Source organism: Perognathus longimembris, chromosome 24 (genome assembly GCF_023159225.1).
Source record: "Perognathus longimembris pacificus isolate PPM17 chromosome 24, ASM2315922v1, whole genome shotgun sequence".
In the NCBI taxonomy this organism is placed as follows: domain Eukaryota; kingdom Metazoa; phylum Chordata; class Mammalia; order Rodentia; family Heteromyidae; genus Perognathus; species Perognathus longimembris.
The window spans coordinates 3,529,632-3,673,810 of record NC_063184.1 but is presented as its reverse complement, the minus strand read 5'-3'; the positions used below and the strand labels follow the sequence as shown (position 1 = coordinate 3,673,810).

The 144,179-nt window shown below is 40.7% G+C and overlaps 1 pseudogene; it reads right to left on the bottom strand.

Annotated features, from left to right (window-relative positions):
• Positions 1–75,543: 75,543 nt before the first annotated feature.
• Positions 75,544–132,266, bottom strand: LOC125341322 (annotated as a pseudogene).
• Positions 132,267–144,179: the final 11,913 nt, after the last annotated feature.

The following is a 144,179-nucleotide window of genomic DNA, read 5'->3' as shown; positions in this document are numbered from 1 at the left end:
TTGTTCATGTTAGCAAAAATGCTATCTATATAATAGCAGAAAGGAGTATTCCCTAATACTTTATGAAGTAAAACACAAACCAAAGAAAATTAGGGTTCAAATTTAATAAATAAACTGAAAAGAGGCAAATTAGTTAGATAACTGGCTTGTCTGAAAGGAACTTGATTTTCTTCATTTGTTTGTTCTTATATACTAAAGTGCCAATAGTATCAAACTAATGAACCCCTTTATGGTGACAAATTCCTTTGAAAGCATACCCTTAAATTTGCTTTATTTCTAATCCATTCAAAAATGTGCTAGTGTGTCTCGCTAAGTTTTTAAAAATAAACTTTGTTACATTTTCCAATGGAGTTCTGGCAGCCCAGCCAACACATTGCTGATATGTAGTGTATATTTTGGAATTTGAAGCATGAAGTCAGCAAAAACTTGCTGTGGGGTTAAAGAAAATAAGTTATTTCAGATTAAGAATCTAATTAGATAAAAATCACTAAGCAAATAAGTAATTTGGTAATGTCAGCTAAACTTACAAAAGCTCATATTCATCTTTAAGTCAGAGGTGGTGTGTATAATGGCAAGCAAAGATGAAAAATTAAGTCAATTACTTAGATAATTCAAGTATAAAATTGCTTCTATTTAGAAAGAGAATATTTAGTTAATGGGGTCATGATTTATATAAATAAACAATCAGCATCTATGAATTAGCTACCTTTTCCATTTGACTGGAAATACATAGCACTTGCTTAATGACTTTTTATTGGAATGTGCTTTAAAAAGTGCTTTAGGTTTAATAGAGAAATGTATATATGTGTTTTATAAATCAAGCAAAATAAAATTAAGTGACTTAGTCTTTGTCCCTAATCAGGTAAAAATAAATAGGACCCTATATAAATAGAATTAGATGAAATACTGGACATGTAATTTTTTCCTATAAGTTCTTTTTCAGTCTGAAGAGGATTTGTTTGTCATTACTCTCCACATTACTTAGAGTAGTATAGAAAGCTTTTTAAGTTTGATGGGTCTTCTGACGGCAGTTTTTTAGCAAGGAATCAAAAAACTGAAATCAAGCTAAAGCAAATATTAATGTATTTTACTCATTTTATTCTCTTCAACATTGAGATCTTTGATTACTTCCATTTAAAGTTAAGATATGTGCCCACTGAACTTCTCCAAAATTGACCCTATTCTATCACATAGAAAATCTTAGCAAATATAAGAAAATTGAAATCGCCTCCATCTGCCCATATTGTATCAGACCATAATGAAATAAAATTAGAGCTCACCAGCTAAAGAAACTGCAAATAATGCAAGCACATGGAGATTGAACAATATACTGCTGGGTGATGAAAGAGGAAAGAAAACCTGCCAGAACCTGCAGAACACAAGAAAGTAAGATGGAGGGAGAAAGGTTTATAGCCATGAGCATCTACATAAAATTTTAAAAAAATACAAAACCTAATTAAAAGAAAACACCAGAGATTTCAAATAAATACCCTAATTATGCACCTCAGGCTCTGAGAAAAGCAAGAACTATCCAAAATCAAACCTAGAACAAGCCCAATCCCCAGCCACAAAGTAACTATATGATGGAATATTCCCCTTAGACAACAGCAAGACACTAATGACTGACTTATGCAGCAACATAAATAAATTCCAAAAATCTATGTAAGCAAAAGAATCCATATAGACTGTATGATTTCATTTGTAAGAAGCCCTACAGGCAAAACAGTAGAGATAGTAGAGAGATGGGTGGTCCCTGTGTGGGAAAACTTGGTGAACACTGTATAGGAGCTTTAAGGGTTACAAAAATGTTCTCTCCCTCGGTTGTGGCATCACTGCATGGGTATGTACACTTGTAGTAAGGCTGAAATTATTGGTTAAATTGGGAGTATAAACTGGTTAAACCCTTATCAAATCTGACTAATAGGAGGAAGAAAATAGCCCAAATTATTAATAAAATTAGAAAAACAGATACAAATACCAGGAAAATTCAGATGATAACAGAATACTTTAAAAAAATACATTCAAGTGAACTAAGAAATCTCTAAGAGATGAATACGTATCCACATAACCTCAATACCAAAATTGCACAAAGAAGAATAATGCACTTAAGTAGAACTATAGTAAGAAATGACATTGCACAATAGCAAGGCTCTGCCTTCCAAGGCAAGCCCAAGGGCATATGGGTTCACAGCTGGATTCTGCAAAAACTTTCAAGAATCACCAACACTGGGGTGCCACATGCTTTCTTATGAAATAGACCAGAAGGATTGTTGCTGATCTCATTCTGTATTCTGTGAAGCCAGCATTCATTCCAAAATCAGATTGGGCCCAGGGGCGGGGGGACAGGAAGTAAAAGAAAGGGAGAGGGAGGGGACAGAAAGGTGGGAGAGAAGGAGGGAGAGGGAGAGGGGAAGAAGGAGAGACTGAGAGAAAGATTAAGAGCGGAGAAACAGAGAGCTATAGACCAATCACTTTGATGAAATAGTCACAAAAATTCTCAGTTCTCAATAAAATACTTGCAGGTGGAATTCATAAATATATCAAAAATACCACACACCATAATCACGTCAGTTTTATTCCAGGTACAAAAAGTTGGTTCCACATATGCAAACAGGATATGATAACATATGATAACATGGCATATAAACAAGATTAAAGGCAAGAAGTATGTTAAAAATAAAATAAAATGCAGCATTCTTTTCATCATAAAATTTTCCAAAGAATTTGAAAATTCTTATGGAGTTACAAAAGGAGTGATATGGGCAAAGCGCTTTGGGGCAAAATAATCTGTTCTGGAATCATCATAACACAGGACTTTAAATTATACTAGAGTCAGAGTAACCAAAGCAGCATAGTGCTGACACAAAAACTGCTGCACAAGACACCAACAGATATGTGCTTGTGAGCACACATTTCTGTGTGCATACGTGGTCATCTGTGGGCAATGGCGCGTATGCAGAGTCACATGGACATGTGTGCATGTCTTCATGTGTGTACTTACGTGTGTATCCATGTGTATGAGAGTTCAGATGTATGTATTCATTCACGTATGTGTGCATCTGTGTGTCTATGTGCACATGTGAGTGTTCACATGTATGCATGTGTATACGTGCGCATGTGTAACAGGAGGGCAGCTAGCCAAATCTTGAACTTACATGAAGTTATTGGCTTTGAGCTGAGATTCAGTTATCAACACGATTTGGGGTCTGCGGATCACAAGCAACTTCCCCAAGAACCTCCTAGATGTTTCAATAAAATGCCATAGTCTGGAAAAAGTAAATTGACTTTCAAACCACTTTTCATTATTTATTTATTGTTATTGTGAAGTTGAGGCACACAGGGGTTATAGTACATAGGTCATTAATGAGCACATTTCTTTGTTAAACAGCTCAAACTACTTTTTTATGCTTTTTAATATAAATTTTATTGTACAGGTGATGAACAGAGGGGCTCAGGAGCACTGTCCCTGGCTTCCTTTTGCCCAAGTCTAGCACTCTGCCACTTGAGCCACGGAGCCACCTCTGGCTGTTTTCTATATATGTGGTGCTGTGGAATCAAGCACTTTGCCACTAGGGCCTTTTCTATATATGTGGTGCTGAGGAATCGAACCCAGGGCTTCATGCATACTAGGCAGGCACTCTACTACTAAGTCATGTTCCCAGCCCAGTACATTTCCTTTTGAACAGTGTCACCCCTCCCTCGTTGTCTTGCAGTTTTTAAGGACCTAAGGATTAATATTACCTACTGGAGGACTCGAGATGTGTGCAATTTCACCGTTCCTTCACCAGCCTCATCAGTTTTGCTTTTCTTTTAAGTAGATCTCAATCCTCCTTCCCGGAGGGAATCTGGTGCTCTCACCTGACTCCATCTTCTCACTGATCGCCTGTTTCTTTTCCCCTTCTTTCCCCTGTCTGTCCTCTCTTTTCGGTTCCCTCCTTCCCTTCTTCTACCTCTCCTCCAGTCCCCTCCCTTCCCCTCTCCTCCCCTCCTTTCTCTTCTCCCTTCCTCTTCTGTCCCCTCTCCTCTCCTTCCCTCCTTGCTCCACCCCTCTCTTCTCCCCTTCCCTTCCCCCCTTCCCCTTTTCCTCCCAGTCCTCTCTCCTCCCCCTCCCTCCCTCTCCTCTCTTCCCTCCCCTCTTCCCTCCTCTCTCCTCTCCAGTCCTCTTTCTTCCTCTCCTCTCCCCCCTCTCTTTCTTCCCCCCTCCTCTCCTTTGCCCTCTATTCTCCTCTCCTCCGTGTGTTTTTGCACTTGTTCCCATTCTCCGGATCTTTACCACTCCCCACCAGCTCTGCCCTTTTCTATCCCCTCATATTGCCCCATTCTTCCTCCCTCTTCTTTCCCTTTTTACTCATCTTTTTCTAACTCAAACTCATCATCCTCCCTTTGCTCCCTTCTGTTTTTGCTCCAGAACATTCCAACTTTTTGTGAGTAATGAAATTCTCAGTGAACAATAATTATTTTAGCTTGGCACCACAGCGACTCATCCTTGTAATCCTAGCTACTCAGGAGGCTGAAATATGAGGACCACAGTTGGATGCCAGTCTGGGCATAATAGACTCTCCAACTCACCAGCAAAAATCCAGAAGTGGAGCTGTGGCTCAAATGATACCAGTCTGGAGTGAAAATGTTGAGAGGGAGGGAGAGAGAGGGGGCGGGGCACAAGTGCCCTGTTCAAACCCTAGTACTGGCACAAAACCAACAAACAAAAGAGTAATGTTGACTTTTCTCATATTGTTTTCTGAAAAGATGGGGAGATTTTCTCTGGGCTGTATATGATATGATCTGTGAGTACAAGTAAGTTATGATGGTGACTTACACTTTGTAGGATACAAAGATAGAAGACATAAATGTATCTCTTGCATGCCGTTAGCATAGGAGATGCTTCTTCTTTGTTCTCACAGGCTTTCTTTCCCGGCTGGCTTCGGGCTGCCTTCTCAGACCTCAGCCTCTCAAGTAGCTTGGATTTCAGGCCGGTGTGAGGCACCAGCGCGGCTTCCCCGTTGTTTTTACACCGAGCCACCACTCTGCCCACGTAGCTCAAGCTTGGTTGCGTATTCTGGGGTGCAGGTCTGGGATAATGGCACAGGAGACATTGTTGGGATCATTTCCCCCGCTGGTCACAGGATGTTGTATCTGAACCAGCAGGGAAGTAGCAACTTGTCCCTGCACACCCATTAACCTATTTTCCCAGGGATATTGTCAAGGCACTCCCATCATTTCGGTGGTCCTTCCCATGCTCTTCAGTGCCAGCTCCACTCCCACCGCCATCTGAATCCTCTTTCCCAAAGTCTGTGTGGCGGCCACTGAGGTTCGGTCTGGCACCGCAGCAGCGTGGGAATCTGAAGAATTTGGGTCTACTTCACTAGGGTTGACGAACCAAATGGCTTATGGCACGGGGTGATGAGAACACAGTCTTCTGCTCTCCTTCAGGAGATGTTGCATGCTACGTGGTGGTTATTTGATGTCCTGAAGAGATTACATTGTGAATGTCCACCTAGGAAAGGGTAGGGTATTTTGTAAAACTGGCCATTTCCTTTGTTCCTTCCTTCCTTCCTTCTTTCCTTCCTTCCTTCCTTCCTCCTTCCTTCCTTTCTTCCTTCCTTCCTTCTTCTCTTCCTCTTTCATCCTTTTCATGCTTTACCCATTCTTTTCTTCTTTCTTTCTCCCTCCTTCTTTTCCTTTCTCTTTTCATTCCTTTCTTTTTCTTTCCTTCCCTTTCTCCCTCCTTTCTGCTCTCCCTTCTGTCTTTCTTTCCTTTCCTTCCTCTTTTTATTCTTTTCTTCCCTCCCTCCTTTCATTCTTTCTCCTTCCCTCCTTTTCTTCCTTCCTCTTCCTTCTCCTCTCCCTTTCTCCCTTTTTGCTCACATTTTCTCCTTCTTTCCCCTTCTCTCTCTCTCCCTTCCTTCCTTCCTTCCTTCCTTCCTTCCTTCCTTCCTTCCTTCCTTCCTTCCTTCCTTCCTTCCCTCCTTCCTGTTTCTAGGTATAGGTGTTTTCTCTAGAAGTACTCATGTCGTTGTGTCTCTGTGTCTATGTCCATGTGCACATGGCTGTAATCAAGAAATTAATTTTTAGTTGCAAATCTCCCAACCCTAATTCTAATTGCTTGCAAAGAAAGACAATCACACCCACATAATTTGTTCTTCTGAGGCGTATCACATGGAGACAGCACAGATCAGGAGAAAAATATTACCTTATAGCAAATATTTAAACATTTTGAGAGCTTTCTTTATATTTTTTTCTGCCTGAAATCTGGTCAATCCTAATTCTTCTAAAAAAAGTTTTAATCATTCAAATAATAAGAACATATGTACTAAATAAGCAGAAAGGAAATTTTTGAAAAGCAAATGCATAATGAAAAGCATTACACTGCTCTGTTGCTGCCTTAATAAGTACGCACACATGCACTCTCTCTCTCTCTCTCTCTCTCTCTCTCTCAAAGCACTGGCTGAACAGAGTTAACAGTTTCTCAATAGAGAACAGATGGGAATAAATGTCATTTTGTGTAAGTTTATGTAGTTTCACATTTTATTTGCATAGTTTTAAGCATTTCACTTTTCTCTTAGTCTTTGGTTTTTAATAAGATACCCAGGGTAGGCAAAGGCCATTTGTACTTTGCATGTACTTTGCATGAACCTGAAATGTCACTTTCTTCCAGAAGTTAATTGCTAAGCTTGCTTCTCAAAGACAGCCAATCAAATCAGTACTGGTCATCTATCTGCACATCTAGCTCTTTATTCTGATCATCTTTGCTTTGTTTCATCCTTATCTAGTAACTTACTATTGTTGAACTTTTTAAGTTTGATATCTTATAAATTTCCAGATGTTAATTTTATGTTGAAATGCTGTTCCTAGCTCACCTACATTTCAGCATTTCAGTACCAGCAATGTAGTCAGCATGTACATTTCTAAAATCTTGTTAATTGTACATTGTTCTGTTCAAATATCACTCCAGTTAATTAGATTCCATCGGGTTTAATTAACTGCAGCACATTCAATTAAGCAAGCATGCACTGAATGTGCAAAGGGCTCCAGTCTTGGCTAAGAGAACAGAATGGTCTTCTCAGAGAAATGGGGACTTTGCCTCTGAAAACCAGCAAAGTCATGTGAAAGTCAACTGATTTAAAATGTCACAAGAACTGGGCCCTTGTGGCTCACACCTGCAATCCTAACTACTCCAGAAGGCTGAGATCTGAGAATTGAGGCCCCAAACCAGCCCAAGTAGGGCTCCAAGTAAAAGAACAAAGACCCAGAAATGAGGGTATGGCTCAAGTATTAGAGCACCAAGCCCAGCAAGCAAGCAAGCCCATCAAGTGTGAAACTCTGATTGTAAGGAGGAGGAGGAGGAGGAGGAGGGGGGAGGAGGAGGAGGAGGAGGAGGAGGAGGAGGAGGAGGAGGAGGAGGAGGAGGAGGAGGAGGAGGAGGAGGAGGAGGAGGAGGAGGAGGAGGAGGAGGAGGAGGAGGAGGAGGAGAGGAGGAGGAGGAGATGATAAAGCACATTTGAATTTTCAACTTCACAGTGATTTGTATCAAGTTTAAGTAACCTCCTCCAAGGTACAGCGTGCATCCTGCGCTTTAGTGACGTCTACAAAGACATGTGGAAAAAGGAAAAACACCACGAATTCTGAGTATCTGCTTGGGAAAAAAGAGATACTAAGTAGCCCAAGTGATGGGTATGTGAATTAGTTCAATTATGTCCACTTAGTATGCAGCACCTCTGGATTATACCTTGACAAAACTGGGGGAACTAAATACGATATAATGGCCAAAGGATAACAAAAGAGCTGGCCAAACAGGTGTGGGAAGCACGGCACAGGTGGCTCATATCTGTAATCCGGCCACTTATGATGCTGAGATATGATGGTTGAGGTTGAAACAAAGCCAGCTGGTTCCATGAGACTCTTATCTCCAGCAAAACAACAGAAGTGGAGCTATGGATCTAGTGGTAGAGAACTAACTTTGAGTGAAAATGCTGAGACAGTTCCAAGGCTCTGAGTTCAAATCTCAGAGCTGGCATAAACAATAACAAAGGAAGGACATTTATTGGCAAATAAATGCTAAGACTGTGCTAATATTTAGCAGACCGGTAACATAATTAGATCTAGGCTGTATATGTCTACTCTGTGATAATTAGCAATGAGGCTCTGAGAGAGGGATTATGACTGGATATGTTTTGAAAATACAGGTAGGAGACTAGCTGATGGATTACATCTGGGTAATGAAGAAAAGAAAGAAGGCATAGACCACACAAATATTTTGTATGTGATCACCTCAGTGGAGAAGATGGTGGAAAGAATAGCAGTAAAACTGGGAATTCTGTTAGGGTCATACTTATTTTGAAATAATTATTAAATATCCTGATGGTTTAAACTTCAAACATTATTTACTTTTTGTCTCTGATATTGTAGAGTTTCTACATCTTCATTATTCCTTCTATCTCTTTGAATATATGAAGCACCCTTGTCATTATTTTAATGCATTTGTCAACTAATTGTATTGATTATGTAATTTGGGGTCCATTTCTGCTATGGCTTAAATGTTTGTCCCTTCTAAAATTCAAATTGAAATTTAGGGCCTTTAAGAGCTGATTAATGCAACATAGAAGGCTGAGATCAATCTCTCCCATTTACCTTTCACCTTATGTTTATTTGGCAAGACTCAATGGCCAAATGTGACTTCATAATTATGACCCAATAAAGTTCTGCTCATTAGAAATTACCAGGCCAGTGGAATTCTAAGAGCATAAAACAGATCAACAGTTTAGTTTCAGTGCACCAACTTCCATGCTCATTAATGTTGTTTTCCCTCTTGGGATGATTGTAAGTGATTCCATGTCAGACTTCTGAGTTTCTTATTGGATGCTGTCCATATTACTGCATTTCCACAAATACTGGGCACTGTGCTTGGGTGTTAGAACATTCTGAAAGAATTTGGTTATCTTGGGTCTTATTTAGTTTGGTCACTATCTGAAAATATTTAGTGTCAGCTACCACTTTTCTCCATAACTAAAGCAAAATGATTTTTTGCCAGTCCTGCAGCTTGAACTCAGGGCCTGTGCACTGTCCCTGAGCTTCTTCTCCTCAAGGCTACTAGCACTCTAACCCACATGAGCCACAGAGCCACTTCTGGCATTTTCTATTTATGTAGTACTAAGGACTCAAAGGGTTTCATGCATGTTAGGCAAGCAGTCTACCATGAAGCCACATTCCCAGCCCCACAAGATGAATCTTTTAGCACTCAACCAGATTCTTTTGGAGTTGTGAAGTTTTCTCTTGCATTCTGGTGTCCAGCTTTCTTCACATACATAAACCTCAGAGCTGCCTGAGTGCTGAGGGGCTTCTCTGTACCTCCTATGTGATCACTTCAATCACATGGGCCTCCTTGCCTTCCAGATGCTTCTCCTCAAATAGAAAGAGCAGGAAGACTCCCTGCAAGAGTCCTCTCACCTAACATATTCCTCAAGGGTCATTGTCTTTGCCACCTGGTATACAACAACATGAGAGGCCCTGTCTCTGTATTTTGCCAGTTTTCTTAGTTATTTTTGGCAAGAGACTGCCTATGTTACTTACATTTTGATTTGGAAGTCTCTTCTACAATTCTTTATTCTTGTCTTTAAAAATAAACACTATCAGGACAAAAATAAATAAATGACAAAATATATTTTATATTTATAATTTAGTAACTTTTGACATATATATGTACACACACATACAAAGATAACACCACCAATATTGACATACAATTGTCCATTAGACAAAAGTTTGCTCATTATTTATTGTAAGTAACCAGCTGTTACAGTCAGCAGTCTCTGCTATAATGAAGTAAAAAAGATAAGATGGCCTATTAGCAAGAGAAAGGTATTTCTTAGCCAGGTACTTTGGTTTATGCCTGGAATCCTTGCTCAGGAGGCTGAGGTCTAAGGATTATGGTTTAAAGCCAGCCTAGGCAACCATGTCCATAAGACTCTTATTTCTAATTAGCTATTAAAAAGCTGAAAGTGGAGCTGTGGCTCAAATGGTAGAACACTATCTTTGAGCAAAAAAAATGCCCAAGGACAGCACCTAGTCCTTGAATTCAAGCCCCAAGATTAGCACATACCACCGCCTCCCCCCCCCAAGTGATCGGTCATCCATGGCTCCCATCTGTAATTCCAGATACTCAGGGTGAAATCTGAGAATCTGATTTAAAACCAACCCAGGCAGAAAAGGCCATGAGACTATCTCCAATAAATCACCAAAGGACTAGATCCAGAAGTGGAGCTTTGGCTTTTGTGGTAGAGCATTCGCTTTATGCAAAAGAAGCTCAGTGACATTGCCCAGGCCCTGAGTTCAAGCCCCAGGACAGGCAAAATAAAAAAAAAAAATTAAAGAAAAGAAAGAAAAAGAGAAAAGCATTTGTTTCATATTATTGAACTCTGTGTGATATAGTTATCAATTTGTACTCTTAAGCAGTTACATACACTAAAAAGATCTCTATTTGATGTCACAACAGGAGTTCCAACTTAATTTTATTGGAAAAATATACATGATACCTAAGGTAGACTGTCTTTCTGTGAAACATAAAGTCCTATTTTATCATCTAGTGGGAAAATACATTTAAAATACACTGTTAGGTTTTCAGCCATGATCAAAGTTAAAATAAATAAATGTATCTCTACAGGCATTAAACTATGTCTTCAAGCTGCATGCAAATTGAGGTCAACCTCTGGGAATTTTGTTCAGTGAAAAAGACTCCAATAATAGGATAAATGGAAATGAGGTTTATGTATATTTCCCAAGGCCTATTCTTGATAAGTTTTTATAAGGAACTTAGTAAGATGAAATAAAATGGTAACATCAAAGCCTATGCAGAGATGAATTTCTTTCTGCAAAGCATGTATATTGAAATGAAGTAGCTAATAAATAGCTTTATTCCTGACATTTCTTTATTCTTGATATTCCTGCAAGGAAAAAATTATGTGGTTTATACAGTCCCATACTTCAAAACTTTTCTTTAAACTTAGAATGAACCTATTATATTTACTTAATTTTATTATTATTGTAACAGTTCTGGAGCTTGAACTCAGAGACTTGAGCTCCCTTAGTTTTTTTAATTAAGTCTAGCACTCTATCATTTGAGCCACACCATCTCTTCCAGTGTTTGGCTGTTTAATTGGAATTAAGAGTCTAACAGACTTTTCTGCTACGCTGGATTCAAACTGCAGTCTCAGATCTCAGCTTCCTGAGTTTCAGACATGAACCACAGGTGCCCAGAGATCAGTTCCATTTTCAGTCATTTGTTTCTTTGCATATTTTCATGGTTTATTTTTAGTATGACTTCTTACAACTTTTTTATTTAAAAATTTAACACAGTCTTACTGGGGTGAGGTGGAATCTCAATATTGTTTTGATTTGCATTTATTTTATGGCCAGTGGTGTAGAGCACTTCTTCAGGTGTCTCTTGGGCGTTCTCATTTCCTCTTTAGAGAAGTCTCTTTTTAGGTCTTTAACCCATTTGTTGAGGGGGCAGTTGGTTTTTTGAGGATTTGAGTTCTATGTATATTTTAGAAATGAGGCCTTTGTCCATTGTATGGCCTGTAAAGATCTTCTCCCAATCTGTGGGCTTTCTGTTTATCTTGCAAGCTATGTCCTTTGCCCTGCAGAAGCTCTACAGTTTGATGCAGTCCCATTTGTACAACTTCTCTTGGATTAGTTGCATTTCTGGCCCTTTATTAAGGAAGTTTTGTCCTGTGCCAAGGAGCCCAAGTGTTTCTCCTATCCCTTCTTGTAGTGCTTTCAGGGTATCTGATTTTACTTCAAGGTCTTTGATCCACTTGGAATTGATTTTGGTGCAAGGTGATACATAAGGCTTAAGTTTTAGTGTGCTATAGGTGTTGATCCAGTTTTGCCAGCACCATTTGTTGAAGAAGCTGTCTTTCTTCCATCCTATTTTCCATTATCAGGAAAACTAATAATAACAAATGTTGGAGGGGATATGGCCAAAAGGGAACCCTACTACATTGTTGGTGAGAAAGTAAACTTGTTCAACCACTCTGGGAAGCAGTGTGGAGGTTCCTTAGAAGGCTAGACATAAAGCTCCCCTATGACCCAGCACCCCCACTTTGGGGCATCTACCCAAAAGATTGCAAGCAAGACCACACTAAAGCTTCCAGCACAACTATGTTCATCACAGCACAATTTGTCATTGCTAAAAGATGAAACCAACCCAGATGCTCCCCAGTAGATGAATGGATCAGGAAAATGGGGTACATATACACAATGGAATTTTATGCCTCTATCAGAAAGAATGACATTGCCCCATTGATAAGGAAATGGAAGGACTTGGAAAAAGTCATACTAAGTTAAGTGAGCCAGACCCAAAGAAACATGGACTCTGTGGTCTCCCTCATAGGGAATAATTAGCACAGGTTTAGGTTAATCATAGCAGAAGATCACAATAGCCTAATAGCTATGCCAGTATGAACACATAAGATGCTGCTAAGTGAAATGAACTCCACATTATGGAAACAAATGGTGTATCATTGTTGTAATTATTTTCAACATGCCATGTGAAACAGTACCTTTTTTTTTCTTTTTTTGTTCCTCTCATATTCCCTTCCTGTGGTTTTACCCCTGCAATTATTATATCTGATTGTAGTACCCTGGATACTGTATATACATATATAAGATCTAGGGAGGGGAAAGGGAATACCAAAATTGAGAGACACAGGATACAAAGACAAACCATTCCAAAAGCAATACTTACAAAACCATTTGGTGTATACAACTGTACAACTCATGGGGGGAGAGGGAAAGGGGAAGAGGGGAAGTGGGGAAAAATGAGGGAGGAGGTAACGAGTTGAACAAGAAATGTACTCACTGCCTTACATATGAAACTGTAACCCCTCTGTACTTCACTTTGATAATAAAGAAAAACCTTAAAAAATTTTAACACAGTTATTATACATATTGGTGTGACACACATTGTATATTCATCATATCATTGTTTTATTATTTGTTTGTGTCTTCTTTTTTTGTCTGGATGCTGTTACTGGGGCTTGCACCTAAGACCTTGTGCCCTTCTCAGTCAAGGCTGGCACCCTATCATCGGGTTATATTTCTCCTATACCTTTTTACTGATTAGAAGTAAAATTCCCACTGACAGGGACTTTCATGGCCAGACTTACTTTGCACTATATTTCTCTGGCCTCAGTCTCCTAAATAGCTGAGATTACAGGCATGAGCCCAGCCACTTGTTTTGTTTTCTGTTTTTCTTTTTTATGTCCGCACCTGGGCTACATACTTCTGTTCACTAGTCCTTTCACATTAGTGACTCAAAAAGTGTATTGAACCATTTCAAAGTTAATAGCTCATCAGTTGTTGTACTATGAATAAGACTCAATAGTCATCTCATGTTTAATGTATGTCTTGTTTACCTGATTAGCTTCTAAAAAGTTAGTTATTTCTCTTTAATAGCTCATGAGAAGGATTTATGTTTTAAAAAGTAAATCAAATGAAAAATATTTTATTTGCAACAGAGTCTAAAGGTTAATATTAGTGTATTTTAACAAAACAACCTAGGAAATATTCACTGATATAAACATAAATTGCATAAAAATGATTATAGCACCTATATGATCAAAGCCTTGCTGAAAATAAAAGTACAATTCCAAACTTAAATGTTCTATTTTTCTTTTTTTTATTTTACTTTTATCTTTGAGTAGTTTTACAAAAGAGTTGCCATTCAACAAAGTAGTATATGAATGCAATGATTTGGTTGATGTCACCCCTATCATTCTCCCAGCCCTGCCAGCCCTACCCTTCCCTCAAGCTCCTTAATTTTGTAGAATATGCATTGGATTTTATGACTGTATCTCTCCTTCCATCTTTTAATTAAACTACCCCTCTAAAGTGTTCTATTTTTCAATATGCATTATAAGTGACACACTTTTAGGATTTAGAGACAAGACATCCTAACAAAAGCATGGAAAATAATTTACAAGACATTTTTAAAGTCTTCACCCCAAAATTAAACTGAGTCATTCTTCGTTAAATAGGCTGTAACTAAAATTTCTTGAGTTAACTAAGTTACTCCATTACATAAATTGGTGATATGGCTTCATGTAGGCAGGAATATTAAGCCATCCCCCAGTTGTTTTTTCTATCTATTCTCTTGAATCCATGCAGTGATTTCTTGGCACCGCAGTCAGCATGTTACAACTGGTCAGATCCTGACTCTATTTATGATGATGAATCTTATGTGTCAAGTGGACTGAGGAGTGGCGGTGCCTCGTTATTTATCTGAATGTTATTCTCACTGTTTCTGAATGAGTATTTACTGCTGAGAATTCCATGAAAGAGAATGGAGGAATGAGTCAGCTGCTCTTGACTTGAATGCCCTTTCACTCTCTGGCACCCACAGAATGAACAGCAGGGGAGGATCTGCTCATTCTACAAGACCGCTCTCCAGAGAGGATTTCCTCACTCTACTATACCAGAGAGGATTCATACGCCATACATGACGGCTGTCCAGAGAGGATCCGTGCACTCCACCTGACCACTATCCAGAGAAGATTTCCTCGCTCTACTAGACCACTCTCCAGAGAGGATCTGTTCACTCTACATGACCACTATCCAGAGAAGATTCACTCACTGAACTAGACTACTTTCCAGGGAGGATCTGCTCACTCTACCTGACCACTCTCCAGAGAGGTATCTGCTCACTCTACATGACAACTATACAGAGAGGATCCATTCACTCTACATGACGATTCTTCAGAGAGAACCTGCTCCTCTAAATGATGATTTTCCAGAAAGGATTCGCTCATACTCCATGACCACTCTTCAGATAGGATCCAATCTCTACATGACCACTCTCCAGAGAAGATTCACTCACTCTACATGGCCACTCTCCAGAGAAGACTGATGTCCTCTCTTGAGCTCAGACTAGAAATTAGGCCTTTGACTCTCTTGTTCCTCAGAGATTTAGCCTTAACCTGGAATTACATTCTAAGCTCTCTTGATTCTACAGGTAACAGGTGGGGGTTTATATACTGACATACTGAGTAACAATGCTAGGACCATACACTTCAGTAGTCTCAGCATTGAGGGCACAGTGATACCGTTCACGTGATTTCCATCCACCAAGGCAAGTATTAAAGTCCTCTAATGAATGCTGTCAGACACTTTTCTGCTCTCATGTTTTCTGCTTTCTCTTTTTTAGAGTTGACTTTGGGCCCATTTTCTTTCTTGAATTTAACCCACTTTTTTTCCTGGTAACTTATTTCCATGCCTTTTCTGTCATTCCTACAGCTTCTCACCTTTTGGGGAATCTTAGAATGACTGATTCTCCAACATTTTTGTCTCATATTTTTCTTATTGGAAATTTTGCATGGATAGGTCTACCACTTCTCATAACAAATCATTACTAAATCAAATCAGTTCCCCAAAATCTATCTCTTTATCTGGCTAAATATTTCTCTTTCTCTCTCTTTCTCATATGTCTCTCTAATCTCAGTCTGTGTCTCTTCTTTCTCTTTCTCTCAGAGATAATATGATATACAGATTGGATATTGACATGTATATACATATAAAGATGTAGATATATAAATATAGTCATTATGAAGTACTTGCTCATGGGACTATAGACGTTGGAAAATTCCAGCATATACCACTTAAAAAGGGCTAACTTAGGATGGTGTTATTATAGTTGTAATTTAAGCTCAAAGTCTGAAGAACCTTGATGCTGAAAGGCAGGAGAAGGAGCACAAATAAAATCAGATATAGAGTATTTTTGCATATCAATAAATTTTCTGTCCAGTTTACTTTCCTACATAATTCTGAGTGAATTTAAACAGGGCTTGGAAGGGGTGTTTGCTAAAAGTTATTGAAAGCCAAAGAAATAATATTACCTGGTAATTTTTAAATGAAATAAATTGCTATCTTCCTTACACACAAAAACAACCCAAAATAATTAGTTTCAGGTTTTTACAAATCCAAAAATTTGGTGGGAGAGCCAAAGAAACCAATTCTTTCTAGAGAAAGGGTCCAAAAAATGACTGCAAATATCACACTGCAGTACTAAGTCATCATGAGATTGGCTTAATTCTCCCACAATCTCAGGATATAAATATAACTTTAGTTTTGTTGGCCATGCAAGATTTTCCCCACTCTATTCCATGAAACTTGAGGTCTCATATTCTGCCTTGCTCTCCCAATAATTTCTTTCCAAATCAAGGTTTCAGATGATTAGCTCATACCAACTCCCATGTCTATGAGGATTTCTGGGGATCACATTTTCAATGTTGCACTCTCTGAAGATAACGCCAAAAGTATTTTTGAGTATGCGGCAAACTACCCCACAACATCCATTATCACATTTTCCCCCACTTCCCTCACCCACAATAAAAATAGTCCTTGTGTGATTCTGGAAGGGACTGTGACAGGACAAGTGTCACAGAGCAAGTGCTAAGATTCTTTTGTGCTTTAGTGTGGAGAGAAGGAGGGGGACACATGGCACGGGGCATTGAACAATCAACCCTGGATGCACAGGAATTCGCAAACATTACCAAAAGCTGTGGGGAGCTAAAGATCATGAGACTACCTCCACCAACCATCAAAGCATGGTAGAGAAAGACAGAAGGTATATTTATATGGTCTCCTCTAGCAAATAACTCATCAACTAATTGAGAATACAATAGCTTCCTTTTGAGTAGATGGAAGGTAACAAATGGAGATATTTATAATAAAGAATAAGAAGAAAGAGAGAGAAAGACACTACAATATATAGGAAGCCACACAGAAATTCTGTTTGTTACTATGATCGGGTTCGCCAGCCCCATCTCCTTCTTTAATAAACTATTCATATATATCATGATTTATTATGGACTTACTATTTATTAAGGACTTCGGAACATTTTAGGGTTCCACCAAAAAGCAGGAGAAATTCACTAACAGTGACAGAAGAGAAAACAAACTGTTCAATTCCAAATAATTATTTTATTTTATTTTATTTTATTTTTGTGTCCATCCTGGGGATTGATCTCAGGGCCTAGGCTCAGTCCCTGAGCTTTGTTGTTCAAGGCTAGTGCTCTACCACTTGACCTCCACTTCTGCTTTTTGGTGATTAATTGGGGATAAGAGTCTCACAAACTTTCCTGCCCAGGCTAGCATCAAATGTTGACCCTTATATCTCAGCTTCCTTGTTAGCTAGGATTACAGGTGTGAGCCACTTGTGTGTAGATTCTTCTAAACAATTATTATACATTATAACTCAAATTCTTGCTTATACTCTCGATTTTTGGGTTTCTTAGCTGTTTATTCATTTTTTGTTAAAATCATTTCTTACCTTTCAGTACTGTTTACAGGGGTTTCAGTTTAATATGTCAGTTTATAAGGATGATGCATCATGCTCGATGTTACTCCTACCTGTGTCTTCTCCTGTCTCTCCCAACCCCGCCCATCCCTTTATGGTACCTGGTTCTAGTCTCACATAGGTACACTAAGGACAATGATTGTATCTACCCACTGCTCATAATTCAGCTCATCTTTAACTTTTGATTTAAATATTGCAAATTATGAAATGTACTTACCTTTTGTATTTTTGTATTTTATATAGTATTTTATACTGCCTAGATAACAGAAATTTGATGGTTTAGCAAAAGAAAAATTTGTGACAGTTTGAGTTGAAGGTGAGTTGGAGAACTTATAAAAACAGGTGATCAGAATTTGCTAAATGCCTTGATGACAAAGCCTGGCTAGAAAAACTTAGCATCTAACAGACAGTTTTTCATCTCAAGGATCTATTGATCAGAACTTGCACAATAGTCATCTTAGTTTTAAAAAGAAAGATCTTTGGAAAAATCTCTGGAAATATTTTCGAAAACCCATGTTGCAGTGGAAATGTGAAGCTGTTTCTAGGGCTCTTTAGGCTTGAGACAGAGGAAAACCATCCAAATCTTTAAGTATTCTTAATTGCTACCTGAAAGAAACAGAGATGAAAAGTTGGGTTATGTCCCATTCCATTCATTCCTTCCACTTCAGTGCAGAGAAAGAACTTGACTTGAGCAAGATTTGTATGCATATACTGGTCCTTACCCAAATGTCATTTTCTGAACTTTCCTGAAAGGAAGTCTGGCATTTCTGTAAAAAGTCATGTATCCTGCCATTAGAAGGAAAGCAATGAGTATTTAGGTGACTTCTCACAAGATGTGAGAAGTGGGGAGGTATTGTTTGTTTTGTTTAGCAGACATTACAAACACAGCAAGAATTATCTCATCACAGCTGAAATTTAACTCTGTGATGTAAGCATAAATTTGACTGAAATTTAAGATTTGCAGAGAAAAATGAAACACAGTTTTACCTCAAAGACATATATATTTATTTTTTATTTACAATAACCCATTTTAATTCCTGTATATCCCATGAAGAACTACATGGGCATGTATTTTTAAAGACATTTCTTGCTGGTGATCAAACTCAGGGCCTTGAACCTGCTGAGCAAGTGTGTTATACTCTAACCAGGAGTTTGTAATGAATTCTTCATGCAAAATCTGCCATTATCCTTTGGACATCATTTATTGTGGAAATATTGCTTTCAGCATCTAGTGAAATATGCGTCTTGTCTGTGCTGCTTCTTCAAATTGACGTTTGTTTCATTCAAATTGGCATTTGTTTAGGTAATATTGTATTTTTCAATACAAAAATATCTTGCAAGGCAAACTTTTCATAATCCAGTTCAAATTTTATTTAAATCTAACAAAATCTTTAGAAAATTAAATCTCATTTTGACATGAATTGCTTCTTTAGCCAACTGTATCACTTGCCTTAAAATTTGTGCAGTTGATGTAAAGGCAATACACCAAATGCATTTTTCAAAACAGTTTAAAAATGAATTTCTTTTTCTGACAGATCCACTGAAGTTTCATTCTCTGAAATGAGGCATATCACATTCCACAGAGCAAACCACATTATTACCATTTGTGTGCAGTAGCACCTACCTGTAGTCCCAGATACTTAAGAAAATGAAATATGAGGACTGTGGTTCAGAGTCATTCAAGGCAGAAAAAGATTTTAATTTCCAATTCACCACTAAAAAGCCAGAATAAACAAAAAGGTGAATAAATGGATTTGAATACATTAAAATACACTAAAAATGATCGTATTCAGAAAAACACAATGCCACTGCCCTGTTAGATTTTAAAATCTATAATTTACTGATCAAGCTAATTGAAACTGATGCTACACATCTATACAATGGCAGAAAAAAAGGCCTCTTTTATGTAACACCTGCTAATGGAACACTAATAGTATATTAATTTGAAAGTGGTCTAGGTGCTAATGGTTCCTGCCTGCAATCCTAGCTAATCAGGTAGCTGAGACATGAAGACTGAGGTTCAAAACGAACCTGAGCAGAAACATCTGTGAGACTCTTACATCCAAGTAACCAGAAAAAATGTCAGACATATAGAGTGCCAGCATTGAGCCAAAAGAAACCAAGTGAGAGCATAAGACTCTGAGTTCAAATCTCAGTTCCAGCATACATACTAAATAAATAAAGTTGTAAACATTACTACAAAAACATTTCATTTTTAAACTCAAGCTGAATGGCAAGTTTTTTATACATGGTCAATACAATAAATATACTGTTGTAGAGATACACTTTTATGTTCCAAACTTTATTTTTTGATATGTAAGACACAGAGCTTAAGCAAACACAACTTAGCGATTCAGTACCCTATTTCTGTTAATGAGAAAGGGATGTCACAAAGATAAACACTCTAGGTTCTTTTATTAAAGATGTATACAAAAAAGATCTATTGATGATAGTAGATAGATTGAATATAGATTGATGACAGATACATAGATAGATGATAGATAGTCAATAGAGAGATGATAGATAGATAGATAGATAGATAGATAGATAGATAGATAGATAGATAGACAGACAGATAGATGATAGAACTTCCAAGTGTGAAAATAGCCCCAAGTTCAATAAAAGCACACATGTTATTTTTTATCTACAAAATTACAAACAGGAGTTCCACTAGACTTAGAAATTATGTTTGAAATGCCAATTATTGCCTAAGATTTCAGTAGGATTAAAAACGAAAACAAAATAGCCTAGACGAGAAAGGAAGTGGGTTGTCTGAAATGACAAAGTTGTCTGCACAGAAGTTGCAAGCTTTTCATTATTGCCAAAACAAGTGTCTCAACATGAAATGACATCCCCCCCCAATACATGAGGAGAAACCAGTTCCTGTTCTGAACAGGTGCCCCTGAAAAGATACCTAGAGCCCCTGAGTTCCAGGAAACATTTTGGAAAAGCAGAGGTTCTCCGCCTTGGCAATTTCTTTCTCTTGCCAACATCAGATGTTTTGAGAATGGATTAAACATGAGTAATGGAATAGTGAAACTCTAAATGAGTTTCAAGTGTATTCTACCCAGTGAACACCAACACACTACAGAATGCTCCATGCTCTTAATTTTTCTCCATTAACTAACTCAATGAAGGCAAAAGACACACATTCTCAGTAAGAAAAGTTTTCTCCACACTGCATTTGTAAGGGTTTTCTGGAGGAATTAAAGGTGCTCCCTAACACTGCCCCCATGTGTGACATGCACACACATAGACACACACGCACATATAAAGGGACCTAAGGATTTATTAGGTGGGATCACATGACAAGCTGGATATTGGTACAATGGCCTTCTGTAGGTCGGAGAGTCTGAGAAGCCAGAGGTGTGCGAAAAAAAGGGACAAGGGTGCAGCCCCTGAACACTGCCACACAGTGGCTGATGGGAGTGTACATGGAGAGAAGTAACAGCTAGAGCCTGATGTCTAAAGAGAGGGAGAAGAGCAATAGATTACTGCTCAGGAAATGCCTGGGTTCCACCTTCTGGTGAGCATCTTCCTTCTGTGTTGGCTCCACCCAGGCCCCAGCCTTTGGTGGTGACCCCACATCCAGGGCAAAAGTCTTCACCCCCCAGCCTCATACCCAAGTGCCAAACCTCTCTGGAAATGTGCTCATAGACACACCCATCCGCCAATCCAATCCAGCTAACAATTAAACATAATCATCACCAGTCCACTCCTTATGAAATTGACACCAAAATTCATCTTCCTAAACCATGTTTCTCCAATGAAGACCTAACTCCATGACACATGACCTTACTATCCTGCCTACAACTAAAAAACACACTATTGTCTTCTCTGGAAAAGGAGGCAAAATTCTTTTCACTGATGTTTACTTTTATCCTAATATCCCATAAATAAAATATAATTTTGTATACTTAGCCACCTTGATATTAAAGTCAGTGAATATTATTTGCAATGATAAATGAATGAACTAAAAGTCTTCCAACTTTGTATCTGTGCCCTTAAGTCTGAGCCATTCTCCCCTGTACTTAACTTGGCAATTACCCTGGGCTCCAGGAAGAAAGAGGAAAGTCCCAGGTAAGCAATCTCGTGTGGAAGCCATGATGTTTCCTGAGCATCCTAAAGCAAACAGCCAGAATTTGAAGAGATCTCGTTCCTGTTCTGCTCCATTAACAGTGGTTACAATTCTCCAGCATTCCTACAAGGATGAAGACTAAGCGATCGGTCAGCTAGGCCGCACCTGTTCCAACCGCACCCCTTCCTCCCCCGTCCCTCCCCCGACCCCGCCTCAGTTCCCTGGACGAGGGCTGAAGAGGCGCTGTGTTGTCAGGGCCACCATGGGTGCCCTCTCCTTGGTCTGCCCTGGGACTAGTGGCCCCCATAGGGGAACTCTTGGATTTGAGGTGTAAGGTCTACAAACACAATTTCACAATTACAGTCACCATTTCCATAAGCTTACAATTTGCATCCCAATCTTGAGGCGCCTCCTGACTTCTGCAGAGGCCGGATGGGAGACTGCCCTGCGAGCGGGGAACCACGCCTCAACCCACCGCATCTTCCAAGCTCCTAAGACGGCCCTTGCCTCTGTCAGCCCTCCAGAGATGCAACGCTGGTTTGGATGTCCTATTTTCTGAGGCAGAAGCAGCTTTAGCAACGTTTATTTGGCTTTTCCCACCCCCCATTGGGAAACTAATACTGAGACAGAGCTTTGCAAACCCAGGCCCTAAAGTTAGGTCCAGGCTGCATGGAGCCTCTGATGGGGCTGGCTTGGCCAGGCCATCCAGTTCTTTTGAGAGTCACCTCACTCTCTCCTGGAGACACATAATTAACCCCCCATAACTCAGCCCAGCTCTGCTGCCTTGGGTCCCCTCCTGTCTGGCGGGAACTCTGCTTATCCCTTTCTTCAGTAAACCTTTGCTGTTTTAAGTCTCCCTCTGTGTCTATGGATTCACTGACTGAGACCACAGAGTGACAAAGGATCTGATTCGGGGGGTTCCGTTTTTCAGTATCAATATTTCAGCTACCACCCAAATAAAATATGAGCTTCTTCTGATCTCAGTTAGTTGCGTCATGAAATTCAGAATTCCTGTCTAATGGGCACATGTCAGTAAATTTCATGTCATTGAATTTTATGTTTATTATACTTTTTAAATCAATTAAGCTCTACCAGGTTTTCCTGCCATCATGACTTGTTCAAAAATTCAACATCTTGGCCACTTGGGGTCTTCTTGTGACCCCCCTCCTCATTTCCCGCTTTCTAGCAAGTGTTCAAAGGTCCATTCTGCATGCTAATATGCCTTGCTAACGAAGTTGCCATTGCCACTTTTTTTTCCTAGGTCCTGGAAACCGAAGCCTGCCCATCTATGCCCGTCTAACATGCTTTGCTAGCAGAGATGTCTAAACACATTCTGTCATTAGCTATCAACATCTTGGTTATCTGTAATAGATTGTTTGTTGTTGGTAAAAGTTTTGTTGTCTTGAGTTTCACCTTGTATTTTGTTTGGTGTTGTCTGTTTTCCTAGCATTGACCACCTGGTTTTATCATGCAATGGACAAAAATGTCTTTTGCCACTGGAATTCCAGAAAGCATACGGCCAATTTTCTTTCTTTTTAAACCTAAGTGTGTGTGTGTGTGTGTGTGTGTGTGTGTGTGTGTGTGTGTGTGTGTATGGGCAAAACAACCTCATTTTAAAAACTGTCATCGTGGTGTGAGAATAAAAATGGTCTTCTTAATCACATTGAAGTGCTTCTGTCTTGCATATTGATATTTTTTGATATTGATATTTCCTGAAATTATTTGCTTTTTTACTTCAATTATAACTAGTACCTGAGCTGCTTGTGACCAGCAGCCAGGGTTAAGTGGTGTTACACTCAAACTACAAAGAAAGTTATCAGATTTGGATGCTACCAAATGTTTCAAAGGATTATTACATTGCATTAAAGAGCAAGGTGTGGGAGAGCTGTTCTCCTGGGCAGACCGAACAGAAACTTTAGGTATGATCCTGCCACAGAAGAGCAAACGGGGTGGAAACAATCAAAAGTCCTCTTCTAAAATTCAGCCAATCTCAAAGGCTCACAAATTCAAATTACTCAGTGAAAGTGATGTAAGTTAAGCAATATCAAGGAAGAGAATGTGAGTCTCTTATATCATGACCACTTAGGAATTGAGGGAGATATTTCCACACAGTAAGTATAAAATTCTAAGTTGTCTCTGAGAGTGTGCCTACCACCAGACAGACATCGAGACTAGCAATACTGCCATTGAAGTCTCAGTTTTGCTGCACTTCTTGTTTTCAAGTTCATACTTTGGACTAGAAAAACTGAGGAAGTGCTTTTAGGGATGCTTCATACCTGACTCCTTACAGCTCACATCTGGGAGCCTACAGAGACAAAATTGGGTAAAGGGGGTGGGTCTGGAGACAGAGCAGCCTTGCCCTGGCTTGTCAGCTGTCTAGAGGAAGTTCATGACCCTTTCCACAGACAAAGCAGGGTGACCTCCCTCAAGCAGAGCCACAGGCCAGTTACCCCCAGGGCTGCCTGCCATCAAGTGTGCTGAGATCAGTTCCTTGGGCAAAAAGAAATGGAAGAGAATTTAGGAGCTCAGTGTTCCAGTCCTTATTAGGGTCTTTCCACAAATCTCTATCCCATTTCCATGGTTCTGGTCTTTAGCAATCCGTGTCTTTACTTTAACTGTAGAAACCCTCCCTTCTAGGCTGAGTGAAACTTACCTTGTCACTCATCCAACCCTGTTTGGTTTCTGGAAAATTCACTCACATGGCTAGAGGGGAGAAGGCTCTTCTTCAGGGCACACTTAGAAGCCATTTGACTGTATATGCACATCTGCAGCTGGGAAATTGAGTCTCTGAGCTCATTCTTTTCCTTCATTATTTTATCCAGGGGTGCCAGGAGTAGTCAAGCAACAGCATATATGCCTTCATTTTCCAGAAATGTGCAAAAGTTTCATGAATAGAGTCATTACATTCCTTCCCTCCCAAGTGTGGTGGGTCAGCAGTGTTAAATGAATTAACAGTGTATGTCTTCAAACAGTTGTCATGATGGCTTATTGGTGCTCTTTCTAACACCGGGAGAGTGATTAGTGACTTCGCTCCACGTCTAATCAAATGAGAGACAGAAAGAAAGACAGAGAGAGAGAGAGAGAGAGAGAGAGAGAGAGAGAGAGAGATATCAAACTTCAGAAATCAAAGATCCAACTAAAGAAATTCATCCCTACAATTCTGTTTCTTAAATGACTATTGCTTTATTGGAATAAATAGACTCTCTCTCTCTCTCTTTCTCTCTCTGTGCATGTATACATATATTGAAAACAAGTTAAAGTAATATTTTGCATTAAGCCAGGTGCTGGTGTCTCATGCCTGTAATTCTAGCTACCCAGGAGGCTGAGATCTGACAATTGAAGTTCAAAGCCAGCTTGAGCATGAAAGCCCTTAAGACTCTTATTTACAACTAAATACCAAAAAGCCAGAAGAAGACGTGTGTCTCAAAGTGGAACAGCACTAGTCTTGAGCAAGAAAGCCCAGAGACAACATCCAGGCCCTGAGTACAAGCCCTAGGACCAGCACAGACATACACACACACTCTGTTTCTCATATACACAAAGAAGTATTATGACTAAATTAAGTCAACTATGGTAGCAGTACTGTGGCATAATTAAACTTTGCTCTCTATATTTATTTATTTTAGTGCTAGTCCTGAGGCTTGAACTCAGGGTCTGCATTCTGCCCATGTGCTGGTGCTCTACCACTTGAACCACAATGAGTTCCACTTCCTGCTTTTTGGTGGTTAATTGGTGATAAGAGTCTGATGGGCTTTCCTGTCATGTTGGCTTTGAATGGTGATCCTCAGATTTCAGTCTCCTGAGTACCTAGGATTACAGGTGTGAGCCACTGGTGCCCAGCTGCTATGTGTATGTGTACTTTAGTAGTTTTCCTCATTGTATAAGATTTCCTTTTTTTTTTTTTTTTGCTTTTTGCTTTAGGCAGTACTGGGCATTTGAATTCACAGCATTTACACTTCCTAAGCTGGTAGTAAGAGCATGGTCTCATACTTTGTTTCCTTAGTTTTCAAGTAGGTCTTACTTTAGCCTAGGTCAGTGTAGAGCATGATCTTATTATACTTCCTGAATAGGGGGACATGTGGTATAGACCACTGTATCCAGCTATTTGTTGGTTATAATAAGAGTCCTGTGAACATCCCATCCAGGCAAAAAATTTGTCTGGAGTCACCACAGCAACCTGTCTAGTATATTTTCAAAGATCAAAGTTGCAATATCTAATAAGTACAGAAATTAATAAGTACTTGTAAAGCCAGCTATTGTGGCAAAAGCCTATAATATCAGCTATTCAAAAGGCTGAGAAAGGATAATCCATTTGGAGCCATATTGACAAAAAAACTAAGAGGTGTATCTTTTCTGTAGGAAAAAAGTAACAATAATAACAATGGACTGTGGGTATGGCTCAAGTCTGTCAAGTGTTACTCATCGAGCAGGAGGCTATGAGTTCAAGTCCAGAACAGCCAAAACAAGCAGCATGACTCAGTAAATAAAAGTTGGATACTGGTGAGTCACCTCTGTAATCCTAGTCAGGAGGCTGAGATCTGAGGATCACAGTTCAAAGCCAGCCCAAGAAGAAACGTCTGAGGCTTTTATCACCAATTAATCCCCAGAAAATGGAAGTAGAGCTGTGGCTCAAAGAGGTATAATGCTAGCCTTGAGCAAAATTGCACTGCACAGGGAGAGAACCTGTTGTACAGGAGCTCAGTTGCAAGAAAACAGAGAGGCCACATTTTGAGAGTTCTAATTGGAGAGCTGGTGTCTGCAGATGCACCTCTGTCTCAAAGTCTTATAGCCCAGAACACAGCTTTAACAAGCCTTTAAGACAGAAACCATGTTTCAGTGGGGCATAAAAAGCAGACCATCTAAGGCAGCCACTCAGGGGCCAAGTTAAACTTTCCACATAGAGGGGATAAACCTTGAATTTTCCACTTAGGGAGATAACCACCGGCAGGCAAATCAAACCATTTAGGGAGATAATCAAGGAGAAGCATGTTCTGTAGCAAAAGCTCTCCTGATGCTAACCAGCATGACAGCTGCAATTCAACCAATGGCCTCTCTCACCTCCAGGCTTTTCAGGGCTGGGCGGAAAGCCCTCCTCCACCCAGCAAGGCACCGGCATGGCTATGAGAACAAGGCCATGTTACTTGGTCTCATTCTTCTTACTTCATACCTGGGCTGTGAGTTCAAGCCCCATGACCAACAAAAATACAATTAAAGAAACAAATTACATTTAAAAATAAAACAAGGAAAGATAAAAAAGGAAACAATCTGTCTTATCATTAATATAGGGTGCTAAGTGACTACTTCTAGATTTTTCTGTTTCCTTCCACAGGATGATATGAAAAACTAGAGGAGAAATTGTATATAACCCCAATGAAATATCATTGTGGAAAACACATCCTATGAAGTTCAGTTTATGTCATCGGGCAGGTGACACAGGACAGTCATACAGTAGAAAACAGAAGGCCCCATCTGTGCAGAGGTACAATTCTCCTAAATATGACCCTGTTTACCTGGAGCCAGGCTGAAGCAGGAAAACACCAGCCCTGAAGAGAAAAAGCAAAATGAGAATGCAAAGCCCAGGATTCAGTCCTGGTACTGGCACAACACAAAAAGGCCACTCTATTACCCAACAAACAGAATACTCACCTCGTCGGTGACTGTTCTCAAATTCACAAAATTGGGATTTGTTTTAGTATTGTTCATTAATTTCACAAGTTTTCTTTTCAACGTGGACATATAAATACACAACAAATAAAAGAGGACCTTAAGTGATTTCATCTCTTTAGTTGTGGGATATCTGATGTATTCTCCACAAAATTTTATAAATAAATGTTCGGGGAAAAGGTAGAACTACGCACACATTCCTGAAAGCAAAGTAAGAGATGCAGTCTCAGCAGCCATGCAAAGAGACAGAGCTCCGTTGACCTGCAGGACTATTCAGGAGGCTGAGATCTGAGGATGGAAGTTCAAATCATCCAGGACAGAAAAGTCCACAAGGCTCCTAACTCTAACTAGCCACCAAAAAACTCAGAAGTGAAGCCATGGCTCAAGTGGTAGAGCACTAGCCTTGATTAAGCACAAAAGCTCAGGGACAGTGTCCAGGCCCTGAGTTCAAGCCCCAGTACTGGCACTAAAAGGGAAAAGAAAAAAGAATAGATAGTAGGAACCTGAGCCTAACTTGGATTCTCCCATTACCCCCCCCCCCAAAAAAAAATGCATGTACTGAACATGGAGGCACACTGTGTTAGGGAAATAAATAGAAGCTTTAATTTTAATTATAATTCCCTCAACTTATTTTTCCCCAATATAATACACTTATACTAAAAAAAAGAAATAAACCAGTGTGAAAGGTTACATGTCTCTCCCTTTGATGCCAGTGTTTTCTTGCTATTGGGGGGCTGTGTAGAGATGGACATTAGTGCTTGATTAATCCAGGATAGCTGTGCTGCTAGGCAGTCGAGCATGTGTGCTCATATCCCTGTGAAAATGCTCTCCAACGCTCATGCTTAGGATTCATACCTGTCATCCTAGATATGCAGGATCCTGAGATCTAAGGATCTTGGTCTAAAACAAGGCCCTATAGAAAAGTCCACGAGATTCTTTTACTCCAATTAACCAACAAAAATCCAGAAGTAGAAGTGGGGCTCAAGTGGTAGAGGGCCAGCCTTGAGTAAAAATGCCAAGAAAAAGCAGAAGGTCCTGAATTCAAGCCCCAACACCACACTGTACACACAGACATATGCTCTGCATTAAAACCACACTCCCGGGTCAGTCACATCTAAGCAAAACCACACGTTTCTGCTGGGATTAGCTGGATTCTGCCTCTGAAGCAAGGAGTAGAGAGTAAAAATGACAAAATCACAGCCTAAAAAACAACCATTAAAAAAAGGTCAAAGCTCTCATGGCTGACTGAGATTTGGCCAGTGACACCAATGGTGCAATGAGCCCAGGAGATGAAAATAACCAGACAATGGCTATGTGGTGACAAAGCTGACAGGCCACTTCCTGCGGTGGCTCCGGAAGGTCTGGAATCATTTCCAATGGCTTACGAATTGGGTGAGGGATATCTTGTAGCCCTCAAGTTAATCAGGGCATCAGGGCTAAATGAATGAATGCTAAAATACACTTGAATTCTTTGTTCTTTCTGTACAAAACTTGGTAACTTCTCAGAATGAATGGAAAAATAAATGCTATCACCTGTGGTCAGAAATAATCAGGGATTTAAAGCACATTTATGTATGTACCCTGGGTAACTCAAGGGAATCTGTGGGGATGGGAAAGACAGAAGAGAATGACAGAAGGGGTTACACTGATCAAGATGCATTGTATCCGTAAATTGACATGTTCAATTGAAGCCCCTTGTGCAACTACTGAAAGATAATAGTAAGAAATAGAAAAATAGAACAAGGTATTCTTTTTAAAGTAAACAATTGGAGCATAGTAATCATAACACTGGAATCACAAATGCTGGAAACCGGCAGAAGTTTCAAGGAGAAAATTATAGGGCTTCACATGTAAAATGAATTTGTTGTTTTTCAATAATATAAAGGACATTTAGTTAAAGTGGGTTGCGCAAGTGCAAGAATACAGCAGAACGAAATAAAAGAGGAAAAAGTAGAGGCCTGACATATTGTGGGCTCTTTGTTTGCCATCCTGAAATCTTTGGAGTTCCTCATAGGAAGTGGAAAGAATTTTGCAGAGAGGAAATGCTATTATCTGAACTACATTTCATGATAGTCCTTTCTCTTTTAAGAAAAACATTGGCAATATTTTAGTAAAATTGGACTCCTATATTTGTGAACAGCACTATAAATTCCCAGTGTGGTCCAGCTTGCTAGAACTCAATGCTACCTACAGAAAAAAACAAAGAAAGTTCTGTGTTTATGTGGTTTGAAAAAATGATTAGACTATCAAAAGAAAAGGCTCGTAAAGCTTTGATCTGAAGAATAAGTGTAAATTGTGCTAACTCACAATACCCCAGACATATGTGCAACTCCCACAAGGCACTTTTACCCAATGGGAACAGAAACTTCTATGAAGACGTCTCCGTGAGCTGTTGAATCTACCCATACACGTGGACATCAAGCATGCAAAAATTCCCAAATCATTCTGACAGTAGGTTTTAACAGCTAGCAAACAACTACTAGTGAAAATACAGTTTAAAGGAAATGACGCTTCAAAGTGGCATTTCATTGTTCCACACTTGAGCAGAGCCAGGAGTGAAGAGCCCAGCTGGAGATTTTATAAGGTGAAGCATTGCTTCCTTACTGAGGACATTTGTGCTTCTGCCTCACAGGGCAAACACTGTCTGACTGGCAGTCTATGAGTTTCACAGTATATAAGTTTGGCTTACTGATACACACTGTAGGACTTCAGAATCATCTCAGAGATGTTCATGAATCTGAAAACATCCATCTTAATAGAGCATACAAGTGATAGGATTTGGGGGATTAAATGCATTCCCTGGGCCATTTTAGTTTTGTATGTTCCAGCAATGGGGCTTAAACCCAAGGCCACACACTCTTGCTTTCTTTTTTCACTCGAGGCTGGGGCTCTACCACTTGACCCATACACCCCCACTCAACATTTTGCTGGTTAATTGAAGATTAATTGGAGTCTTGCAGATTTTTCTGCCTAAGCTGACTTTGATCCTTGACGCTCTTAAGTAGCTAAGGTTACAAGTATGAACTTCCATGGCCTGTCTGATCTGGCCATTTTAAATTGTAAATAAAAAATAGAAACTCATATAAAAAGCAACTCCCTTATAAGCTAAATGAACAATGACCTGGGAACAAATAGTTCCAAGAATTTAAATGTTATTAACACTTTAGAGAAAAATAAAAAATTCAAAATAAAACAGAATTATGAATGTTTTTGTCCCAAATAAAGTTTTAAAGCACCGTTGATTCTCATAAGAAATGGTATAATTTAAAACAAAAAGTAAGAAACAAAATGGATAATTGTAGATATTTAAAAATTTTAAACTCCAGCTATTAGCACTGGTCATGGGTGCCATTAAATCTCAGAGTAATTTTAGTGCTTCCTTTTAAACTTTCAAAATGCCCAGAAAGGAGGATAAATTAAATGAGCAACACAACTTCAAGGCACTCCTGAAAATTACCTTCCTTCTTCAGGAAGAGAAGTTGAATTTAGGAAATAGAATTGGAAATATAAATTGCTGAAAAGCTGATGAGAAAATAAGCCAGATTTCCTTGTTATTAAGTCACATTAATGTGGAAAATCCTTTCAAAGTTTTACTTCTCCTAAAGCTAGTTGCATGTTTCAAACATCACCTTTTTTGTTTCAAATTAATGTCTAAATGGTAGAATTTTAATTGATTGGCAAATGTCAAGGGAAAAATACAGGGAAGGAAAAGAAGGGAAAGGAACAGAGGAGAAAGAAATGGGCAGGGAGAAAATTGGAGGGAAGGAAGGAAGGAAGGAAGGAAGGAAGGAAGGAAGGAAGGAAGGAAGGAAGGAAGGAAGGAAGGAAGGAAGGATATGGAATGATATGATATGATATAATGATATGATATGGTATGGTATGATATGGTATGGTATGGTGTGATATGGTATGGTATGATTTGAATTGTAGTTATCAAAGAATAGATATTTTAGCAAAAGAAATTTTAGGAAAATTTTAGAATTTTCTGGGGCTGGGGATATGTCCTAGTGGCAAGAGTGCTTGCCTCCCATACATGAAGCCCTAGGTTCGATTCCCCAGCACCACGTATACAGAAAATGGCCAGAAGTGGCGCTGTGGCTCAAGTGGCAGAGTGCTAGCCTTGAGCAAAAAAGCCAGGGACAGTGTTCAGGCCCTGAGTCCAAGGCCCAGGACCAGCCCCCCTCCCCCCACAAAAAAAAAATTGGGGGCTGGGGATATAGCCTAGTGGCAAGAGTGCCTGCCTCAGATACACGAGGCCCTAGGTTCGATTCCCCAGCACCACATATACAGAAAACCGCCAGAAGCGGCGCTGTGGCTCAAGTGGCGAAGTGCTAGCCTTGAGCGGGAAGAAGCCAGGGACAGTGCTCAGGCCCTGAGTCCAAGGCCCAGGACTGGCCAAAAAAAAAAAAAAATTTAGAATTTTCTGAGAAAATTCTAGTCCGTAGTTTGTTGATGAAAAAATAGGATTTGGCGAGGTTTGTCACCTCTCCCCTTCTGTGGGCTGAGGGTGACATGTCTGGATGAATCCAGGAGTCTTTCCTCATCTCCCACTTTTGGCTTAATTGACCTCTAACAGGAGCACCTTGCTGTCTTCTACCTTAAAATAGTTTAGTGTTCTCTTGGGTTTCCCAGCAATTTACACCCTAAACTTTACCACAGCCTTGTAAACTTGCGAGCTGTGAGATTCCACCCCCTTCTCTTCCTGTGTGATTAGAGCTTTGTGGGGGAAAGGCCACTGGTAAGTTCTAGGATTTACAAGTATGCTGCAGTTTGTAAGGTGTCAATTGCAAAGCCTCTCCAGACTACAAGGAAACATTCCACTGTGGAGCGTGCCTGGCCTCTGGGCTTAGCCCAGGCCACTCAGGAGGAAGGCCAGAAAAATGGGTGCAGAGTAAGCATCCCAAAAAATCAGCCAAGTGGGGCCACAATATTAGATTCTCATGGATTCAAACGAATGAGACATGTAATTTGTTTTCAAACTGCACATGGAAATTTTAACAAAATAGATTTTTTTTCTTTTTCCTGTTGTTTGTTTGTTTGTTGGTGCCAATACTAGGACTTGAACCTAGGGCCTTCACTCTTGCTTACCTACCTTTTTGGCTCAAAGCTAGCACCCTAACAAATAAACGGCATGCGCTTTTGGCTTTTTTTAAACCATTACATAACATAAATTATTATTAGATACGCAAAGGACACATATCAGTAAGAAAAAGTCACATCATTAATTTATCTAAACAATTTTAACTTGTCATTATTAAGGTGATGTACAGAAGTGTTACCATTTTACAAGTCAGATAATGTGTACATTTCTTTTGTGGCTATTCTTTATTTATTTTTATTTATTTTATTTTTTCCTGAATTTTCACTGTTTTATAGTAGGGAGATGCTGAAATCGGATGGATGGCTTTAGCTACCTATGGGGAAGGTGAGTAATTCAGCTTTGGGAGACAGCACCAAGAGCCCTTACAACTACAGAAATTAGCACATCTAAATGTTCTAGTAACAATGGCATAAGCATTACTAATTTTGGAGCTCATTTCAAATAGTTATTTTGTGTGATCAGCCACTCAAAAGCATCGTGGCCTTTCTGTCATTGGATCTCCAGCAACACTTCTTTTCCAGAATTCTTTTTATTTTTTTCTTTCTCATGCTGTTTGTTGTTTTTTTTAATTTTTGTTGTCAAACTGATGTACAGAGAGGTTGCAGTTTCATACATTAGGCAATGGATACATTTCTTGTACTGTTTGTTACCTCCTCCCTCATCCCCGCCTCCCCCACCAACTTTTGGCTTTTTGATGGTTAACTGCAGGCACGATTTCACAGGCTTTCCTGGCTGGGCTGGCTTGGAACTGCAATCCTCAGATCTCAGCCTACTGAAGAGTTAGGAGTACAGATGTGAGCTACCAAACATCAGATTCCTAATGTAGCCCATGTAAGCTTGATTATTAAATATTTGGAACAAGTGTAGCCTCTAAAAATTGCAGTGGAAATCCTGTTTTAGACCCCAGGGGAAAAGTCAGGGAGTTCCAAGTTAGAACCAGCCCTCCATCCCTGTGACAAACAAAGAGACATGATAAAGGCCAGAGAAAGGAGACTGATTCTAGTGCAGCCATTTCTGTACTGCAGGAGAATCTGACCCCAGCAGAGTGGGCTTTATGCAGCTCTTATATGAGCAGCAAGTGTATATTGTCTAGAATGAGGATTTCTGATGGCTGATTTTCTCAAAGGATCACCTGCATTGGAATTTCTGGCTTTACTTACAAATACAGATATCTCAATTCTAGTCCAGAATTATCTGATTTGATAGTTCTCCAAGATAAATATCCAAGGCTTTGAAATGCTATCCCAGGAAAAGCCAAAATGTTATTTCCTGGTTCCTGATACGTGGCAATCATATATCCAATACAATTTATTAGGAATAAGTATTTTGGTATTATCCAAAGTGTGATTTCATGACTGGGAATCGCCTGAACTGAGAATATATTTATTGCATGGGGGAAAATATCACTACCATCTCACACCTGTAACTGAGGTCAAAGCTAGCACCCTACCAAATGGGGTCAAGTGGTTGAGTGCCACCTTTGAGCCAAAAAGTCACATGAGAGTACTATACCATGTGATAGCACAAAAAACCAATCTCTATGTCTATAGACATCGATAGATATTTGTGTATATGTGTGTATACATATATATTCTAAAGACATATTGTGTCATATGTGTATGTGATATGCACACATACACACATGCACGTACACACACACTCACACATACCACTTAAACCACACCTCAGTTACAGCTGTGAGACAGACGGTAGCAACATTTGCTCCCAAGCAATACATGCTAGCTTCAGGCAATTCCTAGTCATGAAATCACCCTTTGGATAATATCAAAACACTTGTTCCTAATAGATTGTATTGGATAAATGATGGCTACACATGTATGTATACATGTTTGTATATGTATGTGTATATATTCATGTATATGTGTATACATATACACATACATATATACACACACATATGTATATTGTCTTTAGGATATATATCTTCCCCAAAATATACAGGCAGCTAGATCAGAAAACTCTGTTTAATACCAATGGGGAAAACAATTCAAACCAAGTTCCATATCATAGAAGTTATACATGAAATACATTTATATTTTAAATAATTATTTCCCATCTTCTTTCCTTGGTTGTTGCATGTAAGCATCTCTTTAATCCATGGCTATAACCTCAGGGTACAAATCTAAACCTGTGCACACATGCTGTTGTGTATCTCCTTACCATGTGAATCCATGTATCAACGTAAAACTGTATGTGGCTTCCTGCCCAGACAATCCCATAGATCTCCTCAAAGTCAGCCAAAGTCAGATTCAGAAAGCACGGGGAGTCTCTGGCAAATCTAACTGAACTTGAGAGTTTGTCACAAGACCTTGGCCTGAATGAATGGGTCTCACATCAACTGGCCACATTTTGTTTTGTTCTGGTTTTTGACAGTCTTGGGCCTTGAACTCAGGGCCTGAGCACTGTCCCTGGCTTCTTTTTGCTCAAGGCTAGCACTCTACTACTTGAGCCACAGTGCCACTTCCGGCCTTTTCTATATATGTGGTGCTGAGGAATCGAACCCAGGGCTTCATGTATATGAGGCGAGCACTCTACCACTAGACCATATTCCCAACCCGGCCACATTTTGAAGCACTCCATCTCCCAGCACAGCTTTCCAGGTGAGAGAAGACAAACCTTAGAGTCTGGGGAGGAAATGTTTTTCCGTTTGCAAGTGTGGAACTCAACTTTCCTTGCCTTCCATGTCAAGTGCTTTTCTAATCATGACAGGTGTTAATTCACACCACACTCAAGCTTATTATTTTTGAAAATGCTACATTCCAGGTGACAAAGAAATGTTCCCGGGGGTCTCCTGAAGTACAAAATCAAAATCAAAGTTGTGTTCTATAGTACAGAGAGGTTCTCTCCCATGCAGAGAAATGTAAACAGAAACTAATTTTACCTATTAAAATTTCAATGGATTTTTAAAGGTGATTAATGTATAAATATATGTCTAACTAATGTATGTTTAACTAATACATTTAATTAATACAATTTATTCTGCAGGAAGATAATTAAATATTCCCTTTGCCTTCTCTATGTTTGGAGTGGCTCAGTTCCTCTGATAACATACATATTGAGAATCCAAGCAGATTATTGAGACTTGGTCCTTGGATTGACCAGCTCTCAATTCCTATTTCCATTCTGATAAGAAAGGTGTCAAAAAAGCAAATTCCACGTTATGGAAATAAGTGGCTTATCATTGTCGCTGTCATTTTCAACTTACTATGTGAAATTATGCCTTTTTCTTTTGTTTTTCTTCCCTATGGCTTTACTCCTGTTGCCGCTGTATTTGATTGTATATACATTTATCTGAACTAGGGAAGGGAAAGAGAGCGTCAAAATGGTGAGACAAGGGGTAAAAGGTGAACCAAGGTAACAGCAATACTTACAAAGCAATGTCCTGTGACCAACTGTACACCTGGGAGGGGGTGGGGGGTGCAGAGGGAAGGTGGGAGAAAACTGAGGGAGGACATAACAAATTTGACAAGAAATGTACTCACTACCTTACCTATGTAACTGTAACTCCTCTGTATATCACCTTGACATAAAAAAATTATGAGACAAAAAAGCAAATTCCATATTGAAGACACATGTCAAAATCACCAAATAGACCAACTATATAGAAAAAGAAAGTCTATGACACACTTTGTTCTTATAATTCTAACTATGTTAAAAAAGAAGAAAATCTTCTTGGCTGGTGTATAGACATAGAATAAGAAAGCTCTAGAGAGTCACACATTTAAAACATTCGAGAAACATGCTTTCTCAGGGTCAGGCTAATTAGTGGCACAAGTCCAAGTCTCCTTTCTTTAATCAAAGACATTGGCAGCTCCTGGAGTATGAAATTAGACCGAGGAAGACCTCATTAGACCTAGGAACTTCAGGCTCTGTAAATTCTTTTTGCCTGTTTAGGTCATCTGTCCACTCTATTACTTGAGGAATGCACTTGTCATTTCCCTATTGCCCCAAGTCAGGATTATAAATCAGGATCCCCATAAGTCAGATAGTTAATTGTAAGTCAGAATTGTTCTAAGTCAGAATTTTCCTAAGTCAAGATTGTCATAATTCAGGATTCTTCTAAGCCAAGATGGTCATAAGTCAGGATTGTTTTAAGTCAGGAAAGTTGTAAACTAGAATGCCTTGTTTTTGCTTTTGATGTATTTCTCTTCCCAGTTTTCACCACCAGAATTAAGGTTCATAATTTATTTTTGTTTCACATACACACTTTTTCTTGCCCATTAAAGCTGATAACTAAATTGTATTAGCCATGCCTTCTGCTTGTCTTTTGAGAAAATTAATTTTACATCAATAACCTAAAAAATGAATTATCTTTCCCTCTCTTTCTTATTACAGTATACATCTCTTATAGATTGGGAGACAGTTACAAACTACATCTTGAAGATTTATTTAGGGATGAAACTGCTTAAATACAATTTACTCTTCAGAATAGCTACATATTTGACAGGATAGGCCCTATAGTAAGTTTCGAGGAGTGACAGACCTCTGCTAATACTTTTTCTCCCCTCCATATTAAAAATATCTGGAGGAGTACTAGTGGCTTGCACCTGTTATCCTAGCTAATCAGGAGGCTGGGATCTGAGGATCACAGTTTGAAGCCTGATCATGGAGGAAAGTTTATGAGACTCTTATCTCCAATTAACTATGGGAGGAAAAAAAGCCAGAAGTGTGGCTCAAGTGTGGCTTGAGTGGGAAAAGCCAAGAGGGAGTGAGAGGCCATGAGTTCAAGCAGCAGTACTGGCATAAAAAATAACTAACTAAATAAATAAAAGAAATTTTCTGTATGGAGAACAATGAATGGTAAGGGAGGGGAAGGAGAGAAGTTTGGAAGTGGTAGAGCTGGAAAGGAGTGGTTAGGGCTTCCACAGATCTTCTCATCTACCTGGAATGACTGTGGTAAAGAGAGGGAGATGTGTACTGGGATGGCACTGGTAAAAATGTGTTGGATACAGCTTTATTGTGAATGACTTGACAGAGCTCACTCATGTCCAGAGATCCCAGACCAGAAATGGAGAAGAACAGAGTAGAAAGGCGACCCAGGAGATGGAAAGGAGGCAGAAAACACCACCTGCGTCCCTGGACCACCTGGCGCCCATGCATAATTGCACCCAAACAGAACTGCTTTTAGGGCTTGAGTACTCACAGAATCCTGATCCTAAAATATCTGAAAATTTACTCTGTGTGTGTGTGGTGTGTGTGTGTGTGTGTGTGTGTGTGTGTGTGTAGAAATAAAAATCCTTTTCTTCCCCAAAGCTGTGAAGAGATCTTTGGTTTTATTTGCTGAGGGAGACTTGCCCTGACGCTTTCAGCGAATCATTCCTTTGTGAAAAGCCAATTAGGGTACTTGTTAGCATTTCCCCTGCCTCAGGTCCTCAGCTCCTCCCATTAGCCCCCAGATCCACCCATACCTAGTGAGCCACTCCTACTCACCATTAAGACCTACCTACTTCCCCTTTGCCCCCAGAGAGAAGCTGCCACCTGGATAAGATGCAGACGCCATGTTGCTCCCTCTCCCGTGGGATCTATGGCCCCACTAATAAACCCCCTTATGAACCTTCTTCTCCTGTCTGTGATTATCTCCGCATGGTCCCCTGGGATGGCAGGGACATATCCTTTCATCAGTGCCAAAACCTGGGATAGATTCCCTGGGTGGATTTGCTCCCCCATTTCTGGGGGGGGGGGTCCAAGCTGCCCCCTGGGACCTATTCTGTTGTCCTAAGCCCACCCAGAGGACCACCGAGGTAACTTCTCCTGACCAAGAGCTCTACTTCCATCTACCACAATGACGACAGATTTGAACCTCCAACCAGGGTGAGCCATCATTTAACCAGGGGCTTGGATCCGATTTACCGTAGGTCACAGGGCCAGGGCTTCAGAGCCACACAAAGAGAAAAAATAAGAAAAAAAATCCTGGCGCCAAGTTCTGAGCCCACTCCCAGGGACCATAAGTCACAGGGCTAGGTCAAGGGAATCAGCAATTGTGGGTGACGACTCCAATTAGCTGTGTATTCCCTCACAGTCCACTCCATTTCAGAGTCACCTGAACAGAGCCCCACTGGGACGCTGGGGGTAGCTCTAGTTCAGCTCCGCTGGTCACTCATCAAGTGGGGGACAGTCTAAAATGCTTCAGGAAAGCTGCTCAAGTTTGAGCCCAATCTTAAGCCTCATACAATCAAATTTGACGCCAAATTTGGAACTCCATGTGGCTCCTTCATGGGACATAGGACCTCTGATATTTTACAGGACTTACATAACTTCTATGAGCGCTCGGGGAGATGGAATTTCTCTCTCTCTCTCTCTCTCTGCCTCTCTAAACTCTACCTGCCTGCCTTCCTACCTGTGGTACAAGATGGGCTGGTACTAACTTCCAAAGGTACCAATGTTTGTTTAACATTTGTTTGAAAGACACAAAGGAAGGTTTTCTATTCTTGTTATTGATGTTTGTTAAGCTTGGAGATTCGGTTAAATTTTGCTTGTTGTTGGCTAAATCCTAAGTTTTCTCTAGCACTGACTGAAGTAGAGTGGGAGTTCGCTACAATGAAACAGGGTCCCCCCCAAGGGAGGGGATTCCTGGTTCCCCCAAGAGTCCACCACACAGTCTCCAGCTACAAGATGCCAAAAAGACAGATTTATTGGGGAAGTAAAAAAGTGAACAAAAAGTGAACTGACCAGCCTTGGTCGCAGCCCAGACTCGGGAGCCAAAACTGCCAACCACGTGTGCAGGATCAGGGCCCAGACCCGGGAGCTGGGACTGCCAGCACGTGTGGCCTTCCAGCCTGGTTATAAGGCAAACATCACAGACAAACTTGCCACATGCAGGTGACCAATGAAGATACAACACTTACAGAGCATGCTAGGCCGCACGCAGGTGGCCAATAGAGTTATAGTCTGTCTCATAGTATCTGTTTGAACCAATCTATCGTTCTAGTTAGAATTAGCGAATGGATTTGGCTGGGCTCACATGATGCAGGTGGATATGCCTACTCATAGGAGGGCACAGGTTCCCTTGAAGCTCACAGGCCTCAAGTAGTCAATCTACATAACTTCTCATAATAAAGGGGAGCTTCCCTGAATAGGGTTGGGGGAGGACTTAGTGGAGATGGAGTTGGCTTCTGCTCTAATCTGAACTAGAGTCAACCTGAAGTTCTTCCACAGCTAATGATGGCACTGGCCAGATCTCACCTCCCTATTACATTCCCCCATTTTTTTCTTGTACATAAAAATCAAATCATTGATTTCTCTTGGAGAGCTTAATCTTGCCTGTACTGTAACATGACTCCACCCAAAGGTTTCTGGGGAGAGCAAGGATGATACAAGAGCCAGTCTGATGTGAATGCTGCTCTTAAGCTTGTACCCAGAAAGAACCTGGTAATCTATGAGGTCCATCCCCAGGAGAGTTGCAGGTGTTCTCACCTGTTTTAAATCTCCATCCAGTTACCTAGGTAACTGGCACACCTCCTCTGAGGTCACACCGTAGTTCATCTGGACACTCTAGTACACTTGGACACATCTTCCACTCCAAGCATTTCCTGGAAGTGACTCTGTAGCATGCCACGCATGTTTTTCTTAATAGAGCTCCTCAACTCCAGTTAACTTAGAGGAGTGGGAAGGTTACCACAGGAAGAATGTCTCCCCAATATCTTAGCTTTACTACCCACTATCACAGATGACTGGCAAGTTCCTGCCCAGTAGATACACATGGGCATTTAGAAAGGCATGCTTACAAACTATTCTTTTAGGACCTCCCGGCTCCAGTTAACTTTTGAAAGGCCAAACGCAGGTGACTCTGAGATCTGACACTGTCTCTGCCATCCAAGCAGTGGCTTGCTGCCTCTGGATGCTCCATTTGTCCCAGGAGTGACTTTTCCACTCTGATGTAAATGCACCTTTGGCATTTCTCTTGGTCCGTCGCTGGACTTGGACTCAGGGCTTGAGTGCTGTCCCTCAGCTCTCTAGCTCAAGACTAGCAATCTACCACTTTGAGCCTCAAAGCAACTCACAACTCTGTTCCCAGCACTTCTGCTGGCCAACTAGAGATGAAGACTCTCACAGGGACCTTTCTCTGCCCAGGCTGGCTTCAAACCGCAGATTTCAGATCAGTGAGTCTTACAACAGGCCACTTTACACCAATTAAGGCAACAAGGTGGTCCATACAGAAATAGTTTTTAAGTATGCTCTTACCTGGAACTTGTTAGGAATCAACTGTCCTCTGTGGGTCTGTTGAAAACTGTTACAAAATGCCTATAGACAGACTGGAAATGCATTTTTGATTTTAAAGCCTTTTCCTCAGTTCCTCTTTTGACAATGCAATAAACCTCCAAAAATTTTGGTAATGCTCAAACTCCGAGTTTAAACTTAAACTTGCCCATTCTTACTCTTTATCAAAGTCACAAGAACATTACTAGCTCAAATGTTTCACAAATGTCCATTTTAGTGGGTCATCACCAGATTGCACCACCTTCCACTTGTCCTCCTTGGTCAGATTAGCTTCATTGATGTGGGAAGCGTGAATCCAAGTCCTTAGGCCGTCTACCTTGACAGCAGTAGGAGTGGTCAGGACTACAGTGTAGGGGCCTTTCCAGCAGGGCTCCAAGGACTCAGTCTTATGTCGCCTTACCCACACCACCTGTCCTGGCACAAAAGGGTATAAGGCTAGGGCATCTTTAGGCACCTTCTCATGAGTGACCTTGATCTGGGAGTAAAGTTCATTTTGGACTCTCTTCAGGGCCTGTAAGGACTGAGAGATGAAAGCAGGGCCATTGTCTGAGCCTATGGCCACTGGGAGTCCAAGCCTGGGAATTATCTCCTCTAGCAGCTTCTTCGTTACAGTCTGTGCTGTTTCCCACTTGGTTGGGAAAGCTTCTGTCCATCCGAAAAAGGTGTCTACAAAAACTAGCAGGTAATTATATCCATACTTGCCTGTTTTTACTTCAGTAAAGTCTACCTCCCAATAGGCTCCTGGCACTGTTCCTCTTTCCCTCCTTCCTTTGACGGCTACTCCACCAGCAGCATTTGTCCTCTGGCACACACTGGCTGGTAATATCCTCTAGCATTTTGTCCATTTCAGGTATATAGTAGAACTGGCGGATTAATTCTGCTAGCTTGCTCTTTCCTAGATGGGTTCCCTGGTGTATTTGCTTAATGAGAGTCCGTCCTAATGCTTGTGGAAGAATAATTCTTCTGCTGTGAGTCTGTTTTCAGTTTCCCTTTTCACTTACATTGTGAAGAGACTGGAGAACCTTTTGATCTTCAGAAGAATACTGGGGCTCCTCTGGGAGGGCTGGTGTCAGGAGAAGGGCTAATGCCATCAGGCCCCTATCTCTTTTAGCCACTTCCTGTGTGGCCTCGTCAGCTCTCTGGTTCCCTTTTGCCTCCTCTGAGTTCCCCTTCTGATGTCCTTGGCAGTGCATTACAGCGACTGCCTTTGGTAACCATATGACCTGAAATAGGCCTAATATCTGTTCTTTGTTTTTGATGGTTTTGCCTTCTGCTGTCAGCAGCCCGCGTTCCTTATAAATGGCCCTGTGTACATGTACAGTGGCAAATGCATACCTGCTGTCCATATAGATGTTGACCTTCTTGTCCTTTCCCAGTGTCAAAGCTTGGGTTAGGGCAATGAGCTCAGCCTTTTGTGCTGAGGTGCTCACTGGTAATGGTTCAGCCCAGATGACCTGGTCCCCTTCCACGACTGCTGCTCGCGCTAGCCTCACTCTGTCCATCACGTAGCTGCTCCCGTCGGTGAACATGGTCTTTTCCACATCTGGTAGTGGGACGTCTGTGAGGTCTGGTCAAATGCTGTGGACATGGGCCACAACCTCCGCACAGTCGTACAGCACTGTCTGATCAGTGTCTGGCAGCAGGGTGGCAGGGTTGAGGGCTGTGGAAGCTCGGAAAGTCACTTTAGGTTGGTTGAGCAACAGGGCCTGGTACTGTGTTAGCCTGGCATTGGACATCCATCGGTCCGGGGGGGCTTCACAACAAGTTCTCAACCGCATGGGGAGTACTTACCACTAGGTCCTGCCCCAATGTTAGCTTGTTAGAGTCTTTGACTAGCTGAGCTGTTGCTGCAATCACCCTAAGGAAGGTAGGCCATCCTGATGCAACAGGGTCCAATTTTTTAGATAAGTAAGCCACTGGCTAATACCAGGGTCCTAACTTCTGAGTTAGCACGCCTTTTCCCACTCCAGCCTTTTTGTCCACAAATAGGTGGAAAAGTTTGTGGATTTCCTGAATGGCCAGGGTTGGAGCTGAGACTAGCTGCTTTTTAAGGGTCTGGAATGCCCATTCCTCTTCTTCTGTCCACCTAATATTTTCTCCTGGCCCTTTGGTAATCTCATATAAGGGCCGTGCTACTTCAGCAAACCCCCAAATCCAGAGTCTACAGTACCCTACAGTTCCCAAGAATTCCCTTACTTGTCTCTTAGTCTTGGGAGTGGGGATCTGCATGACTGCTGTTTCCTGGAGCTCTACCAGGTCCTGAGTCCCCCTTCGAGATCATACCCAAGATATGTGGCTCTCTTGGTGCACATCTGGGCCTTCTGATGGCCTGCCATTGTTTCCTGGGACTAGCTTCTTGGCTTTCCTGAGAATCCTGTCTTTCTCCTCAGTGGTGAAGAGGACTTCCAGGAGTTGTTGAATATCAGCCCAGGTGGGTTGATGAATCACAAAGAGAGTTTCTAACAAAGAGGTTAGTGCCTGAGGCTTCTTTGAGAAGGGAGGGTTCTGCTGTTTCCACTTTAATAGATCATTAGAAGTGAAGGAGACATGAACCTCATAAGGGTGAGCCTGACCCTCTTCAGTGGGTCCCATATTTTCCTGTAAAACACATCTGATAACAACAATAAGCAAAAGCAAAAGCAAGAACAGACACAGGTCGAGGAGCAGTTCCTTGGTGGATTTTGCTCATGCCATGCTTCCCTGTAGAGAAAAATCAATTACAGCACTAGCAAGCAGGAGTAGAAGTGTGAACAGACACAGACAGACAAGACCACGTGCAGAACAAGGTCAGAATTGCTGATCTTTTGACAAAATTTATACATGTCCTTCCCAATGAGGACCTCCAGAAGGGAGTCAAAGCGTCTCTCGACTGCCCCGGCCTTAGAGAGCTCTGCTGCATCCATCTTCTCTCTGTTTTAGGCCTACAGATGGTGCACCTTCAGATTCAGATGGGCCCACTCAGCAGCCCCACAGACGGCCTTTATGGCCAGTGCACTCTCCAGTGCACTCTTACAGACGGGCCCACTCGGCAGCCCTACAGATGGCCTTTACAGCCAGTGCACTTTCCAGTGCACTCTTACAGATGGCCTTTACGGCCAGTGCACTTTCCAGTGCACTCTTACAGACGGGCCCACTCGGCAGCCCTACAGACGGCCTTTATGGCCAATGCACTTTCCAGTGCACTCTTACAGATGGGCCCATTCAGCAGCCCCTTTACAAATGGGCCCACTTCAGGGGCTCTAAAGACCGGCCCGCTCAGGCGGCCCTAGACATACCTCATACCTCCGGAGGTTCCTTTTCTTTACCTGGGCGTCTTCCCCAACAAAATATTGTGGTTAAGGACTTTTCCTGTCAATGCACCAGTATGAAGTAGAGTGGGGGTTTGCTACAATGAAACAGGGTCCCCCCCAAGGGAGGGGATTCCTGGTTCCCCCAAGAGTCCACCACACAATCTCCAGCTACAAGATGCCAAAAAGACAGATTTATTGGGGAAGTAAAAAAGTGAACAAAAAGTGAACTGACCAGCCTTGGTCGCAGCCTAGACTCAGGAGCCAAAACTGAGGACCACGTGTGCAGGATCAGGGCCCAGACTCGGGAGCTGGGACCGCCCGCATGTGTGCAGCCCAGACTTGGGAGCTGGAACCGCGCACGTGTGGCCTTCCAGCCTGGTTATAAGGCAAACATCACAGACAAACTTGCCACACGCAGGTGACCAATGAAGATACAACACTTAGAGCATGCTAGGCCGCACACAGGTGGCCAATAGAGTTATAGTCTGTCTAATAGTATCTGTTTGAACCAACCTATCATTCTAGTTAGAATTGGCGAATGGATTTGGCTGGGCTCACATGATGCAGGTGGATATGCCTACTCATAGGAGGGCACAGGTTCCCTTGAAGCTCACAGGCCTCAGGTGGTCAATCTACATAACTTCTCATAATAAAGGGGAGCTTCCCTGAATAGGTTGGGGGAGGACTTAGTGGAGATGGAGTTGGCTTCTGCTCTAATCTGAGCTGGAGTCAACCTGAAGTTCCTCCACAGCTAATGATGGCACTGGCCAGATCTCACCTCCCTATTACACTGACCACGTGGTCAATTGGTTTTAACAAGTGTCATCTTGGTTCCATCAGGGTTCAAAATAAAAACCCCGAAACTCTGGGTAACCCCCCCCCAAAAAAAAACCAGGTAATGGGTGTACGGAATTTCGTGAGGCAAGGAAGGGTTGTTGAGACTCAAGCTCCCTGTAACCCTGCCCCTACCCTGAACTCAGTATCTGCCACCATGCAATTCAAATATTCATAGGTGAAGGTGTCTTGCTGTGGCCCTGTTAAGGCTCTGACCAGCTCCGCCGCCATTATGCCGTGCCACCTAAGTGTATTCTCTTCCTGTCCTGTCTCCCATCTCCTGGATCTTCTCTGGTCATAGCATCCCACTTCAGCTCCCCATTGGAGCTGAACTGGTTTCTCAAAATGTGGCTTCTCCGTTTCCTTACTGTATAATCTGTGAAAATTTTTGTTTGCTGGAAAAGTTTTTGTTTTCTAACTGACCACATGGTTCTAAAATATGGGCAAAATAATGTCATTTTGCCACTAGAATTCCAGAAAACTTACATGGCCAATTAAAAAGAAATTCTAAGCACACCCCAAAGCTTGTGCACAAGTGTCTGTCTGCTTGTCTGTCCATCAGTAAAACATGTAAAAATTGGCATCATGGTTTCAAAATTACTTGCTTTTGGCTACTATTTTAACTTACTTTAAGTCTTGTGTTAAACTGATCCTTGTAGCCTGTGGATGGAGTCACAGTGAACAGCCTGGAGGCAATCCTGACTCCAATCACCAGACTCTGAGCCAAAAGAAAAAAAAAACACAACAGCTTTAAACCCAAACTGATCAAGTTTAGGTGCAAGCAAATGTGTCTAAGAAAAACTCCAAAAGGTTCAAATATGCAGTATGTGATATAAGTACACTGATGTAAAATCAGTGTTATTCTTTATGTCTATCTATGCTAAAAGTCAAGTGTACATCTGATCCTGACAGTTCTTTGGTATACACTAAGATTTGGCTTCTCAATTTTTCTCTCCTGTGTGCTCATTAACTCTTTAAGATCAAAGGACCAGAACGAGTGTGCAAAGATGGCTGCTGACCTCGATTTTCCTGACCCAGGATTGATATTTTGCTTTACAGGATGCAGGATTGTCAGGGTTTTTAACCCCCCACACGCTCCCCTAACCGGTCGAGCCAAGAAAGGAAAAGGTCCACAGGCCGTCCGCACCCAGCCCTCTCTCACCAGAGGACAATCAGATGGCCTGGGAGTCAAGTCGGCGCAAGATCTCGTTTATTGGGGAAGTACGTGCCACTAATATAAGGCACAGGAGTCAATCAGGTCTAAGATCAGCAGGAAGGGGAGGGATGAGCTGTCCATTAAGGGAGGAAGGCCGGGGCATCACAGCCCACAGAACCGCCTCCGGATTATAACCAAAGACACTTGTAGCAGCTGTGCATTGTTGTTAGGCGCTGCCATCTTAGCCACACATGGCGACTGAGAAACAGGCGGGGCCAGTTGGTTGACTTCCAGGTGTGCCCCACAGCTCTCCCTTTTTGTTTTACTGGGGGTGGGGAGAGATTGACACTCAAGAGGGAGTCCTGTTACTGTGCAGGGCAGCTGTCCTCAATGGAGCTCCTCAGCGCCCAGCAGCAGGTTGCGTCCTCAGCATTCTCCAGGCTGCCATTTCCATGCCATGCACTCCTGCCAGGGCCCCACAGCCGGTTGACGAGCGCCAATATCCACAGCGCCCTTGCGCGCCATGTGCTCCCTCGCAGGCACGCTGGTCCCCAGTGGCACCGCCAGTCACCACTCACCTGCTGCCAGCACATGGGAGGCCGTGTCCCACACCAGGCTGCTCTTGTTCCAGGGGCAGATGCCCTTGAGGCGCGCGAACTCCCTGCGCTTGCTCCCGGGCCCGGCCGGCCCCCTTTCTTCTTGCCCTTCTGGCTGCTGCTTCTCCTCTTGGCGGCCTCCTCCTGCATATGCTTGTTGGTGGCTCTGGTGCTGCTCAGGACACGCAGCAGCTTCAGCTGGCTCTGCTTCTCGGCAGTGTCCAGGCTCCGGGGGCTTGGCCGGCGGTGCTGGGTGTGATGACAGAGGTGGTGGTGGCTGAGAGCTGGTCGCTTCCACTGAGTCCCTGCTCCACTACTCCCCTCTCCTCAGGCTGGGTCGGTTCTCCTCTCCATCTCGTTCCTCTGGCCAGTCCGCTGGGCTCTGCACCACTCCTCCAGGCAGCCGGGTTCAGCTTTCCACTCTGTTCCTCCAGTCCATCTGGTTTCACTCCACTCCACTTCTTGTTCATTTTCCTGTCATCTAAAGCTTAGTGTGAGATTGCCCCATCTTTTCGGGGATACCCTTACCTCGGGTCTAAAGCTTAAACCTACGCTTCCTCGTGCCCCACTTGGGCGCCAGTTGCCGGGGTCTTTAGCCCCCCATGCTCCCTCGACCCACGGGAGAGACGGGGGAAGGCACGCCCCGACCGGATGAGCCAAGAAAGGAGAAGATTCGGCAGACCGCCCACACCCAGCCCTCCCTTACCAGAGGACAATCAGACAGCCTGGGAGTCAAGTTGGTGCAAGATCTCATTTATTGGGGAAGTACATGCCACTAATATAAGGCACAGGAGACAATCAGGCTAAGATCGTCGGGAAGGGGAGGGATGAGCTGTCCATCTAGGGCGGAAGAGCCAGGGGCGTCACAGCCCACACACCGCCTCCGGGTTATAACAAAGACACTTGTAGCAGCTGCGCATTGTTGTTATGTGCCGCCATCTTAGCCACATGTGACCCCAAAACTGAGAAACAGGCAGGGACAGCTAGTTGACTTCCAGGTTTGCCCCACACAGGTTGACATGTGTGCTAGCTGGATGGACTGTGGCAGTCCGTGGCTACAGGAAGCTACCTCTCAAACTGCCTGGTTTCACTACTAGTGATTCCTTATTCTCTCTCTCTCTCTTGCATGGGAAACTGCTCAGGAAATCTAGGAATCACTGGTGGTGTTCCTGTGAAGATTTTGACAAGCCCAGAGTGCTCCTGCCCTGGCTCTGCCTGACCCAAGATTGAGTTGGGTTTATAGCAGGCGTATCTTGACAGACTTGCAACCAAGAGCTCAACTGTGCAGTAAGTTAAGACACAAGTCTGTGACTCTTACTCCAAGGTTAAAAGCATCAGAATTGTGTTTGGTGGCCAGAGGTTTGCATTCGGGTAGCATTGGTGTCTTCCCCCTCCATGTCTCAGAAATTGTTGTGGCTCCTGTGAAGAGCAGACTTGGTTGGCCTTTGGTTTGTGTGGATTTTATGACTAGGAAGATGGTTAAAGACCCAAGCCTTCTAAAATCTTTTTAAAGTTGCCACCCTGCTTAAACCAGTAGGGCACCAGCCTACAAAAGCCAGAGTACTCAGAGTAAGCAACCAGGGAATACTGGGAAATTTCAAATGTCTTTAACCAGCCTGTGTAGAAATTTTCAGGCAACCCAGCAGGAGGTGTGACAATCTATCCAGGGGACTCTGAGAGATGCCACTACAGCCTCGCCCAGATCCAACCCATATGTCCTGCCTGCCTCCATTACTCATGCCTAAGCCTGCTGATTCGGGATGGAAAACAGCCACTTCAGATCCACTGAAGCTGAGACTTTTACATTGTCCTGACCTATTGCCCTCTTGATTATTATTCATTTGTGTTCTCTTCTACCTGCTGGTAATGCTAAATGATATGTTTTTTTTTATGCTATTTTGCAGTTAGATGCATTTTGGTAAATAGCAAAAAGGTGCCAACTTTGGATTCTTGCATAATGCTAGTGGATAAAGAGCCCAATAAACTCTAAAGTACTATCAGTTGTTGTTTGAAGACTCCTAACACATCTACTGAGTTTTGTCACTGCAGAACTCTGGCAAGTATTTGTTGGTCAATTCTCAGCAAGTTACAGGTAAGCTTTACTCCTACTGTTCTCCTGTTGCTTTAATCGGAAATAAAAAGGGCTTTTATGGCTAAGAATCCTTTGATTTCCATTCAAAGCCAGCCCAGGCAAAAAAAATCCCTCTAAAACTCCATCTCCCAACTAACCAGCAATGAGCCAGACTGGAAGCTTGGCTCAAGAGACTCATATCATAGTAACTAGCCAAATACTGGAAATGGCACTGTGGCTCAAGTGGTAGAGCACTAGCCTCGAGCAGAAGTGCTCAGGAACAGTGTCCAGGTCTTGAGTTCAAACCCCATGAATGCCAACTGGGACAAGCTCTTCAAGCAATGAGCACCTAGACCTTCAGGACAAAGTCAATCCTGACAACCAGGAACCATGGAGAGTAGTAAGATGAAGTCCCATCTTAAAATATCCATACCTGTCTACTTTCCATCTGGACAGAAACTTGCATTCTTGCCTTTGTTACTTGCTGTGTGTGTGTGTGTGTGTGTGTGTGTGTGTGTGTGTGTGTGTGTGTATGCTTCTGACTGGTTACTCAACCAGTCCACTATCCTTAAACACTTCCTTCCTGCCCCCAGTCCAGTTATTCCTCTTCCTTGTAATGGGCCACAATTGGGTTTATGTTCCAAATGGAACTTTTCTGGCTTGTGGCCAGGGTGTGTTCTCCTTTCATGCTAACTGGTCCTGTAATCTTGCCAGCCTGTTGCCTGACCTTTTCAAAAGTCTCTTTTAACAGGATAACATCCCTCACCCAGGACACCACCTGGAAACTTGCAGTTCAAGGCCATCCTGTTACTACAGGCAACTGGAGGCTTCACTTACACTGCCCTGCCCAGCACAGATCTGGACCCTGAAGACCCCAGCCCCAGTGACTCCTTGATGTACCCAAGCTGCAGGAGGTAGCCAGAGGAGACCATGACACCCTTTGGCTCTGATAACCATTCTCATGGAAATGATAAGAACTTTTACCAAGCAAATTGTCACTTCTTGGATAGTACCGGGCCAAACGACGAATCAGGAACCCCTGACTAGTTCCTGACTACTTCACCACTTTACAGAAGGAAGTAGCTCCAGAAGAAACAACCTCTGCCCATACTCCTGGCCTGGTAACCCTCCCAAGTTATTAATAAACAACAAATGGGGGAATGTTAGGATTTCCCCTGCCTCAGGTCCTCAGCTCTTCCCATTAGCCCCCAGCTCCACCCATACCTAATGAGCCACTCCTAATCACTATTAAAACCTATGTACTTCCCCTTTAGCCCCAGAGAGAAGCTGCCACCTGGATAAGGTGCAGATACCATGTAGCTCCCTCTCCCATGGGAACTATGGCCCCACTAATAAACCTCCTACGAACCTTCTTCTCCTGCCTGTGATTATCTCCACATGGTCCCCTGGGATAGCCAGGACATATCCTTTCAGTATGCCTTCTGCAAAGACCACAACTAAAATGCATTATTAGAGACTGTATTGATCAAAGAACAATTTTAAAGGAAACTATAAGGGGTCATCTCTATATGTGGAAGCAAGAGATTTCCGAGATATTTCTAAGTAGAGGGTAATGAAAATCTATAATGTGTCTTTGTTTTTGTAAGTACTAATTTCACTCCAGAACTTTCTTTTTTGTATAGCTGAAATTAATTCAAGGATCATAACTCCCAGAAAGTTGGCTAGGAAGCCGAATTTTAGTGTTCTGGCTGAGATTCCGGCCACTTCTATTTCTATGCTCAGAATCTCCATCAGTGCTAATTTCGGAAGTCTCAGGAACCTACCGTTGGAAGTGCATCTCTGGTCTTTTGGTCATTTTAAGTTTTAAGCACTGCTACCCTTCATGCAGATCACCTTCAGATATGGTGCTCTTGATGCTACAAGGTCACCTTGGAGATCTAAAGTCTTCTTTTTCAGCTCCTTTTTATTTTTGTGCTAGTATTGGGGCTTGAACTCAAAGCCAGGGAGCTCTTCATTAGCTTTGACACTCAAGGCTGGAGCTCTCCCATTTGTTCAAAACCACAATTTCAGCTTTTCACTAATTAACTGGAGATAAGAGTCTCTCCCATTTATTTGTCGGAGCTGGCGTCAACAGCAATCCTTAGAGCTCAGCCTCCTTACTAACCAGATTATAGATGGGAGCCACTGGTGACTAGCCCTGTTTTTTAGGATATATTTTCCTGGTTTTTGTGCGTGTGTGTCTGTGTTGTTTGTTTGGTGTTCTGTTGTTTGGTTTTACTGATACTCGGGTTTGCACACAGGACTTGGTGTTGGCCTGGCTCATTTGCTCAGCTGGCTCTCCACTGCTGCTAGGCTTCAGCACCTCTTTATGGCAGCGTCATAAACGCCTTGTTTCCCAGGGTCTTCTGTCTCCATGGAGATCACTTTGTCACATTCTATGACATAGACATGCTCTATCCAGCTGCACCATAAAACCACTGATTCCTGAGATGACACTGCCTTATCTGTGAGTAGACAGTCCCACTTTATGATACAGATGACTTTTCTGTAACTGGGCCATGAATCCTTTATCATGGAGTGCTGGGAACCCTTTGGTGAATGGCTTGGAATGCAGCTTGGGTTTTTGTGCTTCCCAAGTCACTTCTCAGGACCTGTGCACTCTCTCCTTGGTAAGCTGCCTTGTTTGGTTAGGTGGGGAGCTCACTAGCCACCACACCTCAGCTTTTGGGGGAAACTCTAACCATTCAGTCCTTGGGTTTTCTTCTCTCAGGAGCCTCTACAATGGGAATGTTTTATTTTAGAATTTATAGCTCACCATATACCCTCTCTTGGGTAAGGAAGTAGCCCATTTTTTTCCCCTCTAGTTCAATGAGGATGAAAGATAGGAAGAAACACCTGGAACAGTAGGCCATGAATAAAAAATTTTAAATATTACTTTAACAATTTATTAAAATCCATGCTTTCTTAAAATAAACATGGTATTTTTTTTCTCCCACCAACAGCTCTGAATTGGAAAAACAACTTCTATTTCATAATCAAATCATATTTTAGGGAGATAAATACTACAGGTACAGCTGAAAAATTGAGGCTGGTTATGGAGTAAATTATTCCACCAATCCCTAGAAGGAGGAATAGGGATATAATACTACAATGTTACTGCATTGGCTGATTATAAGATTTTTTGTGTGTGTGCCAGTCCTGGGGCACTGTCCCTCAGCTTTTATACTCAAGGCTCCCGCTCTACCACTTGAGCCACAGCTCCACTTTCGTTAACTGTGATTAACTGGAGATAAGAATCTTACAGACTTTCCTGCCTTGGCTGGTTTTGAACCTCAATCATTAGTTCTGAGCCTCCTGAGTAGCTAGAATTATAGGCTTGAGCCACAGCACCTGGCCTCTATTTCATACAGAAATGTCATCTCCATAGTGTTCCAAGTTCAACTTCTTTGTAAACTTATGTCCTTGAAATCAACAATGACTAGTCATAATAAGTCTACAAAAATTCTAATCATATTCATTTCTAAGTTGGGAAGCTTTGACTCTGAGAATTCATTCATTCTCAGTTCAAAAATGCTTGTGTTGAAAAGACTTGGTAAGCCAGGCACCGGTGGCTCGCGCCTATAATCCTGCTTACTCAGGAAGCTGAGATCAAGGATCTCAATTCAAAGCCAGCCCAAGCAGGAAAGTCTGTGAGACTCTTATCTCCAATTCTCCACCAGAAAACCAGAAGTGGTGCTGTGGCTCAAGTAGTAGAGCATGAGCCTTGAGCTGAAGAGCTCAGGGACAGTGCTTAGGACCAGAGTTCAAGCTCCATGACCATCAAAAGAAAGGAAAAAGAAGACTCTAATTTTTTTAACTGTGTGTGTGACTGTGTGTGTGCTGGTCATGGGGAATGAACTTAGGACCTGGGCACTTTACCTGAGCTTATCTGGATTTTTCGTATTGGTTAATTGGAGATGAGTCCCATGGACTTTCTTGCCAAGGCTATCTTTGAACAATGATTCTCAGATCTCAGCCTCTTAAGTAGCTAGGATTATAGGTATAAACCATGGGTGGCCTGATTTTAAGTTAAATTTTAAAATTACATATAGTAGTTGTACAAAGGGGGTTCAGTTTGATATATGTTTATAAATTCAGTGTCAGTACTGTGTTGTGTTTCTGTTCTCCCATTCTCTGTGTACAGTCTTAACCTACAGACTGTCTCACACATGGTGTTTATACTTCTCATAAGGTCAATGAAAAAATATACAGTTTAAGAAAAGTTTCCACTTAAGCAGCCCAGTGCAATGAACTACCTTATTTTTTCCTAGAGCCATAGTGTGTCCTTCAGTTGATTGCTGGAGCCAGTCCCGCAAACAACTGTTAGAAAACCATTTTGAGTCTCATTTGTCTGAAAGAGTTCTGCAGATGGCTCTTTTCCTACAATAGGAAAACTTAATTTCCCATGTCATGTCAGAAAGCTTCTCTCATTACGTGTGTGTGTGTGTGTGTGTGTGTGTGTGTGTAAATGCCAATATGGGGACTTGAACTCGGCACCTCATGTTCTCACTTAGCTTTTTTCCATCAAGGCTGGTGTTCTACCAATTGAATACCTCCTTCTGTTTTTTTGCTGACTAATTGGAGAAAAAGGTCTCCTGGACTTTTCTGCCTGGGCTGGCTTCAAACCTCTGTGCTCAGATCTTAACTTCCTGAGCAGGTAGGATTGCAGGAGGAGCCAGCTGTGCCTGCCTGCTGCCGTGTCTCATTTCTGCATTTGAACCACACCATTTAAATTTTCTTTACTGAATGCTTAAAGCCTTAGTGATCCCAAAACTGTTTCTTGTTCCTCCTTCCTTTCTATTCAGCCAGAGTTTTCAGAGTGAGGGAGCCATGGCTTGCTGCGCAGTAGACAAGAAGGTCCCTCTGTGAGAGATGAAGTTTTTGTTAATAGGAGTAGGTCAGTTAGGTATGTCCAAGGGTCATGGAGTTACTGTACTATTAGGATTACAGAGTACAAAAGCAAAACAAGAATGCATCGAGTAAAGCTGCAGCCACGCCTGGTAGCTCTTACCTGTAATCCCAGCAGAGATCTGAGAGTCACAATTCAAAGTCAACCTTGGCAGGAAAGTTCCAGAGACTCTTGTCTCCAATTGGCTACCAAAAAGCCAAGGTGGAGCTGTGGCTCAAGTAGTAGAGCACCATTCTCAAACAGCCTAAGTTCAAGTCCTAGTACTAGAACACACACGCAAAATAAAAAGTGGAACTTTTGTTGAACCTAGAAATGGAACAAATGTAGAATTAAGAAACATTACAGGCAAACAACTGCACAGAGCTTTATAAACAAGCCAGGAATACATTCCCAAGGCCAGAAATAGTCACACAAGTTGTGGGGTATTGACTCACTTTGGCATTACTTAATGTCACGTGTGGAAAAAAAATAATCACGTGTCATTATTAGACCTCTGCAAATGGAAAGAAATGTTTTTCTTTCTTTCTTGGAACTTTTGAATGAAGGGTCCTCTTATATTCTTATTATCTAATATGCTCAGGAGAGTAGAGCCAGTTATTTCAATGTTCTAGCTGCCAACATGAACATTTAGTATGGATTTGTTTAAATCCAAGTCTATGTGCCCTGTTAGCAGAAATCATTTCCACTAGCTCAGCCTAGAATAATTGACTCCATTTATCCTCGACAGTCTACTGGCAGGCAAGCTGGGTGCGTGCGGGGAAGACACCGTGTGATGTGGGCTGTGTCCCAGTGTCTGTAGTTCCTGGCAACTTTTCCCCGTTGTTACAGCTTGGAACCTCATAACCCATGGAGAAGGCTTTTCTTCCTTGGTTCAGCCTGGGCACAGGGAACTTGGAAAGGAGTTGGAAAATCTGCCTGTCCTTTGCTGAGTACTTTTCCTATCTTTCCCTGCTTTGGTCTCTGAATTCACTCGTTGTCATGGTGCTGAGCTCTTCGGTCTCCTCACAGATGGCTCCATCTGGGATCCTCTGTGCAAGCTGTGTGCTAAATCCAGATCTTTCTGAGTACACTAGAATAATTTTGTTAGCAATTCCGGTGTCTCAAAACATAAAATATGCTCATTTAGAGGAGGCTGGAAATGAGGGAAAGATTAATGATGAAGTAATAGTGCAATAACTCAAAAATGTAATCATTACACATTATTAAACTCAGTGATTTGACCCCACATAAAATTTTAGACCCTTACTATATAACTAATTGACTGACTGATTGGTATTTTATGCTTGTACTGGGGCTTGAATTCAGGGCCTCATGCTCTTGCTCAGCTTTTTCTACTCAAGACTGTTCCTCTAGCATTTGAGCCCCACCTCTACTTCTGGATTTTTGCTAGTTAATTGGATATAAGACTTTTCTGCTTGAGCAGGCTTCAACCCACAATTCTCAGATCTCAGCCTTCTGAGTAGCTACAATGGCAGGCATGAGCCACCAGTGCCAGGCAATTTATTTTTTTCTTTTAAAGATGAAAGTAACGTTTACTAGGAGAGAAACATGGCAGCAGAAGGCAGCATGTGGCATTGCTCACACCCTGGCTGTCTCTTGCAGTTGTCTTGTCTAGAGAGCCTGCCCTTGGGTTGAATAGTGAGAAATGGAGGAGTGATCTCCAACCAGAAAGCATGTGATACCAGAGATTTTCAACTTCCATGATTTAATAAAAATTTAATATTTAATGAGCATGATGGTTTCCTTATCTTACAAGAAGAGGAGTTTATAATATTCTGTAGATTATATTCCCTCAACAAGGGAGCCTGGTTGGAATATATAACCTAATGAAAATGGAGAAAGGCACACAGGCACTAATATATACATCAGTACCAGACGTAACTCATTTACACTGTCTGAAAGCCACAATCTCTCTCACTCCAGCCGAGCCAGATGGTTCTTCTGCTCTACGATTCAATCGAAGTTGTTACAGAGGTCAGTAATGTAACTGCCGTAGGACTATCACTATGTTTTTTTTTAAAGAAAATGTATGTACTTTAAACACCACATGTTTCAGTATATAAAAAGGATAGCAAGAATTTAAATTTATAACAATAAGGAATAGCTCAAGACATTTCTTACAGGGGTTTGCATCTCTTGTGATGAATTATTTCTTCAGTGTTTAATTAAATCAGAAGCTCACATTAGCTCCTAAAACATTTGCTTTGGTCTAATTTTGAAAAGCAACTACTGATTTCATGTCATCATTTGGAAAGTGGGACTTCGCCTGTTAGTATGTTTATATCCTCTAAGAGTTAAGATTTTGAACAAAATACAGTGAAATTTCTTAAAACTTCATCATGACTAGTGAGGCCCTGATGGCTTACGACTCTTATCTCCAATTATTTGCAATGATGCAAGTGGAGCTTTGGCTCAAGTGGCAGAGCATTAGACTTGAGCACAAAAGCATAGAGACTGAACCTAGACCTAGCATCCAAGCCCCAAAATAAGAATAAATAAATAAAAGTCAGAAGTGGAAATGTAGGTCACATGGTAGAAAATCAGCTTTGAGCACAAATGCCAGGCAAGAGCAAGAGACAGTGTGTTCAAGACTTATTGCCAGGGAAATAAATAGATACATAAGTTAGTAAATAAGAAGAAGTCTTCATGACCAAAATAATTTTAGTTTGAATTTTGTATTCTCATAAAAGATTACCACTTATACTAAACTTGGAAAGAATAGAATGTGCAAAGAATATTTCTTTGTATGTGTCAGTGCTGGGGCTTGAACTCAGTGCCTGGGCAGGGTTTCTCATCTTTCTTGCTCGATGTGAGTGCTCTACCATTTGAACCACAGCTCTACTTCTGGATGTTTGGTCATTACTTGGAGGTAAGAATCTCATGGCATTTCCCGCCCTGTCTATCTTGGAACTGTGATCATCCGATCTCAAATTCCTGAGGAGTTAGGATTATAGGAGTTAGCCACTGGCTCCCAGTTCCGCCAAATTTTTGAGATTCTTTTTCCTGCCTGATATTCCAGTACTTCGAATATTTGAGTGTGTTATTTCCGCCAAGCAAGGCCATTGCCAAATATCCACAACATATATCACCACATCAGGAACAAATGGGGATGTATCATTGCCACGCAGATGCCATTTAAATGTAACGGTCCCTACAAGGACTTTATAGCACAGTTATCTACTTCACAATCACAGGTTGCAATTTTCCTAGTAGTAATATTTCCATACTCTTCCCTTTCCTTTGATAACCTTTGACTATTTTTGTACTAGTCTCGGGTCTTGAACCCAGGGTTTTAAATGCACTCTGGAGGTTTGGCTTCACTGTAGAAAACATTTTTTATTACATTTATTTATCATATCAGGTGCATTTAAATGCACTTTCTTGGCTTTTTTTTTTACCTTAGACTGGTGTTCTACCACTTGAGTCATGCCTTCACTTTGGCATTTTCCTGGTTAATTGGAGAGAAGAGTCTCATGGACTTTTCTTCTCAGGCTAAATTTGAACCTTGATTGTCAGATCTCAGAACCCTGGAGAGCTAAGATTAGAGTGTGAGACATGGGCAAACCAGCACATGGTATAGAGTGTGTGTGTGTGTGTGTGTGTGTGTGTGTGTGTGTGTGTGTGTACATATATTGCATTTCTTTTTATAATTTAACTCAAGTGCTGACACTTGTTGGAATGGGTGCTCTACCATTTGATCCATGACCCTAGGCCTTTTTGCATTTGTTGTTTTTCCCTATTATCCTTGGACCCTGACAGCCTCTCAAACCATTGAAATCTCAGGCTGAACCTGCACTGTTGTGTCTGCTGCTGATTTCACATGAGCACTCAATATGGTTTTGCCCAGGCTGGCTTCAGAATGACATCCTTCTGCTCTCCACACGAGGCCAGCTGGAATACAGGTGTTTGTCAATGGCCTGACCCCATCATTTGCTCTTTAATCAAGGCATCAAACCAATGTCTATCTTACCAATTTGATAAGCGAGTTACTCCTTATTTTGGTCAATGGGACACTATTCAATGTAGCTTCTTGGACTTTCCCCTTATTTTTAGAGCCCTTTGGACACCACAAATAATCCAGAGTTAGTTTTTACTGTCTTAGCTAAAGTCTCCCTTTGAATCCAGGGCAGTTCTTGTTTTGATAAATAAATGAAATAAAAAAATGTTTTCCTCAGTGAAGCCAAACCTCCAGAGTGCATCTTCTCCTTTGATATAACACAGTTTTATTTAATAAATGACAGTGCACATTTAACTCCTCTATTAGTTAATCAAAAGACCATGACTACTGTTATCAAGAGCACACTTGGAATTATTCATGAAGGAAGCAGACACACAAAGTAAACAATAATCAACAGCCTTTTCTCAGCTCAAGTTATTCTTAATTTTGTTACAGGACAATAGATTAAAGATTACATCACAGAATATTTAATTTAAAATTTTTATACTGATGATTCTTCTAATATTGTTTTTATTAATATTTTCATACTTTATCATTTTCATATTAATAGTACTTAATGACTATTTGTTATCAGGGTTCCTATTAGGATCATTTTTCCATTACAAAGCATTGATCATTGACAGCAACCAATTTACCTGCTATCATTGTCATAGAATAGTTTCACAGAGTTGGGACAATGTAATAAAGGGAGAGAATTTTGCAAATGTCTTTATTTGTGCTACAATTATAAGGCTTAAGTGGCCATCAAGCGCTCATTTAGTTTGTGTTTCTCTCTCCTCAACAAGTCAGGAACTGGTGTCTCACACCTGTAATCCCAGCTACTCGGAAGGATGAGATCTGAGAATTGCAGTTTGAAGCTAGCCCAGGCATTAGGTCCATGAGACTTCTTTCTCCAATCAACCACCAAAAAAGCCAAAGGTGGAGCTGTGGCTCAAGTGGTACAATGCCTTTTGAACAAAGAAAGCCCAAGGACAGTGCCCAGTGCCCCAGGACGAGGCATCCAAAACAAAACAAACAAATAAAAACTAACACAAAAATAAATGAAAACTTTTGAACAACAGAAAGGCCAGATCTGGAAAATCTGCACTCTGCTGACCTCTTACAGGATGGATACACTGGGGAGACTCTGAGGGGTCTGGAGCCCAAGCCTGAGAGCAGGTCAAAGGGCCACCAGGGCTGTAGGAACAGCAGGAGTCATTTTGCAGCCGTTAGACTTTACAAAACAGTAGATACACACAGCCCAAGAAGCAGCCCAAGTGGGCTTTGCAGTCTTCTCTTTACAGTAGTGGCTAAAATCCGCCCCAAGACCACTGGAGTTTGTAACACCCCTTGCCAATAACAGAGGCCAGACGGTCACTAAATTGGTTATAAACAAGACAGGAATTAAGGCCAGGGAATGGGCCATGGCAGCATCCCGTGAGACCTTGTGGAGAAAATCCAGATCCCTGCAATGTAATCAGGAGCCACCAGGTTCAGCTTACGACTGTGCCATGTAGTAAATGGAGGGAAGTTTGTTTTCAGTGATGGTGATGACTGAATGTGACAGAAAAATAAAAGTTCCCAGCACTGAGAAAATATGATAGATACATGTCCATTAAATTATCCCAGACTCATGGAATATATAAATTATTTGTTCACTTGTCTGACATTGTAGGACAGAGCTGTAAATCCATGTGGAAATTGACTATTGCACTGCATTGATGATCCATATATCCTTATTAAATAACTAGATTATTTTGTGCAAAAAATGTAATAAAACCTGTACTTTAAAATGGAACCATCCTGGACACTGGTGGATCACAGCTGTAATCCTAGCTACTCAGGAAGCTGATACCTGAAGATCAAGGTTCAAAGGCAGCCAGGGCAAAAAAAAGTCCATGAGATTCCTATGTTCAATTAACCAGCAAAAAGCCAGAAGTGGATATGTGGGCCAAGAGGCAGAGCACCAGCCTTGAGTGAAAAAGTCAAGTAAGGATTTGAGATCCTGAGTTCAAGACCCAGTACTGTGCCAAAACAAAACAAAAATCATTACGCAGGGTGATCTCTGCATCCCACACTCTGGAAGATTCAGTCTATTAAAAGGCAGTGTGCTGACGGAACACGTGCTGAAGTTTGGGCTGTGCTTTGACTAATTTATCCTGTCTCTGGGGCTACAGCATAATGGGCACACAGGCAGGACATATTTGATAATGGAACATCATTTAAACACAAGAGATAAGTTACACGATTCCAATGTCACATTGCATTTAGCAGGCCCAATGGCCTCAATCAAGCTGTGGGAAGTCACAAAATAGCCACCCAAATTCAGCTGTTGTTTCAGAGTAAAGGAACATGGGTTTTGTCTTGACTGGGAGATGCCTGCAGGGTTGTATGAAATGTTTGCTCTAGCATATGTTTTCCTTTCAAATTTTGATTGAGTTCTTAAATTCAATTGAAAAACACAAATCTCTCCTAAAACCAGCTATGTCCTACTACATAAGCAAAACAAACTCCCTGCTGATATTAAGAATGAATTAAAGCCAGGCACTGGTTGCTAACATTTGTAATCCTAGCACTCAGAAGGATGAGATCTGAGGATCATGGTGGTTCAAAGCCAGGACAGACAAGAAAAGCTGTGGGATTCCTAATCTCCAATTAGCCACCCAAAAGCCAGAAGAAGAGCTGTGGCTCAAGTTGTAGAGCCCCAACAATTGAGAAAAAAATTTCAGTAGTAGTAGCAGGGCCCTGAGTTCAAGCCCTAAGATAAGAACCACCCCCCAACCCCCCCCCCCACAATCATAATAACAAATTAAGTTCAAAACAAATTCAGCACAGGTGAATAAGAACTGAGGAACAAGGTTCAAAGCCAGCCTGAGCAGAAAAGTCTATGAGTCCTCTCCAGTTAACCAGCAAAAAAAAAAAAACAGAAATAGAGATGTATCTTAAATAGTAGAGCACCAGCATTGAGCAGCAACTTAGAGGGTGGGGCCCTGAGTTCAAGGTCCAGTACTGGCATAAAAAATAAAAGTAAATCCAGTGAATGTAGCTAATTCCTCAACATCCTTATTTCATTGTGCTATTTGAAGTTTTGTTACTAAGTAGTTATACAAAGAGGAGACAATTCTTTAATTCAGGTTACAAAATTCAGGTTACAAATACAGTACATCTTGATCAGTCACTCCATCTATCACTCCGCCCTTCTCATCCCTACCCTCAAGTTTTGTAGTTGAGTTTTTACATAATATACCTTGAAAATAACTACATTTGCTTTTAAAACAAATTACTGCTTTCTCACTTTTTACCTCTCACCCATCATGTCTCCTGAGCCCAGAATTATGACCTTAGCTAATTATATTTATTCAGACATATATAATCAGTGTCTAAATTCTGGAAGGAAATGGGCTAAGTCTGAAAGCTGCTGGAGAGGTCTTTCAAGTTTGACAGAGTTCCTGTCTAGCAAGCTCCAGGGCCTGAGTTCAATCCCCAGTGCCACCCAACTAAGCATGTAATCAAATCAAACCATTACACCAAATGAAGTCATGATGGGCTCTTCACCAGGGCCAGCAGAGACTCTTCATTTAAGCTCTTATGAGAGACCACCTGTCCTTTACATCACCAAAATGAGTATAGCCACAGAATTAGTAGATGTATAAAAAGACGTTTTGTTCCATTTGTTTAATTTTATTTGCCAGTCCTTGAGCTTGAACTCATGGCCTTGGCGCTGTCCCTGAACATTTTTGCGCAAGGCTAGCACTCTATCACTTGAGCTATGGCTTCATTTCGCATAATTTGGTGGTCAGTCAGAGATAAGAAGAGTCTCAGGAACTTCATGCCCAGGATGATTTTAAATCATGATCCTCAGACCTCAGCCTCCTGAGGAGCTAGGATTACAGGTGTGAGCTACCTGCAGGGCCCAGATCCACGGAATTATTTGTAACTAACAGCACTGACACTAACTGGCCTGGCACAAGTCACCAGCTCCATTGCTCCAGGCAGCTCACACCAGCTCCATGTGCAATAATTTGGAAGCCACATAACTGGACTGTAGAATCTATCTCATCAGCTGAAGAGCTGAATAAAATTGTGGAGAGATCTACACCAGGAGCAACATAGAACAGACCTTTTGCTTTAACAACTATGAGAGGATTTTCCCTCCTCCACCTCTCCAAGAGGCATATAGCAACAGAATTCATATGCAATATTAAGGTGATTTTTAAAAAGATGACATGTGAGTACATAGGTATGATAGTAAAACATTTTACTCTATGCGTTTAAATTAGCAGCTTTCATTTTCCCAGACAACTGTTCAGTTTTCTCAGCCCTGACAACATCCAAGTGTAGAAAGGAAGCATAAAAGAACAAAATCAAGTGAGCAGATTATGATTGTGTAGGCACGTTTGTGCAGCACATGTCTCGGGCTCCACACAGGGCTGTGCCAGCCACCCACCCTCCGTGAATGGCGCCGATGGCCTCCCTCCCTCCCACCCACCAGCTGCTCTGTGCATGTGCCTCCATTCCTTATTGGGAAAAGAAGACTTTGTACTTCAAATGTCAAGAAACAATATGAAGTAGCTTCTTTTGAGACCCCTTGGGGATAGCTGGCTTGCAGCGTCTTTATGAATGAGAACACACATGGCACTTATCGTCCTGGGATTCTCCCAGAGCCCGATGAAGGCTGCGGCTCCCTTCTCCTCCCTTTCCCTGCTTCCTCTTCCCTTTACCACAGATCTTTCTCTCCACAGAAACTCAAGGACATGACTCTAACTTACTGTGCAATTCTGGTATGATTCATCCCATAGAATTTGGAAATCTGAGATGGGTGTTAGTAGCTCATGCCTGTAATACTTGCTTTTCGGGAGGCTGAGATCTGAGGATTGTGGGTTAAAGCTAGCCCAAGCAGAAAAATCCATGAGTCTTATCTCCAGTTAACCACCTCAAAGCCAATAGTGAGTGTGTGGCTCAAGTAGTAGAGCACCAATCTGGAGATGAAAAAGCCAAGCAAAAATATGAGGCCCTGAGCTCAAGCCCCTGTACCACCTCCTCAAAAGAATTTGAAAAAAAGCCACACTAATTTGATACTGTTACTTTATCACTATTTTATATTGTTCAGTTGTTAGCTAAGATTTAGAAATTCTGAATAATCAAATTTCATCAAATGAATCTTACAGTTTTCATTTACAATAGGAAGAGTTGAAGTGTATTTCAAGATCCTTTTGTTTAATTGGCTGGTGTAGGTGGTTGGTTATTGATACTACTGGTTGGTTATTGGTACTGGTGGTTGGCTGTTGGTACTGGTAGTTGTTTGTTGGTGCTGTTGGTTATTGGTACTGTTGGTTGTTTGTTGGTACTGGTGGTTGGTTGAACTCAGTACTTCATAGGTACTTCATAGTACTTCATAGGTACTTCATTGTACTTCATAGTACTTTATACTTCTTAGGCTGGATCTATCAGCTACTTGGTATTCTTTTGTTCTGTTTATTCTTCAGACAGGATCTCACATTTTGCTTAGGATAACCTGAGCCAAGAGCTTTTTATTTACAAAGAGTAGTCATTTCTTGTGGACAAGCATTCTTTGACTAGCTGTGATTTTTCTTTTTCTCTGGTACCAGGATTTGAAATTGAGGTCTCAGTACTGTTCTACTGACACTCTCCCACCTGAACCATATCTCCATTTTGTTTCACTGGTAGATGAGAATCTCGTGAACACTGCACAGGTTGGACTGGCTCCAGGTTATTTTCTATATTTTGCTTAAACTGAAGGCCTTAGCACTGTCCCTGAGCTTTTGTGCTCAAGGCTAGTACTCTAGCCCTTCAGGTACAGCTCCATTTCCAGGTTTTTAGTGTTAGATTGGTGTTCAGAATATAATGGACTTTCCTGCCGAGGCTGACTTTGAACCACAATCCTCACATCTCAGCCTCCTGAATAGCTAGGATTATAAGCATGAGCCACCAGCACTCATCTTATTTTTTAAATCATTTTAAAATAGTGACACAAAGAGGTTTTAACTCAACATATCAGTTTGTGAGTGCAAATGCATTGTGTTCAGTGTCACTGTTGTAAGCTAAATTAATTTGAAAGATTGAATCTTGGAGTCTCTATTCGAATGCTAGCAGTCTGTAGGCAGCCAGTTGTTACCAAGGCCTGCAGCCCACAAATATACTTCACACTGTTAGGAAACAGGCAAGAGAGTAGAGAAAGAACAAAAACAATACCAACAAACCAATTCAGGTCCAAGGGAGAGCTGACTTGGGACGCCATGGTGACCTGAGATGAGCCAGGAGACAGGACATAGGATACATGGAGCTATGTGACAAGGCGTAATGGAGCCTGGGCTGGTCTGGGGGCAGAGTCCCAGGAAACTCCCAGTCCCAAGCACTTGACTGACAGGTTGAGTAACCTATAGGCCAAGTGCCCACCTGTCTCTAGGGATTCTGGAACACCCATCACCTGAGAGTAGGACTTTCCTTCCTCTAGGAATTCAGGCACACCCATGAAGACAAGCATGCAGATAAAATGCCAGATCCTACAATTCATATGGCCAAGATGGTACTGGCTGGGTCTGACCTTCTTACTTCATCACCCTTCCATCCTTCTCCCCCATCTCTCCCAACACCATCTATCTTCCCATCGTCTGGTTCCATTTTCCTAGCAGAACATTTTGAGTATTATGCCTATTCAGAGTGGGCTGCTTTTGAAGTGGTTCATAATCCCTCTGAGGCCTAAAACATAATTCCTGCATAAATCATTACCTTGAGATTTATTCAGAGATGTTGAGATGGTAAAAAATGTGAGGATTAGAAGCTGAGCACCAGTGGCTCATGCCTGTAATCCTAGCCACTCAGGAGGCTGAGATCTGAGGAAAGCAGTTTAAAATCAGCCTGCACAGGAAAGTCCATGAGACTTTTATCTCCAATTATTCACCCAAAAGGCAAAACTGGAGCTGTTGCTCAAGAAGTACAGCGTTGGTCTTGAGCAGAAAAACTCAGCAACAAGCCCCAGTTCCTGAGTTCAAGCCCCAGGAAAATAAAAAAAAGTCTGAGTGTTAGCAATCAATCAATCAATCACATAAGTATGTACTGTACTCACAAAACATAAAACATTTTTTACAAGTATAGAGCAGCCTTTACTCAAACTTTTTCAGTTTTAAACTATGAATATGGATATTTTAATATATTTAATAACACATCAGTTTCAGCAGAATTCTAAATACTTTAAATTACCTTCCTAAGAATGTCCTTAGTTAAAACTGGCCTTCACCAATAATTATAAGTTTCAGAAGCCTAAAAATTGTATATTTTGAGTTCCATCTGCAACACAGAGACGTGTATATCGTAGACACATAGTGACTTTTTAGATGAAAGGGTTTTCTGATACAAAAAGAATTTTTTTACAATTTATTTGGAATTTAGCATTCATAGCAAAAAAAAAACATTATGAAGAATTACTCTGCCAAAAAACACTAAAACTTAAATTGATCATAGTGTTCTAATAGAGTTCTTATCAGCTATTTAAGAGAAATCAGGTGATTATAGTCTGAGATCTTGTATCACTGAGAATAAATAAAATAATTTAAAAAAAAAAAAGAGGGCTTAAAGTTAATCACCGGTGACTCATGTCTTTAATCCTATCTACTCAGGAGGCTGAGATCTGAGGATTGTACTTTGAAGCCTACCAGGGCAGGACAGTCCATGACACACATCTCCAATTAACCAGCACAAAGCTGGAAGTGGAGCTATGACTCGGATGGTAAAGCACTAGCCTTAAGCACAACAGCTTAGTGACAGCATCTAGGTCCTGAGTTTCATCCCCAGGATGAGAACAAACAATAAAAATTAATTTTTTTTAAAAAAAGAGCTTAAATATGTGAAGCCAAATTCTGGTAAGCTTAAGTCTATTTTCTCCCAGTACCTACTTCAGAAACACATTTTCCTCAAGTTTAAGCTGTTTCTCTTCTGGAAATGTAAACAGCAAGGCTTCACCTAGTAGAACTCACCTGTCAATGCATGAACGTGGCAGAGCTGGTCCTCACCTGCAGGAAGTGGGCTGTGAGCAGTCACCATGAACTTTACCACTCAGGGCATCATCTGGAGACACTGTTGTCAGGGAAGACAACCAGAAGCCTGCTAGGACACAAGGAATCATTGTTCTGTCATCAGGGCCAAGCAAACATGCAGCTCACAATTAAGGTTGTATAAACAGGCTCAGGATGAATGGCTCACATGGTGTTTTCCTTTCCTGCCTCTTCTGGCAGGTCAGGTGACCCCTGGACCACCTACCTTCATGCCCACTACACACACACACACACACACACACACACACACACACACACACACACACACACACACACACACACAGCTTTAATGGCATTCTACCTTGTAGTTTCCCCAACTTTAAGACCTTATTTTTTTTCAATCACTGAAAGTTAGAGCAAAGCAGGTTGATGAACTGTATTTACAAACTCACATGTGGAATTGAAACCCTCTTGTACAATTACTTAAAGATAATAAAAAATTAAAACAAGTATAAAATAAAACAATAAAAATCTGTTTAAGAAAAAACCAAAACAATTTTACTACAATACCTAAATCCGTAGAATATCTAGAACAGTCATATATATATATATATATGAGAAATGACCAATCATTTTAGTCACTAAAACTCCTGGTGTAATTAAACACACACGCGCATATAAACACACACAAGTAAAATATTCCTTTGGAAGGATGGGTGCAAACGAAAAGGTTGGGAAAAAGGAAAAATGAAAGAAAGTGGATAGGATCAAAGATTATTTACATTTAGGAAAATAGAACAATGAAAACTCCAAGTGCTGGTGGCACATACCTGTAATGCCAACTATTTAAGTGGCTGAGAATTAAGTATTGTGGTTCAAAGCCAGCCTGAGCAGAAAAGTCTGTGGGACTCTTATCCCTAATTAATCATCATAAAAGCCAGAAGTGGAGCTGTAGCTCAATTGGTAGAATGCTACCTTTGAGTGAAAAAGCTAAGGGATAGCCTTGAGTTTACAACAAAAAGGCAACAAAAAGGGGGGCAAAATCAAAGATCATTTGCAAACAGGAAAAACAATAATGAAAGCCACCAATATTCTTTTAAGAAGACAAGAATGGGGCTACATAAAAGCGCTAGTGGGCTGAGTGTGATTGGAGCACATGATGAGCATGTACACAAGTGCCACAGGAAGCTTCCCTGCACAACCAACAAATGGCCATAAAAACTGGTAATAAAAGATAGAAAAAAGTCAAGAAAAATGCAGTGGAATTGGTTGCATGTTACCTGAATCAGGGTATTTCTGAGGACTAAAAGGATCCCAAATACCACTGGAAAATGAGACAGAGAGATGGAAACTGCAAGGGGTGCCTGGACGCCTCACAGCACTTCTGTACACGTCCGCCCTACATGCCTTGATTCTCTCTGTGCATGTCAACCTGCTACAGAACGCACAAAAGAGAGTCCACACAAGCCAGCTTAATCACAACTGTAAAAACATGATGTCTATTGACAGCCAACTTTATTTTATATTTTTATTTTGTTTTGTTTTGTTTTTTGCCAGTCCTGGGGCTTGAACCCAGGACTTAAGCACTGTCCCTGGCTTCTTTTTGCTCCAGGCTAGCACTCTACCCCTTGAGCCACAGCACCACTTCTGGCCTTTTCTATATATGTGGTACTGAGGAATTGAACCCAGGGCTTCATGTATACAAGGCGAGCACTTTACCACGAGGCCATATTCCCAGCCCTTATTCTATATTTTTAGAATTTTAAAAATTAACTACTTTTAATAGACAAATAATTACATGTACACATGGGGTATATAATGTGCTGCTCTGATCTACAAAAAATTATAGAACAATTTAAATGAATTAATTAACCTGCCAACCACTTCATCAACTTGCCACTTTGGGTACAACTTTAGGTAAAATTTTAGCCATTTAAAATATACAATGCATTATAATTAACTAGCATTGGCACATGTGCAATAGATGACTAAAACTTGCTCTACAAGTCTCAGTGACTAAAACTTGCTCTACAAGTCTCAGTGAACCGTCAGGCCGTGTGATGAACTTCTTCTCTAGCCCCACAATTTCTCTCCCCCTTACCCTTCGGCCTTTGAATTCTGTGATCCTGGGGAACTTACTCTTTTAGAGTCCACATAGAAGTCAGGTCAGATTGTATTTGTCTCTTCAAACCTGGCTTATTTCCCTCGTCAGGATGCTCCTGAGGCCCCACCTAGATTGGATAAATAAAATGTAGTCTACATACAGAGCAGACAGCAGATTGTATAATGACAGCTCTGTCAAATAAGAAGCAAGGAAACATAACCAAAATCATTCATCTACAGAACTTTAATATGAGGGGAAAAGTAACTGGTCTTAAAGCAACATGAAGAAGATGGGAGAGCGAGGGGCACACAGCAAAGCACCTGCTCGCTCAGCCACTCACTCACTATCTGTGTCCTCAGATGACCAAACAAACTTGGTTCTAAAATCAGTAGTCAGCAACTAAAGAAAAAGACATCACTCCAATCCCACTGCTTTCTCGGGTAGTAATTTTCCTTGTACTTTAAACCTTTGTGCCAAATAAACTACAGTAACAATTGCTACTATGGGGTGCTATCTGTGATATTTCCCAGCCCATCAAGAGCAGCACATTCACCTCATTTCAGTTACATTGTCTGAGGAGTGAAGCTGAGTCTTGGAGATGGAAATGGTTGTACGCATCAGTGATCACCCCGCTTTGTTTCCTAGACACCTTCTCTCCCTCAAGCCCACCGTCCTCCCTTTTCTATAAAACTGTTTTAACTCCAGCTTTAATTTGCATTTTTCAACACTGAAAATTAAAAGTAGAGCAATTTTACTTAAACAACATGGATTCAAAAGTTTCAAAAGCATGCACTGGTCTATCTGCATGGATCGAATGTGGAGAAGGATTATATTCCATCTTATCAGCGTTTCAGGCTGGTTGTGCAGTACTGAGTGAAGGCGTTTGTGATGTGGGTTTATTTAAAGCATGGGCTGGATCTGCATAGTACCTTAGCATGTACTATCTCTCTTTTACAGACATCAGGTTAATCTTCTTATGAAAGCTTTTATAAGATAACGTTTCCTGAGCAATTGTTCTCTGTGGAGAACTGGAAGCTTGGTAAGTATTTCACAGAGTTCTCTTCAAAGGAAGATAAACCCTAAAGGTGATAATAGTATACATCCATTCAGGAAGATCTGTCAAACGTTAAAAAAAAATGTATAATAACCTACCTTTGTGCCCAGAGATACTTCCTGCTTTCTATCTGAGATGTGCTCCAATTTTATAGCAAATTTCCTTCTAAATAGTTTAATGGGATATTTCTCCCTCAACCTGTAGGTTATAAAAAACAAAACAAACAAAAAATAAAACAACCCAGACACTGTGAACTGCACAAACTGAAATGACTTTTCCAGACAATGAACAAAGTTTTGTTTTCTTTCACAGGGGAAGACAGGGCTTTATAAAGAACCCTGGAAAAAGACATGTTTTACAAAATGGCCAATCCAAAGAAGATGAAAATAAGTTGTGTTGAGAGAAACCATCCAGACCACCGATCTGGGTCAGCAGACTTGACTCATCCCGAATAGACATCGCTGGGCAGAAACAGGGATGCTGAGTGGAGAGCAACAAAATCCGCTGGCAGCAGAGGAAGGAAAGGGACGCCAAGCACATTGGGCCACTCAGTTAAGAGGAGACCAAAATCAGTACAGACACACAGATCACTTATTTCATAGCAACATAAATGGTGGAAACTTCTTTTCTTCCCATTCATATTTTATTTCATGGAAGAAAAACAAGAAGATGAGGGAATGGACCATTTAAGATTGGAGATCATCTGTTTAATTCCACTGTAAAAATAAAATAACATACCAGAAACTGATTTAAAGAAAGAAAAGGGGAGATGATGGTTCTCTGAGTCTCCCATATGTATCTTTCCTAAACAGATATACAATACCTAGATATAAGTCAGTAAAGTAAACAAATATTTAAATAAATATTTCTATTTACTATGAACATTTATTGCAACACTTGTAAAGAATTCTTAATTTTAGCCACATGGCAATACAGAGACAAATTAACATACATGTATCACCTTAAAACTGTGTTTTACTTAGCAATAGTACCTAAGGCAGTCGACAAATTCAATGCAATACCCATCAAAATAGGATTCTTCACTGAGACAGAAAAAACAATCCAAAAATGCACGTTGAACCAAAAAGGCCCCTAGCAGGAGCTTATGTACCATAGACTCAATCCTGGGTAAGCCTGGAGTATTAAAGGACAGAGCAATAAGTCAGAATAAGAGGTTACCCAAGACTCAGTTGTAGATATGCTCTTAATTCTCATAAAAAAATTAATTTGGAAGTAATCATTTTCCTCTTCAAGCTTGAAAAATGCTGAGATAGTTTAAGCAAAATACAATTACAACTTCTCTTTTGTGCCAAGTGTTAATATTTATTTTATGCAAGGGATTTTTCTTAGCCAATATTTCAATAACACATATGGTTCTTTTTCTGTAGAAAATGCTTAATATATGTTTTTAGATATTTGAAAATAATAACAACAAAAGCAATGTATCAACTGTGTGTTTCCATATGCTCAAAAGGACACAAATAGTTTTCTTAAATTTTGTACAGCTGTTTTAAAATTCCAGATTTCATTTAGTGTTGGCAGTGTTACATTTTGATTCATTGATTTTATTAGTCTTTTTATTTGTTTACACCATTTTTTTTCATTTTTCTGTTTTGTTTTTGTATGTGTATGTGGTGATCTTGGGTCTTCAACTCAGCCTTGGCACTGTCCCTGAGCTTTTGTGCTCAGGTCTAGTAGTCTTCCACTTAAGCCATGCCTCCATGTCCAGCTTTTCTGCTGGTTAGAGGTAATAGTCTCGTGGACTTCCCTGCTCAGAGTGGCTTCAAGCCATGATCCTCAGGTCTCAGCCTCAACAGTAGTTAGGATTAGAGGTGTGAGGCATTGGTGCCAATGTTGCCTCATTTCCTTATTCAAAAAATAAATGTTGAGCTGAACATGTGTCTTGATGGTAGGATGCCTGCCTAGCAAGCTCAAGACCCAGAGTGAAACTCCCAATAAACGTCCAAATAAAAGATGAGAGGGCACAAACATAAGAAAATCATCCTCTACTTTTAAAAACACTTAAATGAGTAAATACAAAAGTACACGTGTTCATTATAGTTTACAGGTGGTGTATCTTATTATAAGACTAAATATTTCTACTTATCAAAGTTAAACAAAATAAGGTACAATAGGACCATAATAATTTTTAACTTTTGAACAAATATAACAGAGAATTTCACCCAGAAAAAGGTTTTATAGAAGAGTAGTACCTGGGCCCCAAACTCAAGCCCCAAAAGCAATAGAATATAAAAGCCAATAATTTTAAACATATGAAAACAAAATATTATATAATTGTATGTAACAAGGGATTCCTCAAACAAAATTCCTTTACAATATTCCTTTACAAATGTGAGTTGTGACAGGCACCAATGACTCATGCCTATCTACCCAGGAAGCTGAGATCCAAGGATTAGGGTTTCAAGACACATGGTCAGATGAATGCAAGAGATTCTCCAAGTATTTATCAAAAACCCCACAGAAAACCTAGAAGCGAGGGGTGGCTCAAGTGGCAGAACATCAGCTTTGAGCAGAAAAGCCAAGGGAGAGCACAAAGCCCTGAGTTCAAGCTCCACAATCAGCAGAAAAGAAGGAAACAAACACGCATCCAGCATTCACAATAATTATGTATCAGTGGCTAATTTGAATAATATACTACAATGTACTGTTATTTTGAGTCAAAACATAACAGAGTGTGTGGGTGTCTGGGTATGTCTATAGTTTGAACAAAGGACTTTTGGCTCTCCCTTGGATTTTTGCTCAGGCTGTCTTGAGCTACCACCTCCATTTCTATCTTCTTGCAGGTTAGTTGGAATTAAGTGTCTCATAGAGTTTTTTTCTCATGCAGCTGGATTTGAGGCCTGACCCTCAGATTCCAGTTTCCAGAGCAGCTCGGATATAAGCTGCCAGTGCCAGTATTTTGCAGTTTAATCCAATATTCTTTTTATTTCCAAAAGCAACTTAAGAACCATCCTTCTTTAATCGTTATAAACTACATAGGAAGCTGAGTGCTGGTAGCCGGCTCACACCTGTAAGTTCATTTGAGCACTGAATTCTTAAGCAGTTGTCCTCCTATCATAAGTATATTTCATTTTAATGCAAGATATATCAATAGGTTACAAAGTAAAAGAAGAAGTTTGAAAAGATGTGAAGTTAGGTGCTTCAGACTCAGGGGGAAAAGGAGCATAAAAGAAAGGAAGAACAGAGAAGGCAGGAGAGGAGGAAGAAAGGAAGGAGAAGAAGAAAAAGGGGGAAGAGGGAAGGAGGAAGAAAGGGAGAACGGAGAAAGGGAAGGAAGAAGGGAGGGAGGGAAAGAATTATAGGCTCACACCTGTAATCCTAGCTACTCAGGAGGCTGAGAACTGGGGATCAGGGTTTAAAGCCAGCCCAAGCAGGAAGTCTATGCGATTATCTCCAACTGACTAGCAAACTGTTGGACATGGAGGCACAGTTGAAGTGGTAGAGTGTAGTCTTTAGCAAGCATGGGGCTTGAATGCCTAGCAATTTACTTGTTGCTGAACGAAGGGCCCAGGTGCTGCCCATGAGCTAGTTTTTGCTCAAGTCTTGTGTTCTCCCATTTGAGCCACAGCCCTGCTCTTCCGGCTTTGTTGTAGTTTGTTTGTTTGGATAGTTAATTGGAGATAAGCATTTCTCAGATTTTCTTGCCAGGCTGGTTTCAAACTCAGGTGTGGGCCACCGGTGCCTGGCTTGGAGGCCTAGAAACATTGGAAGTCACTTTTTAAAGCTGCTTTTTTGGCATTTGACTCAATCCACACTCCAGGAGAGGGAAGCGCATGGGGGAGCTGCGGGCAGGGCCAGGTCCTGGGCACTCGGGCCAGGCCTCGGGATGTTCTGCTGGAGCTGTGGTCCTGGCCACACCGGCAAAGAAAGGGCTTGGAGACCCTGGCCGGTAGGAAATGCACGAGGCGCACGATAATTGGCCTCCAGAACGAATGCTTAGGAATGATTGCTCCAGGCTGCTTGGAGTTTGCACAAGGCAGGAGCCCCACCCAGCAGAGCTGGGCCGGGCCTGGCCAGGCGTCCAGAGGAGGGAAAGGGGAACAGGGAGCTTCCTCCTGAAGGGTCCCGCAGTTCAAGCCGCTCCCTGCCCTCCACCCCCACCAGCCATGAAGGTTACCTTGGAGACAGTCCTGCCTGCCGACAGCTAGAGAAAGGTTCGGATGGACTGCGAAGCGGGACGGGTTTTATTAAGTTTGAAACCAAACTAGATGACACATAGATTTTGGGGGGGGGCTGGGGGGGGGGGGAAGTTGGGGCGAGTCCTGGGGATGGAACTCAGAGCTGGAGTGTTGTCCCTTAGCTTTTCAGCCCCAGTCTGGTGCTCCACCACCTGAGTCACAGCTCTGCTTCTGCTTCTTGGTGAGCTGAGCTGAGAGGTGCACTGACTTTCCTGTAAGTCACTTGCTACATATCGTTGGTTGCTTTGTAATCTAAAATATGGAGGGGAGTGGGTAATGTGTGTCACTATTCATACCTTTAATATGGCATCCATCCAAGAATGATTGTAAGAGTTATAAGTACTAGTTATAAGGAGCTCTATTTATAATCATTGTAATAATGGGAAATTGTATAGCTGCTACACTTTTGAGAGCAAATGCACATAGTTATGTGCTAATTATTTACATTTGTGGAAATAGGATCAAATACGTGGGCATATTTTCAAGCAGGTAAAAGTGAAGTGATTCAGGCAGCAATTGATGCTTTTCTGGAAAAAGTGAATACAAAGGGAAAAAATGAACAACCTCAACTATTGTTGCTGTTCTATGTAAAAAGGTAAATTGCGAACATAAACTAATAAGATTTGTCTTATTATAAAAGTCAGCATAAAACAGTATTGAAAATTCTGGAAGTTAGGACTTTGAAGAGTGAAGCAGTCAGAAAAGAAAAATACACTATACAAACACCCATTTATGAGTGTTTAGAAAAATAAATAAATGAGATAATAATTAGATAAAAATACCCAGTACTGTGCCAGATGCCAGTGGCTCACCCCAGTAACGCCAGCTTCTCAGGAGGCTGAGAGCTGAGGATCCCAGTTCAAAGCCAGCCTGGGCAGAAAAGTCAGTGAGATTCTTTTCTCCAATAAACTACTCATAAAAGCCAGAAGTGGAGCTGTGGCTCAAGTTGAAGAGTGCTAGCCTTGAGCAAAAGAAGACAGGGACAGGACCCAGGCCGAGTTCAAGTCCAGGACCTGCACACACAAACCCACATGCACTTGCACATACAAAACATACACATACATAAATAACAATGTTGTCAATTAAGTAGTTTTCTATGCTAAGAAAATGACCTTAGTTTACAAAGATCATTTCCAATGTTAGGTGTGTTTAACTTTACATTCTTTTGAGAGATTGAACATTTAAGTTTGGAACTGAGGGCTCACACTTGTTATCCTAGCTACTCAGGAGGCTGGGATCTGATGATCAGGGATAGAAGCCAGCCTGGGCGAAGTAATTTGAGAAGAACTTACCTCCATTCAACCAGCAAAAAAGCAGAAGTAGAGGCATGGCTCAAGTGGTAGAGCACCAGCCTTGAGCAAAATGCTAAGTTCAAGCCCCAGTACTGGCACACAGAAGAAAAATTAGAGGAACACTTAATTCAAAATGAAAAAGAGTATGTGAGAAACTATGGATCCTATTTTAGTTTAAACTATAATGTAAGTAGAATGTCAGGTGTTAAAATCTTTTACGTTCAGACTAGACACTGAGTTTGATCTTGTTTATATCAGAGTTCTCTTAAATAATGGTAAAATTTCTACTTCAGGCTCATCAAAAAAATGATATTTATTCACCTACACATTCACTTTTGCAAAACTGTTTAATTAGATAATTGCAAAAAATCTATCCTATTAGATGTTTATGACCCTAGAATATCAAAAGTTTTGGAAAAAATTGAAAACTTTGGCTCAAATAGTTTAACAGGAAAAGCACTGTGTAATGTAAAGCAAGTCTTTTTTCACTTATATTTGGCAAGGGTAAATCATCAACAATTTGAATTAATTTTCTCAGAAAAATATAGGAAATAAAATGTCAAATAATCTTACTATTTTGTGTACTAGAATTCCATCCAAACACATTTTACTACAACTCAATTCCCTGGTGTATAGAGAGATGTAAATGAGAACTAAGACAGGTCTTCCCTAATATTTTCTTTTATTTGTTTCTTAAAATATTTTTATTGTCTTTAATGTCATTTTTTGTTTTATTATGTTGTGAATTTCATCAAATATAACCATTTAGGACTTTTTTTTTAACCATATCAGGTAAGATTACCATAAACAAGTAAGTTTACATAGACATTATTTTCAGTGTTCTCTGACTACCATAATTTCAAGTTAGGTTCTGTATATCATCAGTGCTGATATGTTCAGGATATATAGTATAGTTTATGAGACAAGTTTAGGCCCAAACGTCTTACTTTGAGTCCTATGTCTATAGACAAACCAGCCTATCAAAACCTTGAGTCTATAACCATGAAGGACTATTATACAACATACCCTGCCTATTTCACAGGGATGCCTTGTGAATCAAGTCAATATATGTAAAATTCTTTTGAAGTCTATAAAGTACTTAGAATGACAACTACAGATCAACCAGTAAAGTTAGCCACCAGAATCATATTCATGCCTGCTGTAACCAGAAGCTTTTAAATGATCAAGCTTAGCCATGGTCAGGTAAGTAAATGAAGGCTATAGGACACAGTATCTTTCTAACCAACTCTACTGAGTCTAATCATTAAGAAGACTTAATTTATTTTAAGGGAAAAAACCTGTTAATATATCTGTTAGTGTCTATACAAACAAGATGCAACCACTAATTCAAAAGTAGGAGGGTTTCCCCCCCCCTGAAAAGAGTGCATTCTTTAATAGAACTATATTTGAGGAAGAACTCCATACAAATAACATACCTTAACACAGGAGAGTAAGAAAGGACTATATTACATTACAGTGAACATTCAGGTGATTTGCAAGTTATCCCTCCCTCCAACCAAATACTTGTGTTTTTTTTAAATATATATTACAGATGTTGCATTCCGTTCTGTATATGCCATCAATCAGTTTTTACATGTAGTCATGTGAAGCACACCTGTCGATGTTGTCTTTGTTTCAGAGAAGTTGGAGTGACTGAATTACTGCCTGTGTTTCAATGTTTCCACCAGCCATTTCATTGCCTCATCAGGTCCAGTGCCTTTGGTTGCTGATGTTTTGAATATCTGCCATTTCCAATCCTTCAAGGCAGGCAGCCCAAGTGAATTCGCCATCTCTGAGGGCATCATGGCCTGCTCCATGTCCTGCTTATTTGCAAACACCACTAAAATGGCTTTTCTCAGCTCTTCTTCCTCCAACATAGCAGCTAATTCTGACTTGGAAATGCCAGTTCTGTCTCAGTCACAACTGTCTACCACATAAATGACTGCATCTGTGTGTGAATAATAACACCTCCAATATGGCCTGATACTTGTCTGTCCTTCTAGGTCCCAAACTTGGAATTTAAGGTTTTTGTATGTCACTGTCTCTACATTAAATCTGGTAGTAGGAATAGTAATAATGACTTCTCCAACCTGTAAAGGGTAGAAAATTGTGGTTTTTCCTGCCTAATCCCAATATCAAAATCCTCATTTCCTGGGTTCCAAAGAGACTGGAAAAAATACTTGAGAAAAAGCCCCCTTGGTGAACCGCCTGTCCACCCTCGCTGATCCTCACAGACCGGCCTGGGCTCGGCAGCAACTCAATTCCAGCCCGGACGCCAACACCTGCGCTTGCCTCAGTCTCCTCCAGCCCAGCCCGCCTGCAACTTCCACGTTGGACTCTCGGACCTAATATTTTCTTAAGACATAATTTAATATTTTGATTTTTACTGTTCTTAAAATTTTAAATCATCTTTAGTTAGTTGAACAAAGGAGTTTGAATTTAATGTATCAACTTACAGATAGTCTCCCAACCCCACTCTCTCCTCAAGTTGCCTGGTTCCATTTTTCACATTGTCACCTTGAATCTAATAACTGTATTCATCCATCCATCCTCTCTCTCTTCGTTTGCCACTCTCATCCGGACCCCATCCCCATGACAAAACACGTTTCAGTTTCTTGGCATTTATTTTGTTAAACTATGAGTTAGTTAGTTGAGAAGTTACGTCTTAATCCAGCATACACAATATGTATGTTGAATCATAGTTCATATTCAAATGGAAGTATGTAGTGCTCAAACTGAAGGTAGTCTGAAGAAACAGTCTCTAGAATAGGCCTTCTCACATACGTGTTTCCATGTGCTTGAGTTCTTCTCATGTGCTTCTCACCAATTTGCCCAAATACTAGGAATCATTCTATTCATTACCCCAGAAAGTGACAGACAATAGAAATAAATCTGATTGTGTTTGTTCTCTTACTATTCCATCAGGCAAAACAAAATGATTAGGTTCCATGAAAGACTCTTTAATGAAGTTTGGAGAAATTGCTCTGGTTGTTCCTCTCATGTACCGTGTTATGGAAAAAGCAAAAGTTGGAAATGGTGTCTTCTATCAAAGAATTTACCATCTAGTGGAAGAGACACACATATAAACAAAAAGAAAAATAACATATAACAGAAGTGACTCAGATGCAAATGAAGGAAATTTGAATTCCATTAATATAGTCAGAAAAAAATAGCAAATTTAGAGTTTCACCAATTCAAAACATCCAGGACTGGCCTGACTTTAGGTCTGACTTATTCAAGGCTCAGCAATGGGCTATGGACTGGAGATGTTTTGTTTCTTGGCTCCACTTTCTAAAATGCTGGGTCTGGCTTATATCATCATTACTACAAAATAGTTTAATTTGAATGTTCCCATTCTGTCTCAGTCACTGGATCTAGTAAGTTCTACCCCATTCAAATGGTTAAATATAAGAGGCAGAGAGTGGGGGCAGGGAAACAGAGAGAAGAGACAGAAAGACAGAAAGACCGACAGGCAGAGTAATAGAAATACATATAATCACAGAGAAAGACAGAGAGAAAAAGAGAAACACATACACAGAATCAAAGACACACACACAGACAGATAAAAACCAGGACAGAGGTAGATACAGAGATAAAGAAATGAAAAGAGACAGAAATAGAAACACAATCTCAGAGACAGAGACAGAGACAGAATCAAAGAAATAGAAACATTTGATCACAGAGTAAGAGAAAGAAACACAATCAGAGAGAGAGTATTCTAAATGAAACTCTTGGAATTGTATTGATGGAGGAATTGATTGAGTGACATAAATAACTAACTACATAAATAAATAAGAGTGCTAGGCAAATGCCCCAATTTAAAGGACAGAATGATTGTTCAAGTGGATTAAATCCCAAATGCTTGTTTAAACTAAGAGAATGCTCAATCCTTATGAACCTACTGCTCTCATGAGTGGAATTGTAATGACAGCTGGATTGGCTGGCATAATCTCTGTGAAGAGCTAACACTGGTGTCGACAGTACCCATCCTGGTTCACAAACATACATTCACTGAAGCTCTTGTTCATTAGGTTTCTTCCTCCTTTTATGTTTCATTAATTCTGCTTCTATTGTTTCCAAAGATCATTCAAATGCAACCAATTTTAATTCCTTCAAGATTTTCCTTTTGTCAGAAACCCTTACTACCTAAGCAGGCACTAGTGGCTCATGACTATGACCCTGGCTACTCAAGAAGCTGAGATCTGAGGATCACAGTTCAAAGACACCCTGGAGAGGGGAGTCTCTGAGACTCCTATCTCCAGTTAACCAACAGAAAGCCAGAAGTAGAGAAATAGCTCAAGTGGTAGAGTGCTAGCCTTGAACAAAAAAAACTAAAGAGGGCTGGGGATATGGCCTAGTGGCAAGAGTGCCTGCCTCGGATACACGAGGCCCTAGGTTCGATTCCCCAGCACCACATATACAGAAAACGGCCAGAAGTGGCGCTGTGGCTCAAGTGGCAGAGTGCTAGCCTTGAGCGGGAAGAAGCCAGGGACAGTGCTCAGGCCCTGAGTCCAAGGCCCAGGACTGGCAAAAAAAAAAACAAAAAACTAAAGAAACAGTACATAGGACCTGAGTTCAAGCCCCAGTACCAGTACAAATTTTAAAATTATTAAAAAAATGAAAAGAAAGAAAAAAATGCAGAAATGAATTTAGATGATGGTGTTCTGACTTCGGTGTGTTCCTAGGGCTGCTCTTCCTGGCCATGCTGCTGCTCACATGCTTCTGTGTATTCTAGAACTAGTTTCCCAGCATTTAAACACTGATTGCTCAGCCCAGTAGCTCTGTCTGTTGAACTCAAGTGCAGTTTGAGCCATAAGCCAATTTTGGAAACTTTAGAAGAACATGTCACTCCTGGGTGTTGTATTTCCTGCCTGTGGTCTCTGAGCTTCTTGATTATTTAACCCCAGGAGGAAATAAAAGTAGTATTATACATCGTTAAATTAGTCAATTTGAGATAAAGATGAGAGTCCCTTAGAGCCTTCCTTATATACCTAACATGATCGATTTAATAAGTATTCAAGCCAGGCTCATCAAGGTAACCCTAGCCACTCAGGAGGCTGATATCTGGGGATCTTGGTTCAAAGCCAGCCTCAGCAAGAAAGACTGTGAGACTCTTATCTCCATTTAACCAGCAAAAAGCCCAAAGTGGAGTTGTAGTAAAGTGCTACCCTTGAACACTAAAGCCCAAGGAAAGCACCCATGTTCTGAGTTCAAGCCCCAGAACTGACACACATACACACACACACACACACACACACACACACACACACGTACAGAGGGAGACAGAGACAGAGAGACAGACAGAGACAGAGACACAGAGAGAGAATATTCCTTAAATCTTAATTTCATTAAATTGAGGGAACTGAATCTGAATGAAATGTAATAATTACAGTGGGATTAAAATCTAACTGAAACAAATAGAGCTGATTTGAATAAAGGTGAATAGAATTAAGTGGAATTGAATGAACTGAATTGAACTACAGGAGCCATCCACACTCGTCGTGGTGGTTATTCTGTGGGACCACTAGGAGGAGATGCAACTCAGAACATTGAATTATTGCTGGCAAATCACCAAGCAGCCTCGCCCTGAGCCTTACTTAGCCAGGACATCTAAACCAAGATCTTGACATCCCAGAAGATGAGAATAGAAGGTGTTGTTTCTTTGAATAACAGGACTCTATGCCGAGACACCATTGTAGGGAGATAAATGTTCTGGGAAAGACCTAGAAAATGGACCTACCACCCAAGAAAGAGAATGGTGGCCTCTCTTCTGATGGTATTTTGAAAGGATGGGAAAATCCCACCCTGGTCTCAATTCCCCATAAACAAAGAAACAGGCAAAATCCTGCCTGATTATGAATCATAAAATGATATATACAATACAGACGAGGGTAAGGAAAGATGCAGCTGAATGGTTCTCCATTATGGCAAAGTTTAAAAATGTGTAATTGCTGCACTATTTTATCTCATTCCCTTCTGTCATTTCCATAATATGTCTAAGACAAACAAAGAAATGCCTATAATAAATTACTCTAAGAGTCTACTTAGTTTTCTCAAGCATAAATCGGATGAGAATGGAGCTTTAATGATCCTGACTGTCTATTCAGTCCTCATGGAACCATTAGATCAACAAAGCCAGCTGTTTCTAAGTTCCATTAGGAGTCAGTATTAAAATCAAAGTAAATATTAAGTCTGATCCTAATTCTATTCTATAAATATTGTCATTAATTTAAAAAGAAATACATTGCTTGATTTTTTTTCATTTCACTTCTTCAACTTGACTGTAAAATGTATTTTTCTTCTCATTTTGTATATCAAATCATCTGCTACTTGCTGAAAATAAGATTTTTGTACTATACTCAGCACACTAGCCAGCATCTCTGACTTCTGTGGCTCCCAGCACTCAAGTGCCTCAATGTGCTTCACAGGCTTCTGTCACACATTTATCTCAACCATGTTTAGGAATTCTAAGTGGTGCCAGGCACTCGTGGCACACAGCTGTCCTCCTGAGATCTGAGATCTGAGGGTCACAGTTCAAAGCCAGACAGAGCAGAAGAGTCTGTGAGACTCTTAGCTTCAAGTAACTAGCAAACAAAATGGACATAGCCCTGTGGCTCTCATGGTAGAGTGTCAAGCTTGAGAGGCCCGGTGACAAGCCCAGACCAGCACTCACCCACCAGCCCACACAACACACACAAATTCTAAGAATTGTGTATCAGGTATTTTAGTAGGAACTGCAGGATTCAGGGTGGTTTGTAAGAATTGGGCACAAAGAAACTCTTGCTCATACCAGCCAGATCAGATTTCAAAAGTAGAAATGGTAGCTTTTTACTGACAACACCTGATGCACAGTAATTTGTTTTAGGTTGGAAAAGAATAATGTTGGCTGGGAATAAGGCCTAGTGGCAAGAGCACTTGCCTCATATACATGAAGCCCTGGGTTCGATTTCCCAGCACCACATATATAGAAAATGGCCATAGGTGGCGCTGTGGCTCAAGTGGTAGAGTGCTAGCCTTGAACAAAAAGAAGCCAGGGACAGTGCTCAGGCCCTGAGTCCAAGGACCAGGACTGGCAAAAAAAAAAAAAAAAAAAAAAAAGCATAATGTCACAACCTACTATTATAAATTATAAGTGTTAATAATGAAGAAATGTTACTGCTACAACTCTCTGTGTGTTCAACATTGTAGATGGTGTACATAATTATTTTTGAGCCTGCGATTTGCCATACCATTTATTTTCTTGAACAGTGCTTCAAAAAGGTCCTTACCACAATTTTATGAGAAGGAATAAATATATCTACTTAAATAATACTAGATTTTGTAGAGTTGAATACTACATTATTGACAAATATAGGAAGTTTTATATCATGTAAACAATGTATAGGTTTGGTTTTTTTTCAGGTAAGAGGACAATGACATATCTGTGACCCAGCTACCTGAAGGAGGAGATCAGAAGAATCATGGCTCAAATCCAGCCTGAGAAAGCAATTCAGGAGTTTCTCTTCTAATGAGATAAACTGCGCATGGTGCTGTTCATCTGATATCTCAGCAAAGCACAACATAGGATGGTCAAGGTCCAAGCCAGTCCAGACCAAAAAAAAAAAAAGAAAGAAAGAAAGAAAAGAAGATAGAAAACCCACCCAAGAAGCTATCTTTCAAAATAGCCAGAGGGAACAAGGGCTGGAGACATTGTTGGAGTAGTAGAGCACCTGCCTAAAAAGTGTGAAGCTTCGAGTTCAAACTCCAGCACCCCAAAATAATAAATACATAGATATTAAATAAGATATGTTTATATATTTCAAATACCAACTTTAGCTGAGAGCTGCATACCCACGGACGGTATACCTTCTACATACGCAGGATTGTGTGGAAGTCATGGTTCTCTCCTGCAGGGAGTGTGTATTTCTCGCCAGAATTCACTTTTTAAATTCTCCTAGAGATAATGGGCTCAGTTTGCTTCCTGTGGAATATCTTTCTTCAAAGTGATTGTGATTTCAAGCCATTCCATTGTTTCCAGCTGTCTGTTTTCACTCAGTGCATTTGAAAAGTCAGCCATAATCAGAAAGGAAATCTGCCTTGTTTACCAAAGTTTCCACCATTCTTTTCTGAAACAACAGAGACTTTTTAAAAGCAATGTCATCTATGACCATTTCATTGTATTTTTTTTATTACCAGTAAAAGAACAAAATGTCAGACAAGACTATTGTCTGATCCAGCTGCTGCTATATTTCCTCTACACAACCTGTACACCACACACAATATTTCAACTGCAAATGTTGTTTAGCTTTTCAAACAATTGCCTATCAAAGCATCCAGGCCTCATTGATAATGGAGCAAAGCCTTTCCTGTAATTGTAAGCCAGGAAATGCTGGCTCCTGGCAAGACTTGGAGCTTCTGAGATTTGTAATCCCTCTCCCTCCTTGCTTGTAGTGTGTTATTTTTAAGCAGCTAGATTTAACAGGAAAAGAAAGTTGTTACTTCTTTTCATGTGACCAAGGTAGGAGGTTTGGGAGTTGATTAGTTTTTACAAACACTTCTGAAGTATCACAGAACAGCTGTGAAGACATAATCCATAGTAAGTTCCCTGTTCCATAGCTCAATACATTTTTCAGCTTCTCCTAACTGAAAAATCAAGACACAAACTGTATTCAAGGTGAATAGACCTCCATTGTTCTATACTTAGAAAGATTAAAGAATGTGTTTCATTTTGCACAGCTGCTCTGAAAATAAATCATCTTAAAGTGAACCACAGAAAGGCTGACACGTTTTATTTCATGATAGCTGAACATTGAGCTAATATTCAGTGGAATATTTTACTACCAACCATAAACAGATTGCATAATTTGGAAATGAAACCTGCTCTCAAACTTACCTATGTAGAAAATGGCATTACACAGGCAAGCTGTCACATTGTCAATTGTACAAATGAGCCTATGTCTTCACTTAGTTCTTATTTTTTTAGCTCTCTTAAGAGGTTTTATTTTAAGGAAATAAAAGTTTTACCCTACAGTGGTAACTCACACCTGTAATGCTAGCTATTCAGGAGACTGTGATCAGAGGATCATGACTCAAAGCCAGTCCAGGCAGGAAAGTCTGTGTGGGACATTTATCTCTTGTGAGAAGCAGAGTTCTGGCTCAAGTGGTAGAAGCACAGGGACAGTGCCTGGGCCCTGAGTTCAAGCCCTAGGACCAGCACAAAGAGAGAAATGAGGAAATGAAAATGAATGAGATGAAAAAGGATGTGCTGCATATAAAAGGCCTTGGTCCTTACTCTTGAACAAAGCTCAGTGTGGTGGTCTTCCGTCGTGACAGACCATTGCTGCAACCTCTCTTTCATCATCAGGATTTGCTGCAAAATAAACTACCGCTGACTGCAATGGCAACTCCATTTTGTTCCATACTTTGTAGTGTGTGTGTGTGTGTGTGTGTGCGCGCGCGCGCGTGTGCGCGCGCACGCGCGCATGTGAGGTAGCCCTGGGACTTGAACTCTGCACCTGGACCATGTCCCTGACCTTTCTCAAGCCCCAGCTGTCCATTCAGCATTTCCAGGGTTATAGGCATGAGCCACCAGTACCTGGCCCTACTTTGTATTTTTATAGTTTTTCACATCCCTGTTTCAATCTATCCACTTGTTTACTGGTTGTATATGTATTTTTTAAAAAGTCAACTCATGTGAATAGAGAGTGTGGTGCTCGTGTGACATACTGAGTGCTGAAGAAAGCAGAAAGACAGACAGCACCCACTGAGTCCTCAATAAACAAATAGACTGAACGCCTGGATTTCTAAAGACCACTTTTTGATGTGTATTAGAAGAATAACAACTGCACTCAAGTTGAGAGGCAGTTAGGCTTCCTGGCTGAGGGGAAGAGGGATTCCCGGGCCTTCTCCTGCATGGCAGGGTGCTATCTCAAACAATGCCCATCAGGCCAGCAGGCTCTGCATCACAGGCAAGGGCCCTTCACATATGAGGCCTTGCATGCATCCTAGCTTCCATCCAATCAAGAGCTCCTTCCTTACACATGGAGATGGGGATCCAATCACAAGAGATGTGCCTTGTGATCTAAGATGAGGAAACCAATCAAAACACTCCCTGTAGCACATGTCTACCTATCCACCAATCAAACTAGGAGCATGCCCTTAGGGGGAGGAGACAAGGGACCCTATAATAACAGGCTCTGGAGAAGGACTGTAGACATCCAGCTATGGGGCCCTCCCTGCACAAGGCATATATTGCCCTCTTTCTTTGCTTTCAAATAAACTATCTCTGTCTGCTTTAAACACTTTCTTGTTCTTTATTTAATTGGTGGATAAGACAAATCCAAACTCCAGATGATATCAAAGTAAACACATATACAGCATATCAAAGAAGTTCAAATACATGGGAAGCCATGGTTTTATGTTCTATGAAAATCACCACCAAGATTTGCAAGTCTTGGGAAAGTCGCAGAGGAAATGATTATAGTGTATGCACAGACTAATAGAAGCAACCTAGTAGTGAAAATTACTGTATTTGTTGTTACTATTCCCTCCACCCATTCAATTTTTTTGACAATTTATCACAAGGCTAGGTTATACCTACCAGGATGTAGATTTGTCTTTGTACATCAGAAATCTGATGCCCTTCAACCCCACAGATTTTTACTAACATTTAGAGTCTTTTCGTATCTACTTTATAGTGGCAGTGATTTCCACTCTGTGTGAGTAGGCAGGCTAGCCCTGTGGCTTGAATTCATAAGAGTCTGGGTGCTTGTTCTCCATGACTTTTTGTGCTGAAGGCTAGCTAGAGCTCTACCACATGATCCACAAATCCACTTCCAGCTTATTGCTCGTTAATTGGAGGTAAGAACTTCATGGACTTTTCCTCCTGAACTGGTGTTGAATTGCAAGCCTCAGATCTTAGTCTCCTGGGTAGTTAAAATTCCAGGCGTGAGCTACGACACTCAGCAGGTGTCCGTTCATTCTTTAGGCAGTTCATACGTGTGTTCCAGCTCATGTTGTGTTTAAATCCGTGTCTAGCATCTCTCTCTTCAGCCCACTGCTACTACTTTTTAGACTGTTGTAAAAAAACAAAATAAGCAATGTAGAAAAGTGTGTGACTTGTGGGGAGGAGGTAAGAGAAAAACAAGGGAGGGGGTAACAAGTATGAAAGAAATGTACTCACTACCTAACATATATAACTGTATCCCCATCCGTACATCACCGTGGCAAGAAAATTAAATTAAAAAAAAGAAAAGTATCAGGTAAATTGTGAAAATTGGCATTCCTACTTAAATTGTAAACTTTCAGTCTTGGAAAGGGAGGGAAGATCAGGCCATGTTGTTTGGAAATGTTTCCTCATTTCAAGTCACAGGTCTTGTGGTGCAGTGGTTGACTGTAGTAACTCTGCCTGCTCTACCAAAGTGACTCTGAGAAAACATCACACTGAGAGTGTAAATACAGTGCCACACAGGTGGATGTCAATTGAGGGAAACTTTACCTTCCTCACCTTGTCAATTTTTTTCTTCAATTGTCTCCATTAGACTGAGACTATTTATAGAAGGCTTACTGAAATCAGCCATCCATAGAGAAAGAACTTGAGATAAGGGCATAAACCATTCTGACCTTTCTTGTGAACTTACACAAATGCATCTTCCATGGACAGAATCAAATCTCCGGACTCATTACTGTTCTGTAATAATGGGCCTCAGCTCTTTCAAGCTGGTTTTTCAGAGGTAATTGACTTACGAGTCAACAGCTTGTAGATGTGGTATTAACCCAAGGGAAAGCACACCTGGAAGAGGCAGACGCACCTGTAACCCTAACCACGCAGAGAGGGGAGGCAGGAAGATGGGAAGCTGGAGATCAGCTCAGGAAAAATCAGTAAGACCTTATCTCGAAACAAACAAGGGCTGGGGAAATGACTCAAGTCTCAAGCAGTGGAGATTTTTCCAGCCCACTGGAAATCCTGGGTTCAATCTCCAATTCCCCAGCACCTTCCCTCCCCCAAAGCTGTGTGTGTGTGTGACAGAGAGAGGACACAAGAAGAGAGGAGGAGATGAAAGGAGGGGAGTGGAGAAAAGAAGAAAGAAAAGGAAGGGAAAGGAAAGAGAAGAGGAAAGGGAAAGGAAGGATAGGGAAGGGAAGGGCAAGGGAAGGACAAACCTGAGTGAAAGCACACTCATGACTTTACCTAATATTTTCATAAGAGGCTAGATTGATTTTAAAGAAACTGAGGAAAGATGACCATGTTTTGACAAAGACGCAGATTCACCAAGTCTGAATATAAAATGCTCTGTACTCTTCCTAGACATGCTGCCTAGCACCCAAACCCATGCTTTATTTGCTTACTGTCTCCTTACTATATTTCCCTACACCTTGGCCAGACAGTTTTAGATTCATCTAGCTAAATAATCCCTTGTTGTCTCCACTTAGATGTCTTACCACCACCTCAATTCAACATGTTTCGAACTAAGACCTTCATCTTCCTCCTCTCTCCCAAACTGTTCCCTTCCTGTGCAATGTGTAACTCAGAACTAAGTACCCCGCTACACACAAAGGTGCTTTATCCAGATCCTAAGTCATTCCTTACTCTTTTCTCTTCCTTATCACATGCAGATTCAATCACTAACTTAAGTTATTTATATTTTTTGCATTACACAACTCTACCCAATTCTTTATTTGCTCATTGCTAAAACTTACTTCAGAAATCATTTTCTAAAAAAAAAATAAAATCAGCATTTAGCTGGAAGCTGGTGGCTCACGCCAGTCAATCCTAGCTACTCAGAGGCTGAGATCTGAAGATCACAGTTCGGAGCCAGATGGGGCAGTTAAGTTTGTGAGATTTGTATCTCCAATTAACTACTTAAAAAATGAAAGCGTAGCTGTGGCTCAAAGTGGTAGAGTGCTAGTCTTGAGCAAAAAACATAAAAAAGCTCATCATCATCATCACCATCATCATCATTATCATCATCACAATTTCCTGTTTTATTTCTTAAATTCAGTCAGTATAATAACATCCATAACATTTATTTTATAAATATAAGTCATAACCATCAAGGCATGCCATGTCACTGTTACTTCTTTCCCCTTTTCTCTGGATTCATGGTCCAGAAATTCTTAACACTGCCTACAGTGCCCTCCATGCCCTTGTGCTCTCTACTTCTAATTCCAGTCTTCACACAGTGTGCCTCCCAACAGCATCTCTAACATAGATGCCAATGTCCCCATCCACCAGCAGTGCCACCCGGTCACCTAGGCAACCAGCAGGATAGGTGCAGAGGTCAGAGCCAGCATGGCCTCCTCCAGGAGCTCAGGTGCTTCCAGGGAAAGGACCCCAGCCTAACTCCCAGTCTTGGTAGTTTATAAATAATTTTACCTGATTCCTACTTTCCAGTATACTACAAGTATTAAGAAAGCAATCAATCATGCTAAGATAGTCACTTTGTTGTCCAAAACTATTCAGAACTTGGTTCTTTTCATGTATCATTTTCATTTACTTTATACTTTTACCTATGACATCCCCAAATCATAGAAGACATGTAGATATTCAGATTTCCTTTTCCTTACTCTTTCTTTTCTCCTCCTTCCCTTCCTCCTTTCCTCCCTTCCTCCCTCCCTCTTTCTGATTCTTTCTTTCTTTCTTCTCTCTCTCTCACATTCTCTTTCTTTCCGTTTCTTTTTTTATTTTTGTGCTGTTCCTGGGGGTAGATCTCAGAAGCTGGGTCCTCTCCCTTAGCTCTTTTGCTCAAAGCTAGCACTCTACCACTTGAGCTTTTTGGTGATTAATTGCAGATAAGAATCTTAAAGACTTTCCTGCCTACACTGGCTTTGAACTGAGATCTTCAGATCCCAGATTACTGAGTACATAGGATTAAAGTTGTGAGCCACTGGTGCCTGATAATTTTTCTCTGCTCTTAAATGAGTTTTATTTTTAATCTAAGGAAAATGAAAAACTTTTCAGTTAATAGTTCTATCAGGTAGCAGCTGAAAACAGAAGAAAATAATAAATTGCAAAATATAAAATGACCACAGCTAACATGAAAATTAAAAAAAAACTGTCATCTAAACATTCTTTGAAGTTTCAATCTAAGAAAGAAGTAAGAACAAACATTTTACTGAGAGGATAGCAAAAGGAACACTGGATTTAGTATGTTTTTTGCAAACTATTTCAACTATCATCTTTCTGGCTGAAGGAAAGAAATGTAGTAAAGCTGAAGAGCTTACCAATAGCAATGTGGATGAAATGAGGCTGGAAACAATCCTGATACAAACTTTTCTTCTGTCACAAAGGAGAACCTCCCACTGGATCCTTGCTGTGGGCAGGGACTGGCTGCTGCCCTGCTGAGCAGCCAGAGCAGCTGCTCGGGAACAGCAGTGCACACAGACAATCTCACCAGGGAGTCAGGTAGGGCGGCTCATGTCTGTCATACCAGCTACTCAGGAGGCTGAGATATGAGGATTGCATTTCAAAGCTGGCCAAGCCATAAAGCTTAGGAGACTTACCTACAACTACCAGCAAAAAAAAACAACCCAACAACCAGGAAGTGGAGCTGTGGCTCAAGTGGTAGAGTGGCAGCCTTGAGGGGAAAAGCCAAGCACCAAGACTGGCATAGACAAAAGGAAAAAGAAAATTAAGGAAGGAAAAGAAAAAGAAACACACACTGGCAGAATTGATAATGTCTGCTTTCTTCTCTTGTACAGAAGACCATATCCCTGATGTGCTGATATTGCAGATACAAAAATGTAAAAATAAACTAAAGAGGAGGAACTGAGGCAAATTTATTAAGAGAAAAGGAAAAAAAAGTCCTCAACTACCAGTGAAAATTTAGGAAGCTCAGCATGGAGATAATTGAAAGAAAAGGAGGAAATGGTAGACAGACAGTATTCTAATTCACATGGTTTAATTTTCTACTGATAACACATAGCCCAGCCTTGACCCTGAAACATTAGATTAACAAGCAAAAAAGAAGCTCTGCAAGAAAGCAAGGGCTCTCATAGGAAACATGGTGATTAGCTTAGTTTGGTAAACATGTTATGTGTGCCAATTAATTTTAATTACTTTTTTATCATTAAGCATTCTGAGTCTAATTTGGTTTCCTAACTTCAAACCGTTGATAACTTCTTGCTGTACTGGCACAAAGCAGCACCAGGGCGGCTCCCTCCAGCTGCGGTGGTCAGGAGAGCACCCATCTGTCCTGGTTTCTTCCCACACTGAGGCTGAGGTCCTACTATGCATGCAGGATCTGGGGCCTCACCTGAGCAAAGCATGTGGGTGCTTCGAGTGTTTTACCTTCATGGAAGAAACACCCACTGAATTATCAATAGAACCAACAATGCTGAAAGGAAACTATCAAAAAACATTTTAAACAATGTTGGCTCTAGCAATAAATGTTTCTTCCTTCCTATCCTCTCTCCTTCCCTCCCTTCTTCCTTTTGTCTTTCCTTCCCTTCCTTCCTTTCATCCTCTCCATCCTTCATAAAGTCTACTCACACCACTTCCAATAATACCTATAAAGCTCAAAGACTGAGAATTTTGCTGATATTTCAAAATGTCGGAAATGTACTATCTAAAACAAAAATACATATAAACTATTTGGCTAATGAAATCACAGGTACTGTTAGGACTCTGGTGGGTTAGTAATAAAATTCAAAATTGAAAAATCACTAAGTTATAATGGTTATCGAGACTAGTACTTTTTCCAATTTAATTTTATGAGCTACCAAAATTCCAGGGAAGAGTAAAAGCCATAGCTCCTCCTTAATGAATCATTTTCTTTCCCAGATCATTGAATTATTCATGTTCTGTATCCATCCATTCTTTCTGAAATTGAGTGCCCTCTTACTAAAAGATTCTTTCCTGAGGACCTTGTTATAGCCCTGTTGTATTTGTTATTTTATATGTTCCTTATCCTACTTTATTTTCTTCATGTCTCTCACTGACCAACTATATATTTACTAGCATCTAAGCTGTCTGAGTTTTTCTTCCTCTTTCAATCAATGCCATAATCCTAACACATAAACAATGCCTGACACAGATTTGACTCTCAGTCAATGTCGTTTGAAGGTATCTCATGGATGAATAATCTTTCATTATGGCCTAGAAAAAAAATTAAGTCCTATTTCTGTTTTGCTTATCTCATCCTGTGCTCTTTCCTGCTTGATTCACCTGTGCCTTAACTTCCATCTCTTTCCAGAAGAAAGCAGGTCCTTACCTCGACTCCCAGACCTGGGATGTGCAGTCCCTACCAACCTTCTCCTCTTCCTCAGTCCTGGAGGAACTTCTGTCATTCTCCAAGTCCCACCAGGATTATTAAATATTCTGCCTGAGCAAGTTTTCGTGGCTTGTACACTCACCATCTACCCTGTACGAATGTCACTAAATCATTACGTGCAGAATCTTTCCTTTAGTGCCTGCTTCTGAGAGTAATACAGCTCCTGGAAGCAGGTCACTGACACATGCAAACACTCAATAAAATATTTTAATAAAATATTAAAAAAAATGGGGGCTGGGGATATAGCCTAGCGGCAAGAGTGCCTTCCTCGGATACACGAGGCCCTAGGTTCGATTCCCCAGCACCACATATACAGAAAACGGCCAGAAGCGGCGCTGTGGCTCAAGTGGCAGAGTGCTAGCCTTGAGCGGGAAGAAGCCAGGGACAGTGCTCAGGCCCTGAGTCCAAGGCCCAGGACTGGCAAAAAAAAAAAAAAAAAAATTAAAAAAATGGACAGACCAGGAAAAATATATTAAGGGAAGTAAGGCCCAGAGAAACAAAGGACATACATTTTCTCTCATATGTGGAATATAGATATAATTTATAAATATATATGTAACATATACAGGGTCATAATCATGTGCACAAATGTATTAACTAGAGTATGGTATATACAATGGAATTCCAATTGTATAACTCCAGGGAACAATGAACTTACAGTCTAACAAAATGAATACCAAGAAGCTGGAACTTGAAGTGTCATGGAAGCAGGATGAGATCAAAGGTAGTGGGGTACACAAATGATGAGAGGAAGAGTACAAAATGCTACCACAATATCCCATGTTTATATGTGAAAATAGAGCTCAGAAAATTGAGGAGATGGGTGGGGTTGGAAGCAATAGAGAAGAATGAGTGAAGAGGGACATTGATCAAGATGCATTGTACCCACAAAGTGAGATGTTGAATTGAAACCCTTTGTACAGCTACTTAAAGATAATAAAATTATAATAAAAAATGCAATGAGCCAAGCAAATAAATCTTAGAGACTGCCCTCTAATGGTTTTTCTAAATATAAAAGTTGGAGCATAATAACAAAGTTACTTGGCCTAGCTTGAGCAATCCTTGCTTGCACCTGTTGTCTCTGAATTAAATTCTAATGAGATGGCAGAGATCGCTCATAAATATTCATGACAATGGGAGCTTGGCACAAGTTGGCAATGGGTTGCCAACCCTAAGTGATGTTATTTCATGTTTGGTGGCTTTCCAGCAACACAGCCAAGAGATTCATGTAAAGTGGTGACAAAACTGGAGCCACGGAAAAAGCCTTTTTCCCTCAAGCTTGATTAGAAAACTAAAATTCAAAAGATTCAATATTTCATTGAATCACTGACTCAATAAACTTCATTTTATCTAAAAACCACTAATTCCCAATAAACAACATGCTGTACAGGAGATATGGTATATATAGAAGCAAGAAAAAAGGACACATTTCTTTCTCATTCCTTTGCTTTGCAACCACAATTACGGCACTGATGGCAGATCTTAAGATTAAAGATTCAAGACAAACTGCCCAGATAAAGAAGAATTTGTAAATTCTAGCACCAGTGCAAGCTAACAAAATCATCATGTTCAAACATGTCAAGAAGTATCACCTTCTAAACACCAGTTATCTCTGAGAAAACACCTCCAGCCACACTAGCAATGGAACTATTTTCTTACTTAATGGCCAGCTTCACTGGTATCTGTTCAGTTGTGATTGTGAAAGAATTCCCAGTTCCTTTCATGATTAATTGCCACTCCCTTTCTGTGCAGTCCCAGCATTTTTCAGGAGATACTGATGAATAACGACGGACTCACATTCTCACTTGTACACAGAATGGAAGACCCAAATATACTAGAAAAACCACTCAAAGAAGCTTAAGTAGATTATTATGGGGTTTAATGTCAGATCACTCTTTGGCAGAAGACAAATCATTGAAATAACACATTACTACTTGAAAGAAATATTCATTTCCATCCTACACTAAAAATACATGAGAATCTCCTGAAAGTTGCAGAAATACTAGTAACTGTAAAAGTGGCTAATTTCTTTTTGTTTTGTTTTCTTTCTTTATGTTTTAAAAGGTTTTGAGCTCCTTCAGAGGGCTTTATGGTAAAGACAAAATGCTGCCCTTGAAATATTTGTTAAAAGATGATTAAGCCTCTAAAAATACTAGTTATTTCAGACAAAGATAAACACTGATAACAATTGGTTTGTTCCTGAATTTTTTTGTAGTATATAGATTTTAACATAAATTCCTCATACCAAATAGCATATATATGTACATATATGTACATATATATAATATGAGTGTGACAGGGTGATTAATAGAATCACACACCTCGGGCTGGCATTCCATCCATCACAGCACGCATGAGCCAGCTCTGCTGCTCAGAGGGCTTCCATCCTGTTTATATGCATACATGTAATTGCTGCTAGCTGCCGTCCTCTGTGTTTTCTATAATGTGATCACTGAAGCAAAGCTTAATTCTGCTCTGGATACGCACTCATGCATACACACCCCTTTCCACAAAGCTAGTTTTAGAAAAGTCAGGCAATGATTTTTTATGATAATCTATCTACCTTGGACAATACCAACAATTAAGTCTGTTTCCAATGGGAAGCAGTGATGTCATTTTTCAGCAGCTTGACAGCAAGTTCTAAAAATTCTCTTTGGTTTGAAAATGCTCAGAGAGCTCTTTTTATTTCTGCTAGTCTAATCAGGAGTAGGTTCATCTATGAAGCAAGCAAGTGCCACACAACCACTTAGAATTAAAAGCAGAAGAACCAAACCTATACGGTCTCACTGGCTTTAATAGATTCAGTGAATACACACCAAGTTGGGGGGGGGGGGCAGCTAGCTCTCTAGGTAGGAGGAAATGAAGAATGAAAGTGGAGGGAAAGAAAGATCATATTAGAAAAACAGCCACAAGTAATCGCAGGAAATCAGAACATAGTCTTCTTATGGGGTCCAGAAATCGACAAGCAATGAGACACTCAGAAAAATTTTAAAAAAGATTTTATTGAGCAAGAAGGTGGTCAGGACCGCTCTGGGATCTCAGGGAAGGCCTTGGGTGCCGGTCAGCGTGGGGCCAGGAGGAGGAGAGGATTCAAGCGTGGGTCCAAAGGCTCTTTGTTTGTTTTAGCCAATGGTTGTTTTAGAAGTTTGTCTAAGTTTATCAGGAAAGAGCAGCAGCAGAGTTACAGAAGCCAAAACAGCTTGTTATCAACCAAGTCTTTTTTAGAGGCAAAGCCGGAACACTTCAGGTGAGGGTTGCAGTTCAGTTTTATAATTATAATAGCACAGTTGTAACCATTTTAAAAAGCATTTACTTTTTTAAAAATAAACTGGAACTCTTAATTTTTAGCATGCTGGTGCATAACACATAACCTAAGTCAGACCCCGCGGCACAGTGACACTGAGGGTCAGAATTCGAAGCAGTCCACTTACCTACCTACCACAAGGGGGGCGATGACCACATACATAGCAACCAGGGAAGACAGATGACACTGACCAGGAAGTGAAACCTAAACATCTATAACGAGCTAGGCCAGACCCAAAGAAACATGGACTCTATGGTCTCCCTCATAGGGAATCATGAGCACAGGTTTAGGCTAGTCACAGAAAAGGATCACAGAGCCCAATAGCTATACCCTTATGAATGCAAAAGATGATGCTAAGTGAAATGAACTCCATGTTATGGAAACGACTGTTATATCACTGTTGTAATTACTTTCAACATGCCATGTGAAACCATAGCTTCTTTTGTTGATAATCCTCTTGTATCCCCTTCCTGTGGTTGTACCTGCACTATCACTGTATCTCATCTGAGTACATTGGAAAATGTATATACTGGTATTAGAACTAGGAAAGTGAAAGGGAATACCAAAATCGAGACACAGTATAAAAAGACAAAGGACTCCAAAAGCAATACTTACAAAACCATTTGGTGTAAATCAACTGAACAACTCATGGGGGGGGGAAAGAGGGAAACGGGGAGAGGGAGGGGGAATGAGGGAGGAGGTAACAAACAGTACAAGAAATGTAGCCATGGCCTAAAGTATGAAACTGTAACCGCTCTGTACATCACTTTGACAATAAATAAGAAAAAAAATAATAACGGGCTAGGAACACCTTCTCTTCTGGTCACCCGTTGAGGGGGGTGGGGGGGTCCACCGCGGGGCTGTGAAGAGGACCGGAACACGAGCCGGCAGCAGGGCGGGGCACCTGGAGGGATTCAGGTCCTTCCGCTGGGTCTTCCTCCCTGGCCCTGACGCCATCCGCGGTTCAGGTTTTCCCCACCAATTGCAGGAGTGGAGGGCGCGAACGTTGGAAGCAGATGGGGCGGATGTAGGTGAAGGCAGAAGCGGCAGCGAGAGAATTACAGAGTCGGGAAGGGGTCTCAGGACTAGATGTCCACCGGGCTACCCGGCCTGCTCTGGGCCGGATGCCTTGGCTCCTCCCCCTTAGGGCATGGCCCCGTTTTGATTGGTCGAGGGGTGGCGCTGTGCAGAGCGGAGTCTTGTCATTGGTTCCTCTCTCTGCTGAGTCATCGCCCTGGGGACACCCTGTGCTTTGCTGAGTCACACTTCCGGCCATTCCTAGCCATAGTCTAGGAGCGCCCGGGGAGGCCTGCTTTCGGGGAGGCTTGCTTTCAGCGCGTCCCAAACTACGAGCTGAAGTCAGTCCTTCCTCTTTCTAACGTGATTCAGTCACAGATTGTTATTCAGGCACCGGGAAGCCGACCAACGCACACGTCAGGCGGCTCTTCTCACCCCTGAGGCCCCGGGCCGGGCTGAGGTGCAGGGCTGGGCCTGGAGGGCTGGGGTGCAGACCTGGGGTAGGGCAGGCCTGGATTGGGATGCAGGGCTTGGGTAGGGCAGGCCTGGGTTGAGATGCAGGGCTGGGGTGGGGCAGACCTGGATTGGGGTGCAGGCCTGGGGTAGGGCAGGCCTGGATTGAGGTGCAGGCCTGGGGTGGGTCAGGCCCGGCCAGGGTACAGAACTGGGGTGAGGCAGGCAGGGCTGGGATGCAGGCCTGGATTGGGGTGCAGGGCTGGGGTAGGGAAGGGGGGGCTGGGATACAGGACAGGGGTGGGGCAAGCCGGCCTGGGGTGCAGGAGTGTAGTAGGGAAGCCCTGGGGGTGCTATCAGTGGAAAGTGACCAGAGATGCTGGGGACCACTCTGAAAGTTGTGCTACTTCTGAGAGAAATCAGGTTCTGTTGGGAAGTGAACTATACAACCTCTGTGACAGACCAGATTAAAACAAAAAAAAAATATTTTTTTGGTGCTTGATCTTTGGCCTGGGCTCTGTCCAGTAGCTTTTGCTTTTGTGCTCAAGTCTAGGGCTCTACCACTTGGGCCACAGCCCCACTAATGGCTTTTTGGTGGTTAATTGGAGATTAAAAAATCTCCTGAACTTTATTGCCCTGGCTGGCTTTAAAGGGTGATCCTTAGAATCTCAGCTGCCTGAGTAGCTAAGATTACAGGTGAGGCATTGGGGGCCTGGCTCAGATGAAGAATTTTGCTGTGTTCCACATCCCCAAGCCTTTGGAGGAGGAGGGATTTTAAATTGTTGGCTAGGTTTGTCTGTTAAAAGGTAACACGTTTTTACAGGGAGCAACACGGGCATTACCAAAGCTTTCAGGTAAATGTGCAGTGAGAATCCAGAGCAAAAGTAGTCCAGCAAGATTTGAAAAAGCCTGTGATAAAATGGTTGTGTAGTAAAGTATGGCCAATGGGGGATTAAGAGATTAGCACCATTAGAAAGAAGTGAGGGATTTTACACCGGGACAAGTCACTTCAGGAACAACGATATAGGCATATGCTAGTTGGTTTCCAAGAGTCTGGAGCAGAGAGTCCTAGCTGTGCTGTCCATCCAGCACCCATGGGTGAGGCTTTGCCAGAAAGACATTGAAAGGCCACTGTTGGATTGTTTCAAGCGGACCCAGGACAGCTTGCTCTGGTGACAGGCTTTGCACTGCCTGTCTGATGCTAATTTTGCAAACATGAAGAATATCATGGAGCCTTCCAGAACAATTTCAAAGGAAGCCAACCAACATGTACCAGGTCCAAGCATTTTTTTGTAAGTGTTTGTGCCAGTACTGAAGCTTCAACTCAGGGCTTAGTGATCCTGCTTGGCTTTTTCACTCAAGGCCAGTGCTCTACCTCTTGAGCCACAGCTTCATTTCCAGCTTTTTGGTGGTCCAGTGGAAATAAGAGTTTCATCAGCTTTTCTACAAAGGCTGGCTTTGAGCTGTGATTCTCACATCTTACTCTTTTAAGTAGCTATTACAAGTATGAGCCACCAGCACCGGGCCTATAAGCCTCTCCTCACAGGGCAATACACAATGCTGAAGGTACAATAGAAATCTCCAGAAGTTAGAGCTTCAAGAAACAGATATAAAGTATCTGCTGAGGAGAGCTGCATGCAGCATACAGATAACAGTGTCAGACAGACAGACAGATCACGTGGGCCACAACCAGCAAGGCTATAGGAACCGGAACAGCAAAGTCTGTGGGACCCTTGCTCAAACACAGTTACCCCAGATGCTGGAAATGGAATTTTAAGATTTACCATTTGCCCTGCTAGATCCTTTTTCTTTTTCTAATCCTTCTTTCACTCTAATCCCCTATTGGGCTAGGAATATTTGTTGCCATTCATTCAGTGTGTGCTACTGGATCCTCGAAGCATGCCATGTGTTTGGTTTTTAGGATCACCTTTATTAGGGTTTAGCATTGATTTTGCCCGAGTCTCAGTGGGTAATTTGAACTTCGACTTTTGGACCCTGATGGAATATATCTCCTGGAGACCGCGTATTTTGTGAGATGGACAGCGGGTCCTGGCACTAGGCCTGAACTGCTGTAGTGCAGATGTGTAATGTCCTGCAAAAGCCACTGCTCAAGGCTTGTGTGCCAACCTGGCACAACTGGGAAACTTTTGCTGCCATCCTGCAGACACCATGACAGCAGAAAGAGAGGCAAAGAAGAGTTTATGGCCCCCAAACTCTAGAATTGTCTCCATCCTCTGCTTGTAAGGAGTCAGAGTATATGTTAGTTTGGGGAAATTTTGGTTTTCTGATCAAAGTAACTGGGATTATAGGCATGAGCACCAGTGCCCAGCTTTGGTGACCATTTTATGTTGCTCTTTCTTCCTCACTTTGTGGTTATAAAACTGATCTAGTATTGTGGAAATTATTTTTTAAGATTTGTATTCATATTCTAATAATTTGGACATTTTGCTGCTTCTATTTTATTTAACTAGTTTTTGTCTCTCATTTACATACTCACTTAGAACATTCTTTTTTTTTTTTTTTTTTGGCCAGTCCTGGGCCTTGGACTCAGGGCCTGAGCACTGTCCCTGGCTTCCTTTTTGCTCAAGGCTAGCACTCTGCCACTTGAGCCACAGCGCCACTTCTGGCCGTTTTCGAACCCAGGGCCTCATGTATACGAGGCAAGCGCTCTCGCCACTAGGCCATATCCCCAGCCCCAGAACATTCTTAAATTAAGGAGCACATGGTTCTTTCTGAATACTCAGAAATGCCATGGCTCTTCTCCCAAGGTTGCAATCCACTCTGCTTATTGGCTGCCTCCTTCCCTTTCTTCATGATTTTTGAGGTACTAAAGGTGGGCTTTAGTTCAAATTAATGCTGTAACCTTCACTCCTTTCTCTTATTTAACATATTGTGCTGCTGTTCCACCGAGATTTCCTTAATATTATCACAAAGGCTTTCTTTGGAAGAAAGCTTTATTTACACTATACAACCAATTTTTTGTTGTTGTTGATCGTGGGTTTGAACTCTGGATCTGGGCACTGTCCCTGAGCTCTTCAGCTCAAGGCTAGCACTCTACCATTTGAGCCACAGCGCCACTTCTGGTTTTCTCATGGTTAATTGGAGATAGGAGTCTCAAAGACTTTCCTGCCTGGGCTGGCTTCGAACTATGATCCTCAGATCTCAGTATCTGAGTAGATAGGATAACAGACAGGTATGAGCCACTGGCACCCAGCTACAACCAATATTTTGACCAAACATTATTATCAAGTTGCTCTAAAAGGCCAGTGTGCTTAGTAGAAATCTTGCTTTGGAGGACAGACATGTTCTAGGTTTATCAGTGTTGTTTTTGGTGACATATCCATGTTTAGTATCCTTTGTGATGCTTTGCAACTAGAACAAGATTTAGTCTCTAGAACACAGGCCCAGAGTGAGCGTTTCTTCCCATTGCCTGTGAACAAGGCTTTGGAACAAACACTAGCTCCATTTCCAGCTCTTGTTGATATCTCATTACTGATACCATGTAGGACTGGGTTCTTAGTCTCAACCAATTAAAGAGTGAAAAGGCAAGAAGACTGGGTGCTAATGTCTTACATCTACACTTCAGTCTTAGCTATACAGGAGTCTGAAATCTGAGGCTCACAGTGCTAGCCCAGGGAGGAAAGTCCATGAGACTCTTATTTCTGACTAACCAGCAAAAATCTGGAAGTGGAGCTGTGGCTCAAGTGGTAGAGTATTAGCCTTCAGTGAAAAAGCTAAGGGACAATGTCCAGACCCTGAGCTCAAGCTCCACGACCAGTACAAAAACAAAGAAAATGCAGGAGCATATTTAAAGCTGACAGAGCAAGTTTGAAAGCAAAAGAAAGCAGTAGATTCTCCTGAGAGAGGCCTCAAAGATACAAATTCATAACCCCTTTGTTTGGGCCTGGCAGATATACCATCCCCCCATTCTGCCCCTGGGGGTTTACTTCTGGCTTAATTGATTATGTGCCAGGACTTGTGCTGCTGGGACTCTCATGCCAGGCTGCCTAGCAAGAGAGCTTTCTTTCATTGAGTCCACCGCTCTGGATCAGGAGAGCTGAAGGGGGCGGGGCTATGTGCTGCATCATCAATGCACTCAGCTGCCTGTGCAGGGCCCAGTGGGAACAGTGCAGCATTCTGCAGAGTGGCACAGTTTGCTGTCTTGTTGACAGTCTCTAACTACTCAGCCTGGCCAGCAAACTCTCTCACAACTAGTGCTTCATTCAACCTTATTTTTCTACCCTAGTATAATCCACTCTCATTTTTGTACCTGGGTTATGCTTATTATTGTCCTGCAAGATTGTCTGGTTAAGATACCCTAAAACTCTCTAGATTATAACAAGGCAAGTGAATTGTATTGATTAAAACTAGTCAACATCCGGGTGCTGGTGGCTCATGCTTGTAATCCTAGGTACTCAGGAGGCTGAGCTTGGAGAGTCAGAGTTAGAAGCCAGCCTGAGTAGGAAAGTCCATGAGAATTTTATCTTCAATAAACCACCCCCAAAAAGCTGGACATGGAACTGTGGCTCAAGTGATCAGAAGTTAGCCTTGAGCAAAAGAACTTCAGGGACAGTGCCCAGGCAGCAAGTTCAAGTCTCAAGCCCAGCAAAACAACAACAATGAAACATATTCAAGAAAGAAACTTCTAAGAGGAAGTTTGAGATAAAGAACATTCAAATGTGGTCTGGGAATATGGCCTAGAGGTAAAGTCCTGGCCTCGTATACATGAGGTCCTGCGTTCCATTCCTCAGCACCACAGATACAGAAAAAAACAGAAGTGGTGCTGTGGCTCAAGTGGTAGAGTGTTAGCCTTGAGCAAAAAGAATCCAGGGACAGTGCTTAGGCCCTGAGTTCAAGCCCCAGGACTGGCAAAAAAAAAAGCCTCACTTCTTTGGAGGTTTTGTGATATCTAGATGAGAAATTGGCAGGTCAAAAGTAAATATAATTTGTTTGGAATCTGGTGGCACACTCTTTCAAATAAGGTCTATGGTGCTTTCCCCCGGCAACACTGCAGAGCTGGAAGAGCAGGGGTGTAAGGGGTAGAACCTCAAATATTCAGAATACTGTGCATTACCATCAGTTTCTGTTCTCCTGGTCTACCTGACTATATTACCACCACCCCAGATTGTTTTCAGCTATTAACTGTTGCCCGGGGAGGCTCCCAAGCTGGAAATTTGTTTTTGTATCTAACAAAGAAATTCTTGAGTCTGGTTTCCCCATCAGTATTAATTACAGCACACTCATCTGGGACTGAAAATGCCTACCCACTAGAGGTACTTCTATATTAAGGAATGTGTACCAACGTAACTCCCATACTTACTTTGTGGGGTAAATAAACTACTCAGACAATATGTAATCGATTTGTTATGTAACCAGATAAATTCCATTTGCACAGAGAAAATGTCCAATTTTCTTCATGGACTAACACAGCGTACTGTTCATATACTTAAGAAACTCTTCTATTTAAAAAAAATAAAAGAAAATTAAATTTGTTCAGGATACCCAAATTTCTCTTGTAGAAACAAAAGGAGCAACCTCTGTTTTGATCAACTTAATCCAACTACAATCCTGAAGAAAGCTAAGCCATCTTTTTCCACTCATACCACGAGTCCTGTCTGCCTATGAAACCTAAGGGGAGAGATTTTGTTACTAAAGAAAAGCTCCAATCTGTAACACATATGTGTATTTCACTACATACTATCTGCTTATTTTTCATTAAATTGCATTAACTGCTTCAATATGGGCAGCAGCATCTTTCTTAGGAAGCGTTTACTCCAGGAATTTTTTGTGTTATCCGTGGGAATCCCTTTACCACGTATGCATGGCATTCTGCCCTTACAAGGCTCATTCCCTCCTCTGGTATATTTATTAAGATGGGGGAGTTTTTCCATTCCTATTACATATTTGCTAGTGTCCCCAAGGGCCCCAAGCTACTGTTTTTGAACTGAACGCAAAGGCAGATACAGTATATGTAGAGGGGGTGGGGAATTGCACTCCTAAAATGACTGCATACCTAGATTTGAAGGATTTTTTTTTTTTACTTAAAAGAAACAATGTAATTTTTTTCCCTCATTTTTGTTTCCACAAATTGCTATATGTTATAGATAACCTACAACCTCAAAAAGCAAACTAAAGTCAATGTTTTCCAAGCTGGAGGAATTCATAATACATACATATCCACCATAGCTAGTGGAAATGAGTTATTCTTTTCCCATGCATTTCTATTCTCTGTTACAAAACTTCAAATCTATATATGAATTAAAAATTAGCTGATCTTTAAGATGCATTGTATCACAAGTTGACACCTCTAATAGAAATCCCTTTGCAGAACTACTTAATTTAATTAAAAATTCTATCTTAAGACTTATTTTCTATATTTAGCCTTCTGAGGAATCTCTGTACTGCTTGCCAGAGTGGCTGAACCAGTTTACATTCCCACCAACAATGAAGTAGGGTTCCCTTTTGGCCACATCCCCTCCAACAATTGTTATTGTTAGTTTTCTTGATATATGACATTCTTACTGGGGTGAGATGGAATCTCAATGTTGTTTTGATTTTCATTTCTTTTATGGCCAGTGATGTAGAGCACTTTTTCATGTGTCTCTTGGCCATTCTCATTTCCTCATCAGAGAAGTCTCTTTGTAAGTCTTTAGCCCACTTGATGAGGGGGCTATTGGTACTTTGCGGTTTTGTTTTGGAGGAAGGTAATTTTTTTAGTTGTGCATATATTTTAGATATGAGGCCTTTGTCCATTGAATGGCCGGTAAAGATCTTCTCACAGTCTGTGGGTTTTCTGTTTATCTTGCGAGCTATGTCCTTTGCCATGCAGAAGCTCTGCAGTTTGATGCAGTCCCATTTGTCCAACCTTTCTTTGATTTGTAGCCTTTCTGGGTCTTTGTTAAGAAAGTTCCGTTCTGCGCCAAGGAGCCCAAGTGTTTCTCCTACTCCTTCCTTTAGTGTTTTCAGGGTGTCTGTTTTGATTTCGAGGTCTTTAATCCATTTGGAATTGATTTTGGTGCAGGGTGATATATAAGGATCTAGGTTTAGTTTGTTGCATGTGTTGAACCAGCTTTGCCATAACCATTTGTTAAAGAGGCTATCTTTCTTCCAAGCTATTGTTTTAGCTCCTTTATCAAAGATTAAGTAGGCATAGTTCTGTGGGTTCATTTCTGGGTCTTCAATTCTGTTCCATTGGTCTTCAGGTCTGTTCTGGTGCCAATACCAAGCTGTTTTTATTACTATAGCTTTATAATACAGCTTGAAGTTGGGTATTGTAATTCCTCCAGCACTGTTCTTTCTGCTTAGGATTGCTTTTGCTATTCTAGGTCTTTTATTGTTCCATATGAATTTCTGGATTGCTTCCTCTATTTTATTAAAAAATGGTGTTGGGATATTAATGGGTATTGCATTGAATTTGTAGATAGCCTTTGGCAATATTGCCATTTTGATTATATTAATCCTCCCAATCCAGGAGCATGGGAGGTTTTTCCATTTCCTTAGTTCTGACTTAATTTCAGCAGCCCCACTTTTGGGCATCTATCCAAAAGAACACAAACGAAATCACAGTAAAGCCACCAGCACAACAATGTTCACTGCAGCGCAATTTGTTATAGCTAGAATCTGGAACCAACCCAGATGCCCCTTAGTAGACGAATGGATCAGGAAAATGTGGTACATGTACACAATGGAATTTTATGCCTCTATCAGAAAGAATGACATTGCCCCATTTGTAAAGAAATGGAAGGACTTGAAAAAAATTATACTAAATGAAGTGAGCCAGACCCAAAGAAACATGGACTCTATGATCTCCCTTATTGGGAATAATCAGTACAGGTTTAGGCAAGCCACAGCAGCGGCTCACAAGAGCCCAGTAGCTATACCCTTATGCTCACATAAGATGATGCTAAGTGAAGTGAACTCCATGTTATGGAAACGATTGTTATATCACAGTTGTAACTACTTTCAACTTCCCATGTGTATCTGTAGCTTTTATTATTGACGATGTTCTTGTATCACCTTCCTGTGGTTGTATCTACACTATCTCTGTAATCTTATCTGAGTATATTGGAAACCATGTATACTGGTATTAGAGCTAGGAAATTGAAAGGGAATACCAAAATTGAGAGACACAGAGTAAAAAAAGAAAAACAACTACAAAAGCAATACTTGCAAAACTGTTTGGTGTAAGTGAACTGAACACCTCATGGGGGGAAAGGGAAAGGGGGAGGAGGGAGGGGGGTATGAGGGACGAGGTAACAAACAGTACAAGTAATGTATCCAATGCCTAACGTATGAAACTATAACCTCTCTGTACATCAGTTTGATAATAAAAATTTGGGAAAAAAAGACTTATTTTCTACATACCTTGATTATGTTGTTCCTGGAAAAAAATAAGTGAAAAAGGACTTCAACATTTAAATATTATTTTACACATATATTTAATAAACATCCAATGATATACAATTGTTTTCTGCTCATTTATTCTGACTTACCAATCCATTTTGTTGCCAAATTGGAATGTCATATATAAGCAAAATTTATTTTTAATCCAACAACTTCACAGGAAAAGATCTCTAATTTCCACTTTTCAACTTCAATAGCTGAACCTCACCATCCAAATTATTTTAAGGAGAAATAAACTACTTTTGGAAATATAAAAATAAAAAATATAGGCTCATGTTTATTTTTTGTATTAAGAAAAGGTGAATCCAACATGAAACAAGTATTCTAAATTAAATTCTATTATTATCAATTTTTTCAGCTTAAGGGTGCTTCTGAAGATAATATAAACTCCTAAGAACATAAGCATATGGTGATCTATAAGCATACCAAAAATATATCTAGCTGGAAATCAATGCGGTGCAAAGAATGAAGAAATGGTGTGCTCCCATCTGAATGAGTCATTATAACAAGAATAATCACAAGCACAGGTTAACAGTGTGTGTTAACATTCCTCCTAGGTCTGTAAGCCTGTCACTTCCCACGCCCTTCTTAAAGAGGGGAGCTTGGGGAAGTGGGGGAGTGAAGGCTGCAGGTCTGACTTGCTGACTCACCCACCCTCACTCAGGGGGCCGCCACCCTGGTCCGGTTCTTGCTGTAAGGAATCCTGACCCAAAGGCAGGAAAGGAAAGGATGACCTGCCAACGTCATCTGTTTGTGCCCGCGCTGCAGCATACAAGCCGTCTCACTAGGTTTATGTGGGAAAATTGAAATAGTGATTAAAATAATACATTTTTGTTTTACCTAAAGGTTGGCTTCTAAACTAGTTTATTTATGTAGAAATGATACATCATTGGGTACCAGTGCTTAACACCTGTAATCCTAGCTACTCAAGAGGCTGAGATCAGAGGATGGAAGTTTGAAGCCAGCCCAGAATCCATGAGACTCTTTAAGTAACCACCAAAAGGCCAGAAGTAGAGCTGTGGCTCAAATGGGATAGTGCCAGCCTTGAACAAACAAACTTCAGGACAGCACCCTGAGCTCCAGGGTGGGCAGTCACACCAGAGAGAGACAAATCAGAATTTAGATAAGAATTTGTTGTCTGTAGTAAGGCTAATGCTGATAATTAACCACATACAATTAATAGCTATGTCAGGAACTACTCTAAGCAATTTACAAATAATAAACTGGCCTACTTTTCAACACTTGACACCAAATCTCAAATAAAAAGATTATGAGTAGTTTCTTAAAGGTCACAGAGAAATGATAAGTAATCTTTATTTAGATACAAATCATCAAATATAGTATTCTGCCTCTTAATCTTACCCATATAATATTTCAATATCCAGTAGAATATGTACATATATGTATACTTATATATGCATACATGTATGTAAATGTATATGTAATATATATATATATATATATATATATATATATATATATATACTTGAGAATCTCAGTTATCCAAACTCATACAGGAGTCAAAAAGCCACCACAAAATTAGTAAAGAGAAAGGAAGGAGCTATGTGTAATTCTCTACCAAAAATAGACCAAAGCCACTCGAAGAAGCTGTAATTCTCTACCAAAGATAGACTAAAGCCACTCTCAATTAAAATCATTGAGAGGAAAAGAAAAAGATAAGTTGCAAATATCATTATAAACTCGGGAAATACCATTATAATGTGTAAAGTTGCAAAGGCACAGAGCTTGCTACATTTAGCATTGGCAAGATGACCTAAAAGAGAGAACACTTTAAAAGGTGAATTTTCATTTAAAATCCTCAAATTGAACTTTTAAGGAAATCTTAACTTTAAATGGAAAGGTTGGCTAAAATGTACTGATTTAATCAACAAATGTCTACTTATGTGTCCAGGCATATGAATTAAGACAGATTTGATTAAATATGTTCTATTTATTATAAGCCTGCAGCACTTTAAGTGAGAATACAACATTTGGGAATGAATCTAAGGCTTATGAGTTTAAAGAGGTCTCGGCACACAGAGTGGCAATGCTGATCACTCGTGCCCACTCTGTACCTCACCTGTCACACATGGATCAATTCTGAAGGACAAAGCCATTTTGCAATCTGGAATTTCACTTGATTTTTTTCTTTTGTGGTTAAATCATTTAAAAGATGTATTCTTTAATCCCTATGTCAAAATATGTTTACCCCATTGCCAGAAAAACAGGAAATGAACAATATTACCAACTTCACTGGTCTTATACAGCTGTATGGTAAATTAAATGCATAGCTAATTAAGACCAATTAAATTTAAATTGGTTTATCAGATGAATCTTGACCTAGAATGCAATTGCATTCTTGTGTGTGGGGTTTACGAGAAAAGGCAAGAGACTTGTCCCTGTAAGAGAATGGATACACACTACTTCCAAGGCAATATTTGCTCAGGGTTGTGCTTGGGGTGGCACTTAATCTTGACATGCGTGTTTGATTCTAAAGGCTCACTATAGTAAGCAAAATGCATAGAATATGGGATAATGAGATGAAGGAAAAATGAAGGTGAAAACCTTGATATATTTTATTTTTTTCTTTAGAAACACAATTTTGTTGCATCTGCATTTAATTTCAAACATGGTTGCCATCAAAATTTAATTCTTGGAAAGATGGGAAAGACAATTGGTATCTCTTTAGATTGCAAATATATATATATATATATATATATATCCATCTGCACATTTTCTGGTTATTGCAAAAACCAGGAATATTTGTTTTGTGTGGTGTAAAGAAATACAATCTGATCATGTTATAGGTGGCTAAAAGCTGCTTTTGTTGGGAACACTATTTCCTTAGGCCCATAAATTAGCTGAGGACATGGGCCTGAGCCTTTCAATATTTGTGTCCTTTCTTCTAAGCCTTTCACTTGGGAGTTGCCTCAGAATCCAAGAAGAAACAGGACTGAATTGATAACATCTTCATGATGAAGAACAGAAACTCTCCCTAGGGAGCCTGGCAAGTCAGAGCCCTTCCCCCACATTCCTAAATAGTGCAGTAAACCACTGGACTATGGTTGCTTGCCTGTAGTTCTGCTAGTCAGGAGGCTGAGATCTGAGGGTCCCAGTTTGAAGCTAGCTCTGGCTTTGAAAGTCCATGAGCCTCGTATTATCTCCAGTTATCCACTAAAACACCAGAAGTAGGTCTATGGCTCAAGTAGTAGTGATAGCCTTGGGCAAAAAAGCTCAGCAACAGTGCCTAGGCCCTGAGTTCAAGACCCAGGCCTGACAGACATCACACATACACACACACACACACACACACACACACACACACACACACACACATTTCTTATTCATTTTTCTCAAACATTAATTCTGATTTTAAAATAATTGTATGCCATTTAAGATTAAGTCACACAGATTCAACTTCTGAAATTGATGCTAAGAGAAAATTTCTAGAAATATTATATACATTTGGGGAAAGATGATCTCTCTTTCCTAATTTTTTAAATGATTACTTCAGATCAAATTTCCTGAGAGAATAAGGACAGTACCTATACTTAGTATGGCTTCATCAAACATCATATTTTCTCACTTAATTCTCCCCTTACGGTCTCACAATTTCAAAAAGTTTAGAAAAGGCAGCCTTTCAATGTTTATTTTAACCCATTTACTAAACTCTGCTATACCAAGTCATGAAGAAAAAGGAGTAAGTAAGGAAACAGAAGGAACATGGATTCACACATGTTTTCCAGAAAAAAAGACAAACTGTGTAAATGTGAACCGGTGTTTTTGTTCCCTGTCTGGATCTTTTCTTAGCCTTTTATCCCCTGGCCTTCTCCTTTCTCAACTCTGTTCTCTCCCTGAAACACAGATGTGAAAGAAAAAAAGAAAAGAGTAGATACATTCTCCTCACTTGTTGATTAAGATTAGCAGGTTCCAATCCACTGCAACCATAACAAATGCTATAAAGCACAAATACATAGTGGCTGTGTGTGTGTGTGTGTGTGTGTGTGTGTGTGTGTGCCTGTCTGCCTGTCTGTCTGTGCCAGTCCTGGGGCTTGAACTGAGGACCAAGGCACTGTTCATGAGCTTTCTTTGCTTAAGGCTGGCACTCTACCACTTTACCACTTCAGCCAAAGCGCCACTTCTGTATTTTTGGTGGTTAATTGGAGATAAGCATGTCAAGGACTTTCCTGTTCAGGCTAGTTTTGAACTGAGACCCCCAGATACCAGCTTCCTGTGGAGCAAGGATTACAGGTGTAAGCTACTAGCACCTGGCTTCCACTGTAGCTTTCCAAAGAAAGCAATAGAAGAAATTTTTCAATTCTCTGAGACATCTAGAAATTGGATTTTTGACCAAAGTTATAGAGAAATATTTTTTAATCTTTATGTTTCAGATTACATTTGAGTCCTTGAGTAGATCTTCTGGTGTGCAGCTGGTTTTATTAACCAATCCTAAATTGTTTCGTTCTCTAAGAATTAAAGACATAATTATTTGTATATTTAATCAAAGTCTATTAAAAGTAAGAGTGCATGTTTTAAATTACTTTTAGACTCAAAACTAAAAGATTAAGTTGGCTGTTATTTCTGTAAAAAGTTACACAAATCTGAGTCGTTTGAACAATAGATGGTTGTTTTATCATTAGAGAAGTTTTAGACTCCAGGCCCAAACTCATGGATTTCATATATTGTGGCCACTCACCCCAATAAAAAGACAGACACTTCACTACCAGAGAAAGGAAATTTAATTAACACAGAAAGGCATCCATTTCAACCCGTCTGACAACAGAGCTTATTTGAAAAGGTTCCTACTAAAAGAGCCATCGGCTACAAGTTCTTGCTAGTGCTATAATTTTTATCTGGATAATCCTAGAGAGTTGCATATGTTGTACAAGTAAATTAGAATTTCAAGTAAAATAGACGTGGCTCAGAGATCTGTTCTAGGCACTTGTGTGGCTTGTGGTCTAGTTATCTGATTTATACAAAAAGTGCTGTGAGTGTAATTCACTTACAAACAGTATCAGTTTCTGACTGAGGTGATACTTCTTTAATTCATATTAATATTTTCCTTCAGGCAGTGTATTTTGCATCTGTTATTTAAAATTATGTTAATGAAACACAAAGTACCAGGATTGTTCCTTGTCATCCTTCTGTGGGAGGAGGGACTCAGTTTATCTAAACTACAATCAAATATGTGCCTGATGTTTATGTAGGCATGCCCTCTGGGTGATGGCTAGCTCTGGAACCAGGACAAGATCTTAATTGCTCTGGGGAGGTAATTGCTGATAGCACCTGCAGAGCACAAATTCTGCTGTCTTTCTGATATTAGCTAACAATAGCCAATCTCTAGAACAAGCAATAGTAAGGAGAAAAGCCATCTCCTTGGTAGAATGCATTCTTTCCTGCAAGAGAAAGTGGGGGGGGGGGGGAGGGCTTTGAAAATCCAGTGGTCCTCCATGAGAGCAAGAACCAGACAATATTGTAGTTTAGATGGGAGAGTTTCTAGGGATACAGTGATTAAAACATAGCTTTCACCTTCTAAGGTTTTAGTATTCAGTTAGAAAACAAAATAAAAGTATCGTATTATTGTAAACGCAATAGAAGAGCAGTGGAAGTGAATGTTTAAACAATCACTAATTTGAGTGTGTGTGTGTGTGTGTGTGTGTGTGTGTGTGTGTATTTGCTGATCCCGGGGCTTGAACTCAAGGCCTAGGTTCTTGGCCTTAGCTTTTTTACTCAAGGCTAGTGCTCTGCCATATGACCCACAGCTCCACTCCTGGCTTTTTTGGTGGTTAAGTGGAGAAAAGAGCCTCCTGGATATTCCTACCTTTGCTGGCTTTGGACCATGATCCTCAGCTCTTAGCCTCCTGAGGAGCTAGGATTTTAGCCGTGAGCCACCAGTGCCTGGATATGATTTTCTATTTTATTAAAGCAAGATTTATGAAAACTTAAAGTTTGTTTGTTTGTTTTTTGCTCAGTTTTACCTTTAAATTTTTCCAAAAATATAATATGCTCTAAAATCTATTCAGCAATACATTTAGCATGTATATTAACTATTTTATAAAAGGGAATGTTTAGTTGACAGATAGGGCCATATATCTTTGCTTCTTGGTTTTCAGTGTCACACAGTACAACTACCTTACCTGGCTGAAGACAAGGCTCTTCATTCTCCAGTGGACATTAATTCCAGTCTTGTTGAAAGCAAAACCTCCTGGAAATTTTAAGCTAAACAACATGCGTATTTTAACAATTGGCAGAAAATTGTACTTCTATTCTAACCAGATCTCCAAAATAATGACCAAAAATTAATGAGTGTTAGTTATTTAAAGGGATAACACCAAACTCCATGCCAAGCTCTTAAAGTATTCTTTAGTGATTACAAAAGAACAATCACAATGACTCAGAGCCTCATTACCCATTTTGTCCCTGGGCTCATTTTTTGACTAACTTCAAATAAGTCTGAATTTTCCTTTTTATTTTTTTTTCAGGAATTTGCTTTTCTTAACCAGCCCAGTCGAATTTTCCATAGTTGCTTTCTTCCCAGAATATCAAATCATTTTTCACTTCAACACGATTCTCTGAACTTCTTTTCTACTACATTCTACCTCTAATGTTCTGCCCATAATCACTAAACCATCTAAATACTATTGTTTATCCCAACATCCAGCTACAGTCATGATCCACTACCCAAAAAGAAGACCAAAGGAAAACATAATTAAGTACATTAACTTATTTTACAATGCTGAAATTATATCTTACATAAAGTAATACATTACACTGAAAATATCATGTTTTCTCCTACATTATGCAAGTAAACCTATTCAAATTTTAGCTTCTGCCTCTTCCATCAGCCATTGTCATCTCTGAAGTCACTTTATGGGACATCAAACATATATTTTGTGTCGAACTGAGGCTTGAACTCAGGGCACCCAGCTTTCCCTTAGCTTTTGTGCTCAATCCTGGTGCTCAACACCTTGAGCCACAGCTCCATTTCTGACTTTGTTGTTGTTGTGTTGTTGTTTACGTGGAGATAACAGTTTCACTGACTTTACTGCCTAGTCTGCCTTCAAACCAGGTTCCTCAGATCTCAGTCTCCTGAGTGGCTAGGGTTAGAGGCATTGATTTAGGGTTATGATTTGCTTTTATTTCATTCTAAACTGTTTAAACTCTGGCAATTTTTAAGGTACTGTGTGTTGCAACTATAAATTTTAACTCATACCACAAAATAGCCATTCCTACTTGTGAACTCCACCAACTCTTTTCTGAATTGATTTTTCTGAAAATGACTATTAAAGAGTGCTATTTGCGGCTGGGAATGTTAGCGTGCTCGCCTAGCATGAATGAAGTACTGGGTTCGATTCCTCAACATCACCTAAACAGAAAAGGCCAAAAGTGGTCCTGTGGCTCAAGAGGTAGAGTGCTAGCTTTGAGCAAAAAGAAGCCAGGGACAGTGCTCAGGCCCTGAGTACAAGCCCCAGGACTGGCAAAAAAAAAAAAAGGGGGGGGTGCTTTTTGCAGAATATAGCATTTGAAAATTATTATAAATCTGCATTGAAATTATTTTATCCTTTTCTTATAGTGTCTTTGAATATAGGTCTAAATATACTGTGAATATCTAAGTATATTTATCATGTAGGTTTAGTAATACAGATATATAAGAATAAATACGTTTGCAGATACAGTGGTTATAAATTATGCTAGTCTCTCCTCAAAAGTAGTTTGAACTGGGCACTGTGGCTCACACCTAGCTACTCAGGAGGCTAGAATCTGAGGACCGGTTTGAAGCCAGCCCAGGAAGGGACGTTTGTGTCTCTTATTTCCAGTTAGGCTTACGAAAGCCAGAAGTGGGTCTGTGGCTCCAGTAATCCAGCTCTAGTTTTGAACAATAAAGCTCAAGAACATTGCTCAGGTCCTGCATTCAAGACCCAAGATTGGCATAAAAATAAAAGCACCTTCTACTTAAAAAAGAATTCAAGAACATCAGAGATTTGAGATGCAAATGCTAAAACATCAGGAATTTGACCTAAGGATAATATTTCAAAAGTAATTATAGAAAGGCACAACTTAATTTGTTGTGTGACATATCTGCTGTAACAAATTTGACAATTACTTCAGCTATGATATAATGTGATGGGATTATGCTGAGCCTTGGTAGCTTCTACCAGTGATCATAATGACCTCAGAAGCCTGAGATCTGAGGGCCATGGTTTAAAGCCAGCCCAGGCAGGAAAGCCCATGAGACTTTTTATTTTTATCTTCAATTTTTATCTTCTTTTATCAACTTTTTATCTTCAATTAAACACACACACACACACACACACACACACACACACACAAGCTGTGACTCAAGTGGTAGAGCTCTACCCTTCAGCACAAAAGCTCAGAGACAGTACCCAGGCCCTGAGTTCAAGCCTCAGGACTGGCATAAATTAAATAAACAAACAAATAAATAAATATATGTTGATAAGTCTCCAACACATGGATTATTATTTCTTAGTCTTTACACATACAGTAAAATTTGCAAATAATGAGTGGATGGACACTAATCTACTCGATTTCTATTTAAATGCTCATGCAAGTGAAATTACGAGGAAGGCATTACATAAAAGAACTTTACTATGGCATTTACTATGACTTTACTATTTCTTGTCATGCCTTTCTCATTTTTTGTGCTGGTACTGGGTCTTAAATTTAGACCTCATGCTCTCATTTAGCTTTTTCTACTCATCACCTCCACTTCTGGCTTTTTGCTCGTTAATTAGAGTTAAAAGGTTCACAGACTTGTAATATGGAGGTCAGATCTGGCCAGCGAAAGAGGGCTGAAGCTGACTCCATCTCCACTGTCTCCCCAGCCCCCTCTGTTCAGAGACCCAGGAAGATTCTCTCACCTTGTAAACAATAGTGCCCACACCTGCCCCGCCCCCTGAATCAGCATGCTAATTCTTGATGGGCGTGCCTGGATTCCTACAGGAAGGGAAGCCCATCCCCAGGTAATGGGAGTTCCTGAACCCCAAGAGACAGGGGTGGGCACATGGCCTATAGGTTTCTAAACCTCTCAGTCAAGTGCTTGAGACTGGGGCTTCCTGTGACCCAGCCCCTGACCTGACCCTATCTAGGGGCAGGCAAGCTCAGGCGCCATTACGCCATGCCTCCTGTTCAAGTCTGGTGTCTGTCATCCCATGGCGTCGTGCTGAATTGGTTTGTTGGTACTTGGAAATCCTCGGGAAGTAAGTCTCTGTGCCACTGTCATGTACTGTGTTATATGTTTCCCTGAAACTTGGGACCAGTCCATCCGGAACTTCCCCAATAGATCCATCTTTTTACTTGAGACTGTCTCTGAGTGGTGGACTCTTGGAGGCATGGGGGATCCCCCTCCCCTCAGATGCCATTACAACTATGGCAATATTATGTATCCATAATTCTGTACTCTGGCTGATTTCTTTTTTTTTTTTGCTCAAGGCTAGTACTCTGCCACTTGAGCCACAGTGCCACTTCTGGCCGTTTTCCATATATGTGGTACTGGGGAATTGAACCCAGGGCTTCATGTATAGGAGGCAAGCTCTCTTGCCACTAGGCCATATTCCCAGCCCTCTGGCTGATTTCTTGTCATGCCTCTATTTGTCATTTTTTGTGTTGGTATTGGGTCTTAAATTCAGACCTCATGCTCTCATTTAGCTTTTCTACTCATCACCTCCACTTCTGGCTTTTTGCTCATTAATTAGAGTTAAGAGTTTCACAGACTTGTTTCTGGGCCATCTTTGAACCTCAATCCTCAGGTCTCAGCCTCCTGAGTAGCTATGATTATAGGCTTGAGCCACCAGTACCAAGAATTGTCTCTTAGTTTCTTATATTCCATTTGTTATTCATTGGGAAATTGAGAAATCAATTACAGACTGTTTTCCTTTCCTCTTTTGAATTGTTCGACTCAATTTTATGCAACTTCAATAGCATGAGTGATTCGTGTATCAGTATAATTGATATTAATGATACCTTTAATTCGAGTCATACAGTGCATCAATCCACCACTGCCATCTCCCTGCATTTTATTTTAAATTGCAAAATTGAGGGCTGAGTCAATATAGACCTACCCTATGACCCAGCCATACCACTCCTAAGCATCTATCCTAAACAGCAAACCCCAAGATATCAAAAAGACATTTGTACTTCTATGTTTATCGCGGCACAATTCACAATAGCCAAAATATGGAAACAACCCAGATGCCCCTCCACAGATGAATGGATCCAAAAAATATGGTACTTATACACAATGGAATACTACATAGCGATTAGGAATGGTGAAATATTGTTATTCGCAGGGAAATGGTCAGAACTCGAACAAATAATGTTGAGCGAGACAAGCCTAGAACACAGAAAACAAAGGGCCATGATCTCCCTGATATATGACTGTTAACAAAGGGAGACAGAGACAGTAGAGACCAAGTCTGTGAAACAAAAACTGCTTGTCAAATAGTATTCCCCACAGGATTGGGGCAGCGACCCAACAGTATGTAACTAAAACCAAACAATTACTCAACATATAAAGGTCAAAAATTGACCTCTTAGGGGAATACAATAGCTCAAAAGCTAGGTATGTACATTCATATAAGACTACTGTTGACATATGGTCTAATATTGACATTACATTTAAAGCCCTAGGCGAACTTTCTTGGGCATGGCCACGTGGCTATGTTCTTGGTACATTGTGTATTGTATATCTGTCTACCTGACCTAGAGAAGAGAAAGAAAAACAGGGCGTAAGATATCACAAGAAATGTACACACTGCCCTACTATGTAACTGTACCCTTTTTGCACAACACCTTGTCAAAAAATTTGCGTTCAATTAATAAATAAATTTTAAAAAATTGAGGGCTGAGGATGCAGCTTAGTGTTAGAGCACAAAGGGATAAAAACTTCGGTTGACAAAGAAACATGGACTCTATGGTCTCCCTCATAGAGAATAATTAGCACAGGTTTAGGCTAGTCACAGCAGAGGATCACAAGAGCCCAATAGCTATGCCCTTATGAACACATAAGATGATGCTAAGTGAAATGAACTCCAGGTTATGGAAACAATTGTTATATCACTGTTGTAACTACTTTCAACATGCCATGTGAAACCATAGCTTCTTTTGTTGATGATCTTCTTGTATCACCCTCCTGTGGTTGTACCTGCACTATCTCCGTATCTTATCTGAGTACATTGGAAACCATGTATACTGGTATTAGAACTAGGAAACTGAAAGGGAATACCAAAATCGAGAGGCACAGGACAAAAAAGACAAATGACTACAAAAGCAATACTTGAAAAACTGTTTGGTGTAAATGAACTGAACAACTCTTGGCAGGGGGGAAGGAGAAGGGGGAAGAAGAAGGGGGGAATGAGGGAGGAGGTAACAAACAGTACAAGAAATGTATCCAATGCCTAACGTATGAATCTGTAACTTCTCTGTACATCAGTTTGAAAATTTGACGACAACAACAACAAAAACTTGGGTTCAGTCCCCAACTACCTTCCTACACACATACACACACTCACACAAATAAACACAATTTCAATGCTAAGTATACATTGTCATAGTATTTTTTAATCTTTGTTGTGTGTTATTTTTCACATTGCAGCAAGGATTATATAATCCTATGTAAAATCAGAATCAAGGAAAGTAATTATAAAGCATAACAACACATTACATTATATTCAGTAATGCTGATAATGGTTTGGAATTCTTTTCGTGTGTGTGTGTGTGTGTGTGTGTGTGTGTGTGTGTGTGTGTGTGTGTGTGTTGGATCTTGAATTCTAAGTCTGGGTGCTGTCCCTTAGCTTGTTTGCTCAAGTCTAGCATTCTACAAGTTGGGGCAAAGCTTCACTGGCAGGCTTTTGGTGGTTAAATGGAGATTAAGAGAATCATGGACTTGATGCCCTTGTTGGCTGAGGACCTTGATCATCAGATCTCTGCCCTCTGAGTAGCTGGAGTTCCAAGCCTGAACTGCTGGCCGGGGTTTCTCTTCCCATTTTTAAACTGTGTCTACTATTATGATTTGGAAGGATAGGCCACTTCTCCATTTTCTGATTTTTCATTCCGGTGAACAGTTTTATCATCAGATGACCTGTCAGAGACAAGAGGAAATGAAGACAATTGTAGCAGAGTTTACATGTCACGTCCCAGTGCCAAATGCTTTACGAGCCTTTCACATGTCTTCTGGTTCTTTGCTAATGCAGCTACAACATCTCCAGGGCCTTAAATATCCTTTCTTTCCTTTCTCAAGTGGCCTATAAATGATGGTTAGGAGAACATAGAATTTAAAGTTTAAAAAAAAATAGCCAGAGGGGTTTTCTGGTCATTTTTTCCAGTTAGATCATTTAAAACAAATTCTTTTTTCCTTTCCATTGGTTCTGCTTATTTTAGAGGAACACAGTAACTTTTACAGAAACTCATAGGCTTACTAAATATCTTTTAAAAAATGTCACACTCCCCTGTGTCAAGAGTGATGGCAAGGGTCTCACAGGCCTGGGCAGGAATCTTCCTGCCTGGCCCTAAGCATTTTATTAGCATCTGGAATATAAATATGACCCACTTTTAATTAGCAAAGAAAATAAGGCTAAGAACTGCCTCAAGGTCAATCAGGTATTATTTAATTGATCCACTTTGGAGTTATTCCTCTGTTGTTTTTTTTTTTTCCTTCTCACAGCTTTTAGCTACAAAATTTATAGTGTCTGCAGACATTGCTTTTTACAATGTGTGTGAAAACCGTGTGGGCCATATCCTTCCAGATTGCTTTAATGGTGCACACAGAACTATTCAGTCCATTCTGCTCCAGAATGAGCATTTCTTTATAAATGGTCCTGCTATTAAATATGGAAGCGGTTATATTTTGTTTCTTTTATTATATGTGCCTCTCCTGCCCCCTCCCCGTGTGTGTGTGTGTGTGTGTGTGTGTGTGTGTGTGTGTGTGTGTTTATTTTGTGCTTTATGTTTTAGGTTGAAAATAAATGGAATGAAGGTACAGCTCATCTATAGTAATATCCAAAGACACTGTTAAGAAAAAACTCTTTAGACAAATTAAATTTTAGAGATTTTCTGAGCCAAGAACAATTCATGAATGGACATCATTCAAAACCAGACTGGGTTCAGTGAGCATATTGCATCTCAGCACAAGCAGTGAGCTTTTACAGACCAGGCAAATAAGTGAAGAAATATTCTGATGAGCTATAAATAGACATGGCCTATGATTGGACAAGGTGTGAACAGGATTTTGCCTTATATGGATATGGTCTCACGCAGTCACTAGTTATATAACTAATCAGCTGTTTCTGTTGGTTGAAGCTCACCTTGTTTTAAGAGTTAAGAGGTTTTCTCACACTAGATTCCTATTTGTTTAAGAAAGAACTCTTGGGGGATTGAGGATTGGGGGATTTGTTTGCTTTAATTGTTCTTTAAGACCTGTTATAAAAAAATCCAAGATGTAGATTGTTTTTCCCAAATAAGAATATAGGTCCTATGATCTGGAAAGCTATGGATATAAATTTGACCTAATTATACTAAGGAGCCTCAGTCCACAAGAGTCCTAAGCAAAAGCCCTCAGTGAGGTATATTGCTTGCATACAGTTAGTAAACATGAACCAACCCCTTGATTTTATTTTTACTCTATTCAATTATTATTAATTTATTTTTATGTCTTATTATATTTAAGTAACTGTACAGAATGGTTTCTTTTCTTTTTTGCTATGTTTAGTATTACATTGATGCTGAACATAACCACATTATTGATGAAAAATAAAACTGTCTTTATCACAGAGGCCATAAAAACTTGTCAAACAGTGCCAGCATCATAAAAAAAAACCCAGTCACTACAACAAGTGAATACACTTAGCAATACCATAGGATGAAAAGTCAATGTATAAAAGTTATTTTTATTTCTACACCTTTTCAATGAGCAATTAAAATATTATATATAAAAAGTAACATTCACTGTGGTGTTTTCTTTCTTGAAATAATTTACAACTATTTATTTAAGGTAAAAACACTGTTGATAAGTCATTAGTAAAGATTAAATAAATGGCAGGATATGTTTTAAAGACAGGATTACTCAATAGTATTAAGATATAAATTACAATAAAACAGATCTATAATTTCAATATATTCAGAGTCAAGAATTTGTATGCAGTTTGCTAAGTACTGATGAACTGATACTAGAATCCTGTGGAACTAGAAAAGACAGAGATAGACACCTATTCTAATTCTATAGAACTAGAAAAGACAGAAATAGACACCTATTCTGAAAAGGATAGTTATTTCAACTCCTACTCTTTGATTTTAGGGTCTTAAGTTACAGTAATCAAAACAGTATGATATCAGCATGTAAACAAATGGATTTAAATATACATATATATCAATAACAATTGGGCAGAAGGGTTCTAATTCAAGATGCCAGTTTATGAATACAATGAATTTGGATCAATATCACACATTATTCTCCTCCATCTCTCCCAACCCTGCCCATTTCTTTCAGGTACCTGGTTCTATTTCACGCAAATACATTGAATGTTATGACTGCATTCATTCACCCTTCCTCTCTCCATTTGTCTGCCTCCTTCCCTCGGATTTTCCCCACTCCCTACACCTCATTACCTTACAAAACCAAACAGCCTGATGATGATGGTTCACACCTGTAATTCCAGCTACTCAGAAGGCTGGTATCTGAGGATGGTTCCTTAAGCACAGTCCAAGCAAAAGATCCATGAGAATTTTATCTCCAATTAACCAAATTAACAAAAAAAAAAAAAGATGGAAGTGGAGTTTACAACCCTGAATTTAAGCCCCAGTATTGCTAAATGATAAAAGCTCAAAGTTTTAAATATCCAGGACTAATTGCTATCTGAGATTATTCTTTCATTCTAAATACATTATGCCATGAATAATATTTCAAAGTAGGCTACATTTCTAACTCAAATTATTTCAAATGATTCATTCAGTAATAACATATAATATATTAGATACCTATAGCAAAACTTTGTGGCCTAAAATGGAAATATATGTGTGCACTCAAAGTTACTGTAGCCTAGAAGAGGCTTCTCTGCTTATGCTATGGGAATGGTGTTGCTGGCCATAGAGTTTGCTGGAGGTAATGAAGGTGCTTATATTCAAGCTGAACAGGATTCAAGACAACAAAGTTTCAAAGTAAAGCTTACTTTAAAACTTTTGTTGTCTTCCTAAGAATAAAACTCAAGTCCATTCCAATAGCCAAAATCATAATTACTGGAAATCATCCCTTTCTTATTCACAGCTGTTTTTGGCATATCACATTGTTAGAAAGATCCTTAACAGAATTGTTTTATCTAGGTGAAGGAATGCTGGACACCGAATTAAGTTTCAATGGAAGATTTTATATCAGTGAACTTTGTTTGAATTAGTCATCAGGGGATTTTTATGTTGACATTTTTACTTGGAAAATATGAAATAGTTTTTTGTTTTTTATTTCATTTTATTCTTGTTTTATTTTATTTCATTTTGTTTTGTGGGTCATGGTGCTTGAACTCTGGACCTGGGTGCTGTCCTGGAGCTCTTCAGCTTAAGACTAGAGCTCTACCACTTGAGCCACAGCTCCACTTCCAGTTTTCTATTGGTTAATTGGAGTTAAGAGTCTGATGGGCTTTCCGGCATGGGCTGGCTTTGAACCACAACCCTCAGATCTCAGCCTTCTGAGTAGCTAGGATTCCAGGTGTGAGCCAATGACTTCCAGCTAATTTAATTTTATTATAACACAATATTTTATTTTTCCTGTATCCCCCAAAATTATTTCTGAAAACTATTCACTTTTTGTACCTCAGATTCTGAAAAATTAGGGTTGTCAGACAAACCTAGTCTATCATTAGTTGTAAGCTAAGATTACTTTTTAAATATTTTTTGCATTGGCTGTGAGCTAAGATTATTTTTAATGGTTAAAAAATTCAAAAGAAAGATAATCTATACTATATGTAAATTATGTTCTACACAAATATGGATGCACGCAGAATTCACTGCCATCCCCTAGGTTCAGTTTGATTTGGCCCGTAAAGCAGCAAGGATGAGGAGTTGAAGCAAGTGTGTAGCCAGGCTGCAAAGGATCTTCACTACTGTCTTGAACTTGACAGGTAAGGTTTGCTAACTGCTCTCTGCTGTTAGACTCTCATATGGCTAAAAGAAGCCAGCTGGCACCTACAGCATTGGTCTGGAAATCATTTTACCCAAATCCCCCAAGTTTATTAGAAACATATCTCTTGGCATGGTCTTGCCCATTGTTTTGTGATTTTACAACGTGAGACTCCAGCCTCCAAATGCAAGCCCTTGTCACCTCTCTCCCTCCACCACGTACTCGCTGGCTACTCCCTGATCCACTGCTGCTCTCAAATCAACGTTTCACATTTTCTTTATTACCACTCTGTGTCTTTGTGACCATTTCTCTTTCAATTCTCTGCAGTGTACAATAGAGACACAAAACTTGGCATCTTAACCAGGCGCCAGTGACTCCCACCTGCAATCCTGGCTGCTCAGGAGACTGAGATTGGAGGATTAAGATTTGAAGCCACCCTGGGCAGAAAAGTCCCCATAAGACTCTTATCTCCAATTAACCTAAACTAACGAACCAGAAGTGGCTCTGTGGCTCAAGTGGTAGAGCCACTTGCCTTGGGCAAAAAGAGGCTCAGGGACAGCACCTAGGCCCTGAATTCAAGCCTAATACTGCCCCCTCACCCCCACCACTAAAAATGCCCAGCATCTTAAAACAGTAGCTCCTAAAACGAAAGATGAATTGGACAATTACTATCACTAGTGCTTGTAAATGAGCCTGTGCTTTTACATGAAATTTGTAGATCAGACAAATGCTTTCTTTGACTTCTTTCTTATCTGGCTGGCTGTCGGCTGGAACGTGTAGACTGTTGGCAGGGTGGGTGGCAGTCCACCCATCAGGGTGTGTGTAACTGCCAAGTGGTAGGGTGGGGGGGGGTAGGGGGAGGCCTAGCCTAGACATCAGCACTCTATTACTTTCTCTATAGTCTGTTAATAAAAACAAGGAAGCTTAGGGTCCATAACTAGAGACAAGTATATTATGGCCCTCAACAAAATAATAAAAAAATTGTATAGAATCGTACTGGCAAAATGTTGGTATATAGCATACACAGATGTATAGAATGTATTGCCAGATTTGTCTTTGTAAGTAGTCTTCAGTTCTCAGTGTTTTCTATGCAAAGGAACTGTTCTTTCACTGCTAGAGCTATCATTCTGTCATAGCAACATTGTTTGTGAGTGGCTGGGGTTTGAACTTGAGGCCGCTGCTTCCTGGGCAGCAGCTCTGACATCTGAACCAGAACATCAGCCTTCTTGCTCTGGCTTCTTCTTGCTCTGTTTTCCCCGATAGTGTTCTGCATCTTTGTCCCAGGGCCAGCGTCAGATTCCAATCATCTGACCTCAGCTCCACGGTGAGGAAGATGACAGACGTCTGTTAGGACCTCTTGCTTGTTGGCTGAGATGAGGTTTCATTAACATGTTGCCCAGGCTAACCTTGAACTACACTCATTCCAATCTCACCAATCTCCAACCAGTGATTACTGGGATTACAGGTGTGAACCACTACCCTGAGCTCAGCATGCTGATAGGATTATACTTCAGATATGGAGTAGGGATGGAGTTTGTAAAATAACAAGGGAACTATCCCTAGATTGCTCCAGATACTGCTCCCTAGTGGGCGGGATGAGGAGTACAGCGTGACCTGGAGTCACAAAATGACCTGGCTGGAAGTGGCTTCTTGACATCTGTCCCTTTCCCTCTTGCTGGGGGACAGTCCTCATGCTGGTTGCTCTTCAGCTCCTTCCCGTCCTCCCCTTCAATAGGGCTTAGACTCAGCTTTATGCGTTGATTTAGTGAGTCTCCACAATTTCATTCACAAGTGCTAAGAACAAGGAGAGAGGACCTTGCACCTGCTTGGTTCAAGATGCTACTGGGATGCCCTGAGAACTCGAGGAGGACTAGGCCAAAGATGGGCTGTGTGAGGGGCCTCCTCACGCTGCCTCCAGGCTTTTATGCTGTGGAATATCAACGGGACGTGGACAATCGCAGACAGCTTTTGTGTGATCTGTGAAAAGCTAAAGGCAAACTCTGAAAAGCTATTAGGACAGCTCTGGGTTGGACCAGAGACATAAGGTCAGAGGGTAGGCAAGTTGGCTGATTATCTACCCCTCCCCCTGACCTTACCCTCACCCTAGCCCCTACTACCAGCCAGCCCTCTGGTATTCATTTGGTTAATCTGTAAGCTAGTTGTTCATAGGAGTTACGCCATTAAATCCCCCCTTCCCCTCGCCATATTGGAGTCATTGCATTCATGTGTATATGCACAGGGCCCTGCATAGATGTTTGCATATAGATTTATAAATGAAATCCAAGAACCACTTTTAAATTTAAAAATATGAATTTAACACAATTTATGACAAAAGCTATTTTCAGACAGCAAACATCTTCTTGCTTCTTTCTCCAGCTTAGAAAAGGACAGAGTAAACTGGGAAACCCTGAAACAGAACCTCCCCAAAGTGAATAGATGGCCACCAACATCTTGGCATTTGATCTTTGAACTTCTTCACAGAGGGGAGGCACCATTAGCCTTGGAGGCTGCGGGACACGAGGGAAATCAGCACCTTTCCCCGGCGCACTGTGGATCCCATAGACACAATGTTCATCACAGCAGAAGGAGACAGGATGGTGGATTCGCGCTGCTTCTGAGACTGCCCTCCAGTGCACACACCATCGCTACTCAAGAAAAAGGCAAAGCAACCTGTAGCTTAGAGCAACACATCTGCTGTGAGATGCATTCTTGTAACTGTCTGTGTAACTCATAAAAGCCTCTTTCCCTAACAAGGCACAATATCTGCAACTTGAAGGTACTTGAGTTTGACCTGATTTTCTTTGTGTTTTCTATTTTATTTTATATGCTTATACATTTCGTGTTTATGCATGCATACATGCATGCATGCATGTGTGTATTTTGGTGTATTGGGGATTCAACTCAAGGCATCATGTGCTTACTTGATTTTGCACTCAAGCTGGAGCTCTATTACATGAGCCATACCTCTACTTCTGGTTTTTTTAAACACTATTATTATTACCATTAAGGAGTTGTACAAAAGAATTGCCATTCAACAAAGCAGTTTCTGAATACAATGCATCTCCATGACCCCTTTTATCACCTCCCATCCCTCCCAATCCCACCCCTACCCTCAATTCTCTTAATTTTATAGGATATGCACCAAATTTCTGGTTAGTTGGAGGAAAGACTCTCATGAGCTTCCTTGCTGAGTTTAATGAGATCCATAATCATCAGCTTTTTGCCTCCCGGGAGCTTTGATTACAGGTGTAGCCAGCAGTGCCAGGCTTGACCTGGGCTTCACCAGCTCAACACTAGTTGACTTTTGCTCCTCTGTGGACTGCTTTGGGCACCCCATTTTCAACACTTCTGCAGACCTTGACAAATTTCCCCTGGAGAGGTCAAAGTCACTTAATTGAGATCTGGTAGGTTAGAGTATGGGAAGAAAACTCAGGAGAGATGGCTCAGATTGTCTGTGGCAATCAGGCCTCCTGCCTTCAAGATCTCTCTCTCTCTCTCTCTCTCTATCTATCTATCTATCTCTCTCTCTCTCTCTCTCTGTCATTTTCTATTACCTCACATTCATTTGCTTATGATAAATATTATCACATATCTTCACTTCCAAGAAGAGACCTAAGGCAATATGAACATAGAAGGAATGTCTTAGTCAGGTCCTACTATAACACTAAGAAGTCATGGCAAGATTAACCCCAATTTCACAAATGTTAAAACCTGTGCACCAGAGAAAGGAAATGACCCTTAAAAATAATGAAATAAGATGGGCACTGATAGCACAAACCTGTAATCCTAGCTCTTCAAGAGGCTGAGATCTGAGGATCATGGTTCAAAGCCAGCCCAGGAAGGAATGTCTGTGAGACTCTTACCTCCAACTAGCCACCAAAACAACAACAAAGCCAGAAGTAGAGATGTGGCTCAAGTGACAGAGCTTTACCCATGAACTAAAAGGAAAGTACCCAGGCTCTGAGTTCAAGCCCCAGGACTGGAACACAACAAAATCATGAAATATAAACCCATCTGCAAGCAAATATTTAAAGCCAAACAATCTTCAGTGACCTTTTGTGTGCAAGGTCCTCTGACTTACTGATAGAATTCCCCTTTCTCCTGGATCAACAACCTGCGGCCACTGGCTATTGAAAACAGACCCAGCAGACAAGTTTACATTTTCTAATATCTGAAGGAAAATGAACTTTTCAGGCAGGGATTTTCCAAACCAGCCCTAATAAATAAGATGGAGATAATAGGACATGATGCGTTGTCTCCTTTGGGAGAGCCACTGAGTTCAGGAAATGTGTGTGTGAGAACATTCTGTCTTCCCATTATACCTCCACTTACTTTCCTTCTAACCAAATTCAGAGACACATGCATTCAATTAACTCCATCCACCCCCTTCATCCCTATATACTTGTCTTAATCTGGAAGGTCATCTAACTCTTGAAAAATATTTCTGTGAATATTTCTTCTATCACCTCTAGGTACAATTTTATTCAGCTTAATGGAATCCTAAGAATTTTAACTTGATTTATGACCTCTGTTTATTCAGAAGGCTTATCAGATTCGTCAAATGGAGACTAATTCATTGCAAGTACAGTACCACATCCATTTAGGCTAACCTTCATTAAGAAGCTTTACGTGGTTCCATTTTTCTGCACGTGTACACTGGATAGGAACCCTGCTGTGGTATACTTCTTCCATCTCTATGTGTCTGCCTGTTAAGAAGAATTAAATAGTCAAGATCCTTTTTTTTTTTTTTTTTTGGTGACATTTTCTTCAGTAGATAGTTGTAAAACTCAGTAAAAAGAACAGGTCTGTTTGGTGTAAGTGAACTGAACACCTCTGGGGGGGGAGGGAAAGGGGGGAGGGAGGGGGGCATGAGGGACAAGGTAACAAACAGTACAAGAAATGTATCCAATGCCTAACGTATGAAACTGTAACCTCTCTGTACATCAGTTTGATAATAAAAATTTGAAAAAAAAAAAAGAACAGGTCACCATGTTTGCTCTAGCTCTATCTGAAAGGGTGCTAGTATGTATAGTAAGGTATTACCTTTAAAAAGAAAACAAAAAATATTCATTTTTTTAAATTCAGGGTTAAACATCTACTAAGTGATTTGAAGTATATATAGCAAATGTACATAAATAGCACCTATTTCATAAGTCTAGTGTTTGGTTAATTTTCAGAATTTGGATGCACCTATATAAAAAGCATCTAGATAAACTAGAGAACTCTAAGGACTTCAGGGGTGCCTCTTGCTCACACTCCCTTCCAGAACTTACTACTCTTGAATGGTAAAAGAAATCTAATATGGAGGAAAATGTGGTGAGGGAGACATTGTAGTCCTCTAAATGTTATTTTCTTTACCTATAAATGTTGGAACAGTAAGTCTCCTGAAAATCTGCTTTGGTAAGTGTGATCAAGTAGGAAAATGTTCCTTTGAATGATAGTAGATTGTTAAGAATGTGAAGTATTATTTTAATTTCCTATCACTACCAAACACCCATTGCAGAATTCACCTTGGAAAAACAATCAGGCCTGGCCTGACACCACAAGGAGAGAGAGAGAAGTTTTCCTGCCAGCAGGCTGCTTTCCAAAGGGCGTCTCACAGTCCTCTCATTCATTACCTGGTTCGATTTGCCTGGCTCCATGTTGACTTTTTCTTCAGCCTTTCCAGATTCTAAAACGCTAGTTGTCTATTTCTAAGAGGCCTGCATGATATCAAATAAGCTCAAGGGACTTCTTTTTAAAAGCCTAAACCCTGATTTATTAATTTACAATGAGGGGAACCAGCCATTTGGGGCTTCTGGCCAGAACATTCTCTCTCCACTGATATTCCTTTCTGGGAAGCCATACTGTATTTATTAGCCTGCTCAGAGATCATGGCTACAGAATAATAAAAATAATAAAAATAAGGGTGAAAATGGCAAGAAAAACTAGGTGCCAAGAAGCTCTTCCTAAACTGTGATCTTGGTGACAGATGTAGCATTCAACTATGACACTTCTCCTCAGACCAACTTAGGCATCAGCCCAATGTGCAAGTACATTGGGAAATGTAAAATGGCAAAGATATGTTGAAGAAATAAAAGACAAACAGAGCTCTCACTAGATAGGAGGGATCCCAAGTGAGGGCACTGCCTGGGGTATGTTGTGCATGGTTAATAAGGCATCTCCAGGAGAGAGTTACGTGTCTCAAGATCATTGACAGCCAGCAGCTATAGGAGACTCCACACCCAATCGTAGACTCCACACAGCCTGTATAAGCTCACATTCATCCTTCAGGCCCTCTAATTGGTGCTCCTTCCATCACACACCTCTGAGATCCAGTCTGCTCCCTGATCACGTGGAAGTCTTCCAGGGACATGAGCTATGACCTGCTGCCCAGGGTTTTCTGCAGGTGTGACTTCTGAAGCCCATGGTGATGAGATGTCCAGGGGTCTGCACACAGGACTGCTCAGAGCCATGGTGATGGGATGTCTGGTGGTTTGTACATGGGACTGCTCAGGGCCATGGTGATGGGATGTCTGGTGGTCTGCACACGGAACTGCTCAGGGCCATGGTGATGGGATTTCTAGGAGTCCACACTAAGGGTACTGCTCAAGGCTAGGGTGAGGGATGTAAATCCTCTATGAGCAGGGAGTTGGCCCTGATTGCCTAACTAGGCTCTTTTGCTACTCCCAATTTCATCACCCCTTGGCCTGTAACTAGTAGGGAAGATACTTCTTTAAGGATGACAGGAATGGCCAGGCTCAGGTGGCCCACGCCTATATTCCAAGCTAATCAGGAAGCTGAGATCTGAGGACTGTGAGTTGAACCCAGCCCTGGCAGAAAAGCTTGTGATACTCTTCAAAAGCAAGTTTTCAGAATCTCTACTTTAAAATAATCAAGTGTGGTACCGGTGGCCCCTGCCTATAAGCCTAGTTACTCTGGAGGCTGAGACCTGAGGAGCATATCAGGAAAAATCCATGAGACACTTATCTCTAATTAACCAACAAAAAGTTGGAAGTGGAGCTGAGGCTCAAGTGGTAGAGTCTTAGGTTTGAGCAAAAAGAGCTCAGGGACAGCCCAGAGCTCTAGGCCCTAGAACCAGCAGAAGAAAGAATTCCAAAATGCTTCACTATGTATTACTTTCTGTATGTTATTCTTCTTATGTATGAGTGCCATAACTTCCCAATATCAGTTAAAATTTATTAACAAATGCATTTTTTTTGCACTTTCAAAACTAATAAATTGGTTGTTTTCAACTCGGGATTCAAAAGAATTAAAATCCCAAAACAAAGGCAATTATTTTTCTAAATCTGGAAAATATTCTAAATCTGGAGATGAGTACACTAAAGTGCTTACAAAATCCACTAAGTGGTTCAGGAACGGTTATTTGCAAATAGGCTAGTACTAAAAATGTTAGTTGACACATCTTAAATCTTTAAATCAGAGACACTCAAGTAACTCACTTAATATTCGATCACCTAGGCATCTTTCTCCAGTCTTGTTTTGTTTGGAAATAGAATTTCACTGGTGGGATAATTTGAAAAATGTCTCATCAGCAATTTTTGAACGAGTCTTCAGTTGTTATGAAAATTGGCAGGCAGGGAATGGGATGAAGTTCCAGCATAATTGATATAGACAACAGAAGCAAGAATTTAGACTCCCAGTGGGCAAGCCACCTGTGCAAATAACTCTCCTCACTTGGTTCTGAGGTTCTGTTTCTGCACATTCAAAGGCTTTCATTAATGGAAGAAATAGCTGCAGGCCTGAACAGAGCTTTGTTTGGTTTGTTTTTATTTTTGTTTTTGTTTTTTGCCATTGAAGACTAAGTTTCCATAAAAATGACAGTTGCTATGTTTTGAATGAAGGAAGGTTTTTTAAAATCCAAATTAATCCATTCCATTTTAAGATATTACTATATGTGATTTTTCTGTAGAAATTTTAAATATTAATTTGTCTTGAAATCTGCAGCGTGACAGTTTTAGAGGCAGGAAAAGAAAGGGGAAAGTTCATCATACTTGAGTCAAGAAAAGATGGGAGGCTATCCAGGTGTCACTCCTAGATTGTCACAGACAGACAGACAGACAGGTAGACTATCTGACAGACAGACTGACAAACTGACACAGACTGACAGACTAACAGACTGACAAACTGTCCAGTATCATTACAGAGACAAATTATTTCTATAATGTTTTTTCAGCATTTAATTGCACTTCCTATTATTTATAATGAACTGACTTAGAGCTCCTGCCTCATATTCTCAGGGACAGAATGATTTGGTTTGGTTAGATTGCTTTTATAAAAGGATGGGGATTAAAATTTATTATTATTATCACTACTATTAGTATTATTACAATTTGTGCTCTGCTGGTTCTGGGGCTTGAACTTGTGACCTGGGCACTGTCCTTTATCTCTTCACTCAAGGCTAGCACTTTGCCACTTGAGCCGACGCTCGGGTTTTTCATGGCTAGTGATAAGAGTCTCAAAGACTTTCAGGCTGGCTTCAAACCCAAATCCTCAGATCTCAGTCCCCTGAGTAGCTAGGATCACAGGCATGAGCCACCAGTAGCCATCATTGTTATTTCCATATATATGTATATGTGTAACTCAGTGTGTGGAAAATACTAGAAGCTTACCCCGAACACATTGTAAAGGGAATTCGCTGGCTCCTCATTGTTGCTATTGTCACTATTCTGGCCCAGAGACCACCACTATGCAATTAATGGGATTTACTGACTCATCTACCATTAAAAAAAAAAAAAAACATGAGAATACGCAAAGCAGATTTTTGAAGAATTTGAAGGTGACTGAGAAAAATAGGCTACTTCAATGTGACTAGCCTTTGCTTTCTAGTGATCTGTTCTTATAATGGGGGTCATGGTCCCTGGTCAAGGAACCTATGTGGTAGACATATTTGACCATTTCAATCAACCATATGATTGGATTGGCAGAATTGCACATGCTTTACCATTACCATGGGCTTGTTAGCACTATCATACCATTAAAAAGTCAAATAATTATAGCTGTTCAACTTCTCTCAAAGTCTACATTATTTAACACAGGAGTCTCTCTTTTCCATTACAAATTCATGGCCCTCAAGGGTTCCTGGCATTTTGTGACATTCACTGTGACATTTGCTCCGAAGAATATTGTCCCGTTTTCCCTTGTGTCAAAAATGATAGAACTTCCACATGTGAGTTGAAATATTTGAAATAATCTATGACAAACTATGTCTCCTCAAGAGACGGCTGTCCTTCTTCTCCGGCTTAGCAGATAGCAACTTTGCAAGTGACAGAAAGCTGTAACAAGGACCAGCTCCTAGGAATCCCAGGGAGGAAACTGCCCCAGGCAGCATGGCCTCCGGATCCCTGCTGTCCACAGTGATTTTGCCATTGCCATCTCAAGTCACTCTCAATACACGCAAAGCTTCACTTCCAATTAGGAGTGATCAAGGAAGCAGAAGAAAGCAGTGCCCACCGTGAGCTCCTAATACAGAAGGCTGAAATGCAGAGATGAGGGTCAGAGGTGCACACAGGCTTTGATGAGAGAGAGGAAGGGCTTGGTTATTTGTGGTTGAAGAGAAAGAGGACAGAATCTGTCTAGCGACTGATTGCTGAGAATTGGGTCAGGTGCAGGCATTTGGGTCAGGCGTGGACACTGATCTTATTGTAGTCCTGTTTCAGGTGCTCTTCCCTTCCACAAGCAGCGTTCTTTAGTGTTGCTGTAAACTCATCCTACAACTATTAACTTCCTAATATCTTAAAGGATTTATTTTAATACATGGTCATCAAAGCTGTGTTATTGAGGAAGTCATATGTAAAAAGTTTTTTTAAAAATAATTTTTAAAAATCTGATGGTATTTATATTCTCTTTATTATGTAAACAAACAGGAAGTTGGTGGATAAATGAAAAGAGGAATGGTGTCTAGACACAGTCATAGTATTTGATGTGCATCCATGAAAACTGAAGTAGGAAATTGGCAGAAGAAATTGAGGTTTCAATTCAGCATGTATAAGTACCATGAATTCTTTTTCTTTTCTTTTTTTTTTTTTTTTGGCCAGTCCTGGGGCGTGAATTCTGGGCCTGGGAGCTGTCCCTGAGCTTCTTCCACTCAAGGCTAGTGCTCTACCACTTGAGCCACATGCTACTTCTGGCTTTATTTGAGTAGTTCATTGGAGGCCTGGGCTGGCCTCAAACCAGTCTTCAGATCTCGGATTGTAGGCATGAGCCACCAGTGCCTGGCTAGGATAATGGAATTTTATAATGTTTATCTTAAAAGATATCTTCTGGAAAATCAATTAAATGGATCTTTTATGTTATGTCATTATAGAAATTCATGCAGACACAACAAATATGCCCTTCTTTAGTATCTACCTCACAAATAAAATCACATCCAGGCACTTGGGGCTTATGCCTCTAATTGCAGCTACTCAGGAAACTGAGATCTGAGGATCAAAGTTCATAGCCAACCCAGACAGAAAAATCCATGTGACTCATATCTCCAATCAACCACCCAAAAGCCAGAAGTGGAGCTGTGGCTCAAGTAGTAGAGCACCAACCAGCCTTGATCAAGAAAGCTCAGCAATGGTTGCCCAGATCCTAAGGTCAGCCTCTGAACTGGCAAAACATAAAATAATACTAATAGTAGCAATAATAATAACATATAATGTTATTATGTATATGTTAATTTCTGAGTGAACCTATAAAACCCAAAAGATTAAATTTAAAGATACATTCTTATCCTATATGGCTATAAGAGATTGTATCTTTATATATTATAACATCCTAAACAGCAATGGACATTATACTTGCCATTATCCCAGAGGTTAATTAGGCCTTCAGCTTATTAAAATCACTTGTAAGTATTCAAAATAAGCATATTAAGATGCTGTTATGTGTTGAAAAAATAGTTGGAAAATCTCAAATGTTTACCTTTGCAAATTGATTTTGAGTATGATTCATTATTAATATCATTTTGTGTCCCTTAGGACTTCTTTTGAAAGTCTTCTTTCTCCTAGAAAGATCTCTTTTAGAAGCATTTTCATTGAGCAATGAGATTTTTTAAAATAATTTTCCTTTAAGAAAAGGCAATAGTCAGCTCAGAATTTTGGTGTGTGTGTGTATATAGGGTGTGATAATTATGTGTGTGTTTGCATAATCTTCTTTATCAAAACGATTTCTTAATAATCTAAACAACATTGCTTTGTAAGTGAATTAAAAATGTAAGAATGCCAAATACCACCTGCTCCAAGCTGCTACTATTCCCTAGACCTTTGCAAAATCATTTTGATTTTCTGCTTACTTCTATATTCTTGGTGTTCTTACAAATTCAAGACAGAAAAAAAAAAAGATAGGATTCTTCTCTTTAAAAATTTCTCACAAACCAGGTTAGAGTAAAGCTACCAGCACAGCCGAGTTCACTATAGAATTGCTGACCATAGCTAAGGTATGGAAGCAGCCTCAAAGCCCCTCATGGATGAATGGATTAGGAACAAGTGGAGTAGATCAACAATGGAATTTTACCCACCCACGAAAAAGAAGGATATTGTGTCATTGGTAAGGAAATAGAAAATCTTTGGGGGGAAAAAATCTATATTATGTGAAGTAAGTCAGGCCCCATAGAGACAATGATTGAATATTTTCCCTCCTATGTGGGAGAAAATATGGTGAGTGGAATGCAATTGTTTACCTATGTACTAACTGAAATATGGTAGATAAGAGAGAACACATAGAGTGTAATTCCTTAGAAAGACAAAGCCCCAAAACAAGCACCAGGAAATGAGTACTTGGAAGTTGTGGGATGGAGTCAAGGGATGAGGAGTAAATGAATAAAGAGGAGAAGGGGGCCAGAATGTAGTCAAGAATTCAATGTATATACCACAAAACTAAAAAGGTAGGGAAGGGATGGGCTGGGAGGAAAGGGAAAGGTGTGACCTTGACACAAATGCACGGCATTTATAAACTGCATTGTTAAGTGGCAATACCTTTGTATAACTACTTAAAGATAATTTTAAAAATTAAAAAAAAATTTCTAATCATTTCCAGTTCCATTTAGAACAAAGCCTTCAGTTGGCTCTCTGGTTAAGACTACTTGACTGAACCTCTCTAATTTCTGTTCTTACTCTATCTGTTACTCTCTCTTTCTGTTTCTCACAGAAATATTTCTGTCTCTTTCCTTCTCTCCACTATACACACTGATTTGTGGCCTTACTCAAACATTTCAAGTGTGTTAGTGTCAGATATATTACGTGCTCTACACTCTTACCTGGAACACTCTTCTTTTTTGGTCCATGTCATTAGTCCCTTTAAAAATATCTAGATATTTTTCCCCTTAGGAAATTAAATTATATGCTAAGCATTAACATAATGTTTTATAGAGGTACCCTTCTAGTTACTTTTTCCATGATATACGCAATCATTACAAATACCTGAAATCATAGTACATTATTTCTAGATTCTTGTATATTATTATTTATCTTCTGATCTGACACAGGCATGTTACTAGGACTTGAACTCAAGGCCTTTTGATCTTGCGTAGTTTTTTGTTTTCCTCTCTCTCGGGCTTGCACTGTACCATTTTAGTCACACAACTACTTCTGGTTTCGTGCTGGTTCATTGGAGATAAGAGTCTCATGGACTCTGCTGCCTGGGCTGGCTTCAAACCTTGATCAGCAGATCTCAGCCTCCTGAGTAGCTATGATTAAATGTGTGAACCCCTGGCCTCCAGGCCCTAGACTCATTTCAAATTCCCCCATTTCTCCATTAAACACTCACATTTATGTGAACAATCATGGGCATATTGGTCACTGCCCCTGCTTTATCTTCCTCGTCAAACTTCTTAAATGAGATGTCCATAATTAGAGTACCTCTTTCTCTGGTGGTTCCTGGCTTTAAGCATGCTCTTAATAACTTAAGATGCACACAGATCTCCATGTCAGTGTTCTGATTCATTTCATCTGTGATACCCTTAATTTTCCTCCCTGTGAAATTGAGCTGGTAATATTGACTTATTTTACTGAATGTGTTTCTTAAATGAGAAAGTGAAAATATTTGTGAAGGGAAAATGTCATTCAAATTAAAATTGTGGGCATTAAAAATTATACCCAGGTGTTTCCTTAAAGCAAAAGATCTCATAAAGCTCTCAGTCAACTTAATAGAAAAAAATATCCAATAGTTGTGTTAATATTCAGCTACCATCAGCTATGACCAACCCTTCACACATCTACCTTTATGTGCTGGTGAGAACACTCAAGCTACCCTGGGGTGTAGAAAGTACAGTATTTCCCTTGTTAATGAGTTTGTTCTCAAAACACACTGAGTATTTATTTTGCATCACTTTGCAGCCTATGCATAGTACAGAACTTGCTTCAGGCTATTTGACATAGTTTCAGTACCACAGAGTTAAAAATCACAGTGACCAGGCTCAGCTTGTGTGTGATCTTTAAGAGACTCTTGCCCTATTTGCTTTCAAAGTCAACTGTCTGAAACAAACTCTGAGCACGGGGCCTGAGCAGGTGGTTGTCTGCCCTCAGGTCAGTTCAGACCTTTCAGCAGTGCTGCTGGCGACCTTTCCTATGAATGCTGGGACTGCAGAGCTGTCACATGTATGGTGTCTTAGACATCCTCCTGGAGGAACCACGCCCAAGATCTTCAATAGTGATGTTCAGGGGTGTGTGTGTGTGTGTGTGTGTGTGTGTGTGTGTGTGTGTGTGTGTATGTGTGTGTGTGTGTGTGCATGCTGGTACTGAGGTTTAAACGCAGGGCCTGGGTTTTCTCTAATAGCCTTTTTCATTCAAGGCTGACACTACCACGTGAGGCACAGCTCCACTTCAGTCATGTTCTTCCTATTAACTGGAGATGAAAAGTCCCAGGTACTATTCTGCACTGACTGGCTTTGAACTTTTGAACCTTGATGCCCAGCTCTCAGCATCCTGAGTGGCTAGGGTTGTAGGCATGAGCCACTGGTACCCAGCTCACCACTTACTTCTCAACAGTGAATAAAAATCCTTAATTAAATCAAAAGCAATAGCAGATAATGATAAGGAAATAAAAAAGAAATGCTATTTTGTCTTCAGTACCACAAAATAGACCTTTAGAGGTTTAGGTATTTTTTTTTTACCAGAAATAAAAGCATTGTTTTATATGAAAATACACTGAAAGTTCCATGCAGCATTTTGTGCTTGTAAGACCCCACCCACCCAAAGCACACGCATGGTAGATGGTGGAGAGGTCACTGGAGAACACAGGCCAAGTATGTGTGGAGATGAGCTCAGACCTCCGCAGGAAGAAAGAAGGAAAGAGGAAAAGAGAAGGAAAGAAAAAGGAAGGAAGGAATGAACGAACGAACGAACGAAGGAACAAACGAAGGAAATGAGAAAATACAGAATGCATAATTTTAAACTCAAACTAATTCAACTTTCTAAATGTTAGTATTATAATACTAACATATAATACTTTAATATTCTGTTAAGATAAATAAGAAAATATAAAGTAAGATGAACAATCAAGAACAATACAAGTTTTAAAACCTCTAAATCCAAGCTGACCAGGTTGTTGTTCTTTGGACTAAGACACACACAAATCAGTTCAGGATGGTCCAGCGAAGTCAGAACTACAGAGGCCCAAGTCCTTTCCCTTTTTCTGTCTTTCGTGTTTCTGGTTTTTGCCTTTATCATTGCACACAAAAGAAGAATAGTTAAGGAAAGAGTCATTAGCTGTCAGAGTCTTACATCCCTTTGAACTCTGCTAGACCTATGGACAAGGGATTTTTACTGACTACTAGGTTATTCTAATTTGATATCATTATCTATCTAAATAAAACAAACTTACATTGATTTTTCCGAAATGCTGATGTACTAACCATGTATCAGCGAGGATTAATAAATACATTTCCAGTATCTATACACAAGAGAGGTGATGTGTATCAAACCCACAGCTCAGTCAGTACTGTGCTGCAGGTGATTATTTGTCAGTACTGATCCTTGAACTCCGGGCCTGGGTATTGCTTCTGAGCTCTTTTGCTCAAGGCTTGTTCTCTACCACTTGAGCCACAACTCCACTTCAGATTTTCAATTTTCAGTGTTTAGTTGGATATGAGTCCTCTGAATGTTCCTGCCCAGGCTAGCTTCAAACTACAAACCTGATCTCAGACTCCTGATTAGCTAGGGTTACAGGAATGAGCAAGGATGCTTGCATCATCATTCATATTTAATTTCCCACTGTTTTTGCTCTTTCTTTTATTTACCCTTCATATTTGCCCTTTATTTTTTTTATTTATTTTTTTTTTGGCCAGTCCTGGGCCTTGGACTCAGGGCCTGAGCACTGTCCCTGGCTTCTTCCCGCTCAAGGCTAGCACTCTGCCACTTGAGCCACAGCGCCCCCTCTGGCCGTTTTCTGTATATGTGGTGCTGGGGAATCGAACCTAGGGCCTTGTGTATCCGAGGCAGGCTATATCCCCAGCCCTGCCCTTTATTTTGATTCAAAATAAAGGACACAAAATAAAGGACATATTTGTACATATTCAACAAATGTATGTATTCAGCATATTTTACATATTCAATATGTACATATTCAATAAATTGTGTCTATAAATGAATCAAGCCTGAAAGAACTTCAGAAATACTCAAGTAGAGATTCAAAGTATTATTGATCATTATGAATATGACTCCTATTGAATTTTGTATTATTCTGTGGAGTAGGATATGCAATTCTTTAAAAAAAAATATATATACGTGCAGCTAGCGAAGTACTGGTGGCTCGCTCCCGCGGTCCTCATTACTTACGAGTCTGTAATATGAAGATTGCAGTTCAAAGCCATCCCAGGCACAAATGTTCTTGAGACTCGTATCTTCAATGAACCGCCAAAATAGGCCCAAAGTGGAGTTGTAGCTCAAGCTATGGTGTGTTAGTCATGAGAATAAAAATAATTCAGAACAGCATCTAGGCCCTGAGTTCAAGCCCCAGGATTAGTAATATAATATATTTATAGTTTAAATCATTCATTGCCACAAACATATTGAACTTGCACAAGTACAGACAGAAACAGAGATTGAACCTGATACACTAAGTCTTCCCACAAATACTTTAAAGCATCATAGTTATTGACCGAAAGGTATGCCTTTTCCTTTTTAAAACTTTTTTAGAACCTGCTTTTGAGTAGCTATACAAAGGAGTTACCATTCAACAAATAAGTCTGAGTACAAGTACTTTGAGTGATAACATCTCTTCTTTTATTTTCCCCACCCCCTCCTCTCAATTTTCTTAATTTCATAGAATATGCTTTGAATATTATGACTTCATTTTTCCTCTTCCTCTCTTCATTTGTCTTCACTCCTCTTTCCACATATGCCTCAAGTACCAGCTTTCTGGTACTCATTTTATTAGCTGTGAGTTAGTTTCTCTCAAGAGTAACAGCATTTGAATTTTCCCTTGCATATGACATACTTCAGTTAATACATTTGTGAACATTTACATAGAACCCCATGTATATCTATTTATATATTCATAAATTAGACGTAAGTTCCACATGCAAGAGAAAACAAACTTCTTTTGTTTCTCTGGGTCTGACTTTTTGTGCTGGTACTGGGCTTAAACTCAAGGCCTGGGTGCTGCCTTTTAACTTTTCTTCTCAAGGCTGGTGTTCTACCACTTGATCCACACTTCCACACCTTTCTCAGTAGCTACAATTACAGGCCTGAGCCACCAGTACCCAGATTCCTTGCCTTTTTAGCTCTCTTTACATGGTGCTTACCTTTACATGGTGCTGGACTCAAATCTCCCATGAGTCCTTCAGGGGTCTGAAGCACAGTCGGTATCAGCTGATGCACTGACCTTGACCACCAACTTACTTTGATTTGCTGTGATTTTCCTAACAAATCACAGTAGCAACAGCATGAAAATTGTTCCCACTGGAAAATACAGCAATGCTAGGAAAACATTGCTCATTTTAGAGACTCGTGCTCCCTTTTCACAAATACTGCAGTCAGAATCCTGGCATGAAAAGCTTGCTTGGGACAGCGAGTTGAGAAGACCTGTATGGATCATTAGCAAGCAAAGAAATCTAAACAATTCTGCCAAGTAACATGAGACAGTACCAAAGGACCTGTGTGTCCCTGAGCTTTTCTTTTTCTTTTTCCAAACGGTTGGGAATCCCTTGGCATAGACATCAGCATGGAGGTAGATGTGGAATTTTACTTAAACTAGGTTTAAGTTTAGGGAAGGATTGACCCTGCAGGTGTGATATTTGGCAGCTGAGCTACATGGAAAAGCCATATGGCCTTTCAGAAATCCAGACGCCAGAGAGAGGAGTGTGTCAGGGTAGCATTCATGCCGGTGCCACTCACAGCCCCAGAGGCTTCCGAGGTGGCCAGGGGATGTTTGCAGAGATTAGAATATAGTTTCATACTTGCCCTGTGATGTGGCCATATAGCTCACTCCTGTCTGTGACTAAAGGATCCTTTCTATCGAAATGCCATGGTAAGCCAGGCACTAGTAGTTCACACTGATAATCCCAGCTACTCAAGAAGCTGAGATCTGAGGATCCAGATTCAAAGCCAGACTAGCAGGAAAGACAAGAAAGCCAGAAGTAGAGCTGTGGCTCTAGTGGTAGAGTGTTAGTGTTATAAGGTAACAAGAAACAGAGAAGCCACATTTTGAGAGGTCTAATTGGGCGTCTTTATTGGAAAGCCAGAGAATGCAGGTAGCCCTCCAGCCCCACAAATACACGTAACACTATTAGGAAACTGAGCCATGAGATCATGTACAGCTTGGTGGAGGGAAGAATTGGAAAGAAGGGAAGGTGGGAGAAAAATGAGGGAGGAAGTAACAAGTTTGACAAGAAATGTACTCACTACCTTATGTACATAACATTGTACATCACATTGCACATCACATTGACAATAAAATTAAATTAGAAACAAAAGAAAAGAAAGAACAGAAAAACAGTACCAACAACCCAGATCAACCCCAAAGGAGAGCTGAAGTAGAATACCATTTTGCCTGGAGGAGAACCAGGATACAGAACACACAGCAAAGTAGGCTTGGTGTAATGGCACTTGAGCTTGTCTGGGTCTAAACAGGGTCAAGTCAGGGGGCAGGGTCACAGGGAGCTTGAGAGTTCATGACAAAGACTGTCAGGTAAAGTCAACTATTGCCCAAGCTCCTGCCCCATTCTCTAGAAATTTAGGCATGCCCATCACCTGGGATGTGAGACTTCCCCTCCCTCCACCATGAAGACAAGATGAGGCCAGTTAAAGCCAATTCCCTATCCACTATGTGGCCAAGACAGCACCAGCTAGACCCAGCCGCCCAAATTCACTAGCTTTGAGCACAAAAACCTCAGGTGTAGGCCCCAAATTCAAGCCCCAGAAATGGTGTGCGCGCACACACACACACACATACACACACACACACACACACACACACACACACACACACACACACCACGTTGAGGATTTTTTGAAAAGTGGACTCTTGGTTGGAGTACCAAATGTTCCTTCTGGCCAGGAGAAAGCACGCAGAGAGAAGTAGAGGTGACTGAATGAGAGTTTATTGGGGTACGCTCCCGGGCACCCCTCTGGTAGGGATCAGAGAGGTCGCGCCCGGACCTGGCCCAGCCAGGGTTTACATAGCCAGGACCAAAGTGGAACTGTCGGTCAGTGGGGACTTTGGGCCAGCGGTGGCAGTTTGCTAGTAGCTCGTTCTGCTTGTCTGGGTGGTCCAGGTGGCTCAGGCTCGTGCTTCTAGGAAGCGCTGGTAAAGACGGTGTTGCAATTTGAAGGGGGTTTGTTCCCGGCTCCTGTGAGCCCCCCAGCACCCTGACACTTTCCCTGTGCTAGAAACAAATGAGAAAACAAGAAAGCAGAGAACGTCTTGTGGAAGGTGGAGGTGTAGCCCACGTGATAGAGTACAAGTCTTCTGTGAAAAAACTAAGCAAGAATGCAAGTCTCTGTGTTCAAGCCCCAATGCTAGCACAACAGAAAGAAGGAAAGGGGGGGGGGAGGAAAGAAGGAAGGAGAGAGAGAGGAAGGAAGGAAGGAAAGAAGGAGAGAGAAGAGAGAGAGGAAGGAAGGAAAGAAAGAAGGGAGGGAGGGAGGGAGGAAAGGAGGGAGGAAGGGAAGGAGGGAGGCAGGGAGGGAGGGAGGGAGGGAGGGAGGGAGGGAGGGAGGGAGGGAGGGAGGGAGGGAGGGAGGGAGGGAGGGAAGAAGAGAGGAAGGGAGGAAAAAACAAAAAAGTTTGGTTTTGTTTGTTTGCTTGTTTGTTTTGCCAGTCCTGGGCCTTGAACTCCAGGCCTGATCACTGTCCCTGGCTTCTTTCAAAGCTAGCACTCTACCTCTTGAGCCACAGAGCCACTTCTGGCTGTTTTCTATATATGTGGCTCTGAGGAATCAAACCCAGGACTTCATGTATATGAGGCAAGCACTCTACCACTAGGCCATATTCCCAGCCCTAGTTTTTTTTTTTTTTTTTAAGTGAACTTCAAAAGGACTTTTCAGAGTGCACCATGACCAGCTAAATATTAACCACTGGCTTCCAAATAGAACTACTCAATGAATATCTGTTGAATTAAGCTGAATTCCAATACAAACAGTTCTGCTGTTGTTATTCAGCCTGAGAACTATTTAGGCCTATTGCCAACAATAATACAAGGCAATACTTAAATTTGTCCTAAATGGATGAGAATTGCATGAACAATATGAACAAGCTTAGGACCCGAGTTTGAGAGCAGTAACACAGGCTTAGAATGGGGAGAAAGTCCTCAATGCAAATTTTGTTCTCTTTCAGGTTTGCTTTTGAATCATAACACAAGCAATTGAAACAAGAACAGATCTCAGTGATTAAATTGGAGGCCAGTACTTAGGGGTGAGAGCAGAAGAGGTGGACGCACTTCTGTGTATATTCTCAGTGAAGATAAGAGTGAGAGACAGTGGTCCCGGTCATTCTCTCTCACATGCTGGGTCTACACTTGACTCTGATGTGACCCCAGACATCTCTTGCCATATCTAATTATATCTTTCAGACCACCAGAAAGTGTGTGAGGTATTGAATCAACCACTCCACACACTGGAAATCTACTAATCAGGGAGACTTGAAAAACAGTATTTGATAGACAACACAATTCTGTGAAATTGCTTGTTGCCTATGACTTGTTCAATTTGGGGCAGATAATAAGGTAATTCTTCCTGTCTTGTTCAGAAACATTAGATTATTATTAAATAAATGTCAGAAGTTGGTAACGCAGATAGAAAAGTTCTGAAATTCAATGGGTACAAACAACTAGCTCTTTTTCCTATGCTTTTTTCTTTTTCAAAATAAACATAGCTTTTATATTATTAAAAGGAATAAAGAGTTGGGCACAGGTAGCTCATGCCTGTGATACTAGCTATTCAGGAGGCTGAAATCTGACTATCTTGGTTCAAAGCCAGCTGGTGCACAGTCTGTAAGGTTTTTATCTTTAATCACCAACAAAGCTGGAAGTGGTGCTGCAACTCAAGTGGTAGAATGCTAGCCTTGAGCCACAAATCTCAGGGACAGTGCCCAGTTGCTTAGTTCAAGACCCAGGACAGACAGACAGATACACACACACACACACACACACACACACACACACACACACAGGAAAAAAGAAAATATAGGAAGGACAGAGTACAAAAAATTAAGAGATAAGCTGGACACTGGTGACTCCCACTTGTAATTCTAGCTATTCAAGAGTCTAAGATCTGAGGATAAGGGTACAAAGCCAGCCCAAGCAGGAGAGTCTGTGACACTGTTATCTCCAGTTACCCACTAAAAAGCCAGAAGTGGAGCTGTGGGTCAAGTGGTAGAGAAACACATTTGACTGTGAAATAAGGATACTGGGTCTAACTGGCGCCATCTTGGCTTCTTGGTGGGTGCAGGTGAAGTCTCACCCCCAGGTGGATGTGCCTGAATTCGTGGAGACAGGGGCAGGAAACAGACAGTAGGTTACCCAACCTGTCAGAACTGAATCATGGACTCGAGAGATGCTTTGAACTCTTGAACCCCCTGACCATGACCCCATTAAGGACCCAACCAGCTCAGCCACCATCTTTCGCCATGCCTCGTATCTCCTGACTCTCCTCAGGTCACCGTGGCATCCCTCTTCAGCTCTCCATTATTGTTGATCAGGTTTGTTGAGACTGTTTTTCTGCTCTTTCTTTGCTCTACTCCCATCATGGCTCAGTTTCTTAACAGTATTAAGGGTATTCGAGGCTGCACTTTTTTGATGACATGTGTCTGCCTGAAGTTGCTGGCTTTCTAATAAAGACTCTGGATGCGACCTCTCAACATGTGGCTTCTCTATATTTTGGGATTGAATTCCCATGTAGCAGCTGCAAAAGCTAAGAAAGAGGACCCAGGCCGTGAGTTCAAGTCTCAGTACCTACACAAACTAAAATAGTAAAATAAAATAAAAAGTGCTAAGTAAGAAAATAATGTACAAAGAAACAAAAAGGAACTGAATATGGTACTGAAAATATGAGAAGAGAAATACTACAGATTCCTTCGGAGACCCGGCACATTCAGAAGTTAGGCTAACCAGTAGGAAGGTCCTATTACTGGCATGGAAAATAAAACAGGAATTTTATCCAGGTGTGGGTTGGTCACACCGGTAATCCTAGGTACTCAGGAGGCTGAGAGCTAAGGATATCAATTTGAAGCCAGCCCAGCCAGGTAAGTCCGTGAGATTCTTATCTCCAATTAATCACCCAAAAAGCTGGACGTAGAGCTATAGTAGAGTGCAAGTGTTAGAGAACTAGCCTTGAGCAAAGAAGTTCAGGAATAGCACTCAGACCCTGAGTTCAATCCCCAAGACACACACACACACACTATCACAGGGATTTTGGTAATAGCTATTAAGAAATGTTTTGTTCTTAGCCAAACTCTAGCCATACTATTAGAAGCCCTTTTTTGGCCTATGAAGACTCCAACAGAAAAACAAACAAACAAACAAACAACAACACCAGATGTTTCTAACATGTGAATATCACATCTTTAGGAAGCTTAGTGTTTATTGCTATTATTTACCAAATTGCTATCCCATCATAGTAAGTTATCTGAGTCCTCTATAACAACAGTACTTCTGAAAACATGGTTTTATGTTCTGACGGATTATAAACTATAGAAATCTCAACCAACACATCAACTTCTATTTGTTTCATAGGAAAGCTGTGTGTGCACACACACATGCACATGCACACACACATGTGCACACTCGCATTGGTACTAGTGCTTGAATTCAGGGCCTGGACACTGTCCTTTAGCTTTTGGCTTTTTTGCTCAATACTGCTACCAAAACTTCATCTCCTGCTTCTTGGTAGTTCATTGGAGATAAGAGTCTCATAGACTTCCCTGCCTGGGTTGGCTTTTAGCTGTGGTCCTCAGATCTCAGCCTCCAGAAGAGCTAAGATTATTGGCATGAGCCATCAGCTTGCAGCTGAACCAGTTTTGTTTTTTTTTGTAAGCACACATCTTTGAGAAAAAGTTCATCTGACATGTCTAATTTTGATCTCCATAACTTCTTTGAGCTCAGCAATTGTGAGGCATAAAAAGTAGCAGATGGAAAAGTTATAGAAGGAAAAAACTGGGATATGTTGCACATAATTCTATTTACTATAATAAAACCTAGTGTTAAAAGAGTGGCCTGTTTATTTTTACTCTTCTCACTGAAAAACTTAACAAGGAATGAAGCTGACAGAATTTCCTAAGGCTTGAGAATGAGTCTGTCTTGCATAAAATTGCACTTTTGTGTAGGTTTGAATCTCAACAGATCAGAATTTAAAAATTTAAAAATATATTGGTTTCACAGAAGTATAAAAATATTTATGTCCACAATTCAGTAATTTAACAAATGGAAATTTCAAACTGTCACCTGATGTAGTTTATTCTAAAAGCTGAGAAAATACACACACACACACACACACACACACACACACACTTTTTTTTTTGTGAGAGTCCTGAGGCTTAAACCCAGTTCCTAAACTTTTATGTTCAAACCTAGCACTCTAATATTTGAGCCACAGATTCTGTTCCAGCTTTTTGGTAGTTAGCTATAGAGAAGAGTCTCATGGATTTCCTGCCTGGGCTAGCTTTGAACTATAATCCTCCGATTTCCTGAGTAGCTAGGATTTCAGCCGTGAGCCACTGGCTCATACACAATTTTTTTAAAATGCTTGATCTGACTGCCAAAGTCTCATGCCTACATTTTAGCTACTCAGGAGCCTGAGATCTGAGCATCGCTGTTCAAAACCAGCCAAGGCAGGAAAATCTGTGATATATTTTTCTCAACCACCAAAAAGCCAGAAATGCCAAATCCACCTAGTCTATTCAAACTATCTATGACATTTTTGAAAATAAGCCTTCATTTCATAAATACAGTTAGCTATACCAAAATAACAACAGTATAGTATTAAAAAATATTTCTGGCTTAGTTAAGGCAGTGTAAATATTTGAGAAAGAAATTGGTCATGGTTACTTTAGATGCCAGTCGTCCAGAGGCTGGAAATTTAAGCTAAATATGTCATCTGGCCAGTGTCAATTCACTTACTTCACTAAATTTCTGCTAAAACAACTACCAAGATAGAGCAAAGAGAAAAAAACACATTGAAAATTAAAGCCAACAATGAATTGATTTTTGTCATCTAGAAGAAAGTTTAGCTAATGACAAAGCTGAAAATATGAATGAAAAAATCTCAATCCATTTTAATTGACTGGCTCTATTGTGCAACAGCACGGAGGCAGAGCTCCAATGAAAACCCTTGGATCTTTCTACAACTGAGAAGTCTAAATCACCAATAGTGACTCTCCCTGTGAACAACTTTTATATTCTTTCATAAAACATTGCTTTGAAAGCCAGGCACCGGTGGCTCAAGACTGTAATCTTAGCTACTCAGGAGGCTGATTTCTGAGGATCATAGTTCAAAACCAACTCTGGAAAACAAATCTTATCTCCAATTAACCAGCAAAAATCTGGAAGTGGAGGTGTGGCTAGAGGAGATAGATTGAGAAAAGCTGAGGAAGATCAAGATACCTTGATTTCAAGCCCCAGTACTGGCAAAAAATGGTGGAGAGGGGTTGGTGTCTATAAGATAACGAGAAAGAAACTACCTCTTCCTTTCTACTGAGGGGTAGAAAAACCCTAACGTTTTACTTGTTAGAGTAAAAAGGGAAAGACAATACATTCCTCTATAGAAACAACAAAACAACATAATCTGATGGCAACACAGACAACAGTTAAGTATTAAAATCATATAAATGAATGTTTTGTTATAACAATAACAACTATACCAAGAAGATACATTGCACTTTTTTATTATTATTAATTGAACATAAATTTTTTTACAAGGTGTTGTGCAAAGAGGGTGCAGTTACATAGTAGGGCAGTGTGTACATTTCTTGTGATATCTTACAACCTGTTTTTACATTGCACTTTTTTTGTGGTACTGGAATTTGAACTCAGGGCCTCACACTTGATCATCTTGTGCTCTCCCAATTGCATCACATCCCCAACCTGGGTTTTTGATAGTTACTTTAGAGATGGACTCTTTCAGCTTTATCTACCCAGGAGGGCTTGTAATTGTAATCCTTTTGAGTAGCTTTAATTACAGCCATGAGTCACCATTGCTGAGCTCTAATTTCCTTTCAAATGGCTCAATGAAGCTTCATCAAAGAGATAAATATTATAAGTGACAAAAATAAAAATATTTGCAGAGGAGAATTTCAAATAGTCAAACTCCTAGTCTGGAGTTTCCATCA